The sequence below is a fragment of the Gymnodraco acuticeps genome, unplaced genomic scaffold (assembly GCF_902827175.1).
Source record: "Gymnodraco acuticeps unplaced genomic scaffold, fGymAcu1.1, whole genome shotgun sequence".
Taxonomy (NCBI): domain Eukaryota; kingdom Metazoa; phylum Chordata; class Actinopteri; order Perciformes; family Bathydraconidae; genus Gymnodraco; species Gymnodraco acuticeps.
The window spans coordinates 47,530-191,708 of record NW_022990126.1 but is presented as its reverse complement, the minus strand read 5'-3'; the positions used below and the strand labels follow the sequence as shown (position 1 = coordinate 191,708).

The following is a 144,179-nucleotide window of genomic DNA, read 5'->3' as shown; positions in this document are numbered from 1 at the left end:
AACCTTGTGTCTTGTGCCGTTGGAGGTTCCGCTGGGGATCCTGCCAACTCTATGTCCTGTGCCGTTGGAGGCCCCGCCGACTACTCTCCTGCCGGGGGTCCTGCCAACCCTGTGTCCTGTCCCGTTGGAGGCCTCACCGACTACTCTTCTGCCGGGGGTCCTGCCAACTCTACGTCCTGTGCCGTTGGAGGCCCCGCCGACTACTCTCCTGCCGTGGGTCCTGCCAACCCTGTGTCCTGTCCCGTTGGAGGCCCCACCGACTACTCTTCTGCCGGAGGTCCTGCCAACTCTATGTCCTGTGCCGTTGGAGGTCCCGCCGACTACTCTCCTGCCGGGGGTCCTGCCAACCCTGTGTCCTGTCCCGTTGGAGGCCCCGCCGACTACTCTTCTGCCGGGGGTCCTGCAAACCCTATGTCCTGTGCCGTTGGAGGCCCCGCCGACTACTCTCCTGCCGGGGGTCCTGCCAACCCTGTGTCCTGTCCCGTTGGAGGTCCCGCCGACTACTGTTCTGTCGGGGTTCCTGCCAACCCTATGTCCTGTGCCGTTGGAGGTCCCGCCAACTGCTCTCCTGCCGGGGGTCCTGCCAACCCTGTGTCCTGTCCCGTTGGAGGCCCCACCGACTACTCTTCTGCCGGGGGTCCTGCCAACTCTATGTCCTGTGCCGTTGGAGGCCCCGCCGACTACTCTCCTGCCGTGGGTCCTGCCAACCCTGTGTCCTGTCCCGTTGGAGGCCCCACCGACTACTCTTCTGCCGGAGGTCCTGCCAACTCTATGTCCTGTGCCGTTGGAGGTCCCGCCGACTACTCTCCTGCCGGGGGTCCTGCCAACCCTGTGTCCTGTCCCGTTGGAGGCCCCGCCGACTACTCTTCTGCCGGGGGTCCTGCCAACCCTATGTCCTGTGCCGTTGGAGGCCCCGCCGACTACTCTTCTGCCGGGGGTCCTGCCAACCCTATGTCCTGTGCCGTTGGAGGCCCCGCCGACTACTCTTCTGCCGGGGGTCCTGCCAACCCTGTGTCCTGTCCCGTTGGAGGTCCCGCCGACTACTGTTCTGCCAGGGTTCCTGCCAACCCTATGTCCTGTGCCGTTGGAGGTCCCGCCGACTGCTCTCCTGCCGGGGGTCCTGCCGGCCCTGTGTCCTGTCCCGTTGGGGGTCCCGCTGACTACTCTTCTACCGGGGGCCCTGCCAACCCCATGTCCTGTTTCGTTGGAGGCCTCGACATCACCTGTCCCACCGGCTCCGGTTCCTGTCCGGTCAACACCAGCTCCTGCCCGGTCCCCTGAGAGCTGTGGTCTTCGCCCCTCCTCGAACTCTGCCTTGCCCCCGGGCCGTCCGCCCGAGACCCCCTCCTCGAACTCTGCCTTGCCCCCGGGCCGTCCGCCCGAGTTCCCCTTTTTGAACTCTGCCTTACCCCCGGGCCGTCCGCCCGAGACCCCTTCCTGGTCCTCTGCCGTGCCCTGGGCTGTCAGTCAAGGCCCGTCCTCCGGACCCCCTCCACCCACCCTGCTGGAAGTTTTGGATTTTTGTTTTTGTTTAGGGAAGTCTAGTATCCGTCCCTTGAGGGGGGGGGGTTCTGTCAGGATTATTATGTCATGTCACGTTTCTATGTGTGGGTGTTTTTCCGTTCTCCTTGTCATGTTTCCTCCCTGTATATTGTCTGGTCTTTTTTCCCTGTGTTTTCATGTCTGTCGTTAGTTTCCCTGGTGTGTCTAATTTCCTGATTGTTTTCACCTGTCACTCCTTGTGTGTCTTCTGTGCTCATCAGTGTCAGCCCCGCCCCTGATTGTTCCCACCTGTGTCTTGTTACCCTGTGTTTAAATTCCCCTGTCTCCCAGTGTTCAGTGTCAGTTCGTTCTTGTCTATTGTCATGGTAAGGTCTATGCTCCTGGTACTCTTGAAAGGTTTTTTGATTCCTCACTGCGTGAGCGCTTTCATTTTTTGTTCTCTGTTTTTTAGTTTAGGGACGTCTAGTATCCGTCCCTTGAGGGGGGGGGTTCTGTCAGGATTATTATTTCATGTCACGTTTCTATGTCTAGGTGTGGGTGTTTTTCCGTTCTTCTTGTCATGTTTCCTCCCTGTATATTGTCTGGTCTTTTTTCCCTGTGTTTTCATGTCTGTCGTTAGTTTCCCTGGTGTGTCTAATTTCCTGATTGTTTTCACCTGTCACTCCTTGTGTGTCTTCTGTGCTCATCAGTGTCAGCCCCACCTCTGATTGTTCCCACCTGTGTCTTGTTACCCTGTGTTTAAATTCCCCTGTCTCCCAGTGTTCAGTGTCAGTTCGTTCTTGTCTATTGTCATGGTAAGGTCTATGCTCCTGGTACTCTTGAAAGGTTTTTTGATTCCTCACTGCGTGAGCGCTTTCATTTTTTGTTCTCTGCTTTTTGTCATCTCGACGAGAGTTTTGGTGGTTACCTTTTTGTTCGTTTTTGCTATTCGTGGAAAAATAAAGTATCTTACAATACTTTACCTCTGTCTCCCGGATCGTGCAATTGGGTCTTACCCCCCAAGTGTCTGAGTTCGTAACAGTATTAGCCAACTTTAAGTTGTATTTAAAAATGTTGTTATGTTTCTAACACTAACCCATACTCACACACACATCGTTACCACAGGTTTCTCTCTCTCTCTCTCTCTCTCTCTCTCTCTCTCTCTCTCTCTCTCTCTCTCTCTCTCTCTCTCTCTCCACAGTCAAAGGTATTTAAATAATATAACGTTACTTACCATTAGTCATTTCATTCATTTGGTCTCGTCTCTTGACCATCTCCTCAGGGGTGTAATGGGGAACTCCATCGTTAAATGTACAGCTACACCTGTAGTCACGGGCCCTCTCAATCTCTTGTTCGCTTTCCTCGCTCACATAACGCCGTACGGACTTAAGTGTCTCAGCCACCGCGTCGTTCAGCAGTGGTCGCTCCTCGGTGGTGTCCTCATCCTCTTCAGCATCTGTGGTCTGAGGGCTGCTGTCAGTGTCAGTGCTGTCTGACTCTGAATCGGAGCCGGATAATGGGGCAACTTCAACCGGTACCGTCAAAAAGTAATCAGTGATCAGCTGAACCCATTGCTCATCAGAGGCTGTCCCTCTCACAATGTTGGAGTTCAACAGTCTTGCGATTTGCTCTTTTCTGGAATCCATCGATCTGATTAGCGGCTAATAAATTGTCAAAGTACGGAGGAAAAATATTTTCGTTTTACTGGGGGAAGGTTGCGAGGAATAATGTTGGTTTATATAGTGTTTGTGTATTTTTACGTGTGTGTATTGTGTTTGTTTCCCGGGGACAACACTCACAATAAACGTTACGTTACTCCGTTCTCCGCTTTTAATTATGCCTTTACAAGCTTCAAAGTTGTCTTTATCATCTGAATTTGGTGAAACAAGTTTAATATTCTGAAAGCTAAGACTTTGTTTATTTTAAATCAGATGAAAATAAACTGTCACGGACTCTGCCGTGTTATCTATGATTACTATACGCTTTTCATTCATAATGTCAGCCGGAGGGAGGGGGAGCAGCGCTGCGGAAGAGCAGCGTGAGAGCTGTTATCTTCCCTTTACAAGCTTCAAACATGTATTTATCGTGTGATTTTGGAAATAAAAGTTTCAGATTCTGAAAGCCAAGACTTTGTTTATTTTAAATCAAACAAAACACCAAAACCCCAAAAAACTAGTTTTTTACACAAATCCACATTTATTTTTAAATGAGCCGTTGCGACTTCCGACTGATTTCGATAGAGCGGGTCACATATTATGAATATGTCTTTATCAGGCTATGTTCCACAATCTTTCAAAGTAGCAGTGATGAAACCACTTCTTAAAAAGCACAACCTCGATCCAGAGGTTTTAGCCAACTATAGACCTATTTCTAATCTTCCGTTCCTCTCAAAGATTCTTGAGAAAGTGGTCGCAAAACAGCTGTGTGATTACTTAAAAAACAATGATTTATTTGAAGATTTTCAGTCTGGCTTTAGAACACAGCATAGCGCAGAGACAGCTCTGGTTAAAGTCTCAAATGACATTCTAATAGCCTCAGACAAGGGACTTGTCTCTATTCTTGTTTTGCTCAATCTCAGTGCTGCATTTGATACTATCGACCATGATATCCTATTACAAAGATTAGAGCACTTAGTTGGCATACAGGGAACTGCTTTAGACTGGTTTAGGTCCTATCTATCTGAACGCTCTCAGTTTGTACGTGTCAATGATGAATCTTCCACGCAAACCAAAGTTAGCCATGGAGTGCCACAGGGCTCAGTGCTCGGACCTATTTTGTTCACATTATATATGCTTCCGTTAGACAATATTATAAGGAATCATTCTGTAAACTTTCATTGTTATGCGGATGATACTCAACTATATGTATCAATCAAGCCTGATGAAATTAATCATCTAAATAAAATTCAAGACTGTCTCAAGGACTTAAAAACGTGGATGACCTTAAATGTTTTGATGTTAAACACGACCAAAACTGAAGGTATTGTACTTGGCCCGAATAATCTACGAAACAAATTATCTAAAGATATACTAACTATGGATGGCATTAATTTGGCCTCCAGTGAGACTGTAAGGAATCTTGGTGTTATATTTGATCAGGATTTATCCTTTAACGCCCACATAAAATCAATTTCAAGGACCGCCTACTTCCATCTACGTAACATTGCAAAAATCAGGCATATCTTGCCTCAAAACGATGCAAAGAAACTAGTCCATGCATTTGTTACTTCAAGGCTGGATTATTGTAACTCCTTATTATCAGGGTGTACCAAGAAGTCAGTCAAGTCGCTTCAGCTGATTCAAAATGCTGCAGCTCATGTACTAACCAGAGTTAGGAAAAGGGACCACATTACTCCTGTTCTAGCTGCCTTACACTGGCTCCCTATAGAACACAGGATATAATTTAAAATTCTTCTTCTCGCCTACAAAGCCCTTAATGGAAAGGCGCCATCTTACCTTAAATAACTCATTATACCCTACTGTCCTACTAGGGCATTGCGTTCCAAGAATGCAGGGTTGTTGGTTGTTCCTAGAGTCTCTAAAAGTACAATGGGAGCCAGAGCCTTTTCTTATCAAGCTCCACATTTGTGGAATCAGCTTCCAGTTTGTGTTCGGGCGGCAGACACCCTATCCGTTTTTTAAGAGTGCGCTTAAGACCTTCCTTTTTGATAAAGCTTATAGTTAGGGCTGATTAGATTCAGCCCCTAGTTTTGCTGATATAGGCTTAGTTTGTCGGGGGACATCTTACTTCTTCCTTCTCTCTGTCTATACCTGTGTACTCTCATGTTCCGATTAACCCAGCTTCCCCACATTTCTTTCTTTTTGGTGTCTTTATACGCCGGGATCCGGAGTCATGGATGATCCTGCGCTCCTCTGTCCTGGATCGCGAGCCCTGGATCTTGAGTCGTGGCTGTGGTCCTGGATCATAGGTCCTGGATGGATATCCTCGTGGATTCATCTTCCTATTATACACACATGCATTTCCAAACATTTGGACTACCTATGTTGCAAATGTATTATCTTTTCGATTTACACACGGCATCTATTGCACGTCTGTCCGTCCTGGGAGAGGGATCCCTCCTCTGTTGCTCTCCCTGAGGTTTCTCCAATTTTTCCCCTTAAACTGTGGGTTTTCTCCGGAAGTTTTTCCTTGTACGATGTGAGGGTCTAAGGACAGAGGGTGTCGTATTGTCATACTGATATTCTGTACAAACTGTGAAGACCACTGAGACAAATATAACATTTGTGATATTGGGCTATATAAATAAACATTGATTGATTGAAAAGTTGTCTGAATTTAAGATTACTAGACCAGACAACTTTCTATGTTCACTGAACATAAAGTAAAGTTTAAACAACTTGAATAACTTTGTTGGTACTGCTAAAACTAATAAGTTGATGAGACTTAGTTTTATTGACTACATAGTTTGTCAATTTAACTAATTATTCTAAGTTTGAGACACTTAAGGGTGAGTTGAGAGGATTTGAGAAAAGTTGTTGATGCAACAAAAATATTTGTTCATTTGACAAAAAAAAAGAAGTTCACCGAATGCTTTACTTGCTTTCTTTAGCGTCCTGTGAACTTGTTTTTTTAAGTTGGAGAAACGTAATTGAGAGTTGAAATTACTTGATATCCTTTCCTGGCTAAACTTAATTGTAAGTTGAAATTACTTGAGATACTTTCCTGGTCCTAATCAAAATTTTAAGGCAACAGGGTTACAAATTATTTTAAGTTGAGTCAACTTGTATTTTTTTACAGTGAATATAGGCATCAAAAAGACAAGGACTACACCTTATCATCCACATGGAAATCCTGTGGAGCGATTCAACAGAACCCTTCTCGCAATGTTGGGAACACTTGAAGAGGGAGACAAAGTCAAATGGAGGGATTTTGTGCAACCCCTCGTTCATGCATATAATTGCACAAAAAATGACACCACAGGCTTTTCCCCCTATCAACTCATGTTTGGCCGACAGCCAAGGCTTCCAATTGACATTGCCTTTGGTCTGAGTCCAGAGAGATCCAAACTATCTCATTCAAAGTATGTAAAGAAGTTGACCGAAAGTCTAACTAAAGCTACCGTTTAGCTACTGAAAATAGTCTGAAAAATGCTTTTCAGAACAAACAGAGGTACGACAACAAAGTAAGAGAATCTACCCTGGCAGCAGGAGATCGAGTCCTTGTAAGAAATGTCAGTTTCAGGGGGAAACATACAATTGCTGATCGCCATATACACTGTTATTAAACAAATCCAAGACTCACCTGTCTATGTTGTGGTGCCAGAGAACACAGGAGGACCTGAAATAGTGTTACACAGAGACTTGCTTTTTCCCTGTGGATTTCTACCGTCTACAGTTGAACAGATATGCCCTCAAAAATCTAAAACCAGACAAGAACCAAATAACGTTTCACTTCCTGATGTTCCTGAAGCTCTTGCTGAGGTTGAAGATGAAATGTCTCACATGGAAGATGAAGTTGAGTACTAGTCCCACTCAGGGCCGTATCCAGGATTCCCTGAATACCGAGGTCCAAACATGCTAAGGGGGTTCGGGGTATACCAGGGTTAGGGTTAGCCCTATAGATGGATGGATAGATATATGGATAGATAGATAGATGGATGGATAGATGGATGGATGGATAGATGGATAGATAGATGGATGGATAGATGGATAGATAGATGGATGGATAGATGGATGGATAGATGGATGGATGGATAGATAGATGGATAGATAAATGGGGTTATTAAGCCCATTTTCAGTTCCTCCCTGACTTCCATCACTTTCTCTCTCTCTCTTTCTCTCTGCCTGTCCTCTCTCTTCCTTACCAAAGCTGAGCTTCGACTGACGTATTATTTTCATTATATCTGATTCAGTGTAAAAAGAAAACAATACAATGTTATATCTTCAATGTTTTAATCAAATTGAAATGAAAGAAAAGCATTACAACGTTTGTTAAAAGGTAATCCTTCTGACATTGGATGAATGTAATTAACTTTAGCTCTCTAGCTAGTTTATTCACGCAATTTAAACCAAAGTATAGCCTATAGCTGCAATATAAGTTAGTGTGCATGTTGTCGGACGTCCACTGACTAACGTAGAGCGTTCACACAGGATCTGCTGCATATATGATGTCCTGAGGAATAGAAACACAAGCAGCCCACTGGACTCAGATCTGTAGATACCTCATCACTCCTCCGCTGCAAGTCCGGGCTGCGGTGGTTTGTTGATACATGTCGTCTTCTTCTGTTTGTTTAATCGAGGCTACGTAGTTATGCAGCGCCCCCATCGTCAGTAAATTGAAGTACTACAAAGAACCCCGTTTAGTGCAGTTATTTCACAAGTTTAGTTATACACTGCTCGGAAAACATTACCGAGGTCCGGACCTCGTGACCTCAATGGTGGATACGGCCCTGCTCCCACTACCACACACTGATGGAAGAGACAGCAGTCACACTGATGGACAATGAACAAAGTAGCCGGATCACAAAAGAGAATAGTGGATTCGGAGGACAGCCTCACACTGAAGGAACAGCTGGAAGAGACTTTCACATGGAAGACCAATGTGTCTCTGAGAGTCAGGAAGTGGATTTGAGCTTTAATGTGTCTTCTCTCAATCCTGAAGTTCCAGCATTCCAACCCAATGGAGGAAAGTTGAGGAAAACTGGGAAGAAATCAAAATGCAGCCCTCACCTCAGCATCAGATTGTAGGAACTGAGGAAAGTCTCCCTGACATTCCAGTGAACCTGAATGAGTTATGTAGTGTTGGAGCACCACCCAATGGCGGTGGTGGAAGGTTCACCTCTGCTCCGCGCGTCCCTTGATGACTGATGAGCTGGTCAAATTTATAAAAGAAGGAACTCAAAGCACCAGAATAACAATTCCTACCACCGTGTGATATACGTACCACGACAGCCAGTCAGAAAAAGAGCGCCGAGCATGAGAATATCATAATATTTATACACACAAGCGGGGAGGAGTTGTGTTGGTTGCTCCTCCCTAGCTATTTGTTATTGGCGATTTCCCTTCTGGGCGAGCCCAAGACCGTGAGCTGGTAGGTCTCCATTGGCCAGTTTCACTTCTGGGTGGGACCCTAGGCAATGAGTCAGCAGTTGTTGACTCCGTCTGATTCGCTCCCTCTCCTTACAGTGTGTGTGTGTGTGTGTGTGTGTGTGTGTGTGTGTGTGTGTGTGTGTGTGTGTTGTGTGTGTGTGTGTGTGTGTGTGTGTTGTGTGTGTGTGTGTGTGTGTGTGTGTGTGTGTGTGTGTGTGTGTGTGTGTGTGTGTGTGTGTGTGTGTGTGTGTGTGTGTGTGTGTGTGTGTGTGTGTGTGTGTGTGTGTGTGTGTGTGTGTGTCTAAATAAGGATGTGCCCTGCCATGCAAACTGCTCCTACTTCATACAGAGTGATTAAGCACACACATATGTTTAAGCCAACTACTCCAAAATGTTGTGGCAATTTAGCACGCACGACATGAAAGAATAAAACAGAGAGGAATCAAATAAAACACATACACAGGTACAGTTGATCAATAATCACACAGCATGTATAGCCACTGCAATGAACACCCACATTTTCCCTATGCAGCCTACCACACAAATGTCACATGTGTTTCTCTCTGCGTCTCATGACATCTTTAGGATTAGTTAACTTAACACAGGTTAACTGTTCTTATATCCTAAAGCCTCCTCTGAACTTCCTCTAACCTCAAAGTCAGCTCACTTTACACGAATACATCTATTGATAATTCAGAACGACCATTATCCCATGGCCTCTCTAGGAGTCTTGCAGGATATGAATTATCGAATTAACTAAGTCTATATTAATATAAAAAACCTCTCTATATTTAAGAGGAAAAAATTGACTCGTCCATTCAAGTTTAACACACATATATTAGTGATAACATAATTCAACACACTTCTTATATATCAGGTGACATAAAAATGAATATACCAGAAATACGCTGTATTAAACTTTCTGCTATAACACGTTATTTGAATAATTCAGTAGCCCAAATACAACCGAAAGTGGACTACAAACGGAAAATGGGGAAGAACATGCACAGCCAGGAAGTAGTGTCCCTCCTCATGAAGAGGAAACAGAACTGAGAAGATCCTCCAGAGAAAGAACAGCTCCTGATAGGCTAACTTACCAAACCTTAGGGAACCCCCTGGTGACACTTATGCACTCTATCTTAAAGGGGACCTATCATGCAAAATGAACTTTTTGATGTATTTTATACATTAATATGTGTCCCCGGTGTCAGGGAACTCACACAGTATCAGAAAATAAAACCCTCTCTCTTTTCCTCCGTACCCAAATCTCTAAAAACGGGGCTACAACAGAGCTGATCCAGATTTGCGTCCGATATGACGTAATATGAGAAATGTAGGTTGGCTTTACACCCACGGCCCTATCAGAAACGTTGCTATCAGAAACAATGCCTGACTGTTTTGGACATAATATGGTCGGTGCATGTTTACATTTGCAACGCTAACACTCAAAGCTAACCTGTACTGCACAGAGCATGTGTGTGAAGAAGCAGGAAATAAAAAGGTATAACCGGCAAGTTTTGAAACAGGAAGTGATATAGATATATATATGGCTAGAATGGGTGATCTGTTAGGTATTTTGAGCAAAACACTTCATAGACATGTTTTTTATATACTTTTATATATCGGAGACCTATGCTATTGCCTAGAAATAGCATGATAGGTCCACTTTAAGTGGGTTGAATCAGGCTTTCTCCCAAACTCTAAACTTTGACGCTGTACCCTATATATGCCAGTTAACCCCTTTCACTTCTGAGATAGTGTAGGGTGCAACATGCAAGGATGCATGCAGATTTAGTGGGGGAGGATGTAACCCACTTAAATAATGCAGTGAGTAAATAACACTTTCACCCTGTAATAAACAGCAGCTCCCACTTGGGGCAGTTAAGGGATGGATCAGGGGTATTCAACTAAAATTCAACGAGGTCCAGTTAGAGAAAATGTCCCCATGCAAAGGTCCGGAACATCAAAATGTCTAAGTTGCTTTATGAATTAGTGTGATATATATGGAAGTAGCTGTAGCTTTATCAACGTCTGCATGTAATCAACAACTGACTGCCAATCAAATAAAGAAAGTACAATTCAAAAACAACAATGTTTATTGTCAATTAACATTGAACTATACAGATATACAGTAAATACTGTGGATATGTGTAATGTTCCTCTTGGGCTGCATTTAAAAACAAAATAGAGAAAATAAATAAAATAGCTTTTGAAAGTATGTGCATCTTAAAAGTGCTTAATTTTAGATAAATAAAGTGTAGCAGCAGCTTGAGTTTCCCTTTTTCTTTGTTAACCGTTTCACATCATGACTTAACAGTTTCAGACGATTATAGAACAATATCAGTCTTTACACATCATAACAACTGAACAGTTTTAAAGTTTCTCTTTCTTTCCCTCTTATATTGCAGTCCCTCACTCACTTTGTTTAAATTCAGTGCGAGAATTGAGCTGGAGCTTGTCCTGCCAGGAGTTTAAATCTGGGCTGAAATGGTGTCAGGGCCATTCTCATACACATATGCAGGTGCTCATTGGTTAGCCTCGGTTAGCCTGCACTGGAACTATATTTAGTTTTAATGTTGATTCTGGTGGACTGATCATATTGGGCTCTGAGACTGCTTATTTTTTGTGACCTCAGTTCTGACTTGAGGGAATGTTTGGTCAAACACTTTGTGTTTTGTCTCATAGTGGCGTTTTGGCACTTTGAATGAGCACCACGGTCTCTGAACAAATGAGACACACTGGCTCTGTGCTCCCAGCGGGCAGGATGAACATGAAGAGTCCACTCAGGGTTAAAAGCTCTGTTCTCACTGTCCACGTTCCTCTTCTTGGAGAGCGCCATGTGTAATTATGTGTCTCTCCCTGTCTGCCGCTAACACGCCTGTTCACTCTCCTCTCCGCTTCTCTCCCTGTATCGCTAATTATTCTCTTCACTCACTTTCCTCTCCGGCTCTCATCTCTTCTTCTGTGTTTCTCTCCCTGTATCGCTCACTCGTCTCTTCTTCTGTGTTTCTCTCCCTGTATCACTCACTCGTCTCTTTCGCCCCCTGTCGGCGGCGGTTAAAGTAGAATCGCCCGTCAAAATTGAAATCCCCTATTAATGTATTGATTATAGGTCCGGGTCCGTATAGGTCGGCGTCTGGGTCCGGACCGCGGTCCGCCTGTTGCCGACCCCTGGGATAGAGGAAGAGCAGGCCAGAGTGTTAATTAGGCTCAATAAGTGGCAGCTGCCCTGTGTCTGTGTGTGTGAGAGTTGGGGAAAGGTTTTTAGAATTGTTTGTGATGTTTTGATGCTACAAAACAGGAACTAACAAGTCCCCCTAGGGACCCGGGAAGCATGGTGCGCAGTAAGCCCCATACAGGGCTGGAGGACTCTCCCCGCCAGCCTTCCCCACTGCGGTCCATGCACGCTCTACACGTGTGAGTGTGGGGGACATGGTGCACTTACGTTCTCTCCATGCTCCTTAGGGACCTGGGAAACGTAGTACGCAGTGTTAGTCACTTGCGCTGGCACCTGCAGGGTGGAGCTATGGGCTTATTCAGACCAATTAGGCTCTACCCAGCCAGGTAAGCTGCGGCCCGACTTCTCCATGGTCACAACCGGATGATGGGAAGTTGGGGTGCGGTGGCTGTAAACCAAAGGCCGGTCAGGGGCAGTGTGGCGGATCGATGTTGTAGGACGACAGGGCGTTTATCCCATCGGGGCTCCACCCACTGTCCCCATAGAGTCCAGTAGAGGGCGGAGCCTGTGTGAGATAGAACGGGTGACCACGCCCACCTATGGGGTTACGTATTGTAACCCTAGTTCTATAAGCACAGGGGGAGCCCTCTACCTAGGGGCCTTGTCTTTCCTATCCCGCTCGCTGAAGAGGGTGTAGGATGACAGTCAGCAGGTGTAGCTGCCTTATATGCGCGCGAGTAGTTATACACATGCCGCATTCGTCTCATTAGTATGCATACAAATGTGACAGGTCACACCTCTACTACTTATGCAAATGAGCTAAGTCCCGCCTCCCATTTGGTCGAGGTGTGAAATCGCAAGTAGGTGTGAAATCACGAGTAGGTGTGAGATCCGTCGATAGGAGGGGGGTGATGTGTATTCACAGGTGTGAAAAAATTCATACATTTAAAAAATGTAAAATTAGAAAATTATTTTAAAAAAAAAATGCTGCTTCAATCACATTAGTATGCATATAATCTGACAGGTGGGCCCGCCCCTAAGTGTGTGTGTGTGTGTGTGTGTGTGTGTGTGTGTGTGTGTGTGTGTGTGTGTGTGTGTGTGTGTGTGTGTGTGTGTGTGTGTGTGTGTGTGTGTGTGTGTGTGTGTGTGTGTGTGTGTGTGGGGCCTTCACTGGTGTCCTCACATGGATCTACAGGTCCCCATCAGGCTCTCAAGCGCCCATTGTCAAGCAGTCGGCCTGATGCTGTGAAAGTACAGAAAAGCAGGCAGGGTTGAGATGTGACTCTGTAGTAGAGAGCCAGAGGAGATACATTTGACTGCCCATGCCTGACTGTTTATCTGTGCACTTTCAACTGTATACAATACAACACAGAAATGCCCAGTGCTGCTAAGAAATAAGTTCAGGAAAGCTATGACCCCCCCCCCCCCGATGGAACACAGCTAGATTCAAAAAGTAACTCTCAATGTATTCAGACGAAAGTATGCGGATTCAGAGTCAAAGAAAACACCTTTTACTGTCCTAGCCAAAAGGGGTTGATTAAGTTAGTCTGCATGCTCTCCCCTCTTCCTAGGGCTGTCTGACCATTTGCTGTGTGTGTGTGTGTGTGTGTGTGTGTGTGTGTGTGTGTGTGTGTGTGTGTGTGTGTGTGTGTGTGTGTGTGTGTGTGTGTGTGTGTGTGTGTGTGTGTGTGTGTGTGACCATCACTATGTTCTTTTTTCACATAGAGCTGCATATGCCTGTCTCATAGGAGCCCATGGGTCTACAGACGGCCTGAGGCTGTAAAATTACAGAGTGGTGACTCTAGGCTGTCAATACATGTGGATTCAATACAGCTGATCAGAACAAAAGAAAAGCAGTTAAATTCTTTTTTCTCGTATTTATCTACTATCTACATGTTTTTGTAATGTTTATGTATATATGTTAATGTGTGTATAGTATATATATATATATATATATATATATATATATATATAGGAGAATAGCATAAGCCTAAAAAATATTTTCTCTGCCATAAAAAAACAAATACAATGTAATGCTAATTTGTTAAACAATCAGTTGGCTGTTTTTAGAGTCATACCTGGTGCTGCTGGGGTTTATAAGGGGTGACAGATTAATTGTAGAGAGACCAGGTATTGAGTGACAGCATCAAATCCTCTCTGCGCTTTTCCTGACCTGGATCTAATCCTGAAAAATTCTGGTAAGTACTTATTTTATTTTATAATATCATGTAATTAGTTAATGCTGCTTGGTGTGTGTTAAACAACCTCTGTGCATCTGCTGTTTTTATTTTGTAACAGCACTAGGCTCGTAATTATTTAGAAGCTTTGGTAAAGTACCCCTCTACAAATAATGTGGTGTAAATACGAACTGGAATATTAGAGAGGCTTAACTCTTTTTGGTGGAACCCCATATGGTTCATTCCCTGTGGAAAGTGAGTATATTAAAAAAACTATATGTGTATTTAGCTATATTTCTTAAAATCTAATATGTTTTTATGTGTAAAGTATCCAGCATAACGTTTTTTTTATATACTTACTCTCTTGTTAAAAAGGTGTTGATTTTGCCTCGTGAGCCAGCCATCAGCAAACCCTCAAGAGGACAGATACCCCGGGATAACCTCCCCTTTTTTTCCCGGAGTTTGCACACATCCTGCCTCTTGTCTGGTCTCAATGTGGTTCATACACTACCCTAACGAGTCGGACAGACTCAGCCCCTCTTCATCAGGTCAGGGTCGACCCCTCAACACAGACTCTGCTTGAGAATCAAACTCACCCCTCACAGTCCTGATGGGTTATCATACCGGTAAATGCCTTTTATGGCAAGATGATCGCTAAATGATTTGTTTTTGTTAAATGTATAATCCAGTGTATTCAAAAACATACTTATCCCCTCTTCTTTTATTTCTCTGTCTTTTTCTCTATAGAGCAACCCCCTATTATCAAGAGGACCCCCGCTGTTATTACGGTCAACTTTTTGGTCACACCACCTGAATAAGCTGGACGGGTCTCATGTAAACTGCTACTGATGTATCCGAATGGTATGTTGGCTTTATGTCCATAAATGTAGAAGCGGTGTGAAATGTTTCTTCAGTGGTGCCACATCTATTTTTGATTTTGTTTTTTTGTTTTGTTTTTTGCGGGGGGTGATTTCCTAAACGGTCAAACATGTATTATTTAACAGATAGAGACATTTATTTTCTTCAGGGTATCCAGGATATAAATGAACTACACAGTGATGATGAATTCACATATGGAGACATGTCATTTCCGCAGTGTTCAGGCAATAACAGTGAGTTAAATGACGAGGGCTCAGCTGTAAACGAACATTCCGCCTCCTCTGAAACAAACTCAAGCTATCCAACAACATTAGATGGAGCATTGGAATGGGTGCTAGACTGCTACCAGAACCTGGGGCTTTTAAATCAGCTCCCAGACGACGTCCTCCATCTGAATGGACAAAATAGCAAAGCTTCAGCCAATGTCGAATTACCTGTTTCCACCATGCAAGATGGTGGATATGTTAGTGACACTCCGAGTGACTCAGAATCACCAGTTTCCGCCATCCAGAATGGTGGATATGTTAGTGACACTCCGAGTGACTCAGAATCACCAGTAGGCCTATCCACCGTCCAGAATGGTGGATATGTTAGTGACAGCTCGAGTGACTCAGAATCACCAGTTTCCTCCATGCAAAGTGGTGGACATGTTGATCAGAATGACACCCCGAATGCTTCAGAGTCACCAGTTTCCAAGGGGCAAAATGGTGGTTATGCTAGGGACATCCCGAGTGACTCAGAATCACCAGGCCCCTCGTTACGTTAATGGTGGGCACTAACCGAAATGCCTCACCAAGTGTTTTGTCTCGACCTGTATTCAATAACACAGAAATGCGCCAGTCTCTAGTCCTAACTCCTCCTAACGATGAAGCAGACTGTACAGCCTATTATGGGGTTCTGATGAACAATGTGTATAATATGCTTGCATATGCTTTCGTATGGGCAGAGAGGGAAGATATTGTACAGATTGAGCTACAGGGTGAGCAGCTACGGGGTAACGTGTTAGCCATTTTAAATGCCCCCGGTGATAATCTGAATGATTTTGAGGAGGCCCTGTTCAATGCAGTGCAGTCAAATCTGGAGGTAATGGCAGACAGCAACCTTGAGTTAGTGGTTCAAATTGTTCAGTCCCCCCGTGGAGGGGGTGGAGCGAGACGATTGGCTAGTAAAATGTTGGACAATGAGATCGTTAAAAAGAAGAGGCGTTTTATTTACGTTGTACATAACCCGTCCAACCAGCTGTGTTTTGCTATTAATTTAGCACTGTTGTTGCATGACAACCTCACTGATAATGAAGGTTTTGAACGTGGTAAAGAGATTCAGAGGGGGGTGGGTTTGACGGATCATACAGCTGTGACATTCAACGACATTGATAAATTCGAAGAGAGTTTAAAATGCAAGATTGTGTTTTTTTACCGAGGCGATGATGATCGTGCCCACTGTAAATTCCAGACAGACGGTCCCAAACGAGACAAAACTGTGTTTTTGTTCCTCTTCCAAAACCATTACTATGGGATTAAAAACTTGAAGGGGTTTTTAGGCTCTGCATATGTCTGTGAACATTGTTACACAGGCTACAGCTCTCAATGGAGTCATTCCTGTACTGGTCATTGTTTTGTCTGCCTTGACCCCTCATGTACTCTGGAAGAGTTTAAACCCATCTTTTGTAAAGACTGTAACAAAACGTGCCGTACAGTCGGCTGTCATTCTCGACATAAAGAGCAGACACAGAGATCAGCAGACATTGCCAGTAACTGCGATTTACACAAAAAGTGTGTAGATTGCCAACTTTCTTACTATATCCCCAAGAGTAGTGCAGATAAAACACACAAGTGTGCGGTGAAAAAATGTAAGACATGCAAGGAAAAATTACCCTCTACTTCTACACGCGAGTGTGAAAAACATCTGTGTTACATCGGAGTGTTGCCCAAAGAGACAGAACACAATGACAACATTGTGTTTTATGATTTTGAAACAATGGCGGGGGCAGATGGTGTACATGTCCCCTTCCTGGTGTGCACAAACACCCTTGAGGGTGAAATTTGGGTCGCAGAGGGAACCGACTGTGCACTGCAGTTTTTGGCACACTTTAGGCGCCCAAAGTTAAAAAATGCAACCTTCATGGCTCACAATGCTAAGGGTTTTGACAGCTATCTCATTATCAACGCAATGATCGAACAAGGGCTAAAGCCCTCTTTGATAATGCAGGGAAGTAAAGTGGTCTCTTTTACTGACAAGGATTTCGGGCAAAAGTACATAGACTCACTGTCTTATCTCTCTATGCGTTTAGCAGCAATGCCAAAAGCTTTGGGATTTGAAGATAAAATCAAGGGGTACTTCCCTCACGGTTTCAGCTCTAAGGCCAATCTGAGTTATATCGGACCTTACCCTCCAGCACATTGTTATGGGGTTGAACGCATGACAACTGATGAAAAGAGTGACTTCTTCACCTGGTATGAGATGGTACGCAAGGGTACTTTTGATTTTCGAAAGCAGGCACTGCTTTACTGTAAAACCTATGTGGACATTCTTGTCCAGGGGGCCACTTTATTTCGAAAAGGGTTTCTCGGAGAGACAGGAGTTGATTCTTTTAGTCGTGCGACCATAGCTTCTGCCTGTATGAAAGTTTTTACCACAAACTTTCTATCGCCCAAAACCCTAGCAATCCCCCCACCCGACGACTACCGCCGTGAAAACAAGACGTACTCAGACGCAGGTATTCAATGGCTGGAGTGGGTAGTGCAAACTGAAGGTGTATTTATTCAACATGCGTTGATTGAAAGAGAGAAACGAGTGGGACGTTTTGTCGTAGACGGGTTTGCTGAAGTTGCCGGGGGAAAGATTGTTTGGGAATTTCTTGGCTGCTTCTATCACGGGTGCCCATCTTGCTATAAGGGCCATGAGAAAAAAACCCTGACAGGTGGCACGTTTGAGCAGCTCCATGCTGCTAGTGAGGAAAAGCTGCATGAGCTACAGTCTGTTCATGGGGCCAAAGTGATCGTTATGCGTACACATGGGGTGAGATGAAAAAATCCAATCAAGATTTGCAGGCTTTCCTTAAGGATTTCAAAGCTCCAGAACCACTGACCCCCCGCGATGCTCTATACGAGGGAAGGACATGTGCAGTAAAGTTGAGGCACACAGCAGCGGCAGATGAATTGGTTCATTATTGTGATTTCAACTCACTCTACCCTTTTGTAAACTGCACAGGCCTATATCCACTTGGACACCCTCAGATCATATTCCGATATTTCAAAGACCCTCAGAGTTATTTTGGGTTAATCAGAGCCACAGTAGACCCTCCCAGGGGTCTTTACTTTCCAGTCCTGCCCTACCGAACTGCAGCGGGTAAGCTAGTGTTCACCCTCTGCCATACATGCGCTGACCTTAACAACCAACAGGGGCCATGCATGCACAGCAAAGAGGAAAGAGCATTAACAGGAGTATGGGTGACCACAGAATTCACCAAAGCCCTGGATATGGGTTACAAGCTGAGTCAGGCGTTTTGAGAAGAAAAGTGACAGCATTTTTGTAGACTATATACACACATTTTTTAAGGGTAAACAGGAAGCATCAGGTTATCCTTCAGAGGCCACAGATGATGAGAGCAGACAAAAGTAGGGGATCTTGCTGGATGCAGATAAAATCAAATCAAATCCAGCCAAAAGACAAGTGTCAAAACTATGTCTCAACAGTTTCTGGGGTAAATTTGCCCAGAGAAGCAATCTGACTCAGACTAAGATTGTGACCAAAACAGAAGAATTTCTTAACCTCTTGTTTTCAGCTAAACATAAGGTTAAGTATTTCTCATTCCTCAACGACAGAACGGCTCTTGTTCAGTGGTGTTTCAGAGAAAAATGCTACTCTCCTCCCAACAAGGTAGATAACATATTCGTTGCCGCATTTACCACTGCGTATGCCAGGCTGAAACTGTACAGTGAATTGGAGAAATTACAGCACAGAGTCTTCTACTACGACACAGATAGCATCATCTATTTGACAAGACAAGGTGAGACTCCACTGCCCATGGGGGTTTATCTGGGGGATCTGACAGATTAACTGGGGGGTGACACGATCGAGGAGTTTGCTTCAGCAGGCCTTAAAAGTTATGCTTACCAGATCAAAAATACAAAAAAGGTTATGATGCGTGTGAAAGGCATTATACAAACGCACGAATGTTGTGAGCGAGTGAACTTTGACAGTCTGACCGATCTGGTGGAAGGCTACGTTCAAAACTCTGAGAGGGGGAGGGTAATTGAGGCCCCGCAACACAACATTGTACGGAATAAAGAGGGTTTCGTTTTGAGAAATGTGTCATTCACCAAAAAGTTCCGAGTTGTGTTTGATAAGAGACGTCTGCTAGACGGAGGAAATACTTTGCCTTTTGGGTATTGAGAAATAAATAAGAAGAGACTAAATGTTTTCACCCAGTCAAATTGATTTTGAGCCCAGACTACGTGTTCCTTTTTCTTGTTTAGTAGTTGGCCCCAGTGGGTGTGGAAAAACTTTTTTTGTCAAGAATGTATTGCAAAATTGTATTCATGTAATGGATGTACAGTCTCAAAATATTGTGTGGATTTATACTTCTTTCCAGCCCATGTATGCTGAACTGCAGGAAAAGAATACAAATATGAAATTCATCAAAGATTTGCCTGAATCCTTTCAAGATGAATCTCTATTTCCTCCTGATCAAAGTCATTTGATTATATTGGACTTATATTTCAGGCCTCTGAGCATCCTGAAGTAGTCAGACTTTTCACCCAATACCGTCATCATAGAAATATGAGTGTTATGATGTTAACACAAAATGTTTTTCATCAGGAGTAGTTTAGAGACAGATTACAAATGAACATACTTGCTCAACAAATACACCCTGGTAATAAATCATTTTTCCTACAAAGTTTTGAAGATGCCACCAAGGAACCTCACGGTTATTTAATCGTAGACATGACCCCCAGCTGTCCAGACATCTACAGACTTAGATCGGGAGCACTACCTAATCAGTGGCCAGTTGTTTATGTACCAAAAACGAAAACTTGAAACAGTATGTCGGCCCGTTTAAAAAGAAACATGCCTCTGCTGAAGGCCTTGTGAAGGCCTTGAAGCCCTCGAAGCGCAAGGATATTCTCAAGAACTGCTCCACGGATTTTCTTCAATCACTCTGTGAGCTGTCTTTAAATCTTTTAAAGGGTAACATTCCACTATCAGGCGCTCAGTATAAGAAACTCAAGAAACAAAAGAACATTTTCAAACTCTTGGCCAATAAAAAGACCAACTTAAAAACTAAATTGAAGGCCTTAAGAAAGCAATCTGGAGGTTTTCTTCTGCCTCTGCTTGGTGCGGTGATCCCCATTTTAGGTCAACTTTTAGGAGGGCTCATTCGATCATGAGTCAAAAGATGTTTTTGTTATCACCTCACTAGTTTAATCAACTCAATCAGACGGGTGTGACTAACCCCCATAGTAAGGAAACAATGATACGCACTGCCGAAGATGTTCTGGATGAAAAAATGAGAGCAGTGCTAAACGAAACAGGGTTACCCCCTTATGAAAAAATAAGAAAATACAACACCTTGCTACAGCGATATCTCACCTTACTCAAACAAGACGGGGAGGAGGAACGACATATTACTTTAACTCTACCTGAAGACACGGGGCTGTTAAAAGGAGAAGAAAAGGATGGCATGTCCGTTGATAAAATAAAGAACGAGGTACTTCAAAACCTCCCTACGCGTTACCGTAAGTGTAAATGACGTAACGAAGTTGCCTTAATTAAAAGGAGTAACACGGTTAATGTCATAGTTCAATTGGATGAATGAATACTTTATTTCATGTTATTTATAATCGTTAAATATGGCATGATTTAATACAGTTTGTTTTACATCTTGGGCCGATATGCGTATGTGTTTCTTGTGCCTAGGAACTAATGTTTGTTCATGTGCTGGTACTGCGTGTTTTGCTGTTACACTGTACAACTCCATGTGGGTTGACGTCTTTTTGAAGCTCTGCTGAGGTCTGTGATAAAGTTTAGTGTGACGGGAGGTCTGTGACGAAGTTATGCAGAAAAGGAACTAAATTAATCTCCTTTCACGACAAGCGGCCAACGAGGTATTTGTTTTGTGTTTTCATTTTCTTGTTTTCATTCATATGTGTAGCACAATATGCTAATGTGTTTGGCTATGTATGCGTGTCATTTCGGTGTTGTAGTTCTCACGGCGTAACGGAAGAGGGAAGGCTACAGGATGAAAACTCCCAAGAAATAAACGCCCGTTTTAAAGAACCGACCTGTGTCTGTGTCGTGAAAAGAGCTACAGTGAGAACTCGCCTGCTCAGCGCGGGTGGGAAAGACAGCGAGACTGGAGCGAGAGACGACGCTGCGTTCAAGGACCATCCAGCACATCAGAGAAGCAACGCCAGCGGTGCACTGTCGGCATGATGACCGCAAGCTACGGTAATTAGACTGTGTCAAAGTCGCAACATTTCAGGATAAAGCCAGGAAGTGCTCTACCACATCCTTCAAGTTAAAGGTGGTGTGAGAAGTGGTTAATCTGGAAATTGCAAATAAGGACTCAGGTCTATCATCTATGCTAAGCCTATGCTGGTGATGAAGCTAATGTGTTGGTGTTCATGAATGGTACATGTCAAAGGGTTTAAAGACGAAAATTAATCATATAAGAAAGTAAAGAAATTATAAGTTAATATTAAAGAAAGAATATATTATTTATAAGTTCAAGTTAAAAAAGAAGAACGTTTTCACATTTTATGAAAGGTATTACACTTAAAGGACAATTTACTTGAGCTTTAAAGGGTCATTCCACTGACAAAAACATTTTCTTTGTAAAGTATAAGTGATGTAATGCCTTTCTAAGCATATTTCACTACATTTAAGGTGTATTAGTAACGAGCTAAATCTTATTCTTGTTATTGTTATTTTGTTGTAAAGCTGAGGTCAAGTTAAACTTGTTAATGAGTGCATACATTTGATAACCTCACTGATTACTTATGTATACATTCAGAGATCCAATTCAAGCTTAGTAGTTACACATGCTCTATTACAGTCGGTTATAAGTTATTAAGTCATCTCAAAATGTCAGAAGCAGGGACTGAGACCTGCCACAAAAATGCCAAATCATCTGCTCAACTTGAAACAACAGAAACAGAGTTGGCAGAAGAAGTGGAAGAGCTACGAAGAGGTGAAAGAAATCGAACACTAACAGAAAAAGGAAAATAACTCCAAGCTGAAAAGTTGAAAAGTGTACAACGTCACTACAGAATCGTCTATGAGAAATGGAGGTACCATGTGAGAATAGGCAAAGAAATACTGAATGATGACGCCTCCAAGGATGAATTGAGAGAGCTTATTGCAAATATAAAAAGCTCTTGCTCAGATGTAAAAGCCTTGTATGAAGAGTTACGTCTCATACATACTCCTGAACCAAACCTGCGACGCAGAGTTGATACATGCATATCACTCTCAGGATTCATTATTCGAAAGGCAGAGAGACAGCTTGAAGAGAATACAGCAGACTTAAAGGAAGAATCTTGGCCCGATGTTGGATCTGTTCTAAACTCAACTGACTCTTCATTATCTCCATTGTCTTGTCGATCAAAGTGTAGCTCCGCTCATTCTAGTCTTCTCAAAAGATTTGAAGCTGCAGCTGAAGCCGCTGCATCTCAGGAAGTCCTAGCAGTTTTAGGTGAACAAGAAAAGGAAGCAACAGAACTTCAAAGGCTGGAGACTGAAGATAAAAAACAGATGGCACAATTTGAGTTCAAAAGGCAAGCCAGACTTCAGGCAATGCAAGAAAAGCGCAGAAAGCTTGAACGCCTAGAAGAGGTTCAAAAGCTGAAAGCCGCAAGAGCTCGAGTCAAGGTGTACTATCGAATGGAAGAAAATTATGAAGCAATCGACTCACTGTATGATGTTGAACCAGCTAGAGAAACCCAAGCTCTGTACTCCACAACTCCACCATTCGTTTATCAGTCTCAGCCAGTAACAGCACAAGTCATCAATGCTTCAAGTCCTCCGTTCATACCTCAACCTCTACAACCTGCAAGTCAAGCTTATAGTCTCCACAGTCCACAGCAAGTACAACAAGCTCTACCAACCTCAATGCCCTTAGCTCAGATGCAGAATAGTGCTGACTTGGTTAAAATACTAGCAGAAGCAATAAGTGCAAATCACCTTCCAACACCAGAGCCTGCATTATTCACAGGAGATCCTTTGAAATTCAAAGACTGGCAACTATCCTTTGAAACTTGAATAGACAGGAAAAACATTCCAAAGAATGAAAAACTGTATTACCTTAGAAAGTACATAGGAGGTGCTGCAAAGAAAGCAGTAGAAGGATTCTTCCTGTTAGGCACCAAAGCAGCATATGACTCTGCCTGGCAGCTGTTAGAAAAACGTTTTGGAGACCCATTTATTATTGGGAAGTCCTTCAGAGACAAGCTACATGGATGGCCAAAGATAAGCTCTAAAGATGGCAGCGAACTAAGAGAATTTGCAGACTTCCTTAAGAGCTGTGAGGCTGCAATGCCCCACATTAAGACATTAGAAGTACTGAATGACTGCAACGAGAGTCAACAAATATTGATGAAACTGCCAGATTGGTTGGTATCCGGCTGGAACCGAAAAGCAATGGAGGCCAGACATGCAAATGGTGGTTACCCACCATTCAAAGTGTTTGTAGATTTCATATCAAAGGAAGCAGATCTCGCATGTGATCCCATATCCTCGATACAAGCTATCAGGAGTGTCGAAAGTGAAAAAACAAAGAATCCAAGAAGCCAAACTATTCAAGCAAAGACACTGTCCACAAACACAACACAAAGTAGCATCCCAACATGCATCTTCTGCAAAGGAACAGGACACGTCCTCCCAAAGTGTAGAAAGTTTGTAGAAAAGACTGTTGAAGATCGCATCAAGTTTGTGTATGCAGAAAGGCTATGCTTTGGATGTTTGAATACTGGTCATCAGTCAAAGGCGTGCAATGACAAAAGCACATGTGAAAAGTGTCAGAGGAGACATCCAACGTGTTTGCATGACGACAAGTTCAAAGGCAAAATGTCAACAACCTTTAATGGAGACGACATCTCAAAGGACAAAACAGACACCAAAGAAATCGCTGCAACCACCAACAGAGTCATACAAGAAGGTCCAAGCACACAAACGTCCGCAATCATACCAGTCTGGGTCTCATCCACAAAACAGCCAGAACAAGAAGTTCTTGTCTACGCACTCTTGGACACACAGAGTGACACGACTTTCATTCTAGATGAAGTGGCCCAAAATCTTGACACAAACAAAGAAAATGTTCGTTTGCGGCTATCTACAATGTCAACAAAGTCAACAGTCATACCCTGTCAGAAACTGACAGAACTTCAAGTGAGGGGATACGACCTGGAAAAAATGATTCCTTTGCCACCTCTTTTCACAAGAGAGTTCATTCCAGTTGACAGGTCACACATTCCTACCTCAGAGACAGCTCTAAAATGGCCACATTTGGAACAGTTGGCAGACAAGATTCCACCACCATTGGATTGCGAAGTAGGTCTTTTAATCGGATATAACTGTCAGCAAGCCCTTCTTCCAAGAGAGATCCTATCCGGTAAAGACAATTATCCATATGCACAGCGGACGGATCTTGGCTGGAGTATCGTCGGTTGCTCGAATCCAGCAAAGGATTACTGTGACACAATAGGAACTAGTCACAGAATCGTAGTGCGACAAGTAACACCTGCTGTCCAGCCAGTAATTCAGCTGAAGAGAGAAGTACACTTTGTGTGCAGAACTCAAGTCAAAGAGATCCATCCAACAGACATACTCAAGGTTCTCGAGTCGGATTTCACTGAACACACTACAGATGATAACCAAGTGTCTCAGGAGGACCTTCTCTTCTTGTCTAAAGTGAAGGAAGGTATCCGCCAAAGAGAAGACGGCCACTATGAACTCCCTCTTCCCTTCAAATCGGATAACCCTCATCTCCCTGACAATAAACGATCTGCAGTTCACAGACTGATCTCATTGGAAAGACGACTAAGGAGAAATGAACAGTATTACAAGGATTACGTTCATTTCATGAATGACATAATAACCAGAGGCGATGCTGAGAAGGTTCCAGAGTCTGAACTCAACAACCAAATATCATGGTACATTCCGCACCACGGAGTCTACCACCCCCACAAACCCGGAAAAATCCGTGTGGTTTTTGATTGTTCAGCACGTTTCCAAGAAACCTCTCTAAACGATCATCTCTTGACTGGTCCCGACCTGACAAACACGCTCATTGGAGTGTTATGTAGATTTAGAAAGGGTCCGGTAGCCATAATGTGCGATGTTGAACGGATGTTCCACCAATTTCATGTCACAAAGGAACACCAAAACTACCTAAGGTTTCTCTGGTGGGACAAAGGCGACCTGGACTCAAAACCTTCAGTATATAGGATGAGAGTGCACCTGTTTGGAGCAGCGTCATCCCCTGGCTGCTCCAACTTTGGATTCAAACACCTGGCATCCCAGGGTCATGGGAAGTTCAGTGAAGAGTCCATCAAGTTTATACAGAGAAGCTTCTATGTGGACGATGGCCTAATAAGTGTAAGGTCACCGGCTGAAGCCATCTGTCTTGTTGAAGAGTCAAGAGCCTTGTGCAGAACAGGAAATCTTCATCTTCACAAGTTCGTATCCAACGACAAAGAGGTGATTGCCGCAATACCACCTGAAGAACTTGCCAAAAACAAGGATCTAGACTTAACTCTTGGAGAACTTCATATTGAGCGAGCACTTGGAGTTCAGTGGTGTGTTGAAGCAGATGAATTCCAATTCAGAGTTGTGGTTAAGGAAAATCCACTGACAAGGAGGGGAGTTCTCTCAACCGTTGCCTCTGTCTTTGATCCTCTTGGATTTGTGGCCCCCTTTGTGCTCCTCGGAAAACAAATCCTTCAGACTCTATGTCGGGACAGAGTGAGCTGGGACGAAGCTCTCCCTGCTCATATCCTGCCACAATGGGAGTCATGGCTTAGAGGTTTATCTCACTTGGCAACCCTAAAAATTCCAAGATGTTATCTTCCATCAAGCTTTGGCGAGGTCAAACAATATGAACTGCACAACTTTTCAGATGCAAGTACCAACGGCTACGGTGCATGCTCTTACCTCAGAGCTATAAGCAAAACAGGTCAGATAAATTGCTCACTCATCATGGGGAAGGCAAGAGTAGCCCCTACCAAACTAACGACTATTCCAAGACTTGAGTTGTCGTCAGCTGTGACTTCAGTACGCAATGGTGATGTCATCAAACGCGAGCTGGAGATTGAAAACCTGCAAGAATATTACTGGACTGACTCAAAGGTAGTCCTTGGTTACTTGAACAACGATGCCAAGAGGTTCCACACGTTTGTTGCCAACCGTATCCAGCGCATAAGATCTAGCACCAACCCTGAACAATGGCGACATGTTAGCTCTGAAAATAACCCAGCCGACTACGCCTCAAGGGGGCTGAGCGCAGTTCAGCTCAAAGAGTCTAACTGGCTAAAAGGACCTGACTTTCTTTTCCAGCTGAACCTTCCATGTGAAGAGAAGGTGAGAGCAGTGGAAACAGACGATCCTGAACTTCGCAAAGTTCATGTTCACACAGTCAAAACTAAGGAAGAAAATTCACTGTTGAACCGCTTCTCTAAGTTTTCTGACTGGTCCAGGACAGTGAGAGCTGTCGCAAGACTCAAGAGATTTGTCAGAGAATCCAGGAGACTTCAGCCAAGAACTAATGAAGCAACTAACCTTGCAGAAAGAAGAGAAGCAGAAATCTTTATTATCAAGCTGGTGCAAGAAGAGGCCTTCACCGAAGAAATTAAAACAGTTCAGCTTCAAAAGGGAAGCACCTTGAACAAGCACAACAAGCTACACCTGTTGAATGCCTTCCTGGACAAGAACAATGTTCTTAGGGTGGGAGGACGGCTATCTCAATCAGCCTTACATCATGACATAAAACATCCTGCAATACTTCCGAAGAAAGCTCATGTGTCCGCCTTGCTCGTCAAACATCATCATGAGCGTGTACATCACCAAGGAAGAGGCATGACAATGAATGAGGTACGTGCGAATGGAATATGGATCCTGGGATGTGGAAATGTAGTTTCATCACACATCTACAAGTGTGTAAAATGTAGGAAATACAGAAGAACCACAGAGACTCAACAAATGGCCGATCTGCCAGAGGACAGAACCGAGACATCCCCTCCGTTTACTTACTGCGGTATAGATTGTTTTGGTCCCTTTATTGTGAAGGAAGGAAGAAAGGAGGTAAAACGATATGGATTGTTGTTTACCTGCCTATGCTCCAGAGCGGTGCATATAGAGACGCTAGACGATTTGATGACAGATGCCTTCATGAATGCACTTCGAACAATGGTAGCAATCAGAGGACCTGTGCGCCAATTACGATGCGACCAAGGAACAAACTTCATTGGTGCCAAGAGGGAGTTTTCTGAGTTGCTCAAAGGAATGGATCAGGAACGTCAACGAGCAATTGGTTGCGAATTTGTAATGAATGTTCCTTCAGCAAGCCATATGGGAGGAGTCTGGGAACGCCAAATCAGAACGATTCGAAGCATTCTGACAGTCATGTTAGACAAGTCTGCAAGCAGACTAGACACCACAACTCTGAGAACATTCCTTTACGAAACAATGGCAATAATTAACAGCAGGCCGTTAAGTGTTGAACACCTCCACGATCTTACTGGTCCAGAGCTTCTCACTCCCAACCACATAATAACCATGAAGTCATCAGTTATTCTGCCCCCTCCTGGAGAGTTCTGTAAAGAAGACCTCTATCTGCGCAAGAGATGGAGAAGAGTGCAGTTCTTAGCCAATGAGTTCTGGCGAAGATAGAAACGAGAATACCTGCTAAACCTCCAACAGCGGCAGAAATGGCCAAAGGCATCACAAAATTCACAAGTAGATGACATTGTCATTCTGCGAGACGACAACCTACCAAGAAATGAGTGGAAGCTCGCCAGAGTTGTAGAAACTCACCCTGGAACAGACGGCTTGGTGCGAAAGCTAAAGTTACTAGTCAGTAACACTACACTTGATAAAGGAAAACCACACACTAGACTAGTCTACCTCGAAAGACCTATTCATAAGGTAGTCACCTTATTTCAGGCCACTTAAGTCCCATACATGAGTATAGTCATACACACTGAAAACACTTGACTGTTTCTTTGCATTTTGTTTGAACGAAATCCCACATTTGAGTTAATGAGTGATTTGGTGGGAGTGTAAATGACGTAACGAAGTTGCCTTAATTAAAAGGAGTAACACGGTTAATGTCATAGTTCAATTGGATAAATGAATACTTTATTTCATGTTATTTATAATCGTTAAATATGGCATGATTTAATACAGTTTGTTTTACATCTTGGGCCAATATGCGTATGTGTTTCTTGTGCCTAGGAACTAATGTTTGTTCATGTGCTGGTACTGCGTGTTTTGCTGTTACACTGTACAACTCCATGTGGGTTGACGTCTTTTTGAAGCTCTGCTGAGGTCTGTGATAAAGTTTAGTGTGACGGGAGGTCTGTGACGAAGTTATGCAGAAAAGGAACTAAATTAATCTCCTTTCACGACAAGCGGCCAACGAGGTATTTGTTTTGTGTTTTCATTTTCTTGTTTTCATTCATATGTGTAGCACAATATGCTAATGTGTTTGGCTATGTATGCGTGTCATTTCGGTGTTGTAGTTCTCACGGCGTAACGGAAGAGGGAAGGCTACAGGATGAAAACTCCCAAGAAATAAACGCCCGTTTTAAAGAACCGACCTGTGTCTGTGTCGTGAAAAGAGCTACAGTAAGAATGCAGAGTACATTATGAGTAAATTAATCACGAGTACAGCTGGATGGACACCGGCGGGGGAATTTGTAGAAAAGGGTACAGCTGTAAAAGGTTCACACATGTTAGATGTATTTAAACATTTATCCTGCTCGTATAAAACAAATGCCCTGGAGCCTAAAGGATGGCGGGTATTTTTTAAATAGTCTGAATGAGCTCAACATTCCTTTATCAGCTTTTCAAAACCTACACGCTCGTGAACAATATCGTATAATCAGAGAGGGGGAACGAAATCGAGAAAATATTCCCCAAAAAAGAAGAAGAAGAAGAAATAATAAATCATCTCCTACGACCCTCAGCTGGGAGGTGGCAGGAACCTCAGACCCCGCAGAAGAACCTCCGAGTGCCCCTCTTAAGAAGAAAATAATAAGGAAAGATAGAATATTAAGCCCCAGCTGGTTACATTTTACCCCCTAAAGTTGTATTATATATTTTTTTAGTTTTCCTAATAAAAGACAGAGTCACCAGAATTAATTTTGTCTCCAGACCTTTTTATTTTCTACATTTTGTAACAATCTTTAAACATTTGTAGAGAACAAACACTGGTTAAAATGAGTGTCTTTATGACGTCTCTCACACCGTTGGTATTTTTTCACAAAATTCGTTACAGCAGCATCATTTTTTATCACATCATCTTGATACAGAGATAACACATTTTCGTAAGACAACCCCGACGCTCTTTTACATATGTAGAAAACACAATGCTGACCACAGGCTGTAGACATGACATTCTGAAGTTGCTGGTTGTGGTGTAAAATAGTTTCACATTGTTTTTCTAGAAATTGTAGGATGCTTTTCGGATAATGACTAAAATGGGGAGGAAATCCGAAAGAATGTAGAAGCAAACACAGTAGTGGTGGCTTAAAGCCCACCTCTGCTCCGCGCCGTCCGTTTGATGAGCCTGGTCAGATTAATAAAAGAAGTTCAAAACACCGGCATAAAAGTTATAACAATAATCTGATTTTAATGGTAAAAAACACAATACGAAATACAGAGTGCCCTGTAACAGAGCACTCCGGGCTCCCCGCTCTACTGCTGTGCGATACAGATATCGGGACCAGCCAGTCAGAAACAGGGGGCATTTTGCATGAATAAACAGTATATATAGACATATTTGGGGCGGAGAGTCACTTCACTTCCTTCTTGCACCTGAGTTCACTCCTTTAATTTCCCAAGGAAGGTTTCACACAAACTATTCTTTCCCAAACAATCAAACATTGTACACAGATATATTGGTATCAAACATTGTACACAGATATATTGGTGCTTGAGATTATATTGGCCCCAGAAAGAACCTTGAAAAGAACTAGTGTGTGTGCTGGTGAGAGGAGGTGTATGTGTGTATGTGTGTGTAGCAGGGTATCTGGGTCATTGAGTGTAAGTGTGAGAAGGCTTATATAGGATTACTTTAAAACAGTCCCAAATAATACAGTTCACTGTATTTACTTTAATACAGTTTAGAACAATATCTGTTTACTTTAATCCCCCTTTTGATCTCACCTTCAGAGATCAACGTATACACAGCATTTGAAACATAACCACTGTCATTCTTTTCTACTGTCTGTTCCCCAACATTTATATAAATCCATCAGAAGCTAGGATTTAGAGCACTTTAAACCTTTAGGAACAGTCCACCATAACAACTTCTTATGACAGTGGAGGGAGACCAAAATATGTTAAAAAATGGTCCTTGTCGGCTGAGTCATCGTGCTCGTCCTCCTCCGACGCGTAAGCAAACAAGGGCATTTGGTACGAAGGGGAAGGGCAGCTTCTCCCTCAAAACATGGGTTATTAAAATAAAGTTCCTCAAAAAATGGGATATTAAAACAAAGTTCGTCAAAAAATGGGTTATTAAAACAAAGTTCGTCAAAAAATGGGATATTAAAACAAAGTTCGTCAAAAAATGGGTTATTAAAACAAAGTTCCTCAAAAAATGGGTTATTAAAACAAACTCCACACCGGCTATATCAACCTGTTTCAGCGGAGAGTGGAGTCCCCTGTGCCGTCTTGGCTTGTGTCTTGTGTCTTGTGCGTGTCTTTGTCCCCCCGATCGGCTGACGGCGGCTTCTGGGCTGCCTGCTAGAGAGATGTCTTCAGGATCCTCCTCCTCCGGCCCGCTGAGATGTCCTCCCGATCCTCCGGCCCGCTAGAGATGTCCTCCCGATCCTCCGGCCTGCTGATGGCTGCTTCCGAGTCAACCTCCTCTGCGAGGGCCACGTCCGTCCTGATGTCGTCCCCGGTCCTAGCAGGTGGTTTCCCCGCCGCACACTGGCTCCAGCTGGACGGCATGAGAGATCCGCTGGGTCACTCGGTCAGGCCGGAGAGCCTGAGGTTGAGCCACTTTGGCCTGATGACCTTCAGCCAGATGAACTCCGCTGTGTCGGCTTCCTGCTCCTCAGGTCCCCCTTTTGGCGTCACCAACCTGTGTGGAGAGATCTGATACCTATCCCTTAAGCCTACGCTCAGGGCTCCGGGGCCCTCAGCTGTTTGACCCACCACGGCGTAGGCCGCTTGAAGCCTGTTGGTGGGGTGTCTTAAAACAACAGCCGTCTGGGAACAGGTTTTCTATATTAATTGTAGACCTCCTATCTGCCAGTGCAGCTTCAGAATCTTAATACTTGGACTGTGCCAACTAAACAAAACCCCAACATCTTTAGGTGAACTAAATAACATATTTCAATAGCTCTGAATTTCAGACAAGCATCTGTGTTATTCTTAAATGAAATCCTTGAAATCCTATTTAAAATCTAAATATAATATGAACTGCTAATGTTTCTGGTAAAGAAACACACTAATGTTATGGATTCAAAAACAACCAAAATCATGATACTGACAAAGTGAATGATTTCCTGGTGATACTGCTTCTACCTGTCAGTGCTTAGATATTATCCCGCTGAAAAAATGAATACAGAATTCCAACAAACTGTCATCAAATGTCTTTCTATTATGAATTTAGATGAAATGTATATCCCCATAATGACCTAAACAATAAAGTCTATGGCTTTTACTTCTTTACCAGGCTAGTTACATGATGTTTTCTAAATAAAATTCTGTCTCATTACATTACTATGTTTTAGCTTTAACTGTAATATGTTCTTTCTACATTTCAAACCTCAGTTACTTTAATACCTGTTGAAATATTACAAAATTGTTTCATCATCACAGGTCAACTTCTTCAGTATTCCATTCTGGAATTACATCTCTCACAGTAGCCCCTTGGCCACTGATTCTGCATCTGTGTTACCTGTTATAACTCAATCAATATTAGAGACATGTCAACATCCATCAAACAGTATCTTATCCCCAGATATGGAGCAGGTCAATTCTAAAACTGTCAATTAATGATTGAAAGGAACCTGCTGCCCCAACTCGATTGAACAATCGAGTTGGGGCAGCAGGTTCCTTTCAGTCCCTAAATGAAAAATGTACATTGTGAAGTTTACACTCCCCCTTTTTACACATGAACTCATGTGTAACCAAAATCCTGTATGGGAAGAAAACCTTCAGGTAATAATGGATTATAAGAAAATACCAAAAAAAATTCCCAAATGTACATCCATCATTTCCACAGTAAACACTTCAGTGAAATGAAGTGTTTCTCTCCATCTTTCAGTCCTAAAAGAAACAGAATCTTCAAGTGCAGTTTTCCAATTTTTGTGGAATTGTAGGAAACCTCTCGTTGCCCACAGTGCCCCAGAATAATGTGTTAGTCCAAAAACATGCTTGATTAGTCAATGTTTTAAATCATGCAGTTGCACTGATCACATGCAGACATACACTCACATTCACACTCACACTGTCAGGTTGTAAAGTCAAGTTTGGTCAGGTACACCCCAGAGTCAGTCATTGACAGTGCCTTCTCAAGTTACACTGTCGGTCAGGGTCAAAGGTCAGTTGGTCTCAGCCTTTTTGGCCATGTGTCGTGCTCTGCAGAGACTTTGATATTTCAGCATAGGCCAGTATCCTTTGTCTACAAAAATCTGTATATATGGAGCGCCATCATTTATTAATTCACGATTACAACTATAATGTTCAAGATATCTCTAACTTTTCATTGGAACAGCTGTTTCCCACATTCCCTGAAAAGTGTTAGCCAAAAAATGTCACTTCCTTATTGTACTACTATTGCAGTTCATTAACACCCAATCTATATTAACATGTCTAATAGATCTATTTCAGAAACTTGTGCATATAATTATTATCTTGAGTCAAACCATTACTAGGACCTGTGTAGCTTTTCATAGGTCATTATACGCATTTATCTTCAATTGTGGTCTACCTAAAAAACAATGTTAAACTCTTTAGCAGTGTGTGGAACCCCGGGTGTCCGAACATGCAACAATTACTCCCTACTTTATCCTATGGTAATAACTATGGCACAATGGTGAAATCAATACTTTATAGATTGGAATACTATATTTGGCTTGGCACCAGCTCTCCCTTTAGCCTTATCCATACAAATAAAGATTTGTCTTCTAGAGTGGTTCCTAAAATTACCCTTTTAATGGTGATCAATATTGTAACAAATGAGATCAGTACTTTATTCACAGGTGAATACAAATCTCTTGAAGAATAATTTATTAACATGATGAAAAGATTGAAGAATATGGTTCTACTCTGTCATGTCTCCCCCTTTATCCCTCAGTGTGTTTTAGGATGATTCTCATTTTACTTTAATAGTTTCCTCTTTACTGCTATTTTTAATTTACCAATTGATTAATTCATGGGTATGGCTTTTTATCTTCACTTATTTATCAAGTCAATTCAAGTTATTTAAATGTGCGCTTATAATAAGTGTGTTTATGTGTAAACTCACTCATTCCCGTTGATTCCCTTCTCCTCTCCTCTGGTTTATCTCAAGCCGCGACCCCGGCCATCTCACATTCTGCCCGACCATCTCCTCGGATTCTGACTCCTCCCCCTTTATCCATCAGCTGTTGAATCCATTCGCTGTAAGTCTTTGAGGCAGCCATCTGCCCAGCTACATCTGCAGCCCCCATCATGCCGCAGTTTTTGTACTGCTTTGCATTTCATCTCCTCCTTTACAGTCTCTTTGCTGCTTTATGGAGGGCGGATTCTGCTCTCGTGTCCCACACTTTGCTCTTGCGCCAAATCTCGTGGCTCAGCTTGGAACTTCATGACTGATGAGAGTAGATCTCTGCCTGTCAGCAAGCTGTTTGGTTCTGGATGCCACAGGTGGAGATAGTTCTGGATACAGTTGTTGGTTCATCTCTGGTTCTCTGTCTGGTCTATTGAGAAGGAGCAGTCTCCTGGTTGGGATAGGCCTTTGTTCGCTCAGCGGATCGGGTTCTTAGCCGTCTGACGGGCAGAGAGAGAGAGTCCAGGTCTCGGGACGCATTACCTATAGAAATTATAGCACACTGAGGTTAAATAAATCCAACCCTTTCCACTCTGTCTCTTTCTAATCATACTATTGGTGTTAGTAGTTAACTGCCATCTAAACAACACAATTAATGTCTACTAATGATATTACAAAAACTCCCTCTAATAATCGTTTCATCCATTGTGACATATTTACCCAAACTAAGTTTTTCAACACCTACATGTTTCCAGCATCGCATATCTCACACACTATGAAAGAACCTCCCTGTACTTAAAAATCCCACTGCTTGGTCAGAACAATAGTAAACCTGCAGAGCACACTAATCAGATCACAGTAATGTAATTTGACCCAAGTGTAGGCCTATGTCGTTCCTAAAAATGTTAGCAAACACCAAACTCCAACTACAACATTTATAGATAAATTGATTTAGCAAAATGAAATCTTTTGTAATTCAAAATGTGACAAAAGAACAATGATTTGTCTTACACAAGATTGTGGTCTAACAGAATGACTCTTGACCTCATGGGGTCAAATAAATTGTATGCTGATAATCCTTAACATGTGGCCTGAAGAACAAAAGGACCTCTTACTCATTAACCCAATGGACTCTCAGAGATGAGATCTAGCCATGAGGTGGCTGACTTTAAAATGAACTGTGACAAATAAACCACATGCGTGTGGGTACATTATAGTTCGGAAATATAACACAAAACAACACTACATTAAAACAATAACCACTCAAATGAGCCTTGGTGAAAAGCATGAAAAACAAAACAACTTAATCTACTCTCATTGTTCGTGTACATCTTTACTCATCATAGTTCCTTGTCTCTCTCTCTGTCTCTCTCTCTCTCTCCCTGGGCCCTGCAGCTGTCCACAAGCTTCTCTCATCATCAATCACCTCCATGTGTTATCAAACCGTGTGAGATGGCTTTTAGCCTCGTGCAGCACCTCTGTAATGTTTAAACATTAACAGCTTCCCTCTGACTGACAAACTTACACAACCTTAAAAACACAATTGTGGTGAATTGTTTGCGCTCTCAGTTTCCTATCTCACTGTTGTATGATCAATACAACTCCTAAATAACATTACAATATATATTTCTTACAGTGAGTTTGTTATCTAATGTTTAACAAATTATCCTCTTTCTATGTGTAATCTAGGTGGAATAATCCACTATTATATTTAATTTGAATCAAACCTTAACCTGCATGTACTTCATATACTCAGTAAACCTCTTTTTACTTTCCCTCAACGTTACTGTATGTAATTAAGTTCCTCTGAAATATAATTAAGTAAAATTCTCAGTTAATGACAAATACCACGAAATTCACAATGCAATGCAATAGTAACAATCAGTTCTCAAAACTTCTCATGAAAACCACAATGTGACGTAACTGTATCCCACAAAAACTATGCTAAAAACAACAAATTATAGTTTCTTATTTATTTAAATATCTACCACCTCAAATCACACATTGATCTATTAATTTCCAATGTTATTCACTCCAACTTCAGAGCAGTCGTTGATTATTCACTCCTTGTTTTAAATTCAACGCTCAGCAGCCATTTTTCAGGCATTAGAGAAGAGAGCAAGCAGTCTGGCTCCGGGCTGCTGCACAGCAATTAGAGCAAAGCTGTGGAGAAAGGGGGGCTTTTTTGAAACAAGAATGACTTCGCATTTCTTTATCTGACTAAGGCTATTCTATGCTCAATAATATATTCTATTTATTCATAAGCACATAAATATATCCTCCACGCTGTCTGTTCAGCTTTTAAGATGCTTAAGATTAAGATTTCTTTCAACAGAATGGGCGCTAAACCCAACAGAACAAGACAGTGAGAAATCCGTTAATTTCAATGGCTTTTGAAGTTCGCGTTTCTCGTCTTGGATTTTGTACAGATAATTCACCTCCAACTCCTATAAGTCTTGGATTTATTATTCAGTTTAGTCATGGATAGAGACTGTTATACTCTACTTGACTTCCCCAGGAAGTATACCCTGCGGGGACTCTATACCTCCACTAGGCGTAGGGACTCTTATACCCTTCCAGCCGCCAGAGACTCAATACCTGGCGCTGAAATACTTCGCTGCTTCACTTGTAGCTAACGAGTTTAGCCGTATGATTCTGAAAAATCTACGAAGGTTTTAACCGTTGCTTTATTTATCTTATAATTTACCTACCTATGCTAAAATATGTATTGCATTCTTTACCGTAAATGACACTTGGAAATATCTTTGACAACTCTAAAATTTAGCTTGAGCCAATTACAGACTTTCGATAGAAACAGGCGTCCGTTTTACCTTTCAGTTGGATCCTTAGTTGTCAGAGATTATTCCAGGCATCTCCCTCCATCCGCTGGCTGCTAGTGTTTTCCTTCTTTAAAAACCCTACCCATGACGTCACCACGTCGGCACGTCCTCACGTCCTCACGTCACCACGTCATGACGTCATCACGTCGGGGTCACCATTCTGTTGGAGCAGATATCTCTGCTCCGCGCCAATCCTATATGAGTTTGTTTTAAAAGAAGGAAAACTCAAAGCAACCGGGATAAGGGTTAAACAATAATCTGCTTTAATGGTAAAACACAACACAATACACCATACAGAGCACTCTGCAACAGTACTCCGGGCTCAATTCCTACCACCGTGTGATATACGTACCACGACAGCCAGTCAGGAAGAGAGCCCAGAGCATAAGAATGTTACAGTATTTATACACATAAGCGGGGAGGAGTTTGGCCGGTTTCACTTCTGGGCGAACCCTAGGCAATGAGTCAGCAGTTTGTTGATTCCATCTCCTTACAGTGTGTGTGTGTGTGTGTGTGTGTGTGTGTGTGTGTGTGTGTGTGTGTGTGTGTGTGCTGTGTGTGTGTGTGTGTGTGTGTGTGTGTGTGTGTGTGTGTGTGTGTGTGTGTGTGTGTGTGTGTGTGTGTGTGTGTGTGTGTGTGTGTGTGTGTGTGTGTGTGTGTGTGTGTGTGTGTGTGTGTGTGTGTGTGTGTGTGTGTGTGTGTGTGCATATAATTTTCACAGACAGAGGACTCTTTAACAGAACGCACACTCATCTTATCATGTAGCTTATCACACAACAGTCATATGTTTTTCTTTATGAAAGCCATACTTGTTGGGGTTTAACAGTCATCATCTCATGACCTCCTCAGGACCAGCTAACCAACAAAGCTTAACTGTTCCCATACCCTAAGGCCATCTCTGAACTTCCCTTCCACTCCGAAGTCAGCTCACCCAGAATCAGAAGGACCATTGTCTCTCTAATTGTGTGTGACCCAATCGTCTCCTGCTCTTTAGGAGTCTTGAAATGAACGCACATACATTTCTCTCATTAACTAACACTTAACGGGTAATCTTTTCACTCAAAACAGAAATCACAAGTAATTCTGCATTTTACCTACTTACAGATAGCCAAATAAAAACACCCTTTTGATTACACATAAAAGTGGAAGAAAAAGACTGTTGCGCTAATCTACTTTTAAGAAAAAGGGAACATTGTTTCAGGAATCTATAAAAAAACCTCTCTATATTTAAGAGGAAAAATGTACTTTGTTCCTTCAACTATTAACACACAGGAATGTATAAAACCACACATGTATTAGTGATAACATGATGCAACACACCTCTTATATATGGATGACATTAAAATGAATATACCAAAAATACGCTGTATCAAACTTTCACTTCAAACTTTCAAGTTACTTCAATTTTCCCTCATAAGTCACATGTGTCCTGCCTGGCCGCAGCGTGTATCATTACCCTCTCTCATCTGGGCGCTAAGAAAGGAGCCCTCAGCCAGTGCAGCAGCAGCCAACACATTGCTGACTGTTGCTATCTGTAAACTATGCAGCCGAAACACAATTTCAGCCAATCAGCATCGTCAGATCTGATGGTGATAGGGCGCGAATTTTAGCGCCTGATGCAGCCTGTGAGTTGTTTGGACTCGTATCCAAGGTGACGCTACAATAGTAGTTGATGACGAGGATGGCTGCGTCTGCAGGTGGAGATTCCGGGTGCTAGTGGATCGCCGGAGCTGTAGATTAACATTTACATGCTTATTGTAGTTGTAAGTGCACTGCCTGTAGCACCATGGAGCATATGTGTGGGCTGGACCTGTATTTTACAGGAAAGGAGTGAGCAGAGGGTCGAGTTGTCGATTCTCGTTCAGTTTTCTGTGACTATCTTCCTCACCCTCTCAGACTTTGAATTGCGTGCGCTACTAAAGAGACGCGCTACCATGGAAACCAAACAATGGTGTAGCTGTATTAAAGTCCGAGTGGAAACAGTCGTGAGTAAATCTGATTTTGTCAGAAATTGCGAGAAATGCGGGAGAAATATGACCCAGGGAGGAAACCGGGAGAGGGCAATGAAATCGGGAGTCTCCTGCGAAAATCGGGAGGGTTGGCAAGTATGGCACACACACACAGACACACACACACATAATGTTCGTATTTAGTCTCCTGATTTTAAATGGGAATTAAATCATTTGAGTGTTCCCAAAGCACCAGTGTTCTGCAGTTTGTGTGGGCCTACTGTACTGTTACACAGTTTATACTGTAGAAACTATGTCCAGGACAAGGTATTTGGAAGTTTTGGAAGAGTCATAGCTAACCACACTGAAGATTATGGATTATCTCATATTTTTAAGCCTCAATTTGTCCCCCCCGCCTCTCTAACATCACCAGAAGTCATAATTTAAGGGGTCATTTCTCAAAATGTTCTTCCGGAGGACCATCCCCCCGGACCCCCCTAGTATGGTTTGGTCACCATTTCCATAGCCCCACCAAAAATATTTTCCACCAGCCGCTGGCGCTAGGTAGCTAAAAATGGCAAAATGGCTTATACCTTTGTTGTTGACTGGTCAAAAGTAATAATAATAATAATAATATATTAATTTTATATAGCGCTTTTCTGGACCCAAAGACGCTTTACATTTGGGAGGGGGGGTATACAAACAGTGGTCTTCAATGGCATTAAAACGATAAAAACGCTGCTGAAGTTAATCCATAGGTTAATCCAATGTGTCTGTGTCCCTTTGAAATGATTTCTGATAATCCATGAGCAATAAACCTGCTTTTCCGTTTCCAGATGTCAGAGCGAGAGATAGGTTCGCTCTCATGCAAAACTGTTTGCGCATAGCTCTCATTTATTTACTCATTATATTAAATGAGTTTATTTCGCTAAACCTCTCTAAAAAGGTGAAATGTCACTTGTTTTGCATCAATCTTGATACAGGGTACTTATTATATGTTGTATTTTGGATTCCTAAAGCTTTTAGTCTACCATCCCATCATTCAAGGGTGGTTTTCACTATAAGTAAAAAATAATGTTTGGACAGACACTATAATTTACAGTTTTTTACTATGTTCAATCTGAATTTTCTTTAAAATAAAAAACATCTATATTGATTCTGACTTTTCTACATCCAACTCACAGGTTGATCATTACTTTGAGAAAAAAGATTATTAATTTTCCCCTTTTAGAAGGGAAGATATGGTCATTTGTTCTGGAAATGTCATTTTCGAGCCTGAGACCTGAAAAACAGGCTCAGTGCTTAACAGGTTAAGGAAACATCTAAAAATCGAGAGAATACCCTTTGGGTGCATTCACACCAGCCTTTTATAGTTCGGTTTAATCGAACCCTGGTGCGTTTAGCCGCTTGGTGCGGTTCAATCTCAATCAATCTTTATTTATTTATATAGCACATTTAAAACAACCTTCAGTTGACCAAAGTGCTGTACAGGCAGTAACTACAATATTAAATAACACAATGGGAGAATTAAAAACATAATAAAAAGCACAATAACTAGAAACATATACAAAATAAATAAATAAAAAACACATACAAATATAAAAATGTAATGTTCAACTAGTATTAAAAGCCAGTGCAAAGAGGTGAGTTTTTAGCTGAGATTTAAAAAGTTCAATAGACTCAGCAGTCCGGATATGTGCTGGGAGGCTGTTCCACAGTCTGGGAGCTGCAACACTGAAAGCCCTGTCACCTCTGGTTTTTTTCCTGCTCCGAGGAACCACCAACATATTCTGCTGAGCTGAGCGCAATGCTCTAGCTGGAGCATGGCGGTGCAACAACTCAGACAGGTAATGTGGTGCCAGTCCATGCAATGATTTAAAAACAACAAGTAAGTACTTAAACTGGATCCTGTAACTGACAGGAAGCCAATGAAGGTCTGCCAAAACGGGTATGATGTGGTCATAACGTCTCTTCCCAGTAAGAAGGCGTGCAGCCGCATTTTGGACCAGCTGCAGGCGACGGATCAAACACTTGTCAACAACAATATAGAGGGAGTTACAATAGTCTAAACGAGACGTTATAAATAAGTGGATTAGCTGTTCAAATTCCTTACTAGGAAGATAGGCTTTTACCTTCCCCAGGAGCCGCAGCTGGAAGAAGCTTGTCTTGACAACTGATCTTATCTGTTTATCAAATTTAAAACAGTTGTCAAAGATGACTCCAAGATTTCTGACAGAGGGACGGCTGTAGGAGGCTAAGGGGCCGAGTACACTATTAAAGCCATCCAGGAGTTCAGACTGTCCAAATATTATAATCTCTGTCTTGTTTTCGTTAAGAGTCAAGAAGTTGATTTCCATCCATGATTTTATGTCTTTCAGACAGCTAAGCAAGGCAATCCTAGATTCCTTATTTGCTTTTATCGTCAGGTATACCTGCAGATCATCTGCAAAGCAATGGTAAGAAAATTGACCCCAGAGGTAGTAAATACAGACTGAACAAAATGGGGCCTAGGATAGAGCCTTGTGGGATTTGTAGAGTTATATTTGTATTTATTCATGTTAGCAAACTATGGATAAGCTTAAAATGGGAATAATTTGGGTAAAACTGTGAGCTGGATTTGGGGCCTGTTGACATGTGTTTTTGAGGACAAAGGAAGATGGGGGAAGGTGAGAGCATGTCCTGATTTGCATTCAACTTAGATCTAGCTACAGTGGTTTGTGATATTAAGAGAGGTCCCTTGGGTTTCTCTGGTGGTTATCAATAGTAGCAGTTAAGTGAATACTGTTCAAACAATACCTGTGTTTGTGTTTTATATTGATTTCTCTGTTTTATCCTTTCATAAATGTAAGGACTACAAATGGCTATAAACATTCTGGGCTGGTTGGAGTAAACAGGGTTTTATTGCTCTGTGGGGGAGGTGTAGGTATGCAGGCCTTGAGACCTTTTGTTGTAAAGTGAGCCTGTTTGGTTTCCTGCTGGCCAGCGTTGCGTCTCCCAATGAGATGACCTGAAAAGATGACCAGCTGACCTAACACCAAACCCCTCCTTCTTACTCTGGTATATATCCGGTGGATCCCTGGCGTTCGGCCTCTTCTTCACATGCTGCCCTCGGGTGAAAGTAGCTCTGCAGTATGCGAACCGGGGCAGGAGTAAGCCGGCATTACTCCTTAAGCATTACAATATAACTGTAATATATCATGTTGTATTGTAATGATTGTATTGCATTGTCATATTGCCATTAAAGTAGATTATTGTTAACGGTTACTTTGTAGATATGGATTCCTTCCTGTATTATAACCAGCTTCATAGGAACGCGCGAAGATTTGAAAAGCGGACCAGATATCCCTCCAAATCCCTAACAAAATGGTGACCCTGACGTGATGAGATAACGAAGCTGAGGAAGAATTCAGACGCTTTCAAACATCTCAGACAATCAGCAGGACTCTGCAACTTTGCAAATAAGGTAAGCAGACGATGAAAGTCGCCTGTCTGTAATTGGATACGCTAAAACTTTAGGATTGTCTGTAGGCGTTTCACAGTGTTTTTATAGTTTAAATGGAATATACAATGCATATTTTACTATGTTAGGAAAGTTATATACAAAACGTAAACGTTGATCGACAGGTAGACGAAAGTCCTGCGTGACGTAAAATAGAGCAGTTTGGCGTGGATCTGCAGGTGTTTATTCCTGAGTGGCGTGGAAATGGTGCAGTTTGTGTGAATGCGAGGTTTGATTCCTGCACGACAAAACCTGGAAACTCGATAAATCAGATCGAGTCGCCGTTTAAAACTGGGGTTTAAATAACAGACCAATGCTAAAAGCTTAAAGCCAGAGGTCTGTTATATATTAAACCAAGGGAGAGCGTTTCCCTTTGTCTGGAAACTTCTGCTGCTTCCATCTAGTGGCTGAAAGGGGGTATCACACCCTTGAAACTTCTGCTGCTGCCATCTAGTGGCTGAAAGGGGTTATCACACCCTTGAAACTTCTGCGAGCTTAGAGTTTGATCATTACATTGCTGGCCGGTATTGAAGAAAACTGGTACAAAACAATAAGGGATTGAACATTTTTTACAACGACAGCACCAGGAGATGAGTAAACTCAAGAATCTGTAGAGTGTAAATACATTGTGCAAAACACATTTTACACTCGAACTGTTTGCAAATGTAGACAATATAAATAAATGTTCAGAAAGAAGACATAGGCCTACACTTGATTCAAATTTCATTACTGTGATCCGATTGGTGTGCTCTGCAGGTTTACTATTGTTCGAAGTAACAGTGGGATTTAAAATGAGAGAAGATATGGAGATGTTCTTTCATAGTGTGTGGAATATGTGATGCTGGAAACATGTAAGTATTTCGGAGTTGTGTTGGGTAAATATGTAACAATGGATGAAACAATTTTTGGAGTGAGTTTTTGTAATATCATAAGTAGACATTAATTATGTTGTTTACATGGCATTTAACAACTAAGACAGATAGTATGATTAGAAAGAGACAGAGTGGAAAGGGTTGCATTTATTTAACATCAGTGGGCTAGACTTCTTATAGGTAATGTGTACCGGGGCCTGGACTCCCCCTCTGAGTTAGAAAGGCTTTGATCCCGACCCTCCAAGCAGACAAAAAGACCTAACCCAACAGGAGACTCCTCCTTCTCCATCGTACAGACAGAGAACCAGAGCTGAACCAACAACAACAACAACAAGACATCAAGACTGCAGCCAGAACTATCTCCACCTGTGGCATCCAGAACCAAACCAGCATGCTGACAAAGAGGCAAACTCTCATCGGTCACTCAAACAGGACATGAAGTTCCAAACTGCGCCGCGAGATTTGGCACAATAGACATGAGAGCAGAATCCGCCCTCCATAAAAACAGCAGAGAGACTGTAAAGGAGGAGTGCAACAACAGTGGCATGATGGGGCTGCAGATGTGACTGGGCCAATGGCTGCCTACAAAAGTTACACTGGATGGATTCAACAGCTGATGGACTGAAGAGAAGACAGAATCAGAGGAGTTGGCATGGTCGATTAGAAGTGAGGAGGCCGGGGTCACGGCTTGAGAAAACCAGGGGAGGAGGAAAGGAGAACGGGAATGAGTGAGTTACACATAAACACACTTATTCACGAAACGCACATTTAAATAACTTGAATTAACTTCATAAATACGTAAAGACAGAAAGATTTATTAATCATTTGGTAAATTAAAAATAGCAGTAAAGAGGAAACTATTAAAGTAAAATGATAATCATCCTAAAACACACTGACAGAGTAGAACCATATTCTTCAATATTTTCATCAGGTTAACAAATCATTCTTTAAGACATTTTTATTCACGTGTGAATAAAGTAGTGATCTCATTGGTTACAATATTGATCACCATTAAAAGGATAGTTTTAGGAACCACTCTATAGGACAAATCTTTGTTTGTATTAATGGCTAGTGCCAAGCCACATATTAAATTCCAATCTAAAGTGTTGATTTCACCATTGTGGCATAGTTATTACCAGACTTCGGTTTTAAATCCTTGATAAAGGAGGGAGTAATTGTTGCATGTTCGGACACCCAAGGTTCCACACACTGCTAAAAGAGTTTAACATTGTTTTTTAAGTAGACCAGAATTATAATGAGCTATGAAATGCAGAGCGACACAGATCCTAGTAATGTTTTGACTCAAGATAATAGTTATGTACACAAGTTTCTGAAATAGATCATTAGACATTTTAATACTAATTAGGTGTAATTGGATTGTAGTAGTAGTGGTACTCGAAGGAAGTGAGTTTTGTACCAAGTTTCAGGAAAAGTGGGAGGCAGAAGTCCCAATGACAAGTGAGAATCATCTTGAAAATTATAGTTGAAATCGTGACATATTTTTGTAGACAAAGGATACTGGCCTATGCTGAAATGTCAAAGTCTCTGCAGAGCACGACACATGGCCAAAAAAGACGGAGACCAACTGACCTTTGACCCTGACCGACAGTGTAACTTGACAAGGCACTGTGGATGACTGACTCTGGGGTGAACCTGACCAAACTTGACTTTACAACCAGACAGTGTGAGTGTGAATGAATGCCGGCATGTGATCAGTGTAACTGCATGATTCTAAAACAATAACTAACCAAGCATGTTTTTGGACTAACATATTATTTTGGAGCTCCAAGGGAAACGAGAGGTTTCCTAAAAATTCCACAAAAAGGGGAAACCACACATGTGATATTTTCCTCTCACATGAGTTGGTGGTTTGCAAATGTAAAAGCTGAAGATTCTGTTTCTTTTAGGCCTGAAGGACGGAGAGGAACACTTCTTTTCACTGAAGTGTTCACTGTGGAAATAATGATAATGATGTCAAATTGAAAATAATGTTCGTTATGTCCCTAACCAATTACCTGACAGTTTTTGTTCCCCTCCCATTACAGGGTTTTGTTACACATTATTTCATGTGTAAAAAGGGGGAGTGAGTATAATGTATAAAGGTTAACATGGCTGTAAAATTCACAATTTAAATTTTTCTTTTAAGGATTGACAGAAACCTTCCGCCCCAACCCAGATGTTCAAACTGAGCATTGAATGTAATTGACCTGCTCCATATCTGGGGATAAGATACTGTTGGATGAATGTTGAGATGTTTCTAAATATTGATTTGAATTATAGCAGGTAACAAAGAAGCAGTGGCCAAGGGGCTACTGTGAAACCGAAGAAGTTGACCTGTGATAATGAAACAATGTTGTAATATTTTAACAGACATTAGAGTAACTGAGGTTTTAAATGTAGAAAGAACATATTACAGTTAAAGCTAAAACATAGTAGTGTATTGAGAGAGAATTTAATTTAGACAACATCATGTAACTAGCCTGGTAAAGAAGTAAAAGCCATAGACTTTATTATTTAGGTCATTATAGGGATATACATTTCATCTACATTTATAATAGAAAGACATTTGATGACAGTTTGTTGGAATTCTGTATTCATTTTTTCAGCTTGATAATATCTAAGCACTGACAGGTAAGAGCAGTATCACCAGGAAATCATTCACTTTGTTAGCATCGTGATTTTGGTTGTTTTTGAATCCATAACATTAGTGTGTTTCTTTACCAGAAACATTAGCAGTTCATATTATATTTGGATTTTAAATAGGATTTCATTTAAAAATAAACACGGATGCTTGTCAGAAATTCAGAGCTATTGAAATATGTTATTTAGTTTACCTAAAGATGTTGAGGTTCTTATTTAGTTGGCACAGTCCAAGTATTAAGATTCTGAAGCTGCACTGGCAGATAGGAGGTCTACAATTAATTTGGAAAACCTGTTCACAGACGGCTGTTGTTTCAAGACACCCCACCAACAGGCTCCAAGTGGGTCAAAACAGCTGAGCGTAGGCTTGAGGGAGTTGTATCAGATTTCTCCACACAGGTCGCTGGCGCCAAAAGGGGGACCCGAGAAGCACGAGGCCGACAGCAGAGTTCGTCTGGCTGAAAGTCATCAAGACAAAGTGGCTCAACCCCAGGCTCTCCGACCCCGACCGAGTGACCCAGCGGACCTCTTATGCCGTCTGCCTGGGAGAAAAGGGGGACAGCTCGTACCACGGGAGCCAGTGTGCGGCGGGGAAACCACCTACTAGGACCAGGGGACGACATCAGGACGGACGTGGCCCTGGCAGACGTGGACTACTCGGAAGCAGCAGACTGGAGAAGGAGGACCCTGGAGACATCTCTACAGCATCGACCCGGAAGCCGCCATCAGCGGGCCGGAGGACGAGGAGGAGGAGGAAGACATCTCTCTAGCAGGCAGCCCAGAAGCTGCTGTCAGCGGATTGGGGAGACAAAGACACGACAAGCCAGGACGGCACAGGGGACTTTTCGGCGCAGCAGAGGAGTCTACTTCGCTCTGATCAGTTCTACCCGTGAGGGGAAAGCTGCATCTCCCCCTCCCTATTAGCTGTCCTTGTGGGCTATTCCTCCGAGGGGGGGGGGGGGGGGGGGCTGATGATTCTAGCACTCAGCTACCCCCTCATGGTTCCTTCACTGCCATGGAAAGTGGTGTTCTGTCTCCATGAAGGTTTCAAGTACTCTAAAATACCAGCTTCGGATGGATTTACGGACACAGTAGAAAATAATGACCGTGGGTATATTTCAAAATGCCTTGTCTAAGTTTATCTCTGGAGAAGGAGATAAAAAGGGGGATTTGTAGAGTTATATTTGTATTTATTCATGTTAGCAAACTATGGATAAGCTTAAAATGGGAATAATTTGGGTAAAACTGTGAGCTGGATTTGGGGCCTGTTGACATGTGTTTTTGAGGACAAAGGAAGATGGGGGAAGGTGAGAGCATGTCCTGATTTGCATTCAACTTAGATCTAGCTACAGTGGTTGTGATGTTAAGAGAGGTCCCTTGGGTTTCTCTGGTGGTTATCAATAGTAGCAGTTAAGTGAATACTGTTCAAACAATACCTGTGTTTGTGTTTTATATTGATTTCTCTGTTTTATCCTTTCATAAATGTAAGGACTACAAATGGCTATAAACATTCTGGGCTGGTTGGAGTAAACAGGGTTTTATTGCTCTGTGGGGGAGGTGTAGGTATGCAGGCCTTGAGACCTTTTGTTGTAAAGTGAGCCTGTTTGGTTTCCTGCTGGCCAGCGTTGCGTCTCCCAATGAGATGACCTGAAAAGATGACCAGCTGACCTAACACCAAACCCCTCCTTCTTACTCTGGTATATATCCGGTGGATCCCTGGCGTTCGGCCTCTTCTTCACATGCTGCCCTCGGGTGAAAGTAGCTCTGCAGTATGCGAACCGGGGCAGGAGTAAGCCGGCATTACTCCTTAAGCATTACAATATAACTGTAATATATCATGTTGTATTGTAATGATTGTATTGCATTGTCATATTGCCATTAAAGTAGATTATTGTTAACGGTTACTTTGTAGATATGGATTCCTTCCTGTATTATAACCAGCTTCATAGGAACGCGCGGAGATTTGAAAAGCGGACCAGATATCCCTCCAAATCCCTAACAGACCCCATATGCTAGTGGGGCTGCAACTGAAGAATACTGGCCAAGATGCACAGAAAAGGTCCTTTCTGACAGATAGGATTGAAACCATTTTAGGACGTTACCTTTAATACCAACACACAGTTCAAGGCGTGATAAAATAATTTGGTGGTCAATGGTGTCAAAAGCAGCAGAGAAATCTAAAAGCACAAGCACAGCAGAATTCCCAGAATCAGCAGTTAAAAGAAGATCATTCAAAACTCTTAGAAGAGCAGTTTCCGTGCTGTGGTGTGATTTAAAACCAGACTGAAACTTCTCTGATATGCAGTTTAAAACAAGGTGTGACTGCAGTTGTGCTAAAACCACTTTCTCTAGGACTTTAGACAGGAAGGGAAGCTTAGAAATAGATCTAAAGTTGGAGAGAACAGAATGATCAAGGTTCTGTTTTTTGATAAGAGGCTGCACTACAGCGTGTTTAAAAAAGGTTGGAACGTAGCCTGAGGTGAGAGAGATATTTATCAAAGTTAAAATATATGACCTGTTATGGAAATAATTGTCATAGACGCCAAGATGTAACATACAGGACAAACCTTGATGTCTGTTTACCTTCTTTAAGGACACAGGCTGCTTAGCCAATAATGTTATTATTCCCATTCTGTGACCGGTCAATACTGGGATACAGATGGTCTGTGTTGTGGGTACACTGGGACACTTCCTTCTCTGTATTTGTGGACTCCAAGGTAAAATCTTCGAGGTCATAAGTGTCCGAGGCAAGTAGCTCTGTGTTCCCACACTGTTTAGGCTATCTCCCCAAATATGTTGTTTACTCTCTGCGAAACCAGTTAGATGGGCTGGCAAGAGAGAGGCTCTCCAGAATTGACGTGGCAACTCTACCGTGAAGTCAGAACCTCTGACTCTTGGACTTGTGATGTGAATCCTCCGGCCGTTAACTCCAAATAAACCATCATGTGTTTGACATCAAAGCTACTGCTCTTCCCGTGTCTCCTTCCTGAGTCGGTGACTCCCACTGCATAGCTACACAGAAGTTTCCTCTACATGACCCAATAGTATTAAAAAGGTCTTTCAGTAGTCTGGGAGGAATACTGTCAAAGGGGTATTGTGAAGGTTTCCATTTTTTAACCACATCAGATAACTCGGACAGTGAAACCAGGTCAAACTGCTCGAAGACAGCTGAGCACACAGGAGACACTGCTGGGTCTAAGGTGAGAGGAGGAGGGGAAGATCTGATGGCCAAGACTTTATCATTAAAAAATGAAAGGAACTTTTCTCATAGAGTAGGTGATGGCACAACACAGGGAGAGTTACAGGGATTTAAAAGACAATTACGAGTGGTAAAAAGGAACTGGGGCCTATTTCTGTTTTTGGACACAAGATTTGAAATAAAATGAGTTTTTGCACATTTAACAGCCCTCTGATATTCGCTTAAACCGTCTCTTAGAATCCCCAAGGAGACGTGAAGTTTATCCTTCTTCCATCTGCTCTCTGCTCGTCTACATGCGCGTCTCAGGGCGCGGGTAGAGTCAGTTAACCACGGTTCAGTCACAGGTTTAGGGTGTCTGGCTGTGAATGGAGCGATCAGGTCCAGAATATCCGTGCAAGTAGAATTAAAAAGACTGAGAATCTCCTCAGCACTGGCATCACATGAGTCATTTAACGTGGAAAGCACAGTTGGCTCCAGATTAACAGCAGCATGAGAATAACCTGCCGAAAGTGCCGATGCTCCATGGCGGAGGCTCCGGTAGAAATTGCCGGGATTTGCGTTTTTACCCCCTTAATGTCTGACCAATGGTTGAAGAGCATTTCCGTGCACATGACACATGACCAAGGACGTGCACAGGTACGGGCAAATGTTGCCCGGGCAACGGCCCGTTTGGCATTTTTGGCTGACCTGCCTCTCTGGAGAGAGCGAGAGTTTATTTTTCTTTTTTCTGTTGTGGCTGAATCAACATGATAAGCCCACAATTAGTATTGTAGCGTCTCGCTGCGGGAAGCACACTTTTTCAGCGCTGTCATCTGCCGGTGCGTTAAGACCACCTCAGTGTCGGATTTTGGAAACTTAATTTTGAGTTGTCTCATCATGGCAGTTAGGGTATAAGGGACAAACCAGGGGACTTTACTTCCTCTTGATACCGTCGGTTATTTTACAAAAAAACACCTAAATATAGCCTACTTGTTGTTATTGTGCTTCTGTCTTTCTGTGTCTTTTAATCTGTAAACTCCCTCAACGCTCGCTCTCTTTTCTTGATCGCCCTCTCACGGGTGAACAGTTCAATGTCCCGCTTCATTGTAGGATTTCTGCCATGTCTCTACCACTTTAGTTTGACCATCTCTGTTACTAGTATTAAGTTATGGAATACTAAATAAATAAGTAATTAGATACCTTACTGAGGAGGGGTGTTAGATAGATATAGAGTTGTAGTAAGTAGATAGAGTTTGCTATGATTTAGGTTTCCTTTATGCATAGGGTAGATTATTTTAATTACATTTCCTTATGGCTGCGCTCATAAAGAATGATAAGAATAACAATAATGCGTATTGAACTGGTTTAATTAATCAGTGAGTTTATTTAAGGTAATTAGTTAGAGGCCCTATTTTATCAGTATGTCTGCACAGCAGTTACAATGGTCAAACTACATTAGAACAGAATTGTTCCCATGTTCTCTTTAATAGTTACTAACATTAGATATTTTAATGAGATATGGACCGCAAAACAAAACATGTCAATGGTTTTCATTTTTAAAATGAAGTTACCGAATGCAAGTAGTCGCCTTAGCTTATTTTGTTATGAGATGTGAATTACTGTTCAATTTAGTTGATGTAAAAATCGTTTGGTTTCTTTTACATTAAAAACAATTTACAATTTTCAAAAGGTCTTGTGTTTTTTTTGGGGGGGAGGCCCTTTTTCAAGTTTAGAGCAATAGCCTCTCCAAATGTCTGTGCACGTCCCTGCACATGACACATGACACCAACCTTTTTTAGGGTGAGGGCTACTGAGGAGGGGTGTTAGATAGATATAGAGTTGTAGTAAGTAGATAGAGTTTGCTATGATTTAGGTTTCCTTTATGCATAGGGTAGATTATTTTAATTACATTTCCTTTTTTGTTTTGTGTATTTTATACATTTTGGATTTGCTTGGCGAGCTATTTTTAGAACATGCCCCGCGGGCGACTAAGTGCCCGCGGGCACCGTGTTGGCTACCCCTGCACTTAGGTATGTAGGCCCACAGTATTCATAATATCATATGTGTAAAATGTCAGAAAATAATCACACTTTTTTCTGACTATAAAGGTTGTGTCTCGTATGTAGGCTCTAACTGTTAGATAAGCTATCTGGCCATGTGTGGTTTGTGAGGGCTGCGTATAAACAGTGTCAGCTGTTTATGCATATTGGATACAAATCGTTATTGCGCCCTTTAGATTTGAGACCGACAGACATATAGAGGAACGGACCGACTGTCACTGCCCGTCCCTGAAACCCCTGTTAGTGTTTGTATGTGTTTGTTTCTACTGTGTGTCTCTCTGCCTGCTGGTCTGCTCGACACGGCTGGGAGCAACCTCCAATCAACCACACCTGCAACCTGCTGATCAGCCACACTATGAAAGCCTGCAGCCTGCACTCATTCCCTGCCGGATTGTTGCCGTGAACGGTTTGTTGCGTGCCGCTTTAGCTTTTTGCCAGCAGATTTTTTGACAACTTTGCCTGCTTTTGCCTCACACTCATTTGTATGTCTCTCCCAGGAGGAATCCAAGGCCTTCCACACTCCCAAGACCAGCCACGCCTCTCTACCCACCCTGGAACAACTGTTTCCCACTGCCACCATAACCAACTCCCAGCTCCCCTTTTCTAATAAACAAATGTCTGATTCTGGGTCCCCTCCAGTACATGTGACACTGACAGTGACTTGTACTAGCTGCTGGTCGAATACAAAAAAAAGAGAAAAGACTTCTGATAAATCGGAACGATAAAGCACGTTATCCTATTCTAAAAGAATAACATTCTGGCAACATAGAAAAAAATCTAACTTGCAGCTGAAAACGTTTTAAGAATAGTAGGGCATAATGTTCTAACAATGTTATCAAAAACATTTAAAAAAGGTTATTACCAAGCATTTTAAGAATGTTTTTAGAGAAAGTTAGGCATAAAAAGCTAGGCATAATGTTCTAACAATGTTATCAAAAACATCTTAAGAAGGTTATCAAAAACGTCTTAAGAAAAAGTTATCACCAAACATTTTAAGAATGTTTTTAGAGAATGTTATCCTACCTTTCAGAAGAACATTCTGGGAACCAAAAGAAAACTTCCCGCTGAAAACATTCCTAGAACAGTGAATGGTAACTTTCTCATAATGTTTTTAGAAACAAACATTTCTAGCTGGGTCCCTCCCTTATACACTCTCTCACCCTTTCTTTCTACACTTCATCATTCAGCAGTTTCGCATTCAAGCACCACACACCTCCACTCCTCCCATTCATTCTCAGTCCCATCCTGAGACTAAGAACCATATGATCACTCAGTGTTACGATTATTGTGTTATGTCACGTTTTGTATGTCTTGTTTTGGGTGTTTTGCTGTTCTCCCCGTCTTGTTTTCCTCTTGGTATATTGTCTGGTCCTTTTCCCTGTGTTTCTCCTCCTGTCGTTAGTTTCCCTGGTGTGTCTAATTGTCTGATTGTTTTCACCTGTGGCCCTTGTGTTTCTCCTCTCCTGCCCGGCTGTTTCTCGTCTTGTGATTACTCCTCCCTGTATTTAGTCTTGTCTCTTCCTTTGTTCAGTGTTGGTTCGTCTTTTGTTGGTGACTGAGTTCACCGGGGAGTGTTCTGTTTTGTCCGAGTTGTATTCATATCCTTGAAATAAAGGTGTTATCAGTTTATTCTGCATTTGGGTCCTGCCTGCTTCACTCTACCGTAACACTCAGTGCAGTGGTCCTATATTCAATTCTCCAAATATTTTCAGCTGCAACTTCTGAGCACAGAGCAAAATCAATCCTACTTTGTGTAAGTTTACCTCCCACCACTTGTCTTCTAGAAAATTCCCTCACATCCAAATTCCTTTCTCTCCACACATCAATCAACCCATTCGCTTCCATTATAATTTTGAGTGCTCCTCTAGAGGGGTCACTCCCAAAACAAGCACTCGCAGACGCATCCAACCTTCTACATCATACATTAAAGTCCTCAACAATCATACAGTTCCCCCCACATTTGCCATCCAACCCCTAAAAAAAACCTTTCGCTTATTAGGCGCATATACATTTGAACGTTTCTCCCATATATTCATACTGTACTCAATCATCCTCCCCTCACCATCATCCTTCCTTGCATTCTTTCCCTCCCCTGAATTGATGAGTATCACCACCCCTCTAGCATATACACACCCATTATTTACAAACACTTCACCCATCCACTCCTTTTTTACCTCATCCACACACTCCCCATTCCTATGTGTTTCCTGCAGACATATGATACTGTCCTCACCGCCCGGTCTCTTTTGATCTTACTTTTGAGACCATTGCCATTAAAGGAGGAAATACAGTAGTTGCCATTAAAAGGAACGTTATTAATATAACAGTCTTTTGGATCATTACCTTCAGCTAATGTCTTTCCCGACCTCCCCTCCTGTTGAACTCGCTCTCCTTTTCTCTGTCTCCCTCTCCTTGTCCGCTTTGCGTTTCAGCCTGGCGTTCTCCGATGAGGTCCTCTTCTCCTCATCTCTGCCCCTCGGCTTTCCACTAGAGCCCCCGAAGACCATGGCACCCATAGGATCCTCCCCCACGTCAGGCTCTCCGTCCTCCATCTCTGAAGCCTCCGAGATGTTTTCCACCTCTCCAGGACTCTGGCACTTCCTTCCCCCACCGCTGCTCCCATCGGCGCCTCCGCTCCTCCCATCGGCTTCTCCACTGCTCTGCTTGGCACTTCTCTTGGCTCCATCCTCACCTCCTGCCACTCCTCCACCACTCCTTCATCTCCATCACTGACCTCCTCAAAGGGTATTTTCTTTGCTCCCTCCACCTCTTCTTCGTCTTCCTCTTCCTCCTCGTCCTCGTCTTCCTCCTCTCTCTCCGCCCCAAACCTGCACTCTCTGGCATAGTGTCCTGTCTCGCCACACTTAAAGCACTTAAATTCCGGGCACTCTTTGAAAATGTGACCGGGCTTGATACACAACCTGCAGACAGGCACCTGGCGATTGTGCAGAACTCTGAAGTACTCCGCCGCCCTCACTATATCCAACTTCGTGGAATAAGGGAGGGAGCGGACCTTGTCATTAAACCTGACACTTAAAAATCTAGTGCCGTCTGCGATTTCCGTGCCCGGCCACACTCTTTTTTTGATGGCAGAAATGGGCTCAACTCCCCACTCCTCAAGTCTCTTTAATATCACCCTATCCGGTATATATATCGGCAGATTAAGGAACAAGACAGTCAGATCGTTATTCAAGAGGTCCTGTGCGTGTACCATCACCCCGTTCACCCTCAGCCCCTCCATTATTTTTCATCCTCCCTAGGAGGTTCCGCATAGTTATTTCATATAACCGATGAGATCCCCTCTCACCCTGCACCCATCCACGACCCCACACTTTTTTTGTATTTATTTTAGTAAATCCATCATTGAAACTGCGTTCCCTCCGTCCACAACCACCTCCGCAGTTAGTTCTAAACCGTACCTCTCTCTCCTTCTCCTTTTTTGTTTCCTCCTCTCCCGTTTTCTTGTTTTGTCCTTGTTCTTTATCGTTCGTTATCATTCTTTCCGTCCGTTTTTTCACTCGCTTTTCCGTTGTCCATGTTCCGTATCACAATAGTCTTGTCCATTCCAGATATAGATGCTGTTAAATCTATCAATACGAAAAATAAACACAGTACAGGGGGAATCCCCCAGACAGCAAAGACTGTTGGGGGGGGGGGAGACTACGTTCAAAAAACAAAAACTTTCAACAAAACAACGAAGATACACGGAAAAAACTCACACACACTTGTAATCGTATTCAGTTAACTTTCTGCTTCGTAAGCTGCCACTCATTGAGCCTAATTAACACTCTGGCCTGCTCTTCCTCTATCCCTTACATGCAGACTCTGCTGCCCCACCTAGTGTCAGCAGAAAGTATTAAAATAATGATTACAACAAAATGCAAAAAATAAATTAAAATATACATAAAATATATTTTAAGATCATGTTTAATCATCTGATTCGTCTGTACATTGCTGTTTTAGTCTGTGTTCTTCTAATTAGTGTCTACAGTCTGTGCCTATTGAGCTGTTTAGAGCCATGTGGGACAAAACCCGATCCTGCCCCTCCCTCTCACTGTCTAAGTGAACGGTGACTGTAAAAACTACACTGCGCATGCTCAGAGTATTTTCCTATTTAATGTGTGTGGCAACAAATAATGACCATAGGGGTATAGAGCTGCCATCCCCACCATACGTCATCTCACATCATTCAGAGCTGATTGGCTGTAAGTACGTGTGCCGCGAAAAGTGTGGTGTGTGAAGAGGAGACGAGAGAGACGTGTCCTAAAACCAGGAAGTAAGCTGCGCATGGCTTCCCTCCACAAAAAAGCAATGAGATTTCTCCATAGGATTTGAGAAAATAGCTCAAAATAAGATCTGTGGGAAACGTACCTGTTAGATAAATGTACGTTTTGTTCAGCCGGATAATATCCACATGTCTATCCTACTTTTATAATTTTAAAATCATAAATCTATCGATTAGATTTATGATAGACTTTTGAAACTACAAGAAGATAGGGAGGACTTTTACAAAAAAGTAACAGAGATTTTTGTCCAGAAGGACAGGCAAATGGACTTCATCTTCAAGTCAAGGTAAGACCACAATTTTATTGAAAATGGGATCTTACTAAGAGAGAACAATTCAATATTTAAATGATACAATTACATTTTTTGGGTATCCTTTTGTTGAACTGTCTGTTTACAATTAATTGAAGCATCAGACAAAAAAAGCTTTTGAAAATAATATTATATTTTGATTTAGGTCAAAATATAATATTTGTAAACCTGAAGAGTCAGTGCCAGTGCCTCACCAGCCATGAACCTCTCTGCAGAAGCTTATATATAGACATCTAAGTTTTTTGTGCCCCACCACTTTTGTACATATAGAAACGCCACTGCAAGTGGGAGCTGCTGTTTATTACAGGATGAAAGCGTTATTTACGCACTGCATTAAATAACGCACGTGGCTTCCAGTCGGCCAAAGAATCAGTGGGTTACACTACAATGGGTGGTCTGTTTGGTATTTTGAGTAAAACACTTCAGAGACATGTTTTGTATAGATATGGCCATATAATATATTGTTCAAATATAGCATAATAGGTGAGCTTTAATTGTGTGTACTGTCTCACCATTCTACATATGTCTACTGAATTCCAGACTTGTAGGTAAAAGTACGGCGTGTGGCTGCTTGTTAGGGGGCACTATAGAGCCATTATGCTTGCACCAATTATGAGACCTGTGTGCATTTTGGCATGTGTGCAAAAAATCTCAACTTTCTTGAATGAGAAGGCCCTCAAAAAGGCGATTAAATTACCAGAAAAAATTGTTATAATCCCAAGAAGGTCCACCACTGGATGTGTTGGAGTTTGTTGAAGATGTTGGATGATGAGTCATACAGGATGCTGTTACAGTATTCCATTCTTGAAGTGATTAATGCGTGGATTAGGGTTTCTGCAGCAGAGATATCTGATTTGTCGCGTTCAGTTGAAGGTCATTTTTTTGTATCCAGGATTTGATTTCTGAGAGACAGTTGGTGAGAGTGGAGTGGGTTGTTGAGGTGATGGCTTTTGTGGAGATGTAAAGTTGGTGTAGCAGTGGAAATGAAGGCTGTATCGACAGATGATTTACCAAGATGTAGAAGATGAAAAGGAGGGGACCAAGCACCGAACCCTGGGGGACGCCTTGGGACAGAGGGGCGGTGGAGGAAGTGCAGTTATTGATATGGATGAACTGTTGTCTGTTGGTGAGGTAGGATTTCAGCCAGGAGAGTGCAGTGTCGGTGATGTTGAGTGATGATTCCAGGCGGGACAGCAGGATGGTGTGGTTGATGGTGTGGAACGCTGCTGTGAGGTTGAGGAGGACGAAGATGTAAGGGTTGCCGGACTCTGAGGAGAGGAGGAGGTCGTTGTTGGAGCTGAGGTGGGATTTGAGTTGGGAAGCTACAACACGTTCAAGGGTTTTGGTAATAAGGGGAGATTTAAAATGGGACTGATCCAGTGCTGAGGGAGAAGTTAATGATTGTGGTTATGAGTCGGGAGATAGCAGGGAGGCATTCCTTGACAAACGTTGATGGAATGGGGTCCTCAGTGGCATTTGTATATGTACAAAACTGGTGGGGCACGAACAACTTAGATGTGTATATATAAGCTTCTGGTGCTTTTTTGAACATGTAAACAAATAGCTGTAGGCTATCCATGGTTCCGATAGAGAGAGGGGGAGGGGGGGGAGTGTCAAATGACATACTGTTGGAAGCCGTGAATGAAGAACACGGAGCAACACTGTGAGCGCATACATTTACGTACACAGCGTGGGGATGTCTTATTGTAGTGCACCTTAATACTTGTTGTCGCTGCTTTTAATTGAAACTGAGCCGTTGTGTTCATCAGTAAAGTGGAACTTCTGTGTGAACTATTCATATCTTAAACTGCACTGTAACTTTGTATTCATGTACTTTTTATTCATGTATTTTTTTCTTTTAATGTTTCTTTTATTATCTTTTACTGTTTTTAAATGCCTTTGTCTGAATGTCTTTCTTTTTTGTAAAGCACCTTGAATTGCCTTGTGTTGAAAGGTGCTATATAAATAAACTTGCCTTGCCTTGCCTAATACATGGAGTAAAGGGCACCATCATAAAGCAATACTTAACAATAACAACAACCGTAATGCTTTACCATTAAAACACCATAGACTGTAAATATAAGGAAAACACAGACACTCATTACCGAGGTCACAATATCAATCGATCCAGCAGAGCAATAGCCTATAGGCAAAACACAGAAGATCAACAAAATATATGACAATAAAATGAACTTACCAAAGCTGCAGTCGATGGTCAACTTCATTCATTTTCTTTCCCTTTTACTGATTTGAATGGCTATACGCTGCTCTCTCTCGTCTCCTCTTCACAACTACACTTTTCGCGGCACACGTACTTACAGCCAATCAGCTCTGAATGATGAGATTACGTTTTGGTGGGGTTGCCAGCACTTTGCCCCACGTGTGATTATTTTTTTGCGGCACACATTGAATACAAAAAGACTCAGAGCATGCGCAGTGCAAGGCACCCATTCATTTTGACAGCAAAGAGAGGGGCTAGATCGGGGCTTGCCCCACATCGCTCAACACGGCTCAATAGGCACACTGTAGACACTAATTATAAGAATGCAGACTGATTTGGAGAAGCCAGTAACTGCTGTCGAACTCTCCGTTGCTATTGCATCGATGCAAGGCGGAAAATCTCCGGGGCCGGACGGTTATCCACTGGAATTTTACAAGAAGTTTCAACACAAATTAGCCCCTGTTTTGATAGATATGTTTAGTGAATCATTTAATTCGACTAGTTTACCCCCAACGCTTAATCAGGCCTCTATCTCCCTCATTTTAAAAAGGAATAAGGATCCCCTTGCATGCTCCTCCTACCGACCAATCAGCTTGTTAAATGTGGATTTTAAATTACTGTCTAAAATGCTCGCTTTACGTTTGGAAACCGTGTTACCAACCATTATCTCTCCAGATCAAACCGGCTTCATCAAAAATAGGCATTCATTTTTTAACTTAAGACGACTTTTTAACACAATCTACCAACCTTCCGCAAATTCTGTACCTGAAGCTGTAATATCTTTAGATGCAGAAAAGGCATTTGATCGTGTGGAGTGGAGGTATCTTTTTCACACCTTGGAGAAATTTGGCTTTGGAAAGAACTTTACCTCATGGGTGAAGCTATTGTACTCCTCTCCCCTAGCTTCAGTGAGAACGAATAATACGCACTCTGAATATTTCCCTCTCCACCGCTCCACCAGGCAGGGTTGTCCCTTGAGCCCTCTCTTATTTGCCTTAGCTATTGAGCCCCTCTCCATCGCTCTTCGTTGTGACCCCCGCATTAGAGGTATTTTCAGAAATGGGGTAGAACAGAGAGCTTCTCTTTACGTGGATGACCTTCTTCTTTATGTCTCTAATTTATCTGTGTCTGTCCCTGCAGCTCTATCTATTGTTTAGAGTCGGTGAGGTCCTGATAATTGATTCCTGTAAATTACTCTGACCTACTAATTGACCTGACCGAAGTTATTGAGTCTATGTAAGTTTACTGCTTGGCTCAGATCCACCAACGTCAGCAAGATCTCACCTCTATTAACTCCCCGAAGAACCAGGTTCAATTAACTGCTGTTTCAATTCAGACAACTCTTTTTTAATCTGTTTAAGGGATCCCGAAGGATTTTGATATCAGTAAATGGAGTGTGTTCCTACCTAAGTGTGAGTGTGGCAGGGTGCAGTCTTACCTTTGAAGCAGGAGAGGAGAGCACAGATTTTCTTTTAGTTGTCCCAATCCAACAGCTGAGATCAGTTTATTTGAAGAAAAATAGGTCCAAACTAATACAGGGTTTTTACCTTCTCTCTTTAACACATTATAATCATATGAAACATATCATGCTGGGGTTATATTTTTATCTAAAACCTTAATTCATATTTCTCACCTTTCCAAGGTCTAACTAGAATTATTAGTCCTAAGGTCCTGTACGTATAAATAACGCATTCCAGGTAGGTCTAACTAGAACTATTAGTTCTAAGATCCTGTACGTAATAATCACGCATTCCAGGTAGGTCTAACTAGAGCTATTAGTCCTAAGGTCCTGTACGTATAAATAACGCATTCCAGGTAGGTCTAACTAGAACTATTAGTTCTAAGATCCTGTACGTAATAATCACGCATTCCAGGTAGGTCTAACTAGAGCTATTAGTCCTAAGGTCCTGTACGTATAAATAACGCATTCCAGGTAGGTCTAACTAGAGCTATTAGTCCTAAGGTCCTGTACGTATAAATAACGCATTCCAGGTAGGTCTAACTAGAATTATTAGTTCTAAGATCCTGTACGTAATAATCACGCATTCCAGGCAACCTTACCGAGAGCTATTTACCCAGCTCTGAGGGCCAGAGCCTACCGGGAGAGAGTATACCAGGGGTTTCCCCCTCTCTCTTTAACACATTATAATCATACGAAACATATCATGCTGCGGTTATATTTTTATCTAAAACCTTAATTTATATTTCTCATCTTTCCAAGGTCTAACTAGAATTATTAGTCCTAAGGTCCTGTACGTATAAATAACGCATTCCAGGTAGGTCTAACTAGAACTATTAGTTATAAGATCCTGTACGTAATAATCACGCATTCCAGGTAGGTCTAACTAGAGCTATTATTCCTAAGGTCCTCTACGTATAAATAACGCATTCCAGGTAGGTCTAACTAGAACTATTAGTTCAAAGATCCTGTACGTAATAATCACGCATTCCAGGTAGGTCTAAATAGAGCTATTAGTCCTAAGGTCCTGTAAGTATAAATAACGCATTCCAGGTAGGTCTAACTAGAACTATTAGTTCTAAGATCCTGTACGTAATAATCACGCATTCCAGGTAGGTCTAACTAGAGCTATTAGTCCTAAGATCCTGTACGTATAAATAACGCATTCCAGGTAGGTCTAACTAGAGCTATTAGTCCTAAGGTCCTGTACGTATAAATAACGCATTCTAGGTAGGTCTAACTAGAACTATTAGTTCTAAGATCCTGTACGTAATAATCACGCATTCCAGGTAGGTCTAACTAGAGCTATTAGTCCTAAGATCCTGTACGTATAAATAACGCATTCCAGGTAGGTCTAACTAGAGCTATTAGTACTAAGGTCCTGTACGTATAAATAACGCATTCCAGGTAGGTCTAACTAGAATTATTAGTTCTAAGATCCTGTACGTAATAATCACGCATTCCAGGCAACCTTACCGAGAGCTATTTACCCAGCTCTGAGGGCCAGAGCCTACCGGGAGAGAGTATACCAGGGGTTTCCCCCTCTCTCTTTAACACATTATAATCATACGAAACATATCAAGCTGGGGTTATATTTGTATCTAAAACCTTAATTCATATTTCTCATCTTTCCAAGGTCTAACTAGAATTATTAGTCCTAAGGTCCTGTACGTATAAATAACGCATTCCAGGTAGGTCTAACTAGAACTATTAGTTCTAAGATCCTGTACGTAATAATCACGCATTCCAGGTAGGTCTAACTAGAGCTATTAGTCCTAAGGTCCTCTACGTATAAATAACGCATTCCAGGTAGGTCTAACTAGAACTATTAGTTCTAAGATCCTGTACGTAATAATCACGCATTCCAGGCAACATTACCGAGAGCTATTTACCTAGCTCTGAGGGCCAGAGCCTACCGGGAGAGAGTATACCAGGGGTTTCCCCCTCTCTCTCGCGCTCTCTCAAAAAACCAGTCTCTTTATGCTAAAAAAACCGGATCGAAACCCCAAAAAACACCTCCTCTATCTTCTATTGGCTATGGCCTAAGACACACCTTCCCATGTTTGTGTAAAAAGGACATGACCCCTGTAGGACTTGAAAAATATTATTCTCGGCTATGACATAACAACCTTTTTGAGGCCTCAATGTGTTTCTCCTTTAAGGCAGGAGCCCCCCTCCCTCTGATCTGCTGTGAGAAAAAAGGGGAAGAAACTCCCCTCTTCCTTATCAGTGACACCCATAAATCATAGACCTTACACACTCAACCTAAACAAACCACTTTGTTTTGTTTATGCTGTAAATATAGAAAAACCTAAAATATGAAGCATTCTCATTATGGGTTCATACAAGAATATAATTGATCATATTTGATTTATAATTAACTTTCGTTTTAAGTATTCACTTCATACTATGAATCTCTCAACACTATCCTTAGCTCATTTGGTGCTTGTTAGAAATTAAAATCAATGTTTTGATGGCATAATGTACCTTAAATGTACCTTCAGTTTAAATGCTGTTTTATACTGAAAAACCAGAAGTTCTTGTGCACAACCAGTTGTTAAGCTTTTATTCTGAAAATCCTTCATCTCCGGTTAGCATTTAGCATGAGGCTAATATACCATTTCCTATAGAAGTGAATTTATCAGCGATATGATATGATGTTTCACACCGAAACCTACTGATTTCAACACTACAACTATAGACGTCGAGATATTATTATTGTTGGATATTAAATGAAGGTACAGTTTATTTGAGTACGTTATTGTTTACAGATGTGGGTAGCATGTCACAACATTCGGAACGACCGGAAAACCAAATTGCTGTGAAGTATTTCCTGTATTTTTTAGAGTATTGATTACAGCGTTTAGAATGTGTTAAATGAAAAGTCATGAAAGAGTTAAGGAGGAGAAAAGGCATGTTTAGATATATTGAATGTACAATGTCTGTATCTTCTGATATGCGCAGCAACGGACATTAAATACGTGGAGAGCCGGCCCCCAGGGAGGAGCCAGGAGAGGATACATAAACAACGAGACCTGAGGGGTCGGGCCTTTTTTTCTGCTAGCGAGAGCCAGGGACAGCTGCTTTTCTGTCGAACAATATCCTGTTTGTGACTTTACCACGTTTTTTATTATTAAAGTACCAAATTTGAACCTCCAGAGACTCCATTTAGTCTCCTTTTAAGCTTCTCTTTCCTGGACGCTGAGAATAAGAACACAGTTAACATGTTGTATCCGGTTATAAACTCAATTTAAGTAAAAGCGAATTGTTCCCTTTAAATAGAGCGGCGCGTGAGTTCCCTCTACATAGTCTACCATTTAAAATTGCATTACACAGCTTCACTTACCTCGGGATCCAGGTGACCGATACATTTAAAGATCTTTATAAAGCTAATGTTGCCCCCCTTTTGTCCCGCGTACAGGAAGACTTCGACCGCTGGTCAGTGTTAAATCTGTCTCTAGTTGCCCGAATTAACTCTATAAAGATGAATATACTCCCCAAATGTCTATATTTATTTCAATGTGTGCCCATTTTCCTACCTCAAACTTTTTTTCGTAAAACTGACACTATTATTTCTAACTTTATTTGGAACAAAAAAACCCCAAGGATACCCAAGCAATTTTTACAGAGACCAAAGGCGTGGGTTGGACTTGCTCTGCCGAATTTGAGGTTATATTATTGGGCTACAAACCTGAGAATAATACAGTCCTGGCTGCAGTCTGACTCACAGCACTCTCCGCCTGTTTGGCTTGAAATGGAGGCTGCTTCCTGTAGTCCAGTATCTCTTTCAGCATTGGCTCACTCTCTCATTAAGACCCCCTCCTCTGCTTACACTACAAATGTAATTGTCAAAGCAACCTTGAACATTTGGAATCAGTTCAGACGTTTCTTTGATCTCCAAACATACTCTACACTAGCCCCTGTAACTGCAAACCATGTTTTTCCTCCATCCTTAGTAGATGGCGCCTTTACTATTTGGTTTAACCAAGGCGTTAAAACATTCAAAGACCTTTATATTCACAACACATTTGCCTCTTTCCAACAGCTATCTGATACATTTGCACTACAGCAACATTTCTTCAGGTATCTACAGATTCGCAGTTTTGTTAATAATAGATTTCCTCAGTTTCCTAATCACCCAACTGATTCGCCGCTAGACACACTCCTTAGGCCGTTACCTACTCTGAAGGGAATGATGACATGTATTTACGCTCAGATTTACTCTCTTCGTTTGGTTACCCTGAACTCCATTAAATCTCTTTGGGAAACAGATCTTGGGGAGGAGATTTCAGAAGAACTTTGGGAAAAAGCCCTTGCCAATGTACACAAATCTTCTATTTGTGCTAGACATGGACTGATTCAGTGCAAAGTAGTACATCGCACACACTTCACTAAGCTCAGGCTCTCTAAAATATATAAGGAAGTGGACCCAACTTGTGACAGATGTAGACAAGCACCGGCGAGTCACGCACACATGTTCTGGTCTTGTCCGGTCTTACACTCTTATTGGACTGACATCTTTAGATCACTGTCAGAAATTACTGGAAAACCGGTCACTCCTAATGCCATGACCGCACTGTTTGGTGTAACCCCACCCACATGGCCACTCTCTTCTCTGGAGACAGCCTTCATAGCCTTTGTTACCTTACTAGCCAGACGCCTGATATTGCTCATGTGGAAGTCTCCAACATCCCCTTCACACACCTCGTGGTTAAAAGCAGTCCTAAATTCAGCCAAACTCGAGAAAATAAGGTGCATAGTGAGGGGCTCCCTGGGGAAACTCCACAAGATGTGGAACCCCTTCTACAAGTATATACGGGAGCTGGACATGCCGGATGTCTCTGTACAATAGGGTGGTGGACCTGCGGTGTTAAACTGTGATTAGCGGGCGGCTAACTGACCAACAAGTGCTGTGTTTTTATTTTTATTTGATATACTTGGTCTTTTTGTTCCATTTATACACATTATTTGATCTCTAAATTGCATTATGGTATTAATAATGGACTTAGACTCAGAGCCTTTAGATTCTGACTTTTTTTTTTTTTTTTTTGTCCAGTCGCAGTCCATTTTTTGTTTTGTTTTAATCATTTATTTTTTGTTTTGTCTTTGTTTTTTATCCTGTCGGACTCAAATCACACTGTTGTCATCCTAACTTGTTTGCCAACTGCTATTGCGTTGTCTGTCTGGCTGTTTGTTGATAAAAAACTAAAAGAAAAAGTTAAAAAAAAAGAAAGAAAAAAAAAAGAATGCAGACAACAACAATGTAAAGACGAACCAGATGACTAAACATGATCTTAAAATATATTTTAAGATATATTTTTTTGCATATTTTTGGAATTATTATTTTAATTCTTTCTGCTGACACTAGGTGGGGCACCTGCCCCTAATGACGAGTCACCACTGGGGGTCCTGCAGGTGGAGTTCATTCTGGCATTGAGGGTGGACAGCTGCATTTGGGTCACAGGGGAGAACTCAGAAATTGGCTGTGAAGCGAAGGGGGGGAGCCAGGAGGGGAGGTGGGGAGGGCTGCTGATGAGGACATTGTAAATATTGTCGATTTTGGATTGAAAGAATGAGAGAAAGGAGTTGCAGTGTGCGGTTGAGAAGGATGAGGTGGCGTTGTCACAGGGTGTGCTGATGGTGGAGAACCAAGCCTTGGGGTTGCTGGAGCCGGAGTGTATCAGTTGAGTAGTTGGACCGGGCTTCTTTGAGTGCATTATCGTACTGTTGTAAGTAGTGGGAGTAGACATGGAGATTAACTGTTAAAGTGGTTTTCTTGTGCAGGCCTTCCAGTTAGTGTTTGCGTGATTTCATTTGGCGGAGTTCGGGGTGTACCTGGGAGCTGAGTGTGTGAAGGAGACCTTTTTGGTTTTGGTGGGAGCCAGTTCATTAAGACAGGAGGAGAGGGAAGAGAAGGATTGTCAGACGGCGGGGGAGGGAAGGCGGACATCTTACAGGTAATGCAGGCTTCGAGTGCTGAGGGAGATTTTAGTTTTCTGAAGGTTATTGTGTGCTTGAGTGTTTGCGTGGGGATGGGGATATAGTCATGTTTACGGCACAGGTGCAATAGTGCCTTGCTCTAGGTCTAGGGCACATCTTCAGGTACCAGTTTTCCCCTGATGGTATTATTACTCCACAGGCCACATGAGTCAAATAAACGCTGCAAACCAAAATACACCACACATTCAAATGTTATTTTGATTTAACTTTAATTTGAAAAATAAATGTGGATATTGATGCAATATTCATACTGGAACATAACAAAACTAGGGCTGTCAAACGATTAAAAATTGTAATCAGATTAATCACAGCTTAAAAATTAATTAATCATGATTAAACACCATTCGAACTATGTCCAAAATATGCCATTTCTTTATGTATATTGTTGTGGGAATGGAAAGATAAATGAAAGAAGGCGGATATATCCATTTAACATACAGTATCTATGTTTATTATAAAAAAATTCTGAGTGTCAAAATGAAAGACAGCCCACACACCTATCAATCATCAAACCGTGGGGTCTTAATTCATTACGTGTTGATTTCTATCAACGGGGGAGTACTTCAGGAAAGTCGACAGGGGGGGGGGGGGGGCGGCTAGTGGAGTACTTCGTGACCACAGTGTGAACGTTGTGATCAGCTGTTTTAGCGCAGTTCTCCAGTGAAGGGGGGGGGGGAGTCTCCCTCCACAGCCGGTTGACGTCGTTTTGGCACAATTCCGTTGTACAGACCGACGTTAACAGCAGCCCTGTCTGTGCACACGGAGACCGACTCTGTCGTCCGGTGATCCGGTGAGCCTTCTGGAAAAGCTTCACAAGTACGTCGGTACGCAAATGCGCTTTGTGACACAAGTGACGGTACGCATTTCAGATTACACACATAACCTGCGTACCAGTTATGTGCACCCCTGTACTACAGCAAAAGTATTCTCCGTCGGGACTTCCTGCAACAACACCACGCCGTTATCTTGATTCTGATTGGCCAGAAGACATTATCAAAGATGTTCTATTGAGAAGACGATCACTACGTGACAAAAGTTTTCAAAACCGTGGCTACTGAAATCAATCTTACTAACTGCTGTCTGTGCAATTTACTCCGCGCGAGTTGGCAGACTTTATTTTGCTTACTTTAACATCATTTTTCATGGTGGGGCCAGGGGCGGATCTACCGGGGTGGCATGGGGTGGCAACTGCCACCCTAAACAATAGCCTTGCCACCCCAGCTGCCACCCCAGTTGGCATCTTTTTTTTGAAAGAAAAGTTGTGGCTCATCGGACATTTATGAGAGAAAGTCTCTAATGTCCGAGTGCAATTGAATGCAGCACAAGATGCACGTCATGTAACCCCTCCCCCGGTCCTGGCGCGAGAGTGGAAATATGATTGGTGGCGAATTCACTTGAACGGGGGGACGGCGCAAAACGAGAAGCCTTTCGGACCCAAGTACTGAAGGAATGAGGTAGTTGCGGTCTACAATGACAGAGAAGAGACTGTCAGTTTGGCTGTACTCAGCATTGAATCAAAACGCACTACAGCTGTTGATCTTAATAAGTTTGTGAGGCGTTTTGCTGAACAAAATAGTAATCGCCGCATTCAGCTGTAATAGACATGCCAACTTGATGCTCTGCTCACGGATGACTCGAAAACTGTTAAGATGATGACCTTGTATGCGTGTATATATTTTTTTCTTTGAGGGGGTCTGCCCCCAAAAAACTGTTTTGAGTCCTGAGAAAGTAAAATAAGACGGTGTGTAAAACTACACTGCCCAGCCAACAGAAAGTAACCACTTTGATTTAACTAGGCCAGTAGGTAAGGACCTTCCACTGGATAATAACTGCAGCGATGTTTTAGCTGAATACACGTTTTTTAACCCTAACTGATGCAGTTAGTCACTTCTTTAATGTTTGTTCTTTCTGATGTAAAGTCAAGGTTGTAACTGTATATCAATAATGATATAATTACTTGTTTTTCAAATTTGAAGGAGGGTGAGCAAGCATCTTGATGAACATTCATCATTAACTCCTCCAAAAAATATAGTTTATTCAATAATAAATGAATATGTGAATCATAATAGTTCTTCACTATATCTGTAAAGCGCCTTTGAGCACCTGTAAAAACGCTAACAAATTAAATCTATTATTATTATTATTTATTAACAGTGATTGACAGCTGATATAATATGATTGTTAATAGTATCATATTCATTCAGACAAACATCGATGAGACAGTTAATTAATGTACTTATTGCAGCAGTCTGCATAGATTTGGTACCCCTGCTGGTCTAAGAGTGAGACAAACTCATTCAGTTATTGTTCAGTTAAAATTTATTAAATTACGTCTGCCACCTTATATGTAAGGCTTTACTGATGTGCCACAATAATATCACCTATGTGATTGAGTTAAAATATTAATATTGTGGCTTTCCAAGTTAACATTGATTGTAGGGGTGTAACGGTTCACAAACATTTCGGTTCGGTACGTACCTCGTTTTTAGGTCACGGTTCGGTTCGGTACGTTTTCGGTACAGCAGAAAAAAATATCACAAAACATTAAATATTTTTTTTTAATTATTATTAAACTGTGACTAATGTATTCAAATAAATACAAAATATAGTAAAATAAACATTAAGGTGCAGCATTTCGATGAACTGAAATAATCTGTATTTGAACTGTACTAGTACCTAAGCAGCCAGCTTGACATTAGGACTTGCTTGTCATTGTATTTTCATGTTTTTTTAAAGAAAGATGAACTTGTCCACATTGCTTGCTGAAAGGGCAGATCTGCTGGCACTAACAATGTCTCCTGCTGTGGAGAAAACCCTCTCTCTAGGGACAGTGGCAGCAGATACAGCCAGGTAGCGCTTTGCTAACATGGCAACATAAGGATATTTGGCGTTTGTAATAGCTTTGGCTCGGTCTGAACTCTCTGCGAGTGGTGGAGGCTTACATGCTAGTGGGAGTTGGGTTTGCACTTCAGTCTTTTTTCTTTTGGTACCGGCGATATTCACGTTCGGGTGATGCCTTTTCAAATGAGTGTGCAAGTTTGATGTATTGCCAGCCGCGTAACCTATTTTAGTTGAACAATACCGACAAACAGCTTTGGTTCAGTCCACCTGTCTTTGTCCTTCATCCTTGCACGTAACTGCGAAATCAAAATGTTCCCAAACCGGAGACTTCAATGATGCTGGAGGATTTTCAGCTCAACTTTATCTGCGTTCGCCATTTAGACAGTTCCTCAAATTACTGACTACATTTGAACGCATCCCTGTGACCAGCTCTCATAGTATGCCTCTCGTCCAATGAAATTACTTGGTCGCTCTATGATATAGATTACTTCCAGAAAGTTGTTCATGTTCTCAATTTTTTACGTTTAACGCTATATTCGTTCGGTACACATGTGTACCGAACCGAAGGGCCCGTACCGAATAATTTCAGTACGGGTACGTGTACCGTTACACCCCTAATTGATTGATATGATTGCGATTTAAATCAGCATATACTTCTGTCAGGGGATGCCACCCCTCAAAATCTCCTGCCACCCTCTTGCCACCACCCCATGAATATTTGTCTAGATCCGCCCCTGGGTGGGGCTAAGCCATTTCTTGGTTTGGGTGTAGCCTACCCCAGCCACCCTGGCGCTGCCGCTGGTGGCACGTATGGGGCGGGCCATTCTGCACATGCGTTAAGTGCGTTAAATATTTGAACGCAATTAATTCAAAAAATGAATTACCACCGTTAACGCGATAATTTTGACAGCACTAAACAAAACATAAACAGTTGCTGACATCCTACAGTTGTTTACCTGTAGGATGTCAGGCATCAGATATACATTACACAACAACTGTTTGTTTTTATAAAATGCAAAATACATCCCTTCTTTACCTGCCTGATCCAACACTTAAAGGATACAGTGAAAACCTTGTTTATACCTAGTGTACACTATTATACTATTCAGTGTTACTGAAGCATAACACATCTGATGGTGGAATTTGAACTGTTGTGGTGTTAGTGTCTTAGAAACTAAACTAGTGTGTCCAAAACAATAAAGCTGCTACTACTTATTTGTTTCTATCCTAACTAAGTTTGCTGCCAAAATATAATGTATCTGGTCCTTATTGCTTTTTATAATGATGTTTGGTCATCCATTGTGCTATGACGGTCTGAGGCAGTTATCTTGCAAACTGCCAAGAGTGTTTTTATTTTGTATTAAGGTTGATTTGCTTTTTAAAAAACTAATGTCACAACAGGACTTAGAAAAGCTTGTCCATGCTTTTATCTTCAGTAGACTGGACTACTGCAGTAGTGGCTTCACAGGGCTGACAACACAATCCATCAGATAGCTGCAGCTGATTCAGAGCGCTGCTGCACGTGTCCTCACTAACACTAAAAGAGTGGATCACATCAGTCCGGTTCTGAAATCTCTACATTGGCTTCCAGTCGGCCAAATAATTGATTTTAAAGTACTATTGCTAGTTTTTAAATCATTACATGGTTTAGGACCAAAGTATATTGTTGAACTCCTACATAATTACGAGCCATCAAGGTGCCTCAGGTCTTCTGGGACGGGTCTGCTATCGGTTCCGAGAGGAACAACAAAACATGGAGAGGCAGCGTTTAGCTGTTATGCCCGACACTCTGGAACAAACTACCCAACATGCACGTCCGCAGAAACGCTTACTATTTTTAAATCCAGATTAAAAACATATCTCTTTGAGATGATCATATTGGAACTACAGTATGCTTTTTAAACATGTATTATACAATACAATACAATATAAATTATTCGATTATCTTTGCTTTGTAATGCCTGTTGTAAAATGCCATTATATAATGTGTTTTTATTCCTAAAAAGTATTTTCATTTGTTTTGTAAAGGACTTTGAATTGTCGCGTACAGAAAACTGCTACATAAATAAACTTGCCTTGCTTTGAATCCTGAAAGTCAGTTACAGGATTTGTTTTTTAAAAAGACAAAACAATTAATATTAAAAATGGACACCTGAAAAAAGCGGCCGAGATGGGTTTTCTCCGCAGGGTGGCTGGTGTCTCCCTTAGGGATAAGGTGAGAAGTTTGGTCATCAGGGAGGGACTCGGAGTTGAGCCGCTCCTCCTTCGCATCGAAAGGAGCCAGTTGAGGTGGTTCGGGCACCTAGTTAGGATGCCACCTGGGCGCCTCCCTAGGGAGGTGTTCCAGGCACGTCCAGCTGGGAAGAGACCAAGGGGTAGACCTAGGACCAGGTGGAGGGATTATATATCTTCGCTGGCCTGGGAGCGCCTTGGGATCCCCCAGTCAGAGCTGGTTGATGTCGCCAGGGAAAAGAAAGTTTGGGGCTCTCTGCTGGAACTGCTACCCCCGCGACCCGACCACGGATAAGCGGGAGAAGATGGATGGATGGATGGATGGACACCTGAAAAAACTGTGTAAAACAGCACTGAGCTAGTAAATGATGTTTCAACAACTATATACGTTGGGTTGGCTTTTTAAGTGTTGAGACTGTTTGCTATGGGGCACATTGTTGCATTAAGCCTTAAGATTGTCTGGCAAACGTTTCTCTGGACGGCACGAACTGAGCTGAAGTGTTTCACCTTTGAGAGTAGAGAGAGAAAAGCGAACAGGAAAATAAAGATAACTTTTAGTTTAGGGGAGCTGCTGATGTTTTCAACAGAATATGAATGTGTGGCTTTCAAATACAAATGTGATTTATTTCGGTTGTTGTTCAGTTTTGATAGGAATCATACTTTCAAGTCAATTGATGGGTTCAGTTCTTATCTTGTATTTATTTCATTTTGCCTCATAAAACTTCTAAACTGATGTAATTTAATTGAGCTAAAACAAGGCTGTGCTGTTTGTCATGGATTTCAAAAAGCTTAATAAGAATTATATATATATATATATATATTTCTCTTCAAAATATAATTGATGTGCTTGCAAAATATATTTTTCTGTGCTCAAAAATGTTCAATTGCGCGCTCAGGATAGAGGCACAAACATAACTCCATAGTTCTGGTGGCTGTCTCCGCCCATGAACAACTGTCAGCACTGACTCCTCCATCAGTAACAGACAGTACTAGATCTCATCCTAATTTGTAAAATCTAAAGTATTTCTATCTTTTCTGAATGTTAGGGATACTTTGTCTCAAAGTATTGTTTAGGTTCCTGCTTTGTTGTTGGCCTGTTGGTTTCAGATGCCTCAATTCTAGCTTCATCACGGGGGGTTCAGATCCAGTTAGATCTCGGGTGTCCAAACGTTTTACACTGATGGCCACATACAGAAAAACACATGATGGGCTGGGCCCCTCACTAGAGGTGAGGTATATCGCCTCATAAGTGAAGTTAGCAAAATCAATCAAACGTAGGTCAATTATTCTTGATACTTGAATATGCTATAAGAAAACAAACAGCCTATCACAGCTCTCCAGAGGGTTTCATTTATTTTGTTACAAAAAGCTCATCCCTTAAAGCAGAAGCCTCAGACTGCTTATAATAAGTGGAAATAGGAGGGTATATTTCAAGCTTGTTATGCAAATAGGTTATTGGGCTTTTGGGGGATTTGTTAGAACATGTTTTCAACTTTAACTGAATTGATTTGAAAAGTTTGCTTATAAACACATGAATACTACTGTGTAATTATGTCTTTACACTTATATTTAAGAAGTGCAATATAAGCCAAGCACACGTCTCAGGTGTGGGCCATATTCCATTATACTTTAAGAATTAGCTGAGGACCATTTCAAAATGGACAACGGGCCGCAGTTTGGAACTCCCTGAGTTAGATGGTCAGACAAGAACTGCATTTGAAGCATATACCGAAGCTTAAGCATTAATGTGAAATCAACCTAGCATTACTCACTGTCCTATGAGGGACTTTAACTCATGGAGAACTGAAGTGGCAAAGATCAATCACAGCACTTAACACGTTCAACACGAGCTCTGCATGTCATTAAACATACCTCTTGTAAAGTACAGTTTCTAGTTATATCAAGACAGTGATGTTTCTATTTAACTCCTATTATCAGGGTTAATGGCTGACACTGTAGATGTGTATTTCTCCCCCGAAATCTTCATAAACTTTATTTCCGCATGCAGTCTGGTTATGAAACATTACTTACACACTGTACAAAGCGGTTTGTATATAACATATTTACAACATCATATAGCACACTAATACAATGTTTGTGAGTTTCATAACAGTTGGAGTTGTACAGATTTTAGTAAATAGTTTTTTACACAGTAAATATAATGCAGTCCAAATATGTCACACTGTAGATAATGTTAGCCCCATCCTATCGTCATGAGAACATCACCTATATTTGTCATGTACACTGCAATATACAATTAATTTGTTTAACATTGACACTCTCATTCTCCCTTACATTCTGCAGCATCATCTCTAACACCAGAGTCCGTTCCATTCTTTCTTCTTCATGACCTTCTTTCTCTTCTTCACATCTTCCTATACAGGCTTCCATCCTCTCTGTGTACCTTCACGGTGTCCTCCTCTTCCGCGGACCGCATGTGATACCAACCGGACCTGATTTGAGAGAGATGAGAGTTCAGAAAAGGTTTCCCACATAGCAGTTATAAAACCACTGAAGCTACATCGATCAAACACATTTTGAGTGGAGGGGGTTCAGTTACCAGACAATAACCACATCTTTGACACATTGGGGGAGGATGAAACCCTCTTTAATGGTCCCACATGCAGAGCACACAGCGCACACAGCGAAATGTATTCTCTGCATTTAACCCATCCTAGTACCAGGAGTCTCGTACCAGGAGCAGTGGGCAGCTATTGTACAGCGCCCGGGGAGCAATGGGAGTGGGGGGATGTCCGGTGCCTTGCTCAAGAGCATCACGGCAGGGCAGGAGGTGAACTGGGACCTCTCCAAGTACCAGTCCACACTCCATATTTAGGTCTGATCGGGGACTTGAGTCCAAGCCCCTACTGACTGAGCCACTGCCGGGCATGTCCACCATGCAGGATAAAAAAGGTAGTCCCTCTCCAGAAACGTTGACCAGCTCTTTCTGGGGGATCCTCCGGGGCACCATCGCCAGAAAAGATATAGGCCCATTTCCAGACAGCCACCTACACCCTAACGGTACAGACTTCTGCTCCATATGCACGTTGGAGTGGAGGGTCCGCCACATTAAGTGCCGTTCCAAGCCAATAAGTGAAGAGGGGGAATGGGTTATCAAGCCCTCCAACAGAGAGTCTGCATCACCTGACTTAATCTGTCAGGAAACACGCTGTGTACAAGTAGCTCCAACATTCACTGATAAACTGCACAACAAGATAAACATGAAATATCGACATACAGATGTGAACAACTTCATGTTAACTCGTATTTGATTGACTTGATCATGTACCCGTTTTAATCTCGAAAACGGTAACTACACTTGATTATAAAGTTATTTATATTTACACGGACTGTTGCAAAAAATGTGCAACTTATAAACATCAGATCTAAAAACAAAAATAGGTTATAAAAACGATTTATTTTTTAATTATTCTTTACATTTTTGTGCAAAACATGCTGATTTGGAACTGTTGTTACGGAAAGTTTAGGCATTTCTTGTTTCTTATCTAAACTCCTCCTCTAGAGGTTGGTCAGATTCAGGACTTCCTCAATTGTTATTCCCAACACTTGTCAATATCCACGGTCCTTTCTGCTTTCCCATCCTGAGACATGTCACAGTTTGCTAGATCTTCCTTGAGGCCAACCTGAAATCATTTTCTCAGTACTCATCAATAATCTAGCCGTATACACTGTGATGTGCAGGTACTGGTGAAATGAAACTACATGAAAGTCAGATATTGTAATAACACAAAAGTCTCTGTTTTTCTTGTCTTAAACAAACGTGTGTGCAGACTCAAACCAAAGCCTGATAGCACTTCTTCCTCTGTGCTTTAGAGCAGGGGTTCCCAAACGTTGCCATGCCAAGGACCCCATATAGCATTATCCTCTGGCGGGGACCCCCCTGTTGCAATTTTTTTTTAAATGATGTGTACAAGTGCCTCGCGATGGAGCATGCAGTGTGTTGCCACTACATTTGGGGCCTTCTGCCTGATCAAAGCTGTCACTCCGCTTTCTTTGCCTGTCATAGCCGCTGCCCCATCTGAACACACACCCACACAACGAGACCAGTCAAGTCCATTTGAGATGATGTACTCATCTAAAACTTGGAAAATGTCTCTTCATGTGGTCCTACCTTCCAGTGCTTTGCAAAATAATATTTCCTCAACAAAGTTGTCTTCTGAAATAAATCTGATGTATGCAAGCAATTCTGCGACATTTGCTACATCCGTGCTCTCATCCAGCTGCAGAGCGAAGTATTCACTTGCTCCAAAAGCTGAGCAGATACTCAGTTTCACTCTCAATAGCGGCAGCTCGATTCTGATTGGCTTGAAGGGCAGTCGTGTGATTTAAAAACAAAAAATATTAAAAGATTGGCATCAAAGGACACATAGATTGATAGATATACAGTTATTAATAACATCTTAAAAAATTTTTTTTAAATTAAACTTTTTAAAAAAAATCCCTTTTCCCTCAAACTTTGCGTGACCCCCTGGCGGCCCCCCGGGGGGTCGGGACCCCACTTTAAAAAACATTGCTTTAGAGAATCATTACAGAAGAAGTCCACACTACCTGGATGTTTATTGTAGCCAAGGGAAATCCAATTGGCTGTGGTGAACCAGGGCAATCATGGAGTTTCTGTTTCTGCCAGCAGGTTCCACTGGGTCCAGGTCCGGCCTGTAATGATGAAGATACAGATGTTAGTGTGAGCTTCTGGTTCATGTAGCTCTAGTGGAAACATCTCAGCCTGGGAGTATCAAAAACATCCATTGTCCATTATTCCCACAGTCAGAGCGCAGCAGTGTGCAGGCGAGCATGTCTAAGCAGGACCAGGGTTTCTAATGAATGCTGGACTCTGGCCATATCTCACCGGGCCTCAACTTAAATCCAGGGTGTAATTCTCCCACTCCTCCAGGCATACCTTAGGCCTGATTTTCCTCCCCCCCTCTCTGTCCATCTGGGTGCGTGCCAAGCCCCGGTCAGGACAGTGGGAGAGGCTGAAGACCAACAGCCCCCAACCTGCCTTCAGATTCCAGCACTGTAAAACCTCTTAAATAAAGACAAGCCACAGTTCATCCACAGTAAGACCCCCTCTCCTCCACCAGGCAAAATGAGAGTAATACTGTAGTTCCTTTCATCCCTTACAGGTCACACGCAAAAAAAAAAGTGGCTTTCTTTAAACTTGTGTTTACAATTGTTTACACTGCAGTCAAATCACTTGCATTCCTTCTGTTTTTCCAGATGTGGTTCAACAACCAGGAGAAACAAACACAGCTCTCACAGTGGCCAAAAGAACACAAAACATAGAACACTAAAGTTGGGGCTTTGTCAGGAAGTTTGAAAACAGATTGAGATGGTTTGAACTGAAAACAAGATACAATGATGAATTTCATGATGTCTTTTAACACAAAACATGTTCCAGACCTTTTATATGATCAATAGCCTTCGTATTAATTATTCATGGAGTAGCAATAAAAACATTTGATTTATTGCTGGATCCATTATTGAAACTCCTCTTTCTTTCAGTATACAGTCATTTTAAATGAAGCTCGTGCTGTATATGTTCTGTGGCTAGCAGTGTAACATATATATTGCGAAAGTAATTTGATCCAGAATTAGTATAAACATCTCCATCAGTGAGCGGTCTGCTTGCTCAAGAATACTATTTCATAAAGTTGTTATTGAACAATTCAACAAGTAATGAGAGTGTAATTGTAGGCAAAGCTACTTCACACAACCTCTGCAGACCTGACACATTCATCTGAGGATCAGCAATGAAGGGGGTCTGGGGGAGATAACATTGTTTTAGGGTGTTTGCCAATCCCACAGACTGTTGTTGTCTTTGCACAGTACACTACACAGCGTTCTGTCATTTCCCATCCGCAAATGATTGAACTTAATTTGAAATGATTTATGACAGTGAGCCATTTTACCCTATTTCAGATTTTTTCAATTGCTAAAACACATTTTTTGACAACAGGGCTCATTTTGTCAAAACACTAAACACAATTCTCCAAACCACACACCCAAAGTGCAACACACCTCATATATCTTGCAAAATGAAGCACTGCACCCAGAACTATATAAACACTTACCAAAACCAAACTTTTGCACCAAATGGCACACACTTCACTTATAGTACAAGACACTTTGTCCAACCAACTACACTGTGGTGCTTTATCTAAAGCACACTCATCTGTTATGGTGATCTGTAGAGAATTCTGCATATACAGATTGTTCAAGTCTACAAAGATAATATGTGCAGAGACAAAAATATGCTGTCGTTATACTTAGATTTTTCTCCCAAAGAAATTGGTGCAACTTTCTTGCACAACACATAGTTACAGTTCTGTAAACACACATGATGCTTAATATACAGTAAAGTGAAAGGAAAACTTTGAGGAAAATAAATACGTAGGCAGCATTTGACCACCTCACTGGGTCTGACCACAGCGCCTCATCCACCTGCAGAAGAAGCATCACCTGCAGCCTGACGCTCAAACAGCTCCAACCGTTGTGCTGCAAATAACTCTTCAACTGACTTCAGTTCATCCTCCCTCTCTCTCATCCTCCCTCTCTCTCATCCTCCCTCTTCCTCTTGCTGTGTCCATATATCCATTGTTGTTTTTACAAATGTCTTACAGGACGCCTTTTTCAGTGCTTACATCCTGATTTCAGCCTGTCCTCCTACAAAAATACGACCAAATAGGTCGATTGTTTACAGTTTCTCGATTGCTAACACACTTTTGTTTTTTAAATTGCTGTTTCTCAGAACACTAAACACAATTCACAAAACCACACACCCAAAGTGCAAAACTCCTCATTTCTCCTGCTAAGTGAAGAACTGCACTCAAAACTACATACACACTTTCCAAATGCAAACTTTAGCACCAGATATAACACACTTCATTCTTAACACTAGATGGTTTGACCACCCAGCTACACACTGCTGAGCATACTCCAAAGCACGTTCACCTGTTCTGGCTGTGCTCTGTACAGAGAGGGTTCTGCAGAGAAAGATTGCTTGAGTTTACAGAAATACAGTAAATGAAGAAATACAAATGAGTTGTTGAAAAAAATCATATTTTATTCAAAAGTAATATTTTGCAACATGCATCTCAGCACATAGTTACAGTTGTTTCTGTATCGCAAAACAAAAATGATTCTTCTGTCAAATACAGTAGATAGAAAGAAAACTCAGAGTAAAAAAATATACAGAAAATATTTTTGAGCAAAAAACAAAAGAAAGGAAAAAATGCTTAGGCTGCATCTCACCGTCTAGCAGCGTCTGGCCACAGCACCTCATCCACATCACAGGCGATGTTTTCCCTGGCTAAGCAGCGCGGGAAGAAGCGTCTTGAGTCACGTATCCAGCCCTGGATAGCATTCACATTCACGTCATCACATGCCTCCTCCATTGCCTGCAGAAGAGGCATGCGCTCATAGGGCCGACGGTCATACACCTTCCACCGCCATGCCAAGAAGAACTCTTCAATTGGATTGAGAAATGGAGAGTAGGGTGGAAGATATTGTAGGCGGAATTGTTGGTGCTCAACAAACCAGTTTTGGACTAAGACAGCACGATGGAAGTTGACATTGTCCCATGCCACAACATATCTAGGCTGCTCTGCATGATGAACATGGTCAGCCTTGGTCAAAATGTGGTGCAGTCTGTCCAGAAATGTGAGAATGTGGGCTGTGGTATATGGACCAAGGTGGGCATGGCGGTGGAGGACACCATTTTGTGTGATCGCAGCACACATTGTGATGTTGCCACCACGTTGGCCAGGGACATCTATGATGGCTCTGTGACCAATAATGTTCCTACCCCTTCTCCTGGTCTTTGTGAGGTTGAAGCCAGCCTCGTCAATACAAATTAATTCATGCCTGATGACATCAGCATCCATCTCCAGTAAAAATGACAGTAAAATCAATCAAAGTGGTTTAGACAAGTACAACAAAAATGCTGTGCTATGTGTGGATTACTGAATCAATGGTCTAGTCAATGTTGTACTTACATCTGCATATTGATGTCTCAGATCTTTCACCCTTTCAGCATTTCTCTCAAAGGGCACCCTGTACAGCTGCTTCATCTGAACCTGGTTACGCTGGAGAACACGGGACAATGTGGACAGGCTGACTTGCCTGATGTGGTTGAAAATGGTGTTGTTCCTTATGATGTGGCTTCGGATCTCTAACCCCCTGATCCCAACGGAAGCGTCTGCGCTGAGGCTGCGCCGCGCTGCGACCTCCTCCTGCGTCATAACCCACCAGGCGCGTTTCAAAACGTTGCGTAAGCGGATCGTCGTGTGTGCAGCCTCGCAGTTGTTGGATGAACGTTCCACTTCCTGCCTGCGCCGCGCTGCGCCGAGTCAAAAATAGGATTCATCCTATATTTTAGAAATTCCTTGCGGCAAGGAGCTTCTGGGACGCTTCGAGCCGCGGCGCAGCGCGGCGCAGCGGGTCTGGTGGAATAGCACCCATTGACTAGAGTGGCCGCGATCGCTAAAAACGCCGCAGCCGGAGCGCAACGCAGCGCAACGCAGCGCAGCGCAGCGCAACGCAGCGCTGCGCAGACGCTCCTGGTGGGATTAGGGGGTTAGTGTGATGGCATTGTTTGCCAAAACTAAGTTTGCAACTGCTGCTTCCAGTGCCTCAATAATAATCCTTAGCCCTCCACCGGCACCTCTTTGTTTCTCAGTCCTTCAGATAAACAACAAAGACATAGTGTTGGTCAGTGTCTGTGTTGCATAAAAGTAACTTTACCACAGTACATTGTGCAGGATTTCTGTACAGTTATAGTCTGCAACATGCCAACAATTCAATTACAGTAATGAGTAAATACGTTTCACACACCAGATATAAGCTCTGATATATCATGAGTTATGCAGAGCTACAAACTGGTAACTAACCTGTTTTCAAGTCTAAGATGTCCGGATATACTGAGGCAACAGTACATCGGTTTTAGATTATGCTGAACCCTGTGGTCCAGCCTCTCATCGTCAACACATGGTTGATGGTCAACCAAAGTGGGCCCGGATTTCATTAGAGAGTATTCTTATTTGTCCACGTCCTCTCCCCCAGCTTCTACCTCTACCATCTCATTCCTCCCTCCTCTCACTCTCACCCCACCCCAACCGTCTTCCTCTTCTTCTCTTCTTCCTCCTCCTCCTCCTCCTCCTCCTCCTACCCTCCTCCATCCTCCTCCTCCATCCTGCTCCTCCCTCCTGCTCCTCCTTCCTGCTCCTCCCTCCTCCATCTCACTCTCAGCCCAGCTTGCTCTTGCTTCCATGTTTGCTTCCATTGTTGCTGTAAGAAAGTTCTCACCTGTGGTCTTTTATAGTGCTAACATCCTGATTGATGAGCCAACAATGATGCTATCAGGTGTTTGGTCAGGTGGAACGTGTTTCTTGATCATTGGTCCATGTGTGAGGCATTTTGAATATCAGTGTTTTAAACCTGCTAACACGTGACTTAATGTCAGACTCCTGTGTCTTATGTGGAGAAATGTGTGCATTGGTTTGCAAAAAGTGCCGTGTTGATTTGCAAATTGTGTGAAAAGCTGAAAACGTGTTTAGAGTTTTGGAGATTTGAGCCGATGTTTTGCTCTTTGAGTGTCAGTTAAAAGAATTGTGCTTTATGTAGCATTTTAGTGTGTTAGCAACCGAGAAAAACTGTAAGCAGCTTAGATTACGACCCATAGCCACGTTTTAAAGTGTAGCACCTCTAGTGGTCGTGTAAGAAACAACATGCTCCCGTTTATTCACAAATAACCCTCTCTGGAAAATCTTAAATTGTAGAATAGTTTGGCGATTAAAATGCTTTTTGATTAGATTTCTAGTGAGAAGTGTATATTGTACTTTTAGAATCCACGTCCAGTGGATGTGTAGGATCTATAGTTTGATAGATATACGAAGATGATCTGAGGTCTCGTCAGGATAACGTGTATATGCGGCAGCTTCCATGCAAAGTTAGTGTGGGTGAAAACAGTTTTTCCGGTCTCGAAATGTTCATAATAAAACCGGATATATTCCCCTCACTGTCAAATGATTACACAGTGATATCTACATTACTCATCCACTAACATCAGTTTATCCTTGTTAATTACACAATATTGATTGGTTTAAATTGTGTACAATGCTTTTGTGTTTTTTAACCTTCGATTCAGAGAAAACAATAGTTTTTTAGGAGTTTAGGACACTACAGTTTCCGAAGACACTACTACCCAGAATCCCCAGCTATCGTTTGGGACTACAACCTCCACCTTGCTTTACAAACCCCGTGATTAATCAAAGCCCTGTGATTGGATGTTGGAGTGGCAGTGCGACAAGGTTACGCTGAGCGTCAACAGCTCTTTGAAATGGAATGGAACCACGGCAGACTTTCCAATACTGGAATTGGACGGGTCCAGACCCCGTGTGATAAGCCTGAAACATGCACTTGTCAAGGTTCAGAGGCACATTTTGCAAATATGGCAGTAGCCATCGATCATCTTAAAATAAGATAAGATAAGATATACTTTATTGATGCCAAGTTGGGAAATGTTTTTGTTACAGGCAGCATTCTACTTTGTTCTACTCACTACAATTCAGAGGTTAACCTGGTATTTTTACTCCACTACATTTATTTGAGTTACTTTGCAGATTCTGATTAATGATGTGAAATATAAACAACCCTTAAATCAGACTTTAGTTACACCTGAGTCAAATTCAGGGAAGGTGATTGTCAAGTGCCAAAATAAACTATGCAATATATTGGACGTTAAGTACTTTGTCAGACTTCATATTTATCTGTGGATAACCCCAACGTTTTTTCTTATTCAAAAGAAGACCTTAACTTAAAGTAATCTTTAATGTTTAAATAAAGCCTTATTAGTTTGTCTGTTTTGCATCCTCCTGTTAATATCTTTGGACGTCCTGCACCTAAACTGTTTTATTGTAGAGATCACTACAGTATCTCTTCATATTTTCTATTTTGTATGTAGGCTACTCTTAATATTAAATGTTTTCATCAAATAAAACGTATTCAACAACAACATTCAATAGCGTGCTTTAACCACTAGGCGGCGCGGGTTAAAAAACAGTGGTGTAGTTAATAAAACATAATAATATCAAACATAATATGACTATTAACTTTATTGTGAAATTAAAACAGAACGGTAAAGGAAAACACAGTTTCAGTCTCTGGATTTGAAGCTTATGCATTGTACCATGAACCTGTATAGACCTGTAACAGTCAACTGCATGAGGAGTTGGAAAGGTAATAAATAATATCTTTAAAAACTACAAAAATCCCTTTCTATCAGCTGTGCACTGTATGGTGTAATATAACCTATATACCAATTGGATTAAATATAAAAGTCAGCCGAATTAGTGTTGATACTGCAAGGAGACGTATTTGTGTGAAGAGAAATTGGAAGATGTTGGTTAATTGCTAATTAATTTATGATCCACGTCACGTTTCAGTTTTGGCGGCTTTCTTCCAGTTTGTCAAAAGGTCTTCTGATCAGGGGCTCTATAAATAGATAACTACGGCAGATATGTAATATTTAATGCAGCCGAACCGTGTATTACAATGCCGTTATGTGATGACTTCCAAAGAGAAAAGCAAGAACACTCGGAATAAAGTATTATTTTATTTTAAAAAATGTTTTTCCTATTTCATATCACATAAACACCATATCCCGACATGCATTGCGGCGATGATTTTAGGCCTATCAAAACCTCATAAAAAAGAAAGGTGTCTCTCAGAATCGAAAGAGAAAAACCTGTGGTTAAAAACACAAAGCATTGTACACAATTTAAACCAATTAATGTCGTATAATTAACTGAATCAAACTGATGTTTAAACTGATGTTTTAAAAAAATAAACTGATGTTTTTTAGTTTGATGGAGTACTGCAGATATCACTGTTAAATCATTTTGATCATTGGTTTTTATTATGAAAACGTAGAGACTGGAAATACTGTTTTCACCCCTAACTTTAATGGAGGCTGCCGCATACCTCAAATCATCTTCGTAATATCTATCAAACTATAGATCCTACATATCGACTGGACGTGGATTCTAAAAGTACCAATATACACTTCTCTTGAAATCTAATCAAAAAGGGTTTTAATGGCCAAACTATCCTACAATTTAGGATTTTACAGAGAGGGTTATTTGTGAATAAACGAATACACTGTCTCTGTCTCTGTCGCTTACACTGTAGGTAAAATTAACACGGTTAACATTAACATTCTTCTAAGTACCTATTCATTTTCCAATGTCTCCCTCTATTCCTACTAAACAATTTTTTAAGACTCTTGATCAGGATATTTCTGGCTTTTTATGGAATGGAAAGGCACCCAGAATGTTTGTGGCTCATCCTCCGCAATGGCACTACTTCCCTCTTCTATTCCCACAACCTCTCTGGACATACCAAAGAATCCTGTCTGTGAGTTCTACTCTTAAAATCTGGTACCAATTTAGGAGGCATTTTAAGTTTACTTCGGCATCCACTTTAGCTCCTTTATTGGGAAACCATTTATCCGACCTGCCTTATCATGACCCCACTTTCTCTGTATGGCATGAGAAGGGCCTGAGGACTTGTAAGGCCCTGACACACCAAGCAGTTACCAGAGAACTCGCCGACGCCGACCTGTTGCGTCACCTTGTTCTCCTGCATCTTGGCCATGTGTCGCACTGGAAGACACCGCAAAGACTTCAGCCGAGCACGTAGCGAACTGCGCATGCGGGGACATTCTCAAGCACAGTCTCTCAAGAGGCGGAAGCGATCAGAGTAATTTCTTTGCCGACTGCCTATGGCCGACGGCATGGCCGATTCAACATGTTGAATCGGCCATGCGTCAGCCATGAAAGGCCAAATAAGGCGTGTCACCGGCCGACGGTGCGGGGACACACCAAATTGAGTTTGGGCGACAGGGCACAGCCTTCGTCGTCCCGACTAACGAAAACGGCCGATTTCGGCCTGGTGTGTCAAGGCCTTTAGAGAGCTTTATAAGGATAAATACCTTTCGTAGTTTTACTGATCTATCAAGTGAATTCGAACTCTCCCAACATCTCACCTTTTTCGCTTATTTCCAAATTAGGACACTGTACCAAATCCCTGTTTCCATCCTTTCCCTCTCTACCCCCTAATCAAATATTGGGATGAGTTTCTTGTTCTGATCCCCTTCAAAAGTCACTTATTTCAAAAATATATAACAACCTCCTGACCGATGACAGCTCACACACCACTAAAATCAAGGCTGGCCTGGGAGGCTGAAGCTAGCTGTGAGCTTGGGTGATCACTGGTGGGACACTGCTCTTAACAGGAATTCATACGAGTTCATCCTGTGCTCGTCTCACTCTCATACAGTTCAAGGCAGAGCCGGCCCGGCCCATTAAGCGACAATAAGCGGCCGCATAGGGCCCCGCCCCCACTAAGGGGCCCCCTAGCAAAAAAAAAAAATGAAAAAAAGAAATCTCAGTACCCCGTCGCCGTGATAAGTATGTTTAATTAATTGTGTTAATATGCCTAGATTGCCATACTCTCAAAGTCATGTTATTATATTATTGAGTCAATAATATAATACATTAACCTGCTTTACCTGAATCTGCATATGGACACTAGAGAGGACGGCAGAATTTGTAATTTCCCGTGTTCAGTGAATGCAACAGAGGCAAGACACCAGACCAACCGGAGAGTTGAATGGAAATAAACATCCGTCTTATTGGCTGACAGGTACCTATCCTGTGAGCTGTGACAATAGTTTAAAATAAACTGTCAGTTCGACTCAAGTTTTTGAAGATGGACATAAGAACATTCTTCTTAAAAAAGACAACAATTCTCAAGTGGTGGCTCACACAACAACCCCAGAGCCACCACTTGAGCCAGGTGAACAAGGTATGTAAATGTCAGTAAATTTCCAAGTTATGTGAACATTTAAGCAAAGCATAAATTACAGCTACATTGACATACTTTGAATCGCGGGGGTAGGCAAAACCGTTAGCAAGTAGGTATAGCTAGCCAGAGATATATTAAATAAACACTTTGTCATACAATCTAAATGTAATGTTTTTTAGCGTTACCTGGTGATTTCAAAGAAAGCTCTCTGGGAAATGTTGACTTACTGTTCGGACATGAAGCTAGAAGCTACCTCAAAGTACACAGTTGATCCGGAGTCCTGTCAGTTTAAAGTGTTTCATAGTTAGCTTAGCTAAGCATCAACCTTGTAAAGCGACCTTGGGTCCCAATGAAAGGCGCTATATAAATCCACACACCTCATGCTCGCGCTCGCGCTACACAGACGTCACGCTATGCGCTCTTCCCTCTCAGATACACCTCACTCTCTCTCACTCACACCACACACACACACACACACACACACACACACACACACACACACACACCACACACACACACACACACACACTATGCACACAACACACTCACGCTCCTCTCACACACCCACACACACTCACTCTTTCTCTCACACAGACTCACTTCATTCTCTCTTCTCCTCTCATATACACTCACTCTCTCACACACACTCACTCACTCTCTCACACACACACTCTCTCTCTCTCACACACACACACACACACACACACACACACACACACACACACTCCCTCTCACATACACACACACACACACACACACACACACACAATAATATCTTCTATCACATATACTGGTCACTTAGTTGATCAACCACATACTTTCAATACAAGTTTTACTTTTGTAACTCTCAATGTTTTTGACAAATATAACTCCTTGTGTACTTGTCCAGCCAGCCAGTCATATTTTGGGCAATTGAAGTGGGGTGCTGCTCTGAGGTTTGAGTGATATTACCTAGGTCTTCTTGAGCCATACCACTGTCTTGAGATCTTATCCATTGTATCCTTGTCTTGAGATTTTTGACTGAAAGGGCAAAAAGGCTAGACCTACTTTGGTTGAACTATCTAGCTTCAAACCTTTATTAACCAGATTGGTCCCATTGAGACCATAGAACTCTTTTTCAAGGGAGACCTGCAGCAAATAGGTTCCACATGAAACATAAAACAACAAAGGACATCATACATTATATTTTTTTGACAAATAGGTGTGCGATTTGACATGCCAGATTGATCATGGACATTTAAAATATTGGTCATGTTGGGTAGGCGTGTTGGTACGTGGATTGAGGGGCCCTGAGCTTCAGTGCCCAGGGGCCCCTGGAGGTACAAATCCGGCCTTGTGTGTAGTGCAGTGTGTCCTCACATGTAGAGCTGTGGGCAGGACATCTTCAGCCTGCTGGGGATCAGGGCCAGCCTGCTCTGGTTCCTCAGCTTCGTTTTCCTGACCAGGTCTTTGACTCGACCCCATGTGTAGTTTTCACTCAGCTGAACACATAAAAACACACAAGAACAAAAACATTTTCACTTTTAGCTGGGACCAATCAGGACGAATGAGGGTTCACATAGTGGTATCAGTGCTAGCAACTCCATCTTAATGAATGCAATCATGAAAGTTAAAGATATGGAAAAAGCCAATAAATAGACTTTGAGTGAAAATGTATTCAGATGTGTTAAAAAATTACAGGAATATTCTAGGTTAAAACATTCCATGGAATGTATTGGTTTGTAAACAAAATTAAATTAAAATAAAGTGTTTAATTTGCTTGTCATGTGCAGATGGAAACTAGGCTTTGGGCTACAGTGGTTCAGTCTGTAGGGGCATGGACTTTGGATCGAAGGGTCGCTGGTTCATGTCCTGATCAGACCAAAAAAGTACTGAAGTGCCCTTGAGCCAGGCACCAAACCACCAACTGCTTCCTGACTGGCTGCCTCTCCACTCTTGATACTCATGTGCATGTGTCCACATGTAGCTGTGTGTGTTTGTAAGTACCTGTACCTGTAAAAATGCATGTGCGTGTGTGTGGAAAACACCCCGTTGTGGGATCAATAAGGTCCATCTTTTGAAACAGTGGTTTGGCCGGCAGTTCTAGCAAGGCCTTCTCTGGCCTAAACACTATCAGGATAGTGACTCACCTTTTAATATAGTTATTACATTAACCCTGTAAGGCCCCCTGTTGTTATTTACAACATTACTTTAAGTAATCCTAAAAAAGTCAGTTAAATACTACATTTACATAGTCAAAAGGTCCTTTTGGTTCAGCCTCACAATGTTATTGGGTATTAAATGTGTTTATAGGGTCCCGCCCTCTGGCCATACATTCTCACAAAACTTTCGAATCTTCAAACGAGCAACATCTCTTTGTTTATTGGACTGGTTTTATCAGATTCAAGTAAGTAAAATGCCTCAACAAAAGAAATGTGTGAATATTACAATGCCTAGAACATGTACATATTTAGTTATTGTGGAATACATTCATCAAATTTGATTTTGAGCAGCTTTTGTCTTTGTTGCAATATTATATACCTGGGTCACTATGGTAATCAAAATAGCATGTGTCCCTGCATGGACCTTCTTATATGTTCAACACATGGGCGTAATTTCCACTGGGCACAGGGGGGACATGTCCCTCCCACTTTACGCACGGAGGAGCACACAGCGTCTGTGTGTGTGGCACGAGCGAGAGTAAGCACCAGTTACGGGGGTTGTTATTAGCATCTGGTGCTAGCTTGGAGCTAACGGAGATTATAAACTGTTTTAACAATAAGGAGAGGGAGAGTCCACCAGATTGATGCATTTAACTTAAATGTAAAGAAAAAAATCTTCCCGGGGTGCATGCCCCCGGACACCCCTAGAGCAGTGTTTCCCAACCGGGGGTACGCGTACCCCTAGTGGTACGCGAGGGAACTGTAGGGGGTACGTGGAATTCCAAGGTGACAAGTAAAAAAAATAATAATCCCGTCAAAAATGATAGTGCGCGATTTGTTTCCCTAGGGAGACAATAGTCTGTGGCACGCACAACCGCGCCAAAATCCCACAATGAAAACAGCTGCTTACCTGCAGCCAGAAAAAATACTGGTAGGTCTGCACTATGGATAAATGGCTGAAACATCCGCTTGCTCTGGATTCAGGCCAGGGTTCAGAGGAGCCCGCCGAGAAACGTAAGAAAGAGGCCAAACTGAAACCAAGGCAGTACAGTGAAACATAAACAGGGATGCAAACTTGTCACCTTTCGGCGAAATTTGCCGTTTTGAATCCAAAATAGGTCGTTTGTGTGATTCATGTAGATCTGCAATAAAAATATTTTTTTGAGTATGGGGGGGGTGGGGGTCTGGGAACCGGAGTAATCTGCGGCCGCGAGCTGTTATGTGCCATCATGACACGCATGGTGTTCTTTTTTTTATATATATTATAATGAAGCGCGAGCTGTGTGCTCGAGTCTTCCTGCCTGTCGGCTCTGCTCATGGATGTATAAGAAGGCTCTGCTGCTCCGCGATGATGGTCTAGCTTCAGCAGCTACATTACCTACGGGTGCGTTCGTCAATATTAACTGTGGTCCGGAGTCACTGTGGCACAGACTGGACCGCTGGTGAACAGCTGTTAGAACGGGCCGCTCAGGTGTTCAGAGCAGAGCTCCCTGTCAGAGCGGCAGAGCGTGATGTGCACTGAAAAGTGTTTCTGTCGCAATATTATCGTTGAGCTAGCTAGCTAGCATACATTGTCACTATCTGCTAACGTTAGCTTTAGCCTTCGTTTTCTAATAGTTTTTTTCATAGGCTATAAACGGAGGTGGTATAAGTATATATCTTGTACTTGAGTAAAAGTAGAAGTACCCAGGTCTTGTACTTGAGTTAAAGTAGAAGTACCAGAATGTAGGAACAATCCTGCAATCAAAATGTTCCTCAAATAAAAGTACAAAAGTATTATCATCAAAATATATAAAGTAGCGACAGTAAAAGTAGAAGCACCAGCGTGTAGGAATACTCTGTTACAGTAAAAGTACTGCATTCAAAATGTTCCTCAAGTAAAAGTAGAAAAGTATTATCATCAAAATATAGTGAAAGACAGTAAAAGTAGTCGTTGTGCAGATTGGTCCATTTCAGAATAATATATGATATGTTTTATAATGATTGATCATGAAAGTGTTCTCAAAGCTGGTAAAGGTGCAGCTAGTTTGAATGACTTTGTATACTGCAGGGTAGCTGGTGGATTTACTCCAGGTGGAACTAAAGTCTGATTCAACACTTGATTAGATTTCACATCATTCATCCATATCTGTAAAGTAACTCAAATTGTATTAAATACATGTAGTGGAGTAAAAGTACACCATGCACCTCTGAACTGTAGAGGAGAAGAAGAATAAAGTAGCAAAAGAAACATTGAAATACTTAAATAAAGTACAAGTATCTCAAAATTGTACCCAAGTAGTACTTGAGTGTATGAACTTAGTTACTTTACACCAGTGGCTATAAAGATAGAAAGACTACGCCTTGCACAGAGGCATGAAAATACATTTTCAAAATGCTCAACAGTGCTGCCAAAATGATAAACTGACTGCTACCACAATTAAAATAAATGCTTTTATATATATTTATATTAGATGTGACTCTTTGGCATTTCTGTCTTATTAACACTGCTGCTTTAGTTGTTCTGACTGCTAAAATCATCTGTTATTCCTCATTTTAAGCCGATATTCCGTGGGGTATGGGGGCTCGGATCCTTGTCACCTTTTCATACCTGATGAGTTTGCATCCCTGATATATATTATTTGGATTAATTTCTACTTCTGCGGACCCACCGCAGCCTCAGTGCTTCTTTTGCGGTGAAGTCCTGGCTAATAGTGCGATGAAGCCAGCGCATTTACAGAGACACCAGAGCACCAAACACTCGGGAAGTGTCGATAAAAGTGAAGAATTTTACAGACAAAAGCTGTTGGAATTTAAGTCGAGCCAGACAGTAATGATGAAAGCCACGAATGTGTCAATGAAAGCACTCGAGGCATCTTACACTGTGTCCCTGCTTGTGGTTAAATAAAAAAAAACCTCACTCTATTGTTGAGGAGCTCATTCTCCCTGCAGCGACTGCGTTGCCGAAATGATGATAGACAAGAAAGCAGCCGAAGCACTCAAGAAAGTTCCCCTGTCGAATAACACCGTATCCCGTCGGATCAATGATATGTCTGTTAATATAATTGGACAAGTGGTGAACAAATAAAACTAGCCGGTCAGTTCGCTTTGCAGCTGGATGAAATGACAGATGTGAGTGGAGAAGCGCAGCTCCTGTCCTTCGTGCGTTACAAAGATGCGTCGGACATAAACGAGCATATGTTATTTTGCAAAACGCTGCCAGGATAGACAACTGGGGAAACAATTGTTCCAGGTTATCGACAGCTTCTTCAGAGAACATGATCTGCAGTGGAAAACCTGCAGCCACATCTATACTGATGGAGCAGCTGCGATGACGGGGCGCGTAAAGGGACTTTTTGGGCACGTAAGAAAGGTAAATCCAGACATTAAATGGATGCATTGTATTATTCATCGTGAAGCATTAGCTAGCAAGAGGATGAGCCCTGATTTAAGTGCTGTTATGGATGATGCTGTGAAGATGATACATTTCATCCCAATCTCGGCCATTGAATCACAGGCTGTTTGAAAACTCTTTGTCATGAGAACGGCACAGAGCACGATCAGCTATTGCTTCACACAGATGTGCGCTGGCTGTCTCGTGGGAAAACGCTACTGAGACTTTATGAACTTCGCAATGAAGTTTTTGTGTTCTTGGAGCATCTGCATCCTCTTGCTGTGCAGCTTGAGGATGACAAGTGGGTGGCGCGCCTGGCATATCTTGCTGATGTGTTTACCAAAGTCAACGAGCTCAACCTATCCTCAACCTATCACTTCAGGGCAAGGAGTCACATATCCTGAAATGGTATGACAAAGTTCAAGGATTCACAAAAAGCTCAAACTATGGGAGAGTAAATGTGATGAGGGAGACGTGAGCTGTTTCCCACTACTCAATGCCCATCTTGCCACCACTGCTGTTGCCAGGGGTCCAGTGGTCAAACTGGTGCAAGCACACATGTCCAAGCTCTGCACTGATTTCAGCCATTATTTTCAGGACATTGAAAATAAGTCAGAAAGACTGGATTGGGTGAGGAACCCATTCATTGTGAGTGAGAGCAGCAACAGCCTTCCAGCAATGCTGCAGGAGCCTCTGATGGAATTATCATCTGACCACGGTGGTCTGAAGATGGCATATGCTGAGAAGTCATTGACTGAGTTTTGGTGTGATGGAGAAGGAATATCCTGAACTGGGAAAACATGCACTGATTGAACTTTTGCCGTTTGGTTCTACTTATTTGTGTGAGGTGACCTTCTCAGCTTTAACACACATCAAAACCAAGCAGAGGAACAGACAGGATGTGGAGACCAGCCCTGGGTCACAGCTGTTTCCACACTGCCTCCAGAACTATCAAAGCTTATGAAAGACAAGCAAGCTCAAGTGTCTCATTAAAGCTCACATGACTGGTGAAAATAAACTGCTAGGCTGATACTGATTCTGGATATTATTTTGCTAAGTGTTTTGTTCCTGAATTAAAGTTTAAATGCCTGTTTAAAGGGGACTTATTCAAAGGGGCTCCATGGTTTAAGCCTAAATGTTACAAGATATATATAGCAAAGATAAGTTGATTATTTTGATTTCATATGTATTTATTTGATTATATTATTTATTTTTCAAGGCAACATATTCATTTTTATTTATTTTTATTGAGTGATTTAAGTTAAAATTAAGAAATGCCTGAGAATTAGATGTTCAAATTAAGGAGATGAAATAAAGTTATTTTCATTCAATAACCAGTTACGTTCTACTTGTGAAGGATCATCAGCACGTATGAGTGAGGGGGTACTCATGGTATGACAAAAGGCTCAGGGGGTACACAAGACAAAAAAGGTTGGGAACCACTGTCCTAGAGGATGTGAGGTCCACACACAAATAAAACAGGTTCACATGGATAGGATACTAGATACATTTGCACACTCATTATATACACTACACATTTTTCTTGGATTTTTTCAACACTAATATATTTGTAGAAAGGCAGGAAATGGAATTAAATCGAGAAAATTGTTCATTGCGGAGGACCCCCTGTTTAGTGTGTCCCCCACTTCTCAAACCAAAGTTACAGCCTTGTGTTCACATATGGAAATAAAACACTAATAGAAACATAATGTATTTGATAATACACTATAACTAAGTTATAAATGTGTCCTCTGTTAAGATTTTGAATAAAACCAGAATTGAATAAATTAATACATTATTTCTGATAGCAGTATGTGAAATTATATCTGTAGCAATATTTTAAACTCTACTTGTATTTTATCAGTTAATTAGTCACAAAAATACATTTAACTCTTTTCTGGTTCTGGCAGAAACAGTTCTTTCTGAAATGTTTTGGGACACTTGGATGTATCCCTTTTTAGTATGATAATTAGCCTGTTATCATTAGCCAGACAGTATTGTGTGACTTGTTGAACTGGTTTATCAGCATGTGTGGGTGTAGGTATTCCTTTTGTTATGATAATAAGCAGCATTGTGTGACTTGTTGCATTGGTTTACCTGCATGTGTGGGTGGAGGTATTCCTTTTATTATGATAATATATGGCGTTATATTTGTGCCTCTATCCTGAGCACGCAATGAAACATGTTGAGCATAGAAAATGCTATTGAGCGCGCACTTGAACATTTTTGAGCACAGAGAGATATATTTTCTCTCATAAAACTCCTGCTTCGTGCGCAAGCAGACCGCTGCACGCGCTCTCTCTCTCCCTCGCTCGCTCGACCTCTCCAGCCTGCGCGCGCTCAGCTTTGCCTGCCTGCTCGCTCAAGTTGTCACAGCGTTACAAATGTGCCACAAAACCAACCAATCGGAGAACTCGAGAAGGTCAATTCTGATTGGCTGTTCGTCTCCAATCATATCTTCTATCTGAGATGAGAGAGGGATTTTCGGTTGCCATCAGGCTGTTGACGTTCTTATTACACATCTATCGTTGACATTTACAGGACATGACAGACTCGAATGAAGAGAATAGCACGCCACAGTGTCAGGTGAGTTATACATTTCTAGTTTTCTGATATCACGTTATTGTTTGCAATGCCTGAGTTTGCTAGCCGGCAACATAGCTATAGGGGTAGTTTAAGCAAACCGCTAACTAACCGTAGCCTACATGTAGCTACATGAACCCTTCTGAGGTATTGATTACTTGCTGTAAGCATTAGAGGTGGCAGAATGACAAAACATGTTTCTCTCTCTATCACAATGTTGGGTTGACCAGAACCTGGACCAACTTCTGTTTCCTGTTCTACAATCGGCATATGCTTGCGTTCATTTTCAACCGGACAGATGAGTCTAGGATCCCGGATAAAGTTAGCAACACACGTTAACCATGAACAGCCTATTAATCCGTTCTCTTAATGTTATTTCTTCCAACGTTGTGGAATTAGAGAAAAGGGGCTTCTTAACGTGCTTTTATCCGGGGTGGAGGGAGTTACATATGAGTTCAATATAACATTGGGGCGTGTGATTGTAGTGGGTGGAGGTGGTGAAATGAGGATATCCATTTTGGAGTTCAAGCTAGTATAATATAGTTAACGAATGTTACACAATAATAAGGAAGAGAGCTATTTGTGTGATACATCGCTATTGATATGGATTTAGAGTGCATATTTGAGACTTCCAAACAGTAAACAAAAACGTAACTTATGGGTGAGCCATATAATGTCCTTGTGATTCTGTTAATTATTACCTGTCTGTATTATGTTGCAGCTCAGCTGATTTTGGATTGATGGCAAAGGGAGAGGGACTTAAGTGAGAGCGAAAACACAAGGTAAGTTTAAAATAGGTCAGCAATTGCCCATCCTATAGGTTGCTAGATGTATCTAACCCTTTCTCCTGTCTCCCTCTCTCAGCACAAGAACCCCAGGGGGATTCAATGGAGCCTGAAGACCTGCACTGAGACCCTCACCCTGCACCTGAGTCTCAACTCCCAGAGTTTTGCAAGCCTCTCCCTGTTCTTTATTTTTGATTAAACAGACGTTAAGCTTCCCAATGGTGTGGTCTTCGTTTTGTGAAAAATATGATTACCTCACATATTTAGTTGCTGTTGTTGTCTTTTGTGATAGTTAAATTGCTCCTGCTGACTTGAGCCAGCCATTCTTTCCTCCTCTCTGTGACAGTGGGGAAACTTTACATGTGTACTCCTTTCTCTGAGCGCTTGGAGCATCCCCCGGCAGCACAGCAAACCATGGGGGAGACGATATGCCAGGACAACACGGAGGAAAAGGCACAGACAAACTGCATGCATGCTATTCAATGTTTATTGAATTCCATTTATTTACATGGATGTTCCTAAAACAACACATGTAACATCATCATCATCATCATGCTGCTGCTGCTAGTGCTTTGACTCATTGTGCTGTCAGCTGACAATCATTGATAGGCACCTGTGGGTCTCCTGTCCTTTCTGAAAGTCATAAAGATTACATTAGTACTTTAGATTACTTGTGTCCTCAATTACCATGGGATTACTGAACCCACCATGAATTAAAGAAATGGTAGAAATGTATCTGATCAGAATTTTGAAACCTTCCTCCCCTCCCTCTAAATATATCAATAAACATTAGGATGTGATGCTCCTGACTACCATACAGGTTTAAGAAGATAATATTTGTTTTAAAGAATTCAAAGCAATAAACAACAGGCTCTGTAACCAAGGCAACGTTAGCCTAACATGTATGTTAACAGGTAAGATAGCTGTTCACACTATGTATATTTTCTACTTTCTACGTTGTAATGCTATGTTATTTCTATTTAAGATGTTTACATATTCGATTGTTTAATTCTAGTCTTTTAACTGTCTAATGTACAATGCCTCCTTGTCTTTTGCTGCTGCAGCGTAAACATTTCCCCAATTGGTATCAATAAAGTACTTCTTATTTTATCTTAATCCTCAAATATTAGCACATTTTACTTAAAACAAAAAAAACACATTGATGTAACTCCATACACATATCGATATGTTGTATACATATTGCAAATCAAAACCTTTATTGACCACTAATTACCAAACATTTCATTTCTATCCATGCATTCAAATCGTGATTCAAATGGCCCGCCACGAACTTCCGGGAACTTTCTGAGTCTCTCTGAACCACGTGATCAAGCATTTTGGACTTCCGCTGTCGCAACTCTTCTCTCTACATGGCGCTGGACCAGCCAATCAGAATTGACCTTCTCGAGTTCTCCGATTGGTTGGTTTTGTGCTATGGTTTTGTGGCACATTTGTAACGCTGTGACAACTTGAGCGAGCGCAGGCAAAGCTGAGCGCGCACAGGCTGGAGAGGTCGAGCGAGCGAGGGAGAGAGAGCGCGTGCAGCGGTCTGCTTGCGCACGAAGCAGGAGTTTTATGAGAGAAAATATATCTCTCTGTGCTCAAAAATGTTCAAGTGCACGCTCAATCTCATTTTCTATGCTCAACATTTTTCATTGCGTGCTCAGGATAGAGGCACAAATATAACGCCATATTAATAGGCTAAGCCAGGTAGTATTGTGTGACTCAAGTGTACGATGTAAATAGGATTCAGATGCTAATTGCATCGGGACACCTGGAAGGGGGTGGTGCATGCATTCCTTTTAGTATGATAATAGGCTAAGCCAGACAGAATGAACACTTGTTCCACCACCCTGTCTATTCTTCCAGGTAATCTATTACAATAATAAGCATATGTATTATTGATATATATATTAGGGCTGTCAAGTTAACGCGTTAATAACGCATTAACGCAAAAAAAAATTAACGCCACTAATTATTTTAACGCGATTAACGCATGTGTATTTTTTTTCCTCGGCCGCCCCCGTAGTTTCAGAGCGCATCGAGTTTAAAATACATCTACAAGCTGATGCTGACAGCCCTGCTCCTGCCGCCCCGCTTGTGGCAGACCACACTTCCACGCTCACCGCAGGCACCGACTGGCCATCTGGAGGACCTGGAGGGTGTGTGTATGTGTGGCCCGAGCGAGCGAGAGAGAGAGACCTTACATGCATTGTTGTTGTTAGCATCTGGTGCTAGCTAGCTGCGCTAACGGATATAAGGAGCTGTTTAAATAAAACAGAGGAGCGACATTTCACCACAACTGCGCCGAGCACTTGACTTTATGCAGGAAGCCAGACAGTGGGACATTGTACGAGAAGTCAGCACACTCAGCACGGATAGTGCGCAACATGATTACAGCGTCCAGGCAGCTCCCGTTCGAGCATATGCCTTGAGTTGCACATAGCTCCAACAGATCCATCACACACACACACACACAACACACACACACACACACACACACACACACACACACACACACAACCACACACACACACACACACACACACACACGGTGCACACACACACACACACACACACACCACCACACACACACACACACACACACAACCATTTGTATTGTATTATTATGAGAGAGGTTCCAGGTGAATTGAAGCGAATATTTGTATGTTCAGAGGTTGTTGTGTTAATATTCATGAGAATATTTGTCATTGTTCAAATGATAATAAACATTAGCATAAAGCACTATTTGTCCACTCATATGTTTATAAGAGTATTACAAACTTGAAAAATATTCCTCTAAGGTACATTTAGAAACAGATCAAAAATGTGCGATTAATTTGCGATAATCGCGATTAACTATTTTAATCGACTGACAGCCCTAATATATATTTATAATTACTTTTTCCATTTCAGAATGCCACCAGCCAAAGAGAGGTCCTCGATTCAGTGTGCAGGATGTGATTTGCTTTGGCCATCCAAAAGGAGAAAGTGATTTTGATGATGGGCCTATAATTAGGCCTATTCGGCATTATTCCTGGAGCGCGCGCTCTATCTCTCATCATCTCACTCACAAACACAGCCTTCAAATCAAGTCGTCATTATTACAACAATACACAATTGCAACTGATAACACTGGCAATTATTTGATATTTATTAGATTATTCAAAAAAATCTTGCTGTCAAAAAACAACGGCACAGTGAACTAATCACACAATCACAAGAATGAATCATTCTTCATCATGGCACAGCGGCCAAATGTTATCACAGACACAGGTTAGGTGCGCACCATGCACATTTTTACAACATAAGAGAGGTCACAATTACATTGCTACAGATTTTTAAATCTCCGATCCCTCTCCATAACAAGATAAAAGCTACTCATCACCATTAGAAGTTAATCTTGCGGGCCTTGCGCTCAGCAAAGTCGTCAAGAACGCTGCTCAGGTCTAACTTCCGGGCCCCTGCTGTTATCTATTGAGAGTGTTGCTTCTTAAATACGTCTTAATCAATTTGAGCTTTGAGAATGAGCGTATTCTGCGGTCGCAACAGTGACAGGTATGGTGAGATATAACAGCAATGCTGTGCACCACTTCGCTAAATGTGGCTGCCATTGAGCTGTGGTCCACAATAAGCATCTTGGTCATATCCTTCACAGATGGTTCTTTAGCTATTTCGTCTTAAAGCAGGCTCTGAATGGAAGGAGTTGGACGGGGAAACTTGGGGATAAATCCCTGCTGTAGTGGTCTGCAAGGCGCTGCGCGTGCTGGGTTAAAGGAATTATCCTGCGCACGGTTCAATGTCCCGGGGTGGATAGCCTGAAACTGTCCTTCACTGCAAACATAGCTGCTACAACCCGCAATCTCTTTCGACTCCACTTTGAGCGATAGAATTACCAACAAAGAACTGCTAACAGAAGCATTTATATACTAATAAAGGACTGGCTTATCTATAGCCAGTTGAGTAGCACTTGAAATATTTGGCTCCATGAAACCTGATGTACTTATAGATTCTGTTTTCTTCAAGGTTGTATCTCCTGGTCGAATGTACTTACTGTAAGTCGCTTGGATAAAAGCGTCAGCTAAATGCAATGTAATGTAACAGTTTAGTTCGTTTCACGCATAGAAGTGAACTCTGTGACAGCTGGCTGTTAATGATGTCCAGGGTGGCGTTGAACACATAAATTCTGAAACGGCTCTCGCCATTACTAAGTCTCTCTCTCTTGACTGAGTTCATCAAAGTGGCGTTTCATCCCTTCTTTTGCGAATTTCCGTGAACTCGCTTTGCGCTCCCCATCTCTCAGCAAGATTTTGAGCGGCGCGTTGACCTGGTCAAAGTTATCTCTGTATGCAGATAGGGCCTGAATTGTGTTTTGGAGGAAACCAACAGCTTTGTGGATGTCTACATCCTTTGCCTGCAACATCTTTGACACTGCATTCATGTTTTCCAGTATTTTTGTCTGTTGTAAAATAAAGCTGAATTTTTCCATATGTTTTTTTAGGGCTGTAGCCTCGTCCCTTCCTCCCTCTTTTCGCTGACCAGAGCGATTTTAGTTAGAGCTTTCATGATATCTACATACCGGTATCTAAGGGCAGCAATTGCATCATGTCTTGAGCACCACCTGGTTGTGCAGAGGCGCTTCATGGTAACTTTACCATGCTCTGAGAGTTCTGATGACATGATACTGGAAAGGAGTGACCATCTCTTAATACTTTGTGCTGAAAAAAGTATAAGAGTCTCAAGAATATCATAAAAATTGCGCAGCTCCACTATATTCTTTACGGAGTCATTCAGTGTCAGATTTAAATTGTGTGCAGCACAGTGTACATATTTGGCAAGCGGTTCCATCTCCATGATCCTGGCCTGCACACCTGAATAGACCCCACTCATGTTCGCTGCGCCATCGTATCCCTGGCCCCGACACTTGCTCAGGTCAAATCCGTACTCTCTATGCTGTCCAGGATTTTCTTTTGGAGTTCACGAGCTGACGTGTCCACTGTTTCCACGAACCCCAAGAAAGCCTCATTTATCAGGATATCTTTTGCGTTGTCGTTTTCATCCCTCTTGTCACATATCTATACACCTGGCTAATTTGGTCTCTTTTAGAAATATCTTGGGTGGTGTCCATGATCACAGAAAAAAACGGAGCATTATTTATTTCTACTTGAATGTCGCAACTGCAACCCGCTTTGCGATTATCTAGATTATCTCATTTTGAACAGCTGGACTCAAGTATTTCACAGAACCTTGTGGTCGCTCAACAAGTTATTTCAGAACCGGATCGTAACATGCTAAAAGTTCTATCATACTGAGAAAGTTTCCACTGTTGGGCTGTCCAACAATCTCCCTATGTCCTCTAAAAGCCAAGTTACAAGTGGCCAGAGTGATTGTAACGTTGACAATACGCTCAAGTACCCTGTCTCCAGTAATTAGCAGCATTCCTTGCATTCCTCTCCATGTTTGCATCGATTCTCCCGTTTTTCTTCCACTGTTCATATATGACACACGCTCCGACATGGACCTGATGTGAGTCAATCCTCGCAGACAAATGTTGCCAGTCACGAACTCCTTTGACCCACGCATCACTCTAGAACGGTGCACCTCGGTTTGCGAACAGCCAGCACGGCTCACAATAGGCACAGTCCAGGGTGGGGGAGTAACACAGCCATGTCCGTGGCAGTTTGATACCTGCTCTGGTAGTGGTGGTGTAATACATCTCGGAGAAACACCTGTTTCCTTGATGTGTGTCTCTGGGGAATGGGCCGGAAGGCCTACAATATAGCCTTTGAGCTTGGCGTCGGGGATCTCAATAGCGCCATAGAGTCCCCTATCGGTTGGGGCCCTTGGGGGAACTGTTGGACCACCGCCGGGCACAGCCAAATCCATCCTCTCCTCCTGGCTCATGGCTGGAGAAGAAGGTCGCACAGCCACGGATACAGCTTCACTTGTGGAGCTAGATGATGGTGAGGCAGGTGAGCTATCGTTAGCCTCCGGCTCCGGCTGCCGCTGCACCTCAACATTACCAACGTTAGCGTTCGATTTCGAGGAGGATGTATGACAAAGAAAAACTGTCTAATTTTGTCAGTTTAGCCTTTACATCTCCTTGTTCTCTCTTGTCCTTTCTCTTTTGAGCGCCGCTCTTGTGTTTTGGTTTGCTGTACATTATAAATGCTAGCTATTCAATTTGTTATAATTCTGCCGATCTTGCTGCTGCTATAGCTGTGTAGTACACATAACTTTTGATGTTGATTTAACGGTTCGCTCGTCACGCAAGGTATCACATGACATGAAAGGGAGCAAGGTCATTGGACAGACAAATTACAAATTAATTTAGGTTGCTAGGTTACTTTGAAGACTGCGTGAACCAGTCAATGCCATTGGGGCCCCAAAAAATATCATTGGGGCCCCAAAAAAAATAAAAAATAATAATAATAATTATATATATACATTTTTGTATACGGCTGCACCGTCGATAGTTACGCCACTGCTGTGTGTGGACAAGTGTACAAAGAAAACCAACAACCCAATGACCGCCCAGTCAGTGATTATGTGGACATCGAGCCCCACCACACCTGTCTGGCTGGTCCTGTGACTTATACTCCGAAGCGACGTATATATTGAATTTTGTCTGACTGCGTTCAAACTCCGGCCAATAGATAGCACAATATACAATCCTGACAACTGAAAACTGCTGTACCACCGGAGAAGAAAAAAAGTCACGGCAACTGGGAGGATGCGTCACGTAACTTTCCAGGATGTTGTGGGATGGATGGACACAGCATGGGCTTCAGTGACGACCGACACCATCCTGACGGGATTCAGAAAGGTCTAATCAGAGCTGATTCTGATGGTGAGTGTGAGGACAGCCCGGAGCAGGACATGCTGCTTCATCCACACCGGAGTTGGCGGAAGTGTTTAACAGCGACTGTATAAATACAGTGAGAATTCCGAGTGGATAAGCTAATTAGCGGCTAGGCTAATTAGCGTATCAGTATTATGTGCCAAAGCTCATTGTATGGGTTATTTTGTTTATTCAGCTCGTCAGTTTTCATCAATTCATTAAAACTTCAGTAAAGCTGACATCCTTGCTGTGATCAACGGCTGGCTCCTCTACAAGCAGGACTGCAAAGCTCTAAAGATGCCAAAGCAGGGGCCCCATCCAAGAGATCACAACCTCCACTGGATGTACGCAAGGACCCTAATGGCACATGTTCCATTGAAGACAAAGAGAGGACGCTGCAGACACTGCAGTAAGGGTACACAAACACGCAATGGAGCAAGTGTGACGTCCGTCTGTGCTTTTCCGACGAAAGGAACTGTTTTTGGGACTACCATTGTATTCATATTTAATAAATGACTATTCATAAAAGATATGACTGATGTGTGATTATTATTCATGATATAGGGCTAAGTAAGCAATCAATCCTGCAAATCAACCCTTGGTTGTTCAATATATTTATTCAGACAATGTGAGTAGAAATACAGAAATTCTTGCTCCCACCTAAGCCCAACGTTGCAATATTACAAACATTTCTCTAAAAACTTACCAAAACGTAAACAATTTGAAAACTCTTTAATTTCTACACCAGAGGCTCCCTACAACAACATCTGAAAGGTCAAATGTTTTTCTATATTTGGGCTTTACATGGGTTAACATGTCTAAATGGTCCAGGTAGTCTATTCTCTTCATTTTATAGCTTTTCTCTGTGTTGCGCTCGGTTGTGCTGCATCCAGTAAATGGTTGTTAATGTAGGAGTTTTTATCCAATCATATTTCAGTTTGCGTTTGCGTTTAGATTTTGAAGCTGTTTTTTCAACCCACAATGGCTGACAGCGGAGAATAAATTGATTTGGGGAAGCTAGCAAGCCTGTCGCAGCCGGGGAAAAGGTTTGACTGTCAGCTTCAAATAACTAACTACAGCGGTACCTCTCAGCCGCCGAGGAACACTGCACACTGCTGGGAACGCCTGATATTATTATTCACAACTGATCCACTGTTTGGAGCGAGAGAGGGTTTGAAACTTTAGTTGTCTAACCAAGGCAGCAGCGAGACACCAACGCACTGCCGGACACTTACAAGCAACGGTGCTTTTGAAAAGGGGAAGCCCGAGTGGATCTAGAGTTTAACGAAGAAGTGTGTAGGAAAACGCTCCACAATGATTTTTACCAGAAATATAATAATTTGTTGTACTTTCTTTTCATTTTATTAAGTAAATATCTCTGCTAGAGATGATGTATGTGGCTGCAGTGAAAGGAGACTTTTTGAATTGTGTTATTTGGGTTTCTTGCTTTAGTTATGCCATTAATTCTCGCTAAATGAGACACCTGTCTGTGATGCAGGGGACGGGGGGGGGGGGGGCAAGGGTCACCCTGCAAGACTTTGCCCATTTTATGTGCTACATAATTATGGTCTGAGACCTAGGTCGGCGAAGACCCTATTGAAATCGGTCGCGCAGCGACCGATAAACCTTCGAAAAACACCCAAAACAGGGAAAAACGACCGGCAAAAGCACAGAAAAGGTTCGGAAATCATGACGGCTGATAGGCCGCGTGAGCCACTCTGATAGGCCTGCAACTCGCATAATTGATATCGTTACGATCAATTTAGTCGATAACCATGCAAAACCCACAAAAAAACAGGGAAACGAGGGGCAAAAGCCCATTTAAAAGTGGCCTAAATCATGGCAGTACGTAGCCCATGCGACTATGCACGCGCGTCAGAAGTGGTGAAAATGTCGATATTTAATTGGTTCCGGAACTTTGCGTAAAAAAATTGCGTAGGCCACGCCCACTTCAGTTTTTAACGTAAACTCCCCCCCACTTTCACTTTCACGTAAACGAACGAAACTCTAGGTATATCTAGGGTGCGGAGACGAACAAAAAAAGCCTCTTGGAGGGGTATAAAATAACGTAAATGAAGTCGGCCATTTTGAATTTCGTCCTCCGTAGGAATTTTGTATCGCGTTCGGGACTTTATCCGAACGACCCGAAATTCGTCGGGTATTATCTCGAGACATGGCCGGCAAATTGTTATCACGCAGTTTTTCTGTTTTTCGCACGGCGTAGCCGTGATTCGGCGCCAAAGTTCGCATTCGCGTCGATGCTAGGCGATCCCTCGCCATGGAACACGATGATGTCATAACTCAAACTGACATACTCAGAACGCCACCACTGATGTTACTTAATTTGGCGTTACCACGGCAAACGGATCTTCGCCATAAACTACGGTGTCGCTGTAACTCCAATGGACACGGTCCCCATCGTCCCCCCAATCTTCACTTTTATATCACCGGTTCATGCCTCAACAGCTCTACATGAAATCTGAGATAACACCATATGCCGTTTCCATGGAAACACATCCTTCGCCAAAAAATACGATGTTCTTGTAATTCAATGGAAAATCGTCCAAACAGCACCAGACTTCAGACTATCATTAATGGGCCGGCCCTCAACAGCTCTATGTCAATTAGGGGATGTCATCATATGCCGTTGCCATGGCAACAGATCCCTCACCATGAAACATGGTGTTGTCCTAACTCAATGGAAATTCGTCCAAACGGCACCAGACTTCAATTTACACACGGCAATCTATTGCACGTCTGTCCGTCCTGGGAGAGGGATCCCTCCTCTGTTGCTCTCCCTGAGGTTTCTCCCATTTTTCCCTTTAAACTGTGGGTTTTCTCCGGAAGTTTTTCCTTGTACGATGTGAGGGTCTAAGGACAGAGGGTGTCGTATTGTCATACTGATATTTTGTACAAACTGTAAAGTCCACTGAGACAAATGTACATTTGTGATATTGGGCTATATAAATAAACATTGATTGATTGATGAGGAGTTATTTCCAAAATGCTATAAACGCCAAATTGAAAAAAAATTGAGTTTGTCGTGCCATTTTACTGTGTACTGACCTATTCACTGCTCTATCAACATTTCATGCCAAATCGCTATATATCCTTGTTTAAAATGTACGGCAAGATGCAGTTCCTTTCCAAACCGCGATAAGCGCCAAACCTATTTTGAGCCTAAACGCGATATGTCCTCTCTACCAATCAGAATTCGGTGAGCATTCTATGCAATCCAACATGGCGGCGCTCTGAGTCGAGGTTTGTTTATGTTCATTCAGTCTTCGAAATATGTCTTTAACCTGTTAAACCCCGAGCCTGTTTTTCAGGTTTCAGGCTCGAAAATGACATTCCCAGAACAAATGACCATATCTTCCTTCTAAAAGGGTTAAATTAATAATCTTTTTTCTCAAAGTAATGATAAACCTGTGAGTTGGATGTAGAAAAAGTCAGATTCAATATAGATGTTTTTCATTTTAAAGAAAATTCAGATTGAACATGGTAAAAAACTGTAAATTATAGTGTCCGTCCAAAAAATATGTTTTACTTATAGTGAAAACTAACCTTGGATGATGGAACTAAAAGCTTTAGGAATCCAAAGTACAACATATAATAAGTACCCTGTATCAAGATTGATGCAAAACAAGTGACATTTGACCTTTTTAGACAGATTGAGCAAAAAAAAACCTCTTCTGGGGCCATTTGGGTGGATTTTCCATATCTCTGGCCCCCCTTGCTGGATATTGACATGTGACATCTCTTTGTGACCGTCAGAGCCAATGGAATCGAGGGGAACTCCCACATAGTCCTTATTTGGTAATGTGTGTGTGTGAGACTGCCGCATAGCCTAGACCGGAAGCAGCAGCCACTCTGGTGGCTACCATTAGCAGCTAACGTTTCCGCTCTCCGATTTTTACATAAAAATGGAATTATGGATCATAAATTAAATCATTTTTTTATACAGAGACGTTAAAAACCTATGGATTAACCGATTCAGCCGCGTTTTTTCTCATTTTAATGCCATTCAACACGTATTTTGATCAGATTGACAGCTACGGTGAGACGATCTCCCTAGAAGCTCCGTAAAGGTACGTGTTGTGATGTCTGTATTTGCTTCCCCTGTCGCGAGTCCGGATCACTCTGAAGAAACACACTCCTCAATGTCAGTTTCGGTACTTTAATGACAAGGATGACGACACCCTGAAACAGAGCAATGCAGCAAGATAAGCTGACAAAGTACTAGATAGATACTAGATAAGATAAGCTGACAAAGTACTACATACATGCATGTCATGACCAATACACATATATTCAATTACATAGAGTAAAGACACACCAAACAATAGTGGAAACAATCTTACATGAATGAGTGGATGAATGTCTCAACTCGAGGCGGAGTGAATGAACAATATTTGAACTAAAATGGCCGCTCAACACTACCGGGTCAGAGCACGGCATATCCGGACAGCGACAGCAGTGACGCTGCCCTCTAGTGGCCGGCGATAAACTCTTCAAGGCAAGGCAAGTTTATTTATATAGCACTTTTCAACACAAGGCAATTCAAAGTGCTTTACAAAAAATGAAAGACGTTCACACTCAGTGATGATACTATATACCTAAATAATCTGTGGAACCTCAGCTTTAATCTGATATCTTGTATGTGCAGCTACGATAAGTAATAAGGGTACTTTTATCTTGAGTTCTGTGCCAATGTCCGTTAGCATTTTTCGCTAAGGGGTCATTTAGATGCTTCTTATGAGACTTGTGTTTTGTTTTGGTAAAAATGGTTTGTATCGTCAGTTAGCTGAGATTATTTCCGTTAATCTGGTATAACACATTAATAGGTTCTTAAATATTAAGATCCCCTGAGACACAGTGTCGTGAAAAAAAAAACAGGGTCCCCACCGACGGGGACCCTTGGGGTTTAACAGGTTAAATGTTTTAAACTGTTGCAACACCTTTGATGGCCTGGATGAGCCAGTGAGACCTACACCTGGGGGTAGAAAACGTCGACTGGACAAAAGCAAAAGAGGTTCCTAACCCCTGCTAAGGAGAAAACTGGAATGGTAATAGCAAGTTAGTTGTGTGTAATTCTGTTTATTTCATACTGGCTACAATCAATGTATTTGACAATCTAAATAATTTACTTTCACAGGCATCAGCAAAGACCGTGTGTCCCGGGTGGCTCAATATTATGCTGAGACTGCTGAGGCTAGCCCAGAGAGAAGAGGTGGTGCACGGCACAGTGAGGAGCAGGCAAGGAGAAGGCAACTCATTGTTGAGCACGTCCAGTCCTTTACCTGCAGGGCCAGCCATTATGGGCGGAGAGGAGCACCAGGCCGCAAGTATCTCCCCAGTGACCTGAATGTGCGCAAGATGCATGAGCTCTTTGAGGCTCAGAACCATGCTCAGACCAGCTACTCCCTCTATTATTCAGTGTTCTCCAAGGATTTCAATCTTGGCTTTGGTCACCCAGCCACAGATGCATGCGCTGATTGTGCCAAGTACAAGCTCAGGATTGCAGATCCAAATCTAGCTGAGACAGAGAAGAGGATGGAATCTGCATCATTCATCTTGCATTGCCGCCGAGCGCGCGTCTTTTATGACCTGTTAGGCAGGGTTGCCGAAGGTCATGTGTGACCTTGTGTGAATGGATGGATTTATAGCGTTTTGAAAAAAATAAAATAAAAAACTTTGATTTAATCAACAATATTGTTGTTTGATTTAATAATCATTGTTCAATATGTTCAGACTGAGCCAACAAACCATTTTAACAGGATACATTTAATATTAACAAAATGTGTGGGTCTAGGTAAAAAATGTCATTTTCCTGAAAACTATTCAAATGGATGTATAGCGTTTTGGAAAAGAACTCCTCATATGATGGCTACTAGTCCAGCCCTCAACAGCACTATGTCAATTAGGGGATGTCATCATATGCCGTTTCCATGGCGACAGATCCCTCGCCAAAAAACCTGGTGTTGTTGTAATTCAATGGAAAATCTTCCAAACGGCACCAGACTTCATATGATGGCTCCTAGTCCGGCCCTCAACAGCACTATGTCAATTATGGGATGTCATCATATGCCGTTTCCATGGCAACGCGTCCCTCGCCAAAAAACCTGGTGTTGTTGTAATTCAATGGGAAATCGTACAAACGGCACCAGACTTCATATGATGGCTAATGGTCCGGCCTTCAACAGCTCTACGCCAATTATGGGATGTCATCATATGCCGTTGCCATGGCAACAGATCCCTCGCCATGAAACACAGTGTTGTCATAACTCCATGGAAAATCGTCTAAACGGCACCAGACTTCAGATTACAGTTAATGGTCTTGCCCTCATCACCTCCATATGACAATAGTGAGTTTTCCTCAAAAGCTGTTGCCATGGCAACACATTCCTCGCCGTTAAGCACAGTATTGCTATAACTCCTCTGTAAATAGGTAAAAAAGTGTTCAAATTTCACATGTGTGCGAACCGTCAAGCCCTCGAGACATATATGTGTCAGTTTTGAGATTTCTTCAAATGTCGTTGCTATGGTAACAAAATGGTCGCTGTGAAACACGGTTTTCTCATAACTCCAGTTAACATGCTCCAAACGGCACAAAACTACACAGGTTTGATAACAATGCAGCCCTCAACACATCTAGGCGTATTATGGGGTGTCATCAAATTTCGTTGCCATGGCGACAGATCACTCGCCACAATGTTTATGATACTGCTGTAACTCCCATGTACGTTGTCCGATCGACCTGAAACTTCCCACGTTTGCCAACGGCCGAGTCCTCGAGACATCTGCCTGACGTCGACGTGCGGACAACAGCATGCGGAGCGTCGAAGACCCGTTCAACGCTGCTTGCAGCTTTAATTATGGTTGCAATACAATCAGAGCTAAATATATATTATCTTCTATAGAAAGGTTCATAGAAATAATAACATGTGTTAAAGATGGAGTATCTGGCAGTCCTTTGTCTCATGTGTGAATATTTCTTGAAGTAGATTTATAAGGTGCACTGACTCACCCTGCGCTGGGGGGGGGAGAGTCCCTCCATGCTGTCCCCGAGGTGCCCCTCCCCCTCAGTGTAACTCCTCCGCTCCAAGCCTCTCCTCCACAGAGGGACCGGGGTCTCACTGCTCATGTCTGAAACATAAATCACAAACAAGAGGTTTGGCATACAAGTGTGTAAAACGTTTTCAAATTTGACTTGGGTATAGTACTTGAGTAAATATACTTAGTTACTTTACATCACTAATTATGAAGTGTGTTGCATCTGACTCCTCAGCAGTGTGAGTGTTCACATGTTGGGGCCTCGTGCAGAGGGGGGGTGAGGCTGTTTGATGGAACGCTGCAGGTCTGTTTACCCTCTGTTTGACTCACTTCCCTGTTACCCCCCTCACCATCACATGGACTCACACGTTTTACTAATCATGACCCTCTGCTAGGCAAAACCTAAACTAAATGCCTCAGTCAGTCAATACACACTGAGTGACGTTGGTGTAAAGTAGCTAAATACATTTAGAGACTTGTACTTTACTTGAGTATTTTAATCTTTTGCTACTTTGTACTTCTACTCCACTACAGTTCAGAGGTACATGTTGTACTTTTCCTCCACTACATGTATGTAATACCTTTAGTTACTTTACAGATCTGGATGAATGATGTGAAATCTAATCAAGTGTTAAATCAGACTTTAGTTCCACATGGAGTAAATCCACCAGCTCCCCTGCAGTATACAAAGTCATTCAAACTAGCTGCACCTTTACCAGCTTTGAGAACACTTTAATGATCAATCATTATAAAACATATCATATATATTATTCTGAAATGGACCAATCTGCACAATCACTACTTTGGCTACTTTAACTATATTTTTAATCTTCTGCATTACCTCTGTGTGACTGCAACACATTCAAACAGCAATGATTAGAATAAACAAACTGTTAATCCTTTCTACTACCCTGCAGTTCCACATATCAATCAAAACTCTTCATGTTGTTTTCCCCTGTCTTTAATGCTTTAATTCCTCCACCTGTAACAGTCAGTGTCTGGTTTATGAATCCATGGTACAGTCAGAGATATCCACTCTGCACCTTATCTGGTCCCCAACTCTCCTTCTGAGAAGAACCAAGGCATTCCACAGTCCACGGGACATTGTGTGTTCCCGCCATGAGCAGGATGCCAGGAATTCCGCCGGTGTCCCACTCGAGTCATAACTTCATCTTCCCCAGCGGGACCTCCGAGCTGTCAGTCAACAGCGCCCCCCCGCTCCCAAGCGATGTGAGCTGCTCCCAAAACAATGTTGATAACATGAAACCTGTTAAACCCCATCCCTGTTTGTCAGGTCTCAGGCTCGAAAATGACATTCCCAGAACAAATTACCATATCTTCCCTTCTAAAAGGGTTAAATGAATAATCTTTTTTCTCAAAGTAATGATAAACCTATGAGTTGGATGTAGAAAAGTCAGAATCAATATAGATGTTTTTTATTTTAAAGAAAATTCTGATTGAACACAGTAAAAAACTGTAACTTATAGTGTCCGTTAAAAAAATATTTGTTACTCATAGTGAAAACTACCCTTGGATGATGGGATGGTAGACTAAAAACTTTAGGAAATTTGACCTTTTTAGAGAGATTTAGCACAAAAAAAACACGTCTGGGCTCATTTGGGTGGATTTGACCTATCTCTGGCCCCCCTTGGTCGATTTTGATGATTGACATCTCTTTTTAACCGTCAGAGCCAATGGAATCGAGGGAAAGTTCCACATACACACAGGTTACCAAATAAGGAGTGAGAGTGATGCGTAGAAAAACCGGAACCGATTTTTGCATAAAAATGGAATTATGGATTATCAATACTTTTTTCAAAGAGACAGACACATTGGATTGACCTATGGATTAACCTTCAGCCGCGTTTTTTCTCGCTTTAATGCCATTGAACATGACTTTTGATCAGAATAACAGCTAAGGTGAGCATATCTCCGTGTTTTGCTACCTAAAGCTACGTTGTGTTCACACCAAGTTCTTTTCTCACAATAGTTCATGAGAACTCAGTTCATGAGAACTCTTTTAGTTCTCATGAACTAAGTACAGATCGCGTTCACACCGCAATGAGTTCCTGGGGGTGGATAAGGCAAATGAAGCCGCTGACGTCACTTCTTCTTCTGCTTTGGGTTTACTGGCAGGCCGCAAACAACTTCACGGCGTATACTGCCACCCGAAGTCCCCGGCCGGAAGTCCCCGGAGTTGGGGAAGCTGCTGGGACTCCCAGCAGCTTCTACGAGTAATCGCCAGAACGCCAGAACGCCGACACCTCCGCATCTCCACCGCTCTAATGTTTACTTTCGTGTTGCCATAAGTTAGTCTCTCTGCGTTTCTGCGCTGGGCTAATGCTAATAATGCTAATGCGAGGATAATAAAATGGCGGATTCACAAAACTTTTTTTTTGGCAGTTTTACAGGGCGTGGTTTGCAATCCGTCCAGCCAATCAGACATAGGAACCTTTTTCTCCCACGAAAGTCCCTGCTCTGTAGCAGGGACTGAAAAGGGGGTACAAATGGTTCTGATTAACTAATTTAGTTCACATAGACACTGAAAAACCCTCTTCATTTGTCACACACACACACACACACACGTACATACATGCACACAGTACAGCACACTGCAAATAACCCATCCTAGTACTAGGAGCAGTGGGGGGGGATCCTGTGCCTTGCTCAAAGTCACCACGGCAGTCCACACTCCTTTTAAGTCTGGGACTTGAACCTGCGATCCCACAGCATCCCTACTGAGCCACTGGATCCTAGGGTCCTCTGGAGGTGAGGCCCACTGGAAATCTGCCGCACTTTAACTGTGATTGAAGTGGTCAGAAGGTCGAACAGTGTGGTTGTATCTGGGAAGTTCAGGAGTGCAGGGCCACATTTGTACTTTGTTGTATATTTCCAGATCCATTTACTCAAGTACTGTACTTAAGTAACATTATGAGATGATTGTGCTTTAGTTGAGTATTTCCATGTTATGCTACTTTATACTTCTACTCCACTACATTTAAAAGGGAAATAATGTTATTTTACTCCACTACCTTTAATCAACAGCTTTATCTACATTTAACATCATGCATCTCTAAAATGTAACTAGTGGACTAACTCTTAGTCACAAAAGATTAAAATAATACAAATATTTTACATAAAATCAATAATATAAAATTATAAACACACATAGGCAATTGTTCTGCCCAATGACTACTTTTACTTCTTAATTTAAGTTCATTGTGCTGATAATACTTTTGTGCTTTTACTTTAGTAAGATTTTGAATTCCGGTATTTTGACAATAATACATTGCTACTTTTTCTCAAGTAAAGCATCTGAATACTTCTTCCAACACTGTACATTTCCATAATCTACGACCCAACAATTACTCCGACCAGGTGCTCTCTTTCCTTCCAATATAAACATAATGCTGTACATCCGCTGCCGACCAAGTTTGAATACACATTTGTTCAAAAGCACACTGAAGGACAGAACTGTTCTAAAACAAACAATGTAAGACTGCAGACAGAGTACCTGTCCTGGTGGATAGGAGGGGGTGCCGGCCGACCTCGTGGATGGTGGACAGGTCGGACAGGGTCCCACTGGGGGACAGACACTCACTCCTGGAGGGTCTCTTGTGAGGGTCCTGGAACGCCAGCTCTGCTGCTCCACAGTTGCAGTGCTGCTGGAAGAAGTCCTGCAGGAAGAACACCAGATGCATATTACCATATTCTTCATTTAGCATTTTATATTGTTAATCTATTGATTTCAATGTTATATGCTTTTGGCATTATCGTTGTTATTTGTTTAACCGTGTGAACAGCAGCTAAGGCAGCAAAACTGACCTGTGCTTTGATAGCTATGCATTCATATTTTCCTCATTATTTAAAAAAAATCAGAGCATCGATCTAATTGAGGTTTACATCGTTCAGTTTAGTTTGAAAACAGTGAAGAACAGTTTGTGCTTTACAGCATTAAAACATTGCATTGCTAACTTTACCAGTGGTCTAGTTACTACATGAATCCTACTGTCACACATACAGTGTCTGCGTGTCAAAAATGTGTTCAGATAGGACTTTGCTATTGAGAAGATAACAGCAGGGAACTGGGGAAGGCTTTCATGGTCATTCCTCCTCTCCTCGCTCTCTCTCGATTCTCATCGAGCTCTATCTACTCTCTCCTCTCTCTCTCTCATAGCTATCGCATAATATATCTCTATATCTCTCTCTCTCTCTCTCTCTCTCTCTCTCTCTCTCTCTCTCTCCTCTCTCTCTCTCTACTCTCTCTCTCTCTATCTATCTCTCTCTCTCTCTCGAAGAGGGTCCTCTGCTCTCTCTCTCTCTCTCTCTCTCTCTCGGAAGAGGGTCTGGAAGCTGAGTTTTTAACTCCTGTGAACACATACATTTATAGGTTTTTCCTCCAGCCGGCTCTTTCCCCCGAAAACCAAACAAATGTCGGTCTAGAAGCAAGAACCACATACGTCACGCTTACGTCAGAGGCGGGGGCAGGGGCGGGATTAACCTGAGACATAATAACAGTTTATGGCGAGTACGGCAAATAAAAGTTGTAACAAGCAGTAGTGGTGAGCAAAGTGACTAGAACGCAACCATACACTTATAAAAAAAAAACACTTTATAAAGTCAGGCAACACTAACCAGGCTTAGTGTGATTCTGTTTATTTGTACCTTACCAAAGTAAGGTTTTGGTGTGAACAAAACGGGGGCTGAACCAGAAGAGCGCAAGCACGGAGCTAGAACGGGAACCGCGTTGGTGTGAAAGGGGCATGACAGACAGCAATGCTACATACAATATTTATTTCAGGTTTATATGGCATTTGGAAGGTCTATGCTATTCTATAGCTTAATAATGTTGGTTATTTCAACACATGCTGAGTCAGCAGTGCTGAATTGTAGAATTGTAGAATTCAACAGACACAGATATTGCACCAATCAAATTACAGTATTGAACACACAACACTTTTAAAATACTGTATGTGGTATTTGGTACTCTCATTCAGGATTATGATAAACCAGAGCGACTAAATGATGCTAGATACATGTTCACATATCAGAACGTTGATGATAAAATGTAAAGGTTAAACTATGTTTTAAAAATTGGAAAGAATGATTCAAACATTTAAAACACAAGATTTGTCTAATTGCTTCTCCTTGAAAATGTAATGTTACAAATCTGTTCCAAAGTTTTAAAACTTTGACTAAAATCTGTCCCTTCGGGTTGGCATACTGGGATTTTCAACATGATTTGTGATCAGACAGACAATTATACATCAGAAATACAATCCTTGCCCATAACCCCCCGCCCCCCCAGACAGCAGAATAAGAGTCCCACCTCTCTGGTCCTCGCCCCCCGGCCCTCTCTCTGCAGGCTGCTGATGTGCCTCTGCAGACGGAGGTTGGTCTCCTGCAGCTGGCCCATCTTCTCCATCAGCTGGCAGATGTGCTCCAGGTAACCCAGGCCGGAGCTCAAAGGGCTGGGACTAGCCTGCTGGCCCCAGACACACAGAGGGGGGGGGGGGGGGGGGCAGGTTAGTCAGGATTACAGCAGGAAGCTGATAGGAGATTTGGAATTTTTCAGAAAATGAGCTGATCAGATTTTGCCACTTTGTGGTGTCACAATGTTTTTTGGGTTGGGAAACCATTAGCCCATAACCAACCAAGGTAACCCCCGCCCACCTTATCACCTGAATCATTGTACATCATTGTATTATCAGACATTGATCATGGCCAAGTTAACATTAACTCATTTTGGATTACGTATTGCTTTCTTTGAATCAAAAAGGAAGTGGTTTAATGTAATGATGGTTTAACTTAGACAATCAGCATTTTTTGTTTCTGTAATTAGCTTGATTTAATTTCCGTAATGAAGAGTTATAGTACTTATACTTGCAAAGTATGGAATAGGAAAAAAGTCTGATAACTTAAAAACAAAAGGAAACGATAATATTGTGAGATTTTGTGTTTAACTTGACTTTGAAATGAGGATTAATTATATAAACATTTTACAAAATGATATGATAAACTATAGAACTTTGTCAAGGTTTAACAATCATCTAAAAACTGCTTTCAAAGAACCACATTTTCAGAATGAGAATATTCAGGGTCATTTCTGACATCATTTTGTCAGACTCACTTACATCTTGAATATTCTTTGACAGATTTTCAGATGTCTTATTTTCCACATGGTAGAAAAGGTTTTATAACACAACCAACACACATTGAAGAAATAAAAAGGGATTATGTTTGCTGCATAACTTAGATTCCATAATGTCATGAGCCAGGAGCTGCAGTTTTTCAGCAATGTAAAAAAGAAAACAAGTTTTTTTTTGCAAATATTTATCCAATGATCAACATTCCTAAAAATATCCTGACAAAAGCAGGATGTGAGCTCAGGTCGGGGTCTGTCCCCCTCTTTCCTGTGCCACGGACACTGGAGCCCCAGTCAGCTAGCTGGGATGGAAACACAGTGGAACAATGGGTCTGAGGCTGGAGGACTGACATCACTTCCTGTGAGGATCCTCTGGGGATCAGAGGCTCTTGACCATGAACACGTTCACACTATACGCTGTGCGGTGGACACTTTCATCTGCATTCTTCTTTCAATGCGTCATCAAAAATAAAAGGTTCATCATACTCTGATGTCCTGCCAACATCTCCTCTAAGCAACATTTTAGATACAGCTAACGGGCTGATTATGCTTAAAATGTGTTTTGAGTATGATTGAGTATTTTAATGCTACACTCATCATTATTCATTGAAATTAACAATGGGTTATTATGATTAAATGTCTAAGGTCACATGATATTCCAGCTCTGCAGTCCTCCTCAGCTCTTCTGAGCGCATGAGCATCTTTTTAAAGGTTGATTTGGTTTTACGACCTCAACATTCTCTGCTTCATCATCCCAATACGTTTTGACACAAAATGCTTCAATCAGGTTCAAAGGGATAAAGTGATATTCATCAGAGGGATTACTCATCTCTTTTCAAGTCAACACACCCCTGGTGGTTTTTGGAGCCTAATTAAGATAAGAAAGGGTATTCCTTCCAGGAGATGACCCTCGGGGGTCTGTAACCCTAACCAATATGACTGCTCAGACACGCTATCAGGGCTGGGCTGATCTTATCCTTGGCCCACAGAGACCTCTTGATCCACAGCCGGGAAAAGAGGGTGAGATTCAGGAATGCCCTCTTCTGCGTGCGTACAAATTGGAAAGCACATGCAAACAAACACACATCCTGCTGCACTTCCTCTGAGCTTCCTCTGTCAAAAGCCAATAACGTCTCACACAGCGAGCAGACTGAGGCACCCAGGATGAAAGCTTCATGTCCAACACAACAAATACAACCAGATCGTCCAATAATGAGCAGGAATTGTCTCTGATGTAACCATCAGTGGAAGATCCCACATCAGGAATCCCTACTGTCCCTTAGACACTCATCTTCTGTGCTCATAAATCACACATCAGTTAAAAAATGTCTTATTTTTGCTGTTTTTTAAATGTATTTCCAAAGCTGTTTAGATGTATGCCTGTCCGATAAGGTGCTCAGGGATCCATAGATGGTTCACTGAGGCATGGTTTAAATGAATACCCTACTTTTTTTGTTAGTTTTTTTATCAAAAGGTTTAGGTGAACATTTAAGTAACATCTGCTTTTATGCTTAAAATGTTTCCTCTTTCACATGTTAACTAAAGAAAGATCAACAATAAAATCCCAGATCTGTGGGGAACCTGAGGCTTCCTCTGACCCTCTTGTGATTGTTTCAGTGTCTCTGCTGAATCCAAATGACGTTCCTATCATGACCGTGTTGGAAAAGAATGAAGCACCAGATGTGCAGAGCCTGCAGATAGGGAGGAAGGTCCGAGCAGAGCACGTACACTGCTCCTCCTCTTCAACACACACACACACACACACACACACACACACACACACACACACACACACACACACACACACACACACACACACACACACACACACACACACACACCACACACACACACACACACACACACACACACACACACACACACACACACACACACACACACACACACACACACACACACACACACACACACACACACACACACACACACACACACACACACACACACACACACACACACACACACACACACACACACACACACACTGTATCTTCTCAACACAATGTGCTGGAGTTTCCTTCTGTCCACTGTTAGTTTTGGCATTTGACTCTGATGTGGATTGATTCTTAGTCTTTAATTGCAATGTAGGTTTAGTGACATTTATGTCAGCAACATTATTAGAGTGCTGAAGCCTCATCAGCTGGAGCTGTACACCCTAACTCACACAGTTACCCCATTCCCACCAAAGCAGTTCCAGGGCCAATTCAGAGCTAGAGCCTGATTAAGCTCTGATCTTCCTGTTTCCCCCGCCTTGAGGCTGGCTCCTGGCCTTAGCTGACTGTCAGTCAAGAACCAAGAAACAAATGTGTCAGGTTTACGTCGGAAGCAGGGTCAGATTAACCTGAGCAATAACAGTTAATTGTGAATTCATCATTCAGTGGTCGGTAAATGCAGCTGAACTACATTAATAAACAATGAAACACGGCACTGGAGAAAAGTATAATGTTGGAGAAGTCGTTCTTTAATCTAATCTGGCTTTGTACGATTAAAAGCAACACAAGCATCGACCCGAGAAAAAACAAGCGACATAAATGATGATGTCATGACGTAGCACCACTCAGGCTCTGGGCGGTCGAAACACAACTGGGGCTAAAAAGGTGAACCAGTTCAGAACCGTTAGCTTATCACACCTCCTCTTTTACAATCTGCATTTTGTACGGTTCTCATTCAATGTGCATCTCTACAACCAGGGGTTAAATTGTACGGGGATCTCTGGGCTCTCCGGGGCTCAGCTCTGACGTCATCACCCTCGCACTTTCATCATATATTTACAATAAACGATATATATATATTTTTTAAATCGTTCTTAACATAGACTATATATTTAGGGTTCTTAATAATTTTGTGGTCGATACTTTATTTTAGAATAGCAGATCTGTGTGACCAGCTATAGTTTATCAACTTAGTGAACGTGTGTCTGCTCTGCTCAGGTGCTGCAGCACCCCCCCGCCCGGACTCCGCTGCTCCTCCCTGTAACGGCCCATCTACATGGCGGCGTGCGTTGAAGCTTCAGCGCTTCTGCCCATTCACTTTGAATGGGATGACTTCACGCTTTGCCGAACTGCATTGTTGTTCCGTCGCTTCGCTTTGCTGGCGTTGCTCCCTTCAAAAGTTGAGCAATGTTCAACTTTTGAAGCTTCGACGGAAGCGTCAGCCAATCAAATCATATGCCAGTACAAGCTCTAGCCTATCAAACCGCGTGCTTGTGTGTCCGGGGCGGGAGATTCATGTGATTGGTTGTTGGTCGAGTTTCAGACACACCCACCGGCAAGCTTCAACGCACGCCGCCGTGTGGACGCTGCGTAAAGAGTCTGCAGCGGTGCCACCCGACCCGTCCTGCAACACAGAGCCCGTTTCTTAAACCATGCTAAATGTATGTAGCCTATGTGCATAAAGCTGAGTTATGATCAGTCAAAATAACAACAAATGTGGTGATGATTAAATAGTTTACCGTGACATTTACAGCATATTTTTGGCCATAATATCGCAGCCCTACAAATGAACTGAGATATCGACACATATTTTAAGCTATTCCAGTGCGCCAACCAATACAATGCACGGTTTTAAGGATAGGATCAAGTCACTACTCATGTAGTTGCTTTTTACTGTTCTTTAGTAAGTGTGCAGTGCAATTTTGATTTAAAATGGAGATTTGAAGGTTGGATATTTGTGAAAATGTCTTGTGTATATATTATCATCTAATTTCTGGTGTAAATTAATTCCAGTTTAATGTTACTATTAAAAAGACGGTTTTGTTTGTAATAATTTCTATTTTTATTGTCTCATTTGGTGGCACCATTGTGTGCATTTGATAGAGATACTGTTACGGTGGCTGTTACGGTGTGCAGGAAGCAGGACCCAAATGCAGATTAGAGTAACAATAATTCCTTTATTTCAAGGCTAGATATAGGCTACACAAAGACAGCACGGAACACTCACCGATGAACTGGTCATAACACAAGACAACCCGACAAAGAGAGACAGAAAACCCAGAACTTAAATACACCCAGGACTAATCACATAAACACGAGACAGGTGAGGAGGGAGGAGAAAACACAGAGGTACCAGGTGAACACAATCGGGTAATCGGGGAGGGAAACAGACAGAAAGCAAACAGGCAGGAAACGGGGGTGAACACTTTACAAAATAAAACAGGAAACCCAAAGATAGAAAAAGACAAGAAAAACACCAACACAGACAGATCCTAACAGTACCCCCCCTCAGGGGACGGATTCCAGACGTCCCAAAACAAAACAAAAAGTCCAAAACCCCAAGCAGGGTGGGTGGAGGGGGTCAGGAGGACGGGACTGAACTGACCGCCCAGGGGCACGGCAGAGGACCAGGAAGGGGTCTCGGGCGGAAGGCCCGGGGGCAAGGCAGAGTCCAAAAAGGGGAAGTCGGGCGGACGGCCCGGGGGTAAGGCAGAGGACCAGGAAGGGGTCTCGGGCGGACGGCCCGGGGGCAAGGCAGAGTCCAAAAAGGGGGACTCGGGCGGACGGCCCGGGGGCAAGACAGAGTCCAAGGTGGGGACCATGGAGGGGCGAAGGCAGCGGCAGGAAGAGTCAGGGGGCCGGGCCCGAGGGCGAAGGCAACGGCAGGAAAAGTCAGGGGACCGGACCCGAGGGCGAGGACCGCGGCACTCAGGGGGCCGGGCTCGAGGGTGAAGACCGCGGCTCTCAGGCGGCCGGCCTTGAGGGCGAAGACCGTGGCTCTCAGGGGGCCGGGCTCGAGGGTGAAGACCGTGGCTCTCAGGGGGCCAGGCTCGAGGGCGAAGACCAGACAGCTCCGGAGGCCGGGCAGGAAGGCGCTGACGGGACAGTGCCGGAGGCCGGGCAGGACCCGGTGTCGGAGCTGGTGGGACAGGCCTCGGCAGGATCCCCCACGGAAGAGGACCATGACACAGGATTTGCAGGATCCCCGGCAGGAGAGCAGTCGGCGGGGCCTCCAACGGCACAGGACATAGGATTGGCAGGACCCCCGGCAGGAGAGTAGACGGCGGGACCTCCAACGAGACAGGACAAAGGGTTGGCAGGACCCCCGGCAGGAGAGTAGTCAGCGGGACCTCCAACAGCACCGGACAAAGGGTTGGCAGGACCCCAGGCAGGAGAGTAGTCGGTGGGACCTCCAACGAGACAGGACAAGGAGCTGGCAGGACCCCCGGCAGGAGAGTAGACGGCGGGACCTCCAACGAGACAGGACAAAGGGTTGGCAGGACCCCCGGCAGGAGAGTAGTCGGCGGGGCCTCCAACAGCACAGGACAAAGGGTTGGCAGGACTCCCGGCAGGAGAGTAGTCGGTGGGACCTCCAACGAGACAGGACAAGGAGCTGGCAGGACCCCCGGCAGGAGAGTAGACGGCGGGACCTCCAAGGGGACAGGACAAAGGGTTGGCAGGACCCCCGGCAGGAGAGTAGTCGGCGGGGCCTCCAACGGCACAGGACAAAGGGTTGGCAGGACCCCCGGCAGGAGAGTAGACGGCGGGACCTCCAACGAGACAGGACAAAGGGTTGGCAGGACCCCCGGCAGGAGAGTAGACGGCGGGCCCTCCAACGGGACAGGACAAAGGGTTGGCAGGACCCCCGGCAGGAGAGTAGACGGCGGGACCTCCAACGGGACAGGACAAAGGGTTGGCAGGACCCCCGGCAAGAGAGTAGTCGGCGGGACCTCCAACGTGACAGGACAAGGAGCTGGCAGGACCCCCGGCAGGAGAGTAGTCGACGGGACCTCCAACGGGACAGGACATGGAGTTGGCAGGACCCCCAGCGGAACCTCCAACGGACCAGGACATTGGGTAGGAACTTGAGACGTGACTCGAGAGGGGACTCGAGAGGAGACTCGAGAGGGGAACTAGAGAGGGGACTAGAGGAGGGACTAGAGGAGGAACTAGAGAAGGGAACTCGAGAGGGAACTCGCGAGGGGAACTAGAGAGGGGACTCGAAGAGGGACTAGAGAGAGGACTAGAGGAGGGATTAGAGAGGGGACTAAAGGAGGGACTAGAGGAGGGAACTCGAGAGGGAACTGAAGAGGGGACTCGAGAGGGAACTGGAGAGGGAACTGGAGATGGGACTAGAGAAGTGAACTGAGGAGGGACTAGGGAAAGGACTAGAGAAGGGAACTCGAGAGGGGACTCGAGAGGGGAACTAGAGAGGGGACTCGAAGAGGGACTAGAGGAGGGACTAGAGGAGGGAACTCGAGAGGGGACTGGAGAGGGGACTAGAGGAGGGACTAGAGAATTGACTAGAGGAGGGACTTGAGTAGGGACTAGAGATGGGACTAGAGGAGGGACTCGGGAAGGGACCAGAGAGGGGACTAGAGAAGTGACTAGAGGAGGGACTCGAGAGGGGACTTGAGAGGTGACTCGAGAGGGGACTCGAGAAGGAACTTGAGAGGAAACTGGAGAGGGGACTTGAGAAGGAACTTGAGAGGAAACTGGTGAGGGGACTCGCAAGGGGACTCGAGAGATGACTTGAGAGGGAACTCGAGAAGAGACTCGAGATGGGACCTGAGAGGGAACTCGAGAGGAGACTTGAGAGGGAACTCGAGAGGGAACTTGAGAGGGGACTCGAGAGAGGACTCGAGATGGGACCTGAGAGGGGACTTGAGAAGAGACTCGAGATGGGACCTGAGAGGGGACTTGAGAGGGGACTTGAGAGGGAACTTGAGAAGAGAATCGAGAGGGGACCTGAGAGGGAACTCGAGAGGAGACTTGAAGGGTGACTTGAGAGGTGACTCGAGAGGTAGCTCGAGAGGCAACTGGAGAGGGAACTGGAGAGGAGACTTGAGAGGGGACTTGAGAGGGGACTTGAGAAGAGAATCGAGAGGGGACCTGAGAGGGAACTCGAGAGGAGACTTGAAGGGTGACTTGAGAGGTGACTCGAGAGGTAGCTCGAGAGGCAACTGGAGAGAGAACTGGAGAGGAGACTTGAGAGGGGACTTGAAAAGGAATTTGAGAGGGAAGTCGAGAGGGGACTTGAGAGGGGACTTGAGAAGGGTCTTGAGAAGGAACTTGTGTCGGTCGGTACGCCGACAGGACACGGGGAGCTGGCGTCGGCTGGAGAGCCAGCAGGAGACGAGGTGCTGGAGTCGGCCGGTACGCCGACAGGCCTCGGGGAGCTGGCGTTGGCCGGTACGCCAGTCCTGGAGCCGAAACTGGAGTCGGGACCATGGCTACTGGGGCCGGTACTGAAGCCAGAATCATGGCTGTAAGGTCCGGTTCAGGAGCCGGAAACATGGCTGTAAGGTCCGTTTCTGGAGCCGGAAATATGGCTGTAAGGTCCAGTTCTGGAGCCGGAAACATGGCTGAATGGGCCGGCTCTGGAGCCGGAATTGAAGCCAGAATCTTGGCTGTAAGGTCCGGTTCTGAAGCCGAATCCATGGCTGCCGGGACCGGTTCTGGAGCAAGGACCATGGCTGCTGGGGCCAGAACTGGGTCTGGAACAATGGCCCTTTGGGCTCGTGCTGCCAACCTGGCCTTGCGACTCCTTCCTTTAGGAGCCGTTTGGAGGCTCCGTGGACCTCCAAAGGCCAGACGAGTACCAGCGAATGGCTCCTGGACTGTAGCAAACACTGGGTGAGAAGCAGGGGCTGACGCCAGACGGACCACACCGATGCGTGTGGTATCAAAACGGGAGTTGGGAGGCCTGGGGCTGTCAGGCAAGGGATAACACACCGTGAGAAAATCCAAAATCCTGCCCGATAAGAATTTAACCAAGCCTGGCTTCTCCATAGTAATCCGGCGTGCCTCTGCCAGAACAGCCTCTCGCTGCTGAACCCTGGACGCTCCCAACCATCGATACGAGCAGTCATCCAAAGCAAAGGAAAACTCCAATAGCTCCTGCTCAAAAGGATCTGCTGGGCCCATATTTTGGTCGGGTTGTAATGTTACGGTGGCTGTTACGGTGTGCAGGAAGCAGGACCCAAATGCAGATTAGAGTAACAATAATTCCTTTATTTCAAGGCTAGATATAGGCTACACAAAGACAGCACGGAACACTCACCGATGAACTGGTCATAACACAAGACAACCCGACAAAGAGAGACAGAAAACCCAGAACTTAAATACACCCAGGACTAATCACATAAACACGAGACAGGTGAGGAGGGAGGAGAAAACACAGAGGTACCAGGTGAACACAATCGGGTAATCGGGGAGGGAAACAGACAGAAAGCAAACAGGCAGGAAACGGGGGTGAACACTTTACAAAATAAAACAGGAAACCCAAAGATAGAAAAAGACAAGAAAAACACCAACACAGACAGATCCTAACAGATACAGGAGCAGTTGCTTTAGGGCCGCATAGCCCTTTAGGTCAAAGCATTGGACTCGTTTGTTCATGTCAAGATTGTAAGAAATGAAATAGCATACAGATAATAACTTGCAATGTACAGTTCAGTTTGCCTGCTTGTTTTTAAGATAATTTATCCCAGCTGTTTTGCTGCCAAGAGCTTCTTTCTGGGTAAATATGTAAGTCATTTGAGGTATTTGACACCTATTTGATGCAGCTAGGCCGCCGAGCTGAAGGCCCTGAGAGCAGCGAGCTCCAGATGAGAGGGGCAGGTGGTCCGGAACAGTATTGCTAGGAAAATCTCCAGTCGCTCTGCACAGATGAACAGGTGCTGCATGACATGCGATGGACTGCACTGTAATGCATGCCCCCCACCCCAAACCACCGTACTGCTTCCCTCAGTGTTAGCTGGCACTCATATTTTAGTTAGACTGCTGTGGCCACAATAATAAAAGCCTTGTCTTCAGAAAGGCCTTTGAGCTTGATATTTTTGAAGAGGGGGAGGCAGGGAGGATATGGGGGACAGCTACAGGATGGATTATAATGACATTTGGTTTTTAAAGGATGACCAACATCAGCTCATAATTCTGATAACTCAAATACTTCAGTTTTTGACAAAAATGTTTTGCAAACTATTGATATTCCCATCAGGTTCTGCTGTACTCTGTGTTTTGTTCCTATTACAGAATGTTATGCTAACATGCAAGACTAAGATACTGTAGATACCTTAATTAACTGGTAAGCGTAAGTCTGTTAGCATCCTCATTGTGAGTATGTGAGCATATGGCGCTAGCCATTTAGCTTAAAGTGAGAATGCCTGGTAACTGTATAATTAATTGATTTGGGAATTTAAACATTTTAAATATTGAAAGCGAAATCCACCTGTAAAATTCAGTGTCAAAGTATTCTTTTAGAATCTAAAGGGGTAACGTTATTGTTTGAAATGTTACTGATACTTATCATGAGTTCACCCTTTCAAACTAAATTCTCGGGAATAAAAAACCTGTTTACTTAATAGCTGCTTGCAACCTATAGAATCATTTCCACAATGTGTTCCCCTCCAGTCAATGCAGAAGGCATTCATATGGAAAACGTAAGGCTGTATCAGTTTCTCCCTGGAGGAGCTGCCAGCAGTGAATCAAGGCCTGACTGTGATGTGTTCAGGAACATCAAAAAGATGATTATGACTTTGCAGCGTGCACAGCTGTCAGGTGCTCCCTCAGTAGTTCACTTTGTTCTCTCACTCTGGATGGGAACAAGAAAATAACTATTTTTTTCCCCGTAACATGAATGAAACATGCCCCTGCATGTCATGATGAAAGAGGACAGCTGCTTTTTTGTCATTTCCCTGGCACAGGAACAGGTCCAAGCATGGGTGCAGTTTCTGTACTTTTTACATTTTCTTTTCAGTTACTATGTTCATACAAAATCGGAACATTGAAGGACACCCATGTGTTAATAATACTTAAAAATGCATTGTAGACAATGTGACTGAAAGGTAAGGAGTTTAACATGATAGGTAATGACAGTGAACATATATTAAGTTTACTTTACTTGATATGTTTGTGGGAGAAGGCCACCAGTGAGCTCCGAATAGTTTTCTTCTGTAAAATATCATTCTCACTGCATATTAAAATAAATATAGATTTTTTTAAAAGCCTACGTGTCTTATTACACTCGGCACACACATGGTTGTTAGCTAACTAGCTACCGCTAACATTCTGCATGTCTAGAATAAAAGGAGACCCGGGGGACAGGGGCTATGTGACCCGCTCTATCGAAATCAGTCGGAAGTCGCAACGGCTCATTTAAAAATAAACGTGGATTTGCGTAAAAAACTTCGGGTCAATGCGACTGATTTCGATAGAGCAAGTCACATATAGCCTATCCCATCTGGCCTGGGAACAAGAATGAAAGGTCTCAGAGGAAGTGCTGGATACATCAAGTGCAGAATGAGAATGAATGGGTCAGTTTGGGTTGGATCTGGTTCTTACCTCACTCAGTCTGCAGCATTGGTCCATGTAGTCCTTCAGGCTGTCAATAGTGTCACTCCTTCCTATGGGCTCAGGCTCACAGTCGTTGTCCATCATGTCATCACAGGCTCCTGGTGAGGAGTGCTTCCTCTGCCTTGTGTCCTCTGAGCAGGTCCATTCTCCTACAGCTCTGGTGTCCTGGAGCTGTTCACACATCTCAGCCCTGCACTGTTCCCTCTCTGTGAGCAGGTCCACTCCCACAGCTGGACTCAGTTCCTCTGAGTGTGTGAACACATTATCCTGAGTATCCCCTGCTGTACTAAGACTGATATCCACTGAGTCCTCTGCCTGATGGATCTCAGATGTATGTTCATCATGCAGAGAGGCAGGGTCAGAGTTCAGGATGCAGGAGTTGCAGGAGGACTCTCTGCTGTGGACCACGAAGCTGTGCTCCGAGCCAGTTGGGGTGGACGGAGAGTTAGCTCCACTCGGCAGCTCCACTCCAGAATCCTCAGACTCAAACTTATATAGCCTCGGCAGCTGGGAGTCTGAGAAAATAGCAGATAGGTAGTCTGGCCCCGACTTTTCATCAAGACGGTACTTCAGCTCAGAGGCTGTGATGGGCTCCGAGATATCCTGCTCTGAAACGGACGCAGTGGAGAGCGTGGACACAGAGTCTTCTGCCACCAGGAGCCTCTCCTGGAAGTTGCTAAAGAGCTTAATTTTGGTCAGGACCACCTCACTGTCCTGCACCGCATCTCTGTCTCCTTTCCCTGCAAACAGATGAAGAAGCATGGATTTATGCTTGTAGGCCTTGCAAAGTCCCACTATAAAAGGTTCTTTGAAAATGCTTTTTTTGTATCTAATGCCGTTAAAACTGTTTTAATTTACTGGCACAAAATATAAAGTGTTTCCTGATTCGACCCAGCAATTGTTAAGGTTTGGTTAGGTTTAGAAACAAAAAAGACTGGTTAGGGAAAAACATGGTGTTTTTCTTGGGAGAACAGTGTCCCCCATCTGCATACTGTACCTGGGCCCCCAGTTTGAACTGTTTTCACACAGTCTGAAATGTGAGAGCTGATGCCTCAAAGGAAACAAAAGACCTTCAAATACTTGAAGTGAAGCCAAAGTGTAGCTTAGGGCTGCCAGAGGGAGGATTTTCTTGACCTAAAATCCACAATAACTTAAATTAATCGAGAACAAAACAGAAGACTGAAGAAGCGCAGGCATTACAAGCATTCTGTCAACATCAGTGGGCTATGGATGGAACATGTGCACCATCAAACAAATGCATCTGTACGACTGGAAGACTGGTGTTCATGTAATGCTACATTCCTCTGTGAAATACCACAGGAGCCACACAATGTGTCAGTGTCCCCGACCTGTCCAGCTTTGATCAGAAGCTCCAGTTAAGACCATTATAGGGAGCAGCCATATGTGTCCTCTCCTCTTTCTCAGAGTGGGCAATCTGATATGTCTCTCTGCCAATCAAATGGACATGTTCTCCCTACCTTTATACCAAATTCTAGTTACCCAAGAAAAATGAAGGGGCCCTTATTAAGTTAAGGGTTGTTATGTTTGTTTAATCAAATACAACTGCAGTTTACACCATTTTGGAATAACATAGTTTAATATGAGGGCTACATGACACCCATCAATAAAGGAGGTTTGGTAACTTCCTGAAGGTGAACTGGATTACAAAATTAGAATGAAGAATTATGAAATTACTCATAAAATGTAATAAAATACAAATAGAGATAAACATTAAAGGTCACCTATCATGCAATTTCTAGGCAATAACATAGGTCTCAGATATATAAAAATGTATATAAAATATGTCTATGAAGTGTGTTGCTCAAAATACCAAACAGATCACCCATTCTAGCCATTCCTCATATCTCTCTATTTCACTTCCTGTTACTAAATTGCTGATTCGGTGTATAAAGCTTTAAAATGAATAAAAAAAGAGGGGGCGTAGGTTATGCCTGCTCATGCGGGACCCGGTATATACTGTCTAAACGCTGCGGTGATGAAACGCCAAAATCACATCAATGATTATTCCTGAAACAGTATGGAGCTCAAAGGCTTTCTCTCTCAGGTTTACCACAAGGTGAGTTCCTTTTTATCTCCTGCTTCTTTACACAGGGGGCCCTTCTCACTTCTCTTATTTTTCATTTCCTCGCTCCTCGGTCTCACCGGAAGTTGATTTGTCTGCGCCATCTTGAGTAGCGTCCCAATGGCCTTATTTTTGCCGGAGGAGCGAGGAACGAGGAGCTATAACCGAGGAACCACCAGACCATCCTTCGATGAAATCCTCAGACACTCGTCCCGCCCCTTTACTGTGTATCACTCACTGATTGGACGATGCAGTGCATGCACTGATCTGATGCTTCTTGACATGAGAGCAGTTTCCCAGCGGAGTGAAGAAAATACATGAAACTCACGAGAGTCACTCCTCAGTTTATACTGTGTTTTGTTTCAATTCATGTTTCATTTAGTTACAAATATGTGATATTTCTGAACAACAAAGTGGTCAAAAATCATTTTATTCATTTGTTGGAAACATTTTCATGATTGCTATTTTCGTTTTACATTTTCATTTATTGTCATTTCCATTCAGTCAGTCATTAAGTGCTATTAAAATGTTAATGTGCTACATATCCAAACAAACAAACAAAGTGTGCAATCCAATGAATGTTAATCTAACTGGGTTTTGATAGATAACATCTCTCTTTTTCTTCTCTCAATTATTTTATTTCTATTGTGCACTCTAATCAATATTAATCCAACTATTGTTCGTTTATACATTTTAAGAATGGCGTTTATCTTTTTTGAGAATTAGTTCTTATTTTATTTTAATTATTTGGGTCTGCAACAGATGATACAAATGTTTGTGTCAGTAAATGTGTACTAACAGAGGCGGGGGTGTGTGGAAATAACGGGGACAGAGCTGCTGTCAGACGATCAGCTGTGCGGCGTCATCACAAACGGACGTCGCTTCACGTGACGCTCCGGAGGAAAGGACATCCCATTGCTCTTAAAACTCATTTCCCTGCTTCTCGTGGTTTCCTTGCGTCTCTCCATGCTTCCCTGGTGGGAGGGACTAGAGGCAGGGAAACGACGCAAGTGAGGGACGCAAGGAATCCATTTAACCGAAGTGAGAAGGGCCCATACTCTCCCCAGTACAGGTTAGCTCTGAGTGTTAGCGATGCTTGCTAATGTAAACAAAGACACGAAAAACGTCGGGCATTGATTCTGAAAGCAAGTTTCTGATAGTGCCGTGGGTCCACCATCCGATATGACATAATATACGTCATATCGGATGGCAAATCTGGATCAGCTCGTTGTAGCCCCATTTTTAGAGATTTGCGCACGGAGGAAAAGAGAGAGGGTTTTGTTTTCTGAAACTTTGTGAGTTCCCTGACTCACCGGGAACACATATTTATGTATAAAATACATACAAAAGTGCATTTTGCATGATAGGTCCCCTTTAACATTTTATGTTTTAAAAACAATATATACATATTCTCAGTAAAAAAAAAGAAAATGCTGTGAGAATGTAATTGAAGTCTTGGGTTAATGGGTTTTTGGCCCAAAGCAACAGCAAGTATTGCAGTGCTGCTTCTGTGTGGTTCATATGACCCAAAGGGGATGTTGTGATTTTGAGGGGTGGGGGCCTCCACTAAATGATGAATGATACTAAAGCTTTAGTTTAGAAACAGGATGTTTGCTGATTGGAACTGATTGGAGGGTTTTCAACTTGGATTGTATCTTGGCACAACTGAAAACATCTCAAATAGTGAGTTATCTTACACTAATACAAACAAATCAATATTTGCTACTTATGAATTTATAATCTCATCAAATCGATAAAAAGTTAAACATAGGTGTTAACCAGTTGAGCCCCCGAGTATTTCAGGTCTCAGGCTCGAAAATGACATTCCCAGAACAAATGTCTATATCTTCCCTTCTAAAAGGCGTAAATTAATAATCTTTTTTCTCAAAGCAATGATAACCTGTGAGTTGGATGTAGAAAAGTCAGAATCAATATTGAATTTTTTTATTTGAAAGTAAATTCAGAAGATTTCACGTAGAAAACTTCAGCTCATCTCTGACCAAAACCAGAACACGCACACAGCCTAGCATATGACCACTGTTTTAAGCCGGTTGTTGAGCAGTAGCAGATCTGACTAAACACTGATAGTCCAGAGTTTGGTTTTGCCTGAGGCCTGTACTACGAAGCCGGATTTTCGCTTAGCAAGGTAACTTCAGGGTAAACTCTGGGTTTCCGGTCCTACAACGCTGGTTCACTTCTTACCGGGTTAGATCTCCATGATAACTTATGCTGAACGGCAAACCTGCTCCGGAGCAGGTTAGGTTGCAGGCTAAGAGATCAACTCAGTGAAAGCACTGCCTGCTGACCAATCAGAGCTCAGTGTGCGGAGTTTAAAGCGATCAAGTCATATTACAGGAGAAAGGAAATACAGAAAAGCTGCCGTCGCAGGAAAGACGGCCGGCAAAAATCACCGACTGTGTGAACGTGAACATTAATAGAATATCACCTCCCATCTTCAGAGCAATCTTACATTAGCGTTAAAGGTCCCATGTCATGCTTTTCCGGTTATTACCCGTTGTGTGTTATGTAGCTTTTTCTGCATGTAAACGGTCTGCAGAGTCAAAAACCCTCAAAGTACACCCTGTAGAGAGTAAAACTCTAACACAGAAAATACCTGTCTATGCTGCCCCAGAACGCCTCGTTGGACATTTCTTTTGTTCCATTGTTTTCTTCCTGGGTACAGTGACGTGCTCATACCCAAATGGACCCATTGGTCCAAATGGACCAATCCGTGGTGCCGTTACGTTACGTCCACGGACTGGTCCAAATGGACCAATCCACGGACTTCCTCACACACACACACACTCAATCTTTTCTCAGCTGCAGCTCTGCCGATTTCTCCTCCCTGAGACAGTGGACTGTGAGTCTGTGTGTGAGCACACACACAAACTCCCAGCCAGGCTGCGGGTGTGTGTGTGTGCTCGGGCTGGTTTCGGGCTGGGTTTCGCTGTCTCGCAGAAGGCCACTGGGCTCATAGGGAGGGGGGGGCAGGAGCTCCAACAAGCCGTTTAAGACAGAGAGTGAACACACATACTATACAGAGATGCTGTATGAGAAACGTGAGTTTGGAACATTGCACAATGTAAATCTATTCTAGTAGACCTCAACAATGGAATCATGATCAGTAGAAATGGCCATGACATGGGACCTTTAAAAAAGCTTACTTAAATATCTGCCACAACATAAGTAACCGGATCAAAGTAACATTACATACAGTCTGCGGCACTGTGAGTGCAGATGTCGATGTGTCCCATTATCATTCACATCACATCACATCATAATGTATCATATATCTCCTTATCTGAGTCAGCTTCTTGAGCCGTATCTGGCCGTGCAACACTCACAGTGTCACATACTGGATGCAGAAGTATTATTTTAAGCAACACATTAAGTTGACGAAACACTCGAGTCAAATGTAATTAAAGTCAGATCCACTCATGTCTTAGTGATATCATAAACCTGTTAATGTACGCATTAAAACACTTGTTCTGTTACCAGCTGTATTCACCTTGCAGGTGCAGCTCTGTGGCTTTGATCCTGGATCAAGTGTTTAAGTCATAGATGTTTAAAGTTTAACTTCTTCATATTTGTCTAATAGCCTATTATAGTTTACTTTTCATTCAGGAAGTATGACGCTGCGCTGTCAGTACGCTTCTCCATGTTTGTGATTGGTCAAATGTTGCTAACCCCACCCCTTTCATGTGAACGCGCACTCAGCCGGACAGAGAAACCCTGGCTTGAGTTACCGAGTTGATAACCAGCTTCGTAGGATCGCTTAGCGAGATCGCGTTTGTTTTGGGTTAGTTAAGCCTGGTAACTCAAACATATCCAGGGTCTGTTGAACTGGATTCGTAGTACAGGACTCTGAAGGTTCTGAACCAGGTTTCCAAACATAAATGGGGCGAAGCCTGCGAGCTAGTTCAGGCAGTCAACTCGAGCACTTATGCTGCATTCATACATAACGCCCCCTTGTCACTCTACAACCAACCAGACAGAGTCTCCTTAATATGCCGCTCTATTTAACCTGCAGATCTCTCTCCATGCATTGCTTGCTGCTGCTATTGCTGCAGCTACCTCTACGTCACTGCTGCTTGCCTGCTGCCACTGCTGTGTTCACTTGCTATTGCTGCGTTCATTTGCTATTGCTGCGTTCATGTTCCTGCTGCTGTGTTTCATGTTGCTGCTGCTTGCCTGCCGGTGCTGTCCTTGCAAATGTCTATTGCAATCTCCGACTCTGGAACCGAATCATCATAAGCAAGAAGCCGTAAGAAATGCCTCATTCCCGAAACACAGGCTAGCTCAGAGCATGGTTCAGACGCCGCTGGAACGAGCCACAGCTCCCGCACGACACACATTCAGGTGTCCCTTCCGTCCTCATCTGGAGTAGCTTTTAATATCCTTTGGGCCAAAGGAAGTCCCGAGTTCTACGCCAGCTCCGGTAACAACCCCTCTCTTGTGTGTCAGCTAAGAGTCGCACTGTCTCTCGGTCGGCAGGTATTTAAACACCAAAAAAGGCAGGAGCAAGCTCACTCCGGCATTCTCAAAGTACCTGCCATCCTGTCCTACCTTCTCGAAGTAACATCAGCGCTTGAAGCCTTTAATTGCACGATATATTCCCGTGAACAAACTCGATTTCCTCTGCCTGCAATGTAAACAAATGTTTCTACTTCCGCGTTCAACCACGTTGTGCCGCTGACGTCACACTCCCGAGGATTCTGGGAATTGGAGTCCCAGATCCAGCCACGAGTTCTAGCTTCCTGCCCCCTGCAGCAGCAGTTCCTTAGGAATCGCATCTTGGCAGGTATATATAATGCTATTCTGCATAGCAATGTTTTATTATGGAAATATTTAGCCTGCAGTAAGTCATATTTGAGGCAATTATACAGAAGTTGTATGTGTATAAGTATTTATACTAGGCCTACTATAAATCAATGAAATTAAAAACGGAAATAAATTAATAATTTCCATCACGTGAATATGAAGGGAAGCTCGATACATTCTTGACCATCATTTTAGACTTCAATCTCCAACAGTGTCTTTTCTATGAATACCATGAATTATTCTCTGCCAAGCGGCCATGTACATTTAATCACCTACCAAAGAAGAGTTTTTCCTTACAGGAATTAAGCTCTACCTGCAATATTCTTCCCCTCGCTGGGTGTGCCTCAGGAGGCTTCATGCTGCAAATCGTTTCTAAGCTCTTTCTAATCACAGATGTTTGTCAATGACCTTATCACAGGCTTAAATCAAGGTTTCTTAGCAGGTTATGCTGGCTCCCAGGGACCCATGTCTGTTGAAACCTGCACTCAAGATTGAAGTTTGCACTGAAGGAGCCAGGAGTATTACACGTGCTGCTATTTAAACGTTTAAAAACACGACAGGCCCCTAGCCTAGTGCTAGGAGGAATTATTCTAGCAACGTTTCTTATTGAGCCGTTAGTTCCTCATGATTATTCTGTTAAGAGTATTAATAACTACTAAAGATTTTTCCCGTTTCTTTGCTCTGTAGATGACATGGCAGGGAAAGCAGACATCCCATATGCCTTCTGTGATATATATATTTTAAGGTTTTACAATCAAATGTGCATTTGGTTGCCATAGTAGCCCACGTTTCTTTGACACCTCATCAGAAGCAGTATGCTGGATTCTCTGCAACACCTGTAAGCACCCCTTGGTGTCCATCTTTTAACCATTTCCTAGTTGTTAACTTTCCCAGATAAAACTCTTTCAGAACATGAACTGGAAGCCCTTCCACACGTCTAGAATTATCGGTATTATTCTCGATAGTGTGCTGATGCAAGCTTTACTGCCACCAGACAAGCTGTCCCGCATCAGAACAGCCATAATTACAATTCATGTTATTTATTTAGCGCTTTTCCAAGTGTTCAAAGTGCTCTACGTTATACTACATATTAGACTTGTAATACATTCAATACTGATTACTGCCTTCAATTATGGTCTCCCACTGGTAGTCTCTCTAAAAGAGATGTTTTATATTTATAAGGAACAAGCGCTAGCCTTTCTGTTCAAACCTTAAGGCACCATAGTCTTAGGTCACGTTCACACCTGCTTGGTTAGTACTATTGAATCGGTCCCTGTAGCGTTAACCCCTTGATGCAGTTCGTTGGATTGGTGTGGAAGCAGTCCGATACCTCTGCTCCGCCTAAAAGAGGTGGTCTCGGATCGCTCACTAGTAAACTCCAGAGAGGTTCATTGCTGGTGTGACGCAGTCCGCATCAAAACATGGGAAACAACTATTTGCGCGTCATCGCTTGTTTTGCTATCTATGCTGTGTGCAACATCCAGTAACCTTTAGGGTCATGCATTCATTCTGGTGACTGCTTACCTCACTGGTCCCCTGTGTACAGAGAAAAGGCAGTGGTACAATCTCATCAGAGCCACCTGTCATCGGTGAAACCTCCTCACTGCATAACGTCTCATTATGTGTTATAATGTTTTAATGCACGTTGTCCGATTTATAATCCTATGCGCCGGCCGCAGAGTCTGTTGATGTACTCTCCAGATTAACAGCAGTATGAAAATAACCTGCCAATGCTTCATGCAGGCTACTGTAGGAATTGCTGGGATCTGCATTTTATCTGCTTAATGTCCCGCCAATTGTTGAAAAAGCATCTCCGTACAATGACTTTAGTTTACAGTTCATAGTCTGTTTGAGGTTGCCTGGGTGAACGCAAACCCAACCTTCTGCAAATGTAACGATGTAATACACTTGCGTCTGGTGTAAAGACGCGGACTATTCGGCATGAATGCAATCTTAGAGATGGCTGTTGCTCAGATCTTTGGTCCTTAGCTCCTCTGCGACGAGTGGAAGGTTATGTTCATTCTTTTATAATGACCTTGTGGTGTCCTCAGATCCTCTCTAGTTACTTACAGATGCTGCGCCTTCTGCTGGTTTGGGGGATTTCACAATGAGTGGTTTGCCCCACCAGCTTGCCATGCCCTTCGTTCAAGCAAATGACTCTGGATCTACACGTCAAGCCCCTCAAGGATTTCCCATATTCTGCCTCCAACCAAGAGCATGATTCAAAGCATACAATTCAGCTTGGTACTTTATCTTCTTCTGTCCCTCCTCTGTGTACTTATGCAATAGATATAATAGTTGTTCATGCATTAATTGTATTTTCATTTGAATCCTGCAATCTTCAAGTGCTAAGTATTAAGCCACGCTAGAGTTCATTAATTTGCTCCTCAAGGGCCTTAAGAAGGCACGTCCTCCACGCAATGATAAAGACTGCCTCTTAACTTTGCACCCGTGCAAAGGTTAATGTCTAAGTTCAGGCAAAGGGGTTTCACTATACATTGATAACGTCAGATGCAGTTGTTACAGCTTTCTATTGGTTTCTCAGGTGGCGAATATACACAGACCTCTCACCTTTTGATCCTCAGCATAATCTCTCCCTTACTGAATTAACTTTGGAGATCAAATATACACACTGTTTTTGAAACATTCAATGTCTGACATTTCTGTTTGCGGAGACAAGGAACCCCGAATAATCATTGCTAAAACTAACACTGTTTTCTTTGTCCTTTATCTTCCATGCTGAACTTCTCGCATCATTGCCCTCTGACACATGGGTCGGCACCCATGTTTATTCGATGGCTGCAAACCCAACGACGAGGGTTCTCCTCCAAGCTGCGCGATCTCTGCCTAAGCTGCGACCTGCCCCCAGATCGCTATTCCCACTGTTTAAGAATCTGCACAGCCACAACCACAGCTCTATATCCACCTACCTCAACCCTGAGTATCCTGGGCCGTCGGTCATCTTCTGCCCACCAGTGCTATATCATGCTTCACAGGAATGAGATCCTTTCAGCACAAACAACCATGAGCTCTTGCACTACTCAATGAAAGAGTAAACGTTCAAAGATGCATAGATGTTATTGCATACCAGGTGGTTGCTGGGTTAGATTATATGTATTCTATTATAGTATATTCCCCTCATAGCTGCATGCTTGGGGGGGGAAAGCTCATTGTCGCTGCCTTAAAGACCTAGATACAGCAGTCTTGATAGGTAGTATATTCCCCTCAAAGCCACGGTGCTGGGGGGGGGGGTCGGCACTGGTCACTTCCAGGCCTACACATAGCAGTCCCTAGGTAGTATATTCCCCTCAAAGCCACGGTGCTGGGGGGGGGGGGGGGTCGGCACTGGTCACTTCCAGGCCTACACATAGCAGTCTCTCTAGGTAATATATTCCCCTCAAAGCCGCGGTGCTTAAGGGGGATGGCTTTTCGGGCTGTTCCCGGGCCTTCACATAGCAGTCACTAGGTAGTATATTCCCCTTAAAGCCGCGGTGCTTAAGGGGGATGGCTTTTCGGGCTGTTCCCGGGCCTTCACATAGCAGTCACTAGGTAGTATATTCCCCTCAAAGCCGTGGTGCTTAAGGGGACGGCTTTTCGGGCTGTTCCCGGGCCTTCACATAGCAGTCTCACTTAGTAATATATTCCCCTTAAAGCCGCTGTGCTTAGGGGGAATGGCCACATGGCAGCTCGCCAGGCCCTCTACTTATCAGTCTTACATCACCAGCGTCAGGCTCAGGCTACGCAGTTTTGGGGGATAGTATCTAATCTCCACGCAGTTTTGGGGGTTAGTTATTTGATCATCACTCATCGTGCTATGTATATCTATGGAGTGATGATGCCCGAGCCTAGTCGCCAAACTCAACTATATGCTGCTTCTAATAAACATGTTAAAGGAACACGTGAGTTGTCTGACTGAAATGAGGCGAAGCCTGCGAGCTAGTTCAGGCAGTCAACTCGAGCACTTATGCTGCATTCATACATAACGCCCCCTTGCCACTCTACAACCAACCAAACAGTCTCCTTAATACACCGCTCTATTTAACCTGCCAGATCTCTCTCCATGCATTGCTTGCTGCTGCTATTGCTGCAGCTACCTCTACGTCGCTGCTGCTTGCTGCCCCAGCTTCCACCTGTAGGCTCGGGGGTTAGTTATTTGATCATCACTCATCGTGCTATGTATATCTATGGAGTGATGATGCCCGAGCCTAGTCGCCAAACTTAACTATATGCTGCTTCTAATAAACATGTTAAAGGAACACGTGAGTTGTCTGACTTAACTCTGCAAATAACAAACTCTCTTCCCAAACAATGTAATTTAACTCATTTGTTATACCTTCAAACGCCTTGTATATCATATTTACCAGACAAAGACTTCTGGCCTTGTGAACTATGATGTTTGTCAGGACAGAATGTTAAGGGTGGATTTTAAAATCACTATTGCATTTTCCCCATAGACAACCATTATAAAAGAGAAGTCTGCAAACTGGTAACAGGACTCATACAACTGCAAAGAGGTTTTTTCCCGCAGAATGCTGGGAGAAATATAAGAATGTGTGAAGCATTTATTTTGTCACATCAGCAGGTCACTTAGGTTTATTGTTTTACCAAGTGACCTCACCGTATGAGTGAACCACTTTGGGTTTATGTATAAAGAGCAATAATGTGATGTAAATAATCTAGAGTCACTTCAAAATGCTTCCAGCTGACAGGGGAATAACATGAATTCATCCATTGATAAAAAAACCTTTATCTTTGGTTCCTGCACTTCTCTGCAGAACTTTATTCCTACAGATGTTTCTCAGAAACAGAGCTGCTCAGCAGAACCACAGCTTTCCTGAGTGGCCAATCATAAAGGTCGGGCACAACGTTTAAACTGTCTAACCCTTCTCTTGCGTTAGGTCATACCCCCCTTCCCATACTATTTTCGGTCAAAATTGACCGGTGTGTTTTGCACAGTGATATCTCTGGAACCCCTTATCCAATTTTGATGGTTGACTTCTCATTTGAACAGTCAAAGCAAGTAGAATCAAGGGATGACAGACGGAATGGATCCAGGGGTGCATTTTATATTATATTTGGCAGTAAGTTCAAAGATAGTGCTTATTTTACATTACTGTATATTATAAAAATGCTTGCCATGTAGGCTGTGTTTACTGGAGATGGAAATTATTTAGTTAGTGTTGTAGCTGAGATTCTTCCCGTTCCAATGATGTGTGGGATGTATTGATACAAGCAAGCCAGTGTTTCATGTCATGGTCCGGACCCACCGGTGGGCCCATCAAATTCAGCATTCACTGTGATGAATATAAAATAAGACACTGATACTGTTTTCTTCAATCAACATTTATTGGAAGAGAAATATACCATAACAGAACGTGTGTGTGTTCACACACATAGCAATGTGGCAATGCAAAATTGTGGAATGTCACCTCAGGCTCCTCTCCCTCGGGGGCCTCTATCTCAGGGGCCTCTATCTCAGGGGCCTCTCCCTCAGGGGCCTCTCCCTTAGGTGCCTCTTCCTGGTCTGTTGTAGGCTCATAGTCTGGATCGCTGTTGTCTTCCATTTCTGAGACATCTTCCTCTATCTCCTCTTCATCTGGTTCAATCTCCTCTTCATCTGGTTAAAAAATGTGTCCAGAGCCCCTCGTACAGAAAATCGCCTAATCGGTCGCCTGCTCATTGTGTCAATGAGTCAAATGTGAGCAAGGCACAAATATAACTTGAGAGCCAGTAAGGGAGGCGCATTTAGCGCGAGAAAGTGAGAGATTTGATTTCTCGAGGGGCACAGAGCTCACACCTGTGAGAAGGTATGATACATTGTATCATACAGCGCGAGAAAGGAAGTGGTGTGTGTGTGTGTGTGTTGTGTGTGTGTGTGTGTGTGTGTGTGTGTGTGTGTGTGTGTGTGTGTGTGTGTGGTGTGTGTGTGTGTGTGTGTGGTGTGTGTGTGTGTGTGTGTGTGTGTGTGTGTGTGTGTGTGTGTGTGTGTGTGTGGTGTGTGTGTGTGTCGTGTGTGTGTGTGTGTGTGTGTGTGTGTGTGTGTGTGTGTGTGTGTGTGTGTGTGTGTGTGTGTGTGTGTGTGTGTGTGTGTGTGTGTGTGTGTGTGTGTGTGTTAATTAAGAGGACGTTTGCACACCGACATTAGCCAGACATTTTTTATTAACAGGACAGGGTCGGTGTCCTGCTAATAAATACAAATTCTAAAAGCGTAGAAGTGTTTCTATAGGTGTAGAAAGCTTAAATACCCACAACAACAAAAAACTTTTTATCCACAAAAACCAAAAATTGTGTATTTTCTGTGTGTCAGAACAGCACTCATACAGCTGGTTTTTGGTATTGCACCCGCTCATGAATATTCACACAGAAGGAGCTCTGATTGGCTGACTGCCGGATGGTCCTGACAATTCATGTTTCTGTGAAAAATGTTGTGTGTGTAATAATAATAATAATAATAACATAGTAATAATAATTAATATTATTATTATTATTATTATGTCTAATACTACCTACATTTCATTGCAGTTTAGAGATGTAATTATCAGGCTTTTGTTTAATACTATATTATATCATTATGTCTAATATTTCTATAATTTCATTGCACCTTTACTATAGCTTTTATCTGATAATATACTTTAAGGTACTCAGTGTTTTAGGAGTCCATATCGGTCTTTGTCTCAAGACCACTTTTTTGAGATCTTGTCTTTGAATTGACTGCATTTTACCATTGTATTGTTTCGTTCTTAAACAAGGCTGAATTTATTCCAAGACTGCTCAAGATCTTAACTGCGGGGATATTACATAACTTCAATTGTCAAATGTAATTGTTTATTTGTTATTTATTGTTATTGGATATAAAAATGCATGCCCAACATACAGTACTCTACCTTGTGCCCTTAGTAAAAATGTGGATTTTGTTTAGTCAAATTAGTCCTTCAATATAAATAAATGCTCACAAAATGGTTCAGAAATGTAAAATCAGGATATACAAAGCTCTCTCCGCACACATATATATCATTGCTAACACTTTAATTAAAATACTTGTGGATATCTATTACAAACATTCTTGTGTGGATCAAAAACATTTTTAGAAATAAACCACATTTGTGCAGATAGAGACATTTATATATAAATCCTAATTCAAAGCATGATTGAACAACTTGTGCACCTTTGTACATACAGTTTATGCTTTAATACTGTTATCCAGAGTGACGTGGTACATTGTTTACCACTATTTAAGTAGCATTTCCCGACGGCCGTGCTCCACCGTCGTTTCAGCTACCGTTTGCTAACTGGAGATACCACTGGAGAGGAATAATTCACTGTCTGACTGTCACACAAGCAACGTCCCCTGATACATATTCCCCAATACATTCACATGTTTGTTAGCTTTAAATGTACACTGTTTGGTAATATAGCACTGAAAAGAGTTTCTGGACAGTGATAGCTTAGCCACCGCAGACGTCTCGCTGATTAATAACAAGCTGCTTTTGCTGTACCGGCGTATTTTCAATATAATCTAACTTGTGCTGTTCTGATATGACAACATGTTTAGCCTAAGTATTAATAACAGCTGATAATCAGACAAGCCTGTATAAAACAACAACAGAAGAACGGCTTGTGCCGCTGTTATGACGGTCAATGATAGTAACAGATAGTCAGCTAAAATGTGGTGGAAAATGTACGGGTACTGGTTAATGTTACGTAACATTACTACATATGTACATTAATATGTGGGGTTGTGTTATAATCACTGCGTTATCGGCTCTACTGCTTATGTAGCAACTGTATTGTTTTCTCCGTACTCGCTATATAGTTACATTACATTGCATTTAGCTGACGCTTTTATCCAAAGCGACTTACAACAAGTGCATTCGACCAACAATCAAGATACAAACTTGAAAAAAACAGAATCATATAAGTACATCAGGTTTCATAGAGCCAAAACATTTCAAGTGCAATCTTCATCCACAAGATTTCAACTGAGGCAGAGACTCTGCATGAAGATGCTGCCATGACATCTGAGTCCCACTATGATGACATTCAACAGGTGAGTTAACCACAACTCAATAGCCGCGTTCACACCGGAGTACTTTTTTCCGTACTTTTCACGTTTAGTTCCGTTAGTACCCCTTATGTCGCGTTCACACCAAAAAGAGTACTTCAAGCCGGGAACTTTTACCCCCATTTTTAGTGCCTGCTGAGAGATGGTACTTTCCTGGGGGAAAAAAGTGCCCCAGTTCTGATTGGCTGGGCGAATTGCAAACCACGCCCCGTAAAACTCTGACATTTTTTGTAGAGCTGCCATTTTATTATCCTCGCATTAGCATTATTACCATTAGCATTCGCCCAGCGCACAAATGCAGAGAGATTAACTTATGGCAACACAAAATAAAACATGGGAGCGGTGGAGATGAGGAGGTGTCGGCGTTCTGGCGATTTACTCGGGTTGTTGTGATTTGTGATTCGTTGTCGGCGAAATGTCGCTCCTCTGTTTTCATTTAAACAGCTCCTTATATCCGTTAGCGCAGCTAGCTAGCACCAGATGCTAACAACAACAACAATACACGTAAGGTCTCTCTCTCGCGCCACACATACACACTCCCTCCCGGTCCTCCAGATGGCCAGTCGGTGCCTGCCGGTGAGCGTGGAAGTGTGGTCTGCTGCAAGCGGACGGCAGGAGCGGGGCTGTCAGCATCAGCTTGTAGATGGTATTTTAAACTCGATGCGCTCTGAAACTACGGGGTGGCCGAGGACAAAAAATTCACATGCGTTAATCGCGGTAAAATAATTAGTGGCGTTAATTTTTCTTTGCGTTAACGCGTTAACTTGACAGCCCTAATATATATATATTTTTAATTATAAATAAACGGTTTACTGTTATGCTACGATGTATGTGATGTTAGATAGCCTGCGATTTTTTTTTAGTTACTATGTCAAATAAATTCATGTGTGTGTTGTGATTTGTCCACATTTAGACCAATCACAGCGTCACACTCTGCCGCCTATTCTGGATTTGTTTATTGTTTATTGTGCATTCGGTAGACTCCCATTTATGTTTGAATTACAAAATGGACATCAGAAATTGGCTTAAAAGGTCTAAGGATTTATTAAAACGAAATAGCGATGAAAGAACTGCAGCCGATGGTGCTGCTGGCGACCCTGCACCTGCCGTTGCAGCAGCACGCCTTAATGTCACAAGCTTGACCTCGGCAAACCCCGGGGCTGAGTTAGCGAGCCCAAGCCTTCACTCATCAAGGCGGCCGCCACCAACGCTGTCCTCCGAGGCACAGCTCCTTGTGCCCCTACCATCACCACCTGCATTGCCACGCCAGCCTCCTCCTCCTCCTCCTCCTCCTCCTCCTCCTGCTCCGTGCCGGTGCCTCCACTACAGACGCTACCTTGCAGCACATCAACAGGTACTATTGGGCCAGCAACCGCTCAAAGATCAACAGCCCCAGATGATCTTGGGGTTAATAAACCCAAGCAGGTGAAGCTGGATCTACGATCCAGGGAGATTGTTTTCAGGAAAGAAGCGCACTTTAGCCGCTGCATGGTACACAACAGACCATGGCTTGAAGATTCGTTAAAAGCAGACGCAGCCTTTTGTTTCCCCTGTAGACAGTTTAAAGTAAATACGTCTTCATCTGATGCGGCTTTTACTGTCAAAGGTTTTTGCGACTGGAAACACGCATTACAGACTGATAAAGGACTGCTAAGGCATGCCGCATCAAAAGAACACATTTCATGTGAGAGTTTGTGGAGAAAGAGAGAGATACGCGAGGAAACAAATAAGGAAATGAGTACTTTGGTGCAGATCAGCTGGCACGGAGCCGTTATTACGTGTCAGCTATCGTTGATATTGTAGCTTTTTTAGCTGTCAACCAACTCCCTCTCAGAGGTGACCACGATTCACTCCACAGCATGTCCAACTCAGGCAGTGGGCTCTTCCTGTCGCTGTTTGAGTATACGCTGCAGTACAAAGATGCAGAGTTGGCCACAATAATGGAAAGCATTCCCCACACAGCAACATACACCTCTCACGACATGCAAAATGCCATAATAGACCTAACAGCAGCTCATCGTCTCCGTCTCTACTATTTCTCTCCGAGTGCAACGATGAGGAAGCTGCCATCCGTAACCAGTGTGCCTTGCTGGTGATTTACCAGTGTCTGTGCTGCCACGCACACAATGTTTCAAAAGTGGTTTCTATGTTGCCCTTTATTTGTGTATGTATTTGCGATAAGTGTGCGTCTTTACGCAATGCTGTTTGATATATATATTGTGCCGCAGGCCCGCAGCACGTGACAGTTTTGTTTGCCCTCCCATGAAAATCATATGCCCTCCCTTTAGATTTGTTCTGGCGCCGGGTCTGCATTTATGTGACGCTTTTCCACTCATCTTCCAGTTGTCGGTTTTCCTCTGTTGAAATCGACCAGCTGTGAAGGTGGGGGCGGGGCTTTTATACGCGAGTGGTGAAAACACTTCCACGTAGTCTGCTCGCGTGTATCCTCCCTTTCGTCTCCTCCCACACCCCTCCTCCCTCACCCCTCCTTGGCGTGTGCATTTCAGCTATTGGGACGTCCTTAAAAATGGCGTGTCTTGATCGATTTCCGGGTCAAGTCCCGGAGGAGGGGAAGAGAGGAGTCGAGGAGGGGTATTGGGATGAGGCTCTAGTGTGGAGGATAACATAAGGTATTGAGGCAATTGGATGAAAAACACAATATTTATGATTAAAATAAAAGTCATTCGGTCACTTTTGACCCGAAACGCAAGAGAAGGGTTAATAATCTCTTCTGCTCGATTATAAACTGCTCCATTAAAGAGATGCAGAATGGTAAAGTCATTGAAATGTGCCAAGGGTACACACACATCTCTTGAGTGAATAATGTTAACACACTGTTAGCACCAGTTAGCAATGGTGCTAAGTAGCTTGCTAACAAACAATTGGGGTACATTAACATAAGCATTTTACCACATTTCAGACAGTAAACATGTAGAAGATAGGCTATAGTAATATATCTTATAGCAATAATGTGTCAAGATCAGATGAACACACGTTTACATGTTAATTTTGTTTTGTTTCAAATTACATCATTAATTTGATGGGTAAAACTGCAACCGTTATCTTAGAAGAAAAACAATTCCTTTGAAATGTAATTTAAATGCAGTTTGTATAGGAATGGATTGTTGGGCTCATTGTAAGAGTTAATTGTTCTCTAGACCTCCAGAAACTGTCCAAACCCCTGACCTACTTTTATTCACTGAGGTTCAAGCAAGCCTTTAACACACTTCTGTTTTTGTGAATGTCTCCACTTTACCCACCAGTGACCTATCCATCATTTTCTGACTATGACTGATGAGCAAAAGTCTATGAAACTGCTGGTTCGACATGTTGCACCACAGCCTTATCTTATCACAGCTGTTGAACATGTAGGTAAACTATACAATTATCATCCCAGAATATTAATGGCCGCTTCTTTCAGGTGTCAGCCAGTGTGTGGACTACTGCTGACCCAGACATGGGACTGTTTAACTGTCCTGCACTGAGCCAATACCTAGCCAATAGATAACCTTTCATACCCCCACACACTGTACTATCCTGTACATCTAAAAGTGACAAACTAGGAGGCGTAAATCAGAATCTAAATTCAGATTTTTGTAAATCTAAAAATGCATATTAATGTACCTTTTCAGGAGAATAAATAAAACTAAAGTGTTGGAGCAAAATACCAAAAAAGGAACTTTTGTCATTAGCTCTTTCATGTCCTCATATGAAAAAACAGATTTTTGTTTCCATCAAACCTAATATTCCTACATTGCCTTTATTAAGGGCATTGTCTCTTAACTGTAAAATATAGTAACAGTTATTTAACCAGATATTTTCTTTACAAAGCCAGTAGGAATAGTGATTCATCATTTGTATTCTGACTGACAGTACAAGTCAGGAGTGAGTAGGAGGAAATAAAGCTATCACCACAGCTGACTCATGCACATATGAACCTCTGTTCTTGGTGAGTCAAATCACATGCACAGAAGAGAGCAGGTATGTGACAACGGGATCGGCAGACATCAACATTGCAAACAACAAATCAGTTTATTGTCATTGCCCAAACATTCTATGCCAAAAAAGTGGCAGATAAAGTCAGGAGGAGGAGTTAAAAAGGAGATTATAGATCTACACCTGTATGTAGCCTGTGGTCTCTCCCAAGAGCCCCCCCTAATGACTCCTGTTGGAAGTTTCCCCACCCCCCCCACACACACACAAGGGGGGGGGGGGGCGCAACAGCGGTAATTACAGTCTCAAAAATGCTACAAACTGGATGAATGTGAAGTATGTTGTTAAAGGAGGATGAAAGCGTAATTAAGGAGCACTATTGGAGTGACTTTGATGGTTATTGGACTCAGGATTCATTCATTTGGATTCCCGCTGTATGAAGAAATGAAAGGACGGCGGAAGTGGAAACAATTCACAAAGGGATTAAACTGTTTAAAACACATGCTCAAAGTAAGCCGGATTTTGCCGATGTGTTTATGTGGATTCAAAAGTCGTAAATAATCTACAAAATGGAGGAGACCGATCTGATCGGAGCAACTGTGACGAATAATCCAACTGAAACCGGCATGGACAATGACTGTGTTTTAAAAATGCGCTTATCCAGACAAGCCTGTTTTTTTAAAGAAAAAATTATACATCTCTGTCTTTTTATGCCTTTAGCTACTAACTTGAATTTTTATTAAAAAAATTAATCAATTATTTTTTACATTTTATTGTAATGTAGAGACAAGGTTTTTAGCGACAATCATGTATTGCTTTACAATTATATGTAAAATATGATATTTGGCCTCAAACTTGAATTTTAGAACCACTAAGAACCACTGTCTTAGGTGACGCGCACTAACATGTCCATTCCCCACCATGACCTCCTCCACACACTCACTTTCCGCTTCACAAACAGTAGACAGACTAATTCCTGAATTCAATCTGAACAGTGGCATTAGCATGAGGGCTACTGTCCTACTATGAGCTGCAGCTCTGTATAAGTCCTCTGTAAAGTCTTTGTGTCCAACTCATCTTTTCTCAACCAACACAAGAATCTTTTTTCAGTGACTAAATAGCACGATTATTTATTTCCAGAAACTAGGACAGTGGTAATTGTAAAATAAAAATAAATGAGATTATAATGTTTCAGTGAAGTATGCACAGACACAAAGAAGGGGAGCAGGGTGACTTTAATTACACACTGAAGTCATCCAGTGATTGAGATCCAATCCCTGTCCTTCCCTACAATCCGCACAGGTGGTGTTGTGTGTGTGTGTGTGTGTGTGTGTGTGTGTGTGTGTGTGTGTGTGTGTGTGTGTGTGTGTGTGTGTGTGTGTGTGTGTGTGTGTGTGTGTGTGTGTGTGTGTGTGTGTGTGGTGTGTGTGTGTGTGTGTGTGTTGTGTGTGTGTGGTGTGTGTGTGTGTGTGTGTGTGTGTGTGTGTGTGTGTGTGTGTGTGTGTGTGTGTGTGTGTGTGTGTCAGGAACCAGCTGTCCTCATCCCTCAACAAACAACACAAACATATTCTATCCTGTAATTGTCTACACAGGCTGACTCAGCCTATTTCCAGTCTCTGTGCCTGGCTAACATCCACATCATATGATTAGCCCCCCCCCCCGCACTCATCCTAAAGTCTGTTTTCTGCCTAAAACTGCCTTCAGCGTTTTCCCATCATATTCATTTCACATTCCAGGAGGACGTGCTTGCATTGTTTTTCAAGTGAGTCCTTTTCAGAGTCAGAGTGTTGGGGACTGAAGGTGTTACATTAGAGTGGGGGGCTGCCCTGTTGCCCTCTCTGATGGACACTAAGAACAGAGCTGTGGGCCACCTGGGAGGCTGGGACCGCATCAGGGTTAACGGGGGCCAGTAGGTGTGGGGGGGGGAAGAAGCACACACCTATGGACCCTCCCCTTTGCTTCGGGCTGAATTAGCTGCCACTAGAACACATTTCAATCCAAAGTGTCAAACTGCAGTTTCTCCAAACAGTCTAATGAACACGCGTTATCTCACTGGTCAAATACAAACAGAAATGTAAAACTAACAATTGATGGTATTGAGTAGGTGGGTTTACTTGCTGTAAGTATTTCTTTAAAGGTGTGTTTGTGATCTGGTTTTAGTATCACAAAAGCTTTGAGTTAAACAATGTGTTGCACTTTGAAACATGTTAGAGGTGTAGTCTTTAGTGCTGTCTGGCTGCTGTGTAATGCAGAAGATAGAACTTGGGAGGTTCTCAGAGGTGTTTTGGGGGCATGCAGGCACGTGTAAGC

General features: G+C 42.7%; 2 protein-coding genes across 4 annotated transcripts; one reads left to right on the top strand and one right to left on the bottom strand.

Annotated features, from left to right (window-relative positions):
- Positions 1-20,585: 20,585 nt before the first annotated feature.
- On the top strand, positions 20,586-27,661 carry LOC117546494. Its single transcript, XM_034216740.1, has 2 exons — positions 20,586-22,519; positions 23,224-27,661. Exon 2 carries the CDS (start codon positions 23,301-23,303, stop codon positions 27,648-27,650), a length of 4,350 nt encoding a protein of 1,449 aa, XP_034072631.1. The 5' UTR covers positions 20,586-22,519; positions 23,224-23,300; the 3' UTR covers positions 27,651-27,661.
- Positions 27,662-71,184: 43,523 nt separating this feature from the next.
- On the bottom strand, positions 71,185-129,884 carry si:ch211-250c4.3 (uncharacterized protein LOC100535981 homolog). 3 transcript variants are annotated; one of them, XM_034216735.1, is made up of 8 exons: positions 129,620-129,884; positions 122,959-123,710; positions 111,845-112,000; positions 110,030-110,192; positions 106,490-106,608; positions 85,099-85,220; positions 74,425-74,529; positions 71,185-72,308 (listed from the first exon to the last, which is right to left on the bottom strand). In XM_034216735.1, exons 1-7 carry the CDS (start codon positions 129,633-129,635, stop codon positions 74,433-74,435), a joined length of 1,425 nt encoding a protein of 474 aa, XP_034072626.1. In that variant the 5' UTR covers positions 129,636-129,884; the 3' UTR covers positions 71,185-72,308; positions 74,425-74,432. The 3 variants fall into 3 exon arrangements, with proteins under 3 accessions (XP_034072626.1, XP_034072627.1, XP_034072628.1); XM_034216736.1 differs by having other exon boundaries at positions 111,845-111,997; positions 129,620-129,882; XM_034216737.1 differs by lacking the exon at positions 111,845-112,000.
- Between the last annotated feature and the right edge of the window lie 14,295 nt (positions 129,885-144,179).

Coding starts and splice junctions, on each gene's coding strand:
- LOC117546494 (XM_034216740.1), top strand. CDS start 23,301: ATGCCCCACATTAAGACATTAGAAGTACTGAATGACTGCAACGAGAGT.
- si:ch211-250c4.3 (XM_034216735.1), bottom strand. Junction 112,001..122,958: donor AATGCTGCAGACTGAGTGAG/GTAAGAACCAGA, acceptor GTCTGGGGCCAG/CAGGCTAGTCCCAGCCCTTT. Junction 85,221..106,489: donor TCTCCCCCCCCCAGCGCAGG/GTGAGTCAGTGC, acceptor TTATGTGTTCAG/CTGAGTGAAAACTACACATG.